The sequence below is a fragment of the Copadichromis virginalis genome, linkage group LG22, assembly GCF_057382275.1.
Source record: "Copadichromis virginalis isolate Kocher_CV1m ecotype Utaka linkage group LG22, C_Virginalis_male_GT1.1, whole genome shotgun sequence".
Classification (NCBI taxonomy): Eukaryota; Metazoa; Chordata; class Actinopteri; order Cichliformes; family Cichlidae; genus Copadichromis; species Copadichromis virginalis.
The window spans coordinates 35,190,663-35,327,226 of record NC_140638.1 but is presented as its reverse complement, the minus strand read 5'-3'; the positions used below and the strand labels follow the sequence as shown (position 1 = coordinate 35,327,226).

General features: G+C 43.6%; 8 protein-coding genes, 1 long non-coding RNA gene and 2 other non-coding genes across 21 annotated transcripts; 7 read left to right on the top strand and 4 right to left on the bottom strand.

Annotated features, from left to right (window-relative positions):
• Positions 1-4,029: 4,029 nt before the first annotated feature.
• Positions 4,030-13,725, top strand: LOC146683780 (uncharacterized). Of its 4 annotated transcripts, none has more exons than XM_085445174.1 (9): positions 4,030-4,512; positions 5,545-5,644; positions 5,822-5,935; positions 6,037-6,093; positions 7,507-7,644; positions 11,099-11,146; positions 11,336-11,449; positions 12,051-12,158; positions 12,575-13,725. In XM_085445174.1, the coding sequence occupies exons 2-9, from the start codon at positions 5,549-5,551 to the stop codon at positions 12,677-12,679; spliced, it is 780 nt and encodes a 259-aa protein (XP_085301300.1). In that variant the 5' UTR covers positions 4,030-4,512; positions 5,545-5,548; the 3' UTR covers positions 12,680-13,725. The 4 variants fall into 4 exon arrangements, with proteins under 4 accessions (XP_085301300.1, XP_085301299.1, XP_085301302.1 ...); XM_085445173.1 differs by having other exon boundaries at positions 5,542-5,644; XM_085445175.1 differs by having other exon boundaries at positions 4,032-4,512; positions 5,542-5,644; positions 12,578-13,725.
• A 2,003-nt stretch (positions 13,726-15,728) lies between these two features.
• ilf2 (interleukin enhancer binding factor 2) lies at positions 15,729-23,183 on the top strand. The gene is made up of 15 exons (XM_085445172.1): positions 15,729-15,874; positions 16,286-16,345; positions 16,659-16,701; positions 16,840-16,944; positions 17,035-17,112; positions 18,965-19,067; positions 19,778-19,843; positions 20,089-20,205; positions 20,325-20,403; positions 20,497-20,584; positions 20,710-20,771; positions 20,850-20,964; positions 21,124-21,214; positions 22,761-22,919; positions 23,068-23,183. Exons 1-14 carry the CDS (start codon positions 15,870-15,872, stop codon positions 22,910-22,912), a joined length of 1,164 nt encoding a protein of 387 aa, XP_085301298.1. The 5' UTR covers positions 15,729-15,869; the 3' UTR covers positions 22,913-22,919; positions 23,068-23,183.
• Positions 23,184-25,595: 2,412 nt separating this feature from the next.
• Positions 25,596-28,446, bottom strand: pex11b (peroxisomal biogenesis factor 11 beta). Its single transcript, XM_085447143.1, has 4 exons — positions 28,205-28,446; positions 27,801-27,913; positions 27,519-27,720; positions 25,596-26,544 (listed from the first exon to the last, which is right to left on the bottom strand). Exons 1-4 carry the CDS (start codon positions 28,258-28,260, stop codon positions 26,151-26,153), a joined length of 765 nt encoding a protein of 254 aa, XP_085303269.1. The 5' UTR covers positions 28,261-28,446; the 3' UTR covers positions 25,596-26,150.
• A 4,324-nt stretch (positions 28,447-32,770) lies between these two features.
• On the bottom strand, positions 32,771-52,179 carry smad10a (SMAD family member 10a). Of its 6 annotated transcripts, none has more exons than XM_085447137.1 (13): positions 51,747-52,171; positions 47,794-47,869; positions 47,437-47,680; positions 43,350-43,524; positions 43,180-43,203; positions 41,796-41,981; positions 41,343-41,594; positions 40,454-40,555; positions 39,872-39,925; positions 38,899-39,082; positions 37,193-37,361; positions 35,639-35,792; positions 32,771-35,431 (listed from the first exon to the last, which is right to left on the bottom strand). In XM_085447137.1, exons 1-13 carry the CDS (start codon positions 51,748-51,750, stop codon positions 35,220-35,222), a joined length of 1,836 nt encoding a protein of 611 aa, XP_085303263.1. In that variant the 5' UTR covers positions 51,751-52,171; the 3' UTR covers positions 32,771-35,219. The 6 variants fall into 6 exon arrangements, 5 of the variants coding, with proteins under 5 accessions (XP_085303263.1, XP_085303264.1, XP_085303268.1 ...); XM_085447138.1 differs by having other exon boundaries at positions 35,639-35,777; positions 51,747-52,167; XM_085447140.1 differs by having other exon boundaries at positions 35,367-35,431; positions 35,639-35,802; positions 51,747-52,177.
• Positions 52,180-55,256: 3,077 nt separating this feature from the next.
• Positions 55,257-56,486, bottom strand: snapin (SNAP associated protein). The gene is made up of 4 exons (XM_085445731.1): positions 56,290-56,486; positions 56,118-56,164; positions 55,927-56,045; positions 55,257-55,654 (listed from the first exon to the last, which is right to left on the bottom strand). The coding sequence occupies exons 1-4, from the start codon at positions 56,484-56,486 to the stop codon at positions 55,547-55,549; spliced, it is 471 nt and encodes a 156-aa protein (XP_085301857.1). The 3' UTR covers positions 55,257-55,546.
• Positions 56,487-56,675: 189 nt separating this feature from the next.
• Positions 56,676-62,618, top strand: chtopa (chromatin target of PRMT1a). The gene is made up of 6 exons (XM_085445730.1): positions 56,676-56,740; positions 57,234-57,323; positions 58,359-58,509; positions 60,625-60,799; positions 61,174-61,317; positions 61,951-62,618. The coding sequence occupies exons 2-6, from the start codon at positions 57,259-57,261 to the stop codon at positions 62,139-62,141; spliced, it is 726 nt and encodes a 241-aa protein (XP_085301856.1). The 5' UTR covers positions 56,676-56,740; positions 57,234-57,258; the 3' UTR covers positions 62,142-62,618.
• Positions 62,619-63,799: 1,181 nt separating this feature from the next.
• LOC146683774 (uncharacterized) lies at positions 63,800-66,049 on the top strand. Its single transcript, XR_014917395.1, has 4 exons — positions 63,800-63,879; positions 65,261-65,314; positions 65,851-65,880; positions 65,957-66,049. It is a non-coding gene; the product is annotated as an uncharacterized LOC146683774 (long non-coding RNA).
• A 220-nt stretch (positions 66,050-66,269) lies between these two features.
• Positions 66,270-66,407, top strand: LOC146683773 (small nucleolar RNA SNORA8). The gene has a single exon (XR_014917790.1). It is a non-coding gene; the product is annotated as a small nucleolar RNA SNORA8 (small nucleolar RNA).
• Positions 66,408-66,993: 586 nt separating this feature from the next.
• LOC146683772 (small nucleolar RNA SNORA18) lies at positions 66,994-67,124 on the top strand. Its single transcript, XR_014917788.1, has one exon. It is a non-coding gene; the product is annotated as a small nucleolar RNA SNORA18 (small nucleolar RNA).
• Positions 67,125-70,628: 3,504 nt separating this feature from the next.
• txnipa (thioredoxin interacting protein a) lies at positions 70,629-73,379 on the top strand. Its single transcript, XM_085445483.1, has 6 exons — positions 70,629-71,013; positions 71,158-71,233; positions 71,337-71,484; positions 71,574-71,933; positions 72,013-72,315; positions 72,403-73,379. Exons 1-6 carry the CDS (start codon positions 70,758-70,760, stop codon positions 72,448-72,450), a joined length of 1,191 nt encoding a protein of 396 aa, XP_085301609.1. The 5' UTR covers positions 70,629-70,757; the 3' UTR covers positions 72,451-73,379.
• Positions 73,380-82,911: 9,532 nt separating this feature from the next.
• Positions 82,912-126,913, bottom strand: gatad2b (GATA zinc finger domain containing 2B). 3 transcript variants are annotated; one of them, XR_014917381.1, is made up of 12 exons: positions 126,447-126,911; positions 99,862-100,242; positions 98,707-98,836; positions 97,363-97,494; positions 96,331-96,459; positions 95,285-95,455; positions 93,336-93,687; positions 92,523-92,725; positions 91,825-91,929; positions 91,504-91,702; positions 89,705-90,748; positions 82,912-89,596 (listed from the first exon to the last, which is right to left on the bottom strand). XR_014917381.1 is itself a non-coding variant. In XM_085445314.1 (11 exons), the coding sequence occupies exons 2-11, from the start codon at positions 100,239-100,241 to the stop codon at positions 90,612-90,614; spliced, it is 1,935 nt and encodes a 644-aa protein (XP_085301440.1). In that variant the 5' UTR covers position 100,242; positions 126,447-126,913; the 3' UTR covers positions 82,912-90,611. The 3 variants fall into 3 exon arrangements, 2 of the variants coding, with proteins under 2 accessions (XP_085301440.1, XP_085301439.1); XM_085445314.1 differs by having other exon boundaries at positions 82,912-90,748; positions 99,865-100,242; positions 126,447-126,913; XM_085445313.1 differs by having other exon boundaries at positions 82,912-90,748.
• Positions 126,914-136,564: the final 9,651 nt, after the last annotated feature.

Here is a 136,564-nt window from a genome sequence, read left to right as displayed (position 1 = left end):
ACATATTTATATTCACTTCAATAAACAGTTTCTGAAATGTTATAAAATATATAAAAAACCATCACATTTTGTTTTATGTCTTCTCAATTTTTTAACGACTTGGAAATCCGTCTGCTCTGCCATCGTCCTCTCAGGACGCTTTTGTACAGCACTCAATGAACTTCTGTTAAAACCTAAGTAAACTACACAATTCACTAATAAAACCACCTTTCGCAGCATTAACTTGAACTTGAAGTCTTTCACGTTGCTGTGGAGGAATTTTGTCCCACTGCTTTACAGGGTTCCTTCGGTTCATTCATCCATAGTGTCTTTAAGGTCCTGCCACAGCATGTCATTCAGATTGGTTTGCTTGTATATTTACTGTTGTGCTTGGGATCATTGTCCTGCTGCGTGATCCAATTTAGGTAAAGCTTTAGCTTCTCAGAAAGATGGACTCACATTTGGTTTAGAATGCTTTAGTATATAGAGAAGGTGCCCAGGTCCTTTGGCAGCCCTCCACCATCATGTGTGACACTTGGTGAGAGATGTTTGTGCTGAAATGCTGTTTGGTTCTCACCACACGTGATGCTGTACATTAATGATAAACATCTCCACTTAGTTCTTTGGACAAACAGGAAGTAAACTGGTTTGTTTAGATCCAACTTTTCAAACCTAAGCTGTGCTGGCATATTCTTGGTTTGGTCACGTTTTCTTCAACAAACTTTGAGTTTCTCTCCCGACTGTTTCCATCCTGCTGTGTCTGAGCCAACTGACTGACATGTTTCATTTCCACGTTCATAAAGCTGCTATTGAACCTCACAGCAGAAGGAATTGGTTTATTTTTATTAACACTTTATTACCAATTTAAGATTATTGTAGCACCGTTTTTCTCTCGATGCCCAATGGTTTGTCAGAATTGCTCTGAAGCAGATGGGAAGTCTTTTTCGACGGCCTCTCCAAACTCACATGCTGGAATTCTTGTTTCAACCACCACCTGGGCTGCATTTCGCTTGGCCTGCTGATACGTGTCAGCTGCTTCTGAGAGGCTACCCCTCTGCCAGGGGGTTCCCAGCACACCCCATGTTTAGGTGTGCTAAGCCTGTCCTGCATCCTCCCCTGCCGTGTCCCCCCTTCCTTACCAAAGAGGTGATGTTGTATGTCTCAATAGCAGGGATTGGTCCATCAGTGCTCTTCCTTTAACCGCAATCAGACACACGATGCACCCAACCCTAACACCACCTCCTGCTGGTGGTGGGCCTACAGTGACCATGCAGCTTCTGCAGGCTGCACCTGGCCAGGCCCCATGGGCTAAAGCCAGAGGGCCAGGCACTCTCCATTGCACTCCCTCCCCAGGCCTGGCTCCAGGTAGGACCCCGGTAACCCTTTCCCAAGCAGGGACACAGGTAAGTAAGTAAAGTGTATTTACATACACCGACCTGAAGACAGAAAAGCTCATGAAGTTTTGTTACTCGGGGGAGTCCATTGAATCACTCATTGTCTGCCCCATCACCCAGGACCTATTTGTCTTGGGAGACCCTCGTCAACATAGCCTCTGAGATCATGGGGCACATAAACCCTTCTACCTAAATAAGTTAGCAATTCCCGAAGGAAAAAGTGGCGTTTTACTCACATGGGGTATAGTGGGGGTGGGGTACTGCTGACATCAACTGGGGACATTGTTGGGCAGTGGAAGAAGTGTTTTGAGGACCTCTTCACCACTAACACGTCTTCTGTAGAGGAGAAACAGTCTGAGGATGAGGAGAACAACTTGCTCATCTGTAGGGACGAGGTCACTAAGGCTGTTAATCTTCCTCTTGTGTTCCCCTTGTTGCATAGATCATGGTAATAGTCCTGGCACTAAACAGTGTATACTATATTTCTCTGAGTGTGCTGGGGACCCCGTGCTTGGGGTGGACCAGTTTGGTTGTTTGAAAGCCACAGATGCGTCTCAGCTGTTCTGATTCTCCTGACATATATAAGGCATCACTACGGGTTTTCTCTTAGGCAGCGGTTGTCCTTCTCTCCTGGATCGGCTGGAGCTTTCAGTCCAGCTGGGATAACCACATTTACTCAGGGCCTTCTTGATGTTCTTCTGCCTCCCTGGCTGCTGTGTCTGTGGGGATGATGTTCGCTCTGTGTTGTAGCGTCCTGATGACACCCAGTTTGTGCTCCAATGGATGGCAACCTGATCCGTATGCACTGGTTTACGGTACACGTCGACTTTAAATGTCCCCCATTACTGACGGGAATTTCACAGGCTATCCTCCATGGTGAACTTGATGTGTTTGTCCACTGAGATAATGTGATCAGGGGATTTCGGTACATCCTGAGATTTGATTAAAATGTCTTAAGGAGTGGAAAAGTTATTTTGAATTTAATGGCAGGAATATGGCAGACAGAGCCATGTTTACCAATGTAAGCACTTTGGTGTACCTTCGGTTTTAAATGTGCTATATAAGTAAAGTTGTATTGTAACGTGTGTCATCTTCTCTTCTTCAGCAGCTTATAAACATCTGGAAACTGAAGAGCCCAGTTGCTGGACTTTGTTGTAGAATGTGAGAACTTGTAGAATAAAACTTGAGAATGTGTCGTTTTTAATTTACAGTTACAGAAAAAAGTATGAAAGTACTGAGGAAGACTCTTTGAAGGAAACTTACCATGGCTCCCTGTGGTTGTCAGTCCAGCATGACCTCTTGGTCTTCTGCCTTCTGATTGGCTGACCTCCACTTCTCCAGTTCCTTGAACGTCCCCATTGTTCTGAGTACTGGACAGTCAGAGTGCTGTCACACGAGTAATTCTTATGTTGGCAAAGAGAAAGTACCACTTATAAGCAATTCCGATCATTAACGAGAAGTTAATGGCCTTGTAAAGTTAAAAGGCACTGTAGACCCTTCAGCACGACCCTTTAAAAAAAGTGAGTGTATATATACATGTTTGAGTTTGTATGCATAATTTGGACCCTGTTCGAATTAAAGAAAGTCTAAAATCAATTCAAACTTGTGCACACATTTCCTGTTTTTTAATGTCATTAATAATGTATGCTGTACAATCTTTCCACCCTGGAAAAAAAAAAAACACAAGAAACAAAGAAATCACTAAGTAGATTTTTTTTGTTTGAAGTTTTAAATCAGCAAACAAATTTTACTATCAGACAAAACAAATTTCCCAAGTGTGGGACTAATAAAGGTTATCTTATCTTATCTTATCTTATCTTATAACCCAGGTAAGTACAAAAGGCAGTTTTAAAATTTCATTTATTTCATTTATTAACGGGAAAAGCTGCACGTGCCTTGGTATAAAAAAGTGATTGACCCCTGAACTTAATAACTGGTTGAGCCACTGTTGGCAGTCACAGCAGCACAGGAACAGAGCAGGAGGGAGGAGACAGCCAGGAGCACCAGCAAGAGACAGCATCGACACTTTAGAAAGGTACAGTAAAGAAAATAAGTGACACCAAGAAAAGAAGTAAAATCTTTAACCATTTCAATTATATTAACAATACAAAGGCAGAGTGTAGAGTCTGCAAGAAAAGGATATCATACAGAGCCAGCTCCACATACAGCCTGCACAGCAGCCTGAGAACTGTCCACCCATCAGTGCAATGGGAAGATAAAACACAGTTGAGTGGGTTATTAATGAAGGTGCCAGTGTGTCTACTGCAACTGCTGCTGCTTCACCTACAGCATCATGCAGTACACCACCACAAGCGCCTAAACAACCCAGAGCTCTATGAGACGGTTTTTGCAGAAGTCTGTGACCCAGCAAGACAGAACTCAAGTCATGAAGAGTTGGCAAAAATGACTGCACTTAATTTCCAACCATTTTCAGTTGTGGATGATAAAGTTTTCAGGAAGTTTATTCATGCACTAAATCTTATTTTATATTGTTGTTGATAATAAATTAATTAAAGCAACAAAACAACCTGAAGTGCCGCTTGGGAGCCGAAAGAGCCGGCTCTTTTTAGTGAGTCGAGCCGAAAGAGTATGTTCTCTAAAAAGAGCCGGAAATCCCATCACTGCATCACAAAATATTTTTCTCAGAATTGTTTGGGATGTTTTTTGGTAAATCTCAGATGAGCTGTGTGTTCTTTCCGGTTCTTGCTTCAGTAATAACATCCGAAACAAAATAATAACCGGTTATATCTACTGTTACTTTTGTTGCTAACTTTAATATCTTACATCTGCCACTGACGTTACTCTGGCAAAATCTCGTAGATGGCGACATTAAGTCTTTAACACTTCAGCACAACTTCAAATTTGTTTTTACGACCGAGCGCAGACGTCAAGAACGGAAAGACGGTTCTTGAAGGTTCGCTGGTGTTCATATTAAAGGTGCAGTAACGGGACAGCCTGCTAACGGTTCCTCTGCCTGCATTCGTGCATGTGAAACGCATGACACAGCATCAGTCTCCTGCAGGGGCAGGATACACCCGAACACACCCCGCTGCAGTCTGCAGAGCATCCGCACTCACGGCAGGCTTGGTGCTTTCCTAAAGCTGCTCAGTATCTTCTGGAAAAACGCGACACAGCTCAGGTAAGATCGTTCACTGCAGTCATCGGTGTTTGGTTATGGACACTGCGGGTTTTTTATTTTTCTCATTTTGTTTGTTTGTTCTTCCCTTTTCTTTTTTCTTCGTCTTCATAAATATATAGATATATGTACATCAGTGTGAGTTAAACACTGTGATGTGTGGGAATGTCCAAAAACTAGGCAGTGTGATGTTATTCTCATGTTGTGGTGCAGCGGTGCCAGATCTGACTGCGGTCCTGCGCAGCTCTGCTTTATTTTTAACTGCAGAAACATCATCATCAGCGTCTCTGTAGGCTACACATGCATTCATACATTCTAGCTCATTCATACAATAATTTAAAGGCTCGATCTGGAAAATGAGTCAGCACATGAATCATTATGATAATCGCAGATTTGCAGTCTGCCAGTAGCTGCATCGCTCCTTTGCTGATCCAGCAGTGTTATTACTGCTAAAAGTCGAGCCTGTGACCTTGACAGAGACAGTCTGGAGACATTTTAGTTTTATACAGGGGACAGGTTCACTGATCTTATAGTGGAAACAGTAAAGACTTGATGATTTCTTGATGTACCCTAAATTTACTAATACAGTAATCAGAGAGTTTCAGTTTTGCAGTACTTTGCAGGACCTGCATGTGTCCGTGAGCAGCCTGTAGGTGGATGCACAACACCTCCAACTAGCAGACATGAGGTCAGGATACAAGGCAAACAAAAAGAACATGGAGTCCACAGTGACAGAGGCGAGAACATCTCAGTGCAGCAGCCCGTCCAAGTGCACTGATCCCAACACGGGACAGCATGCACCTGCAGCTGGATCCTAACACGGGACAGCATGCACCTGCAGCTGGATCCTAACACGGGACAGCATGCACCTGCAGCTGTAGCAGCAGTTTAAAAAGTAGCACCACGTGCTGAATGGACACAGTCCTGCTGTTTAAATATGATCAATTTTTCTTTTGCGTCTCTTTACTTTGACTCAGTCTGTTCTACCTGCTGTTCTGGGCTGTATATTGAAAGCTGTTGTTTCCCCGTCAGCAGCAGGATGGCTCATGAAGAAAAGAATCCGCTGCCTCCAGCAGGGACGCTCTCTGAGGGACAGCGACAGTCCCTCTTTAAGATGGAGCCCAAGACTCTAGGGGTAAAGAAAACCATTCAAAGTCTGTGACGTGTACATAGGAACAGATGTCTGTTTATACATAACACTTGGGTATTTTCAAAGCAATATTTGGGACATATTCAGTGCATTTTTCCTCATTAAGAAGTTTCAAATGTATTGCATGATGTGCTGATGACTTTTTCTGGCGACTCTTCTCAGGCCATCCAGATTGTTATCGGGATTTTGATCCTTTGTCTGAGCGCGTCTGTGCTCCAGGTTCACGAAGTCCACTTTACCGGAGATGTGGCTCTTTTCCTCATCGTTGTCGTACAGGTCAGTGTGGCGAAAGCTCCAGCAGCTACTTTTAGATTTGGTCAGGTCACGTCATCATGTTATACTCATCAGCTGCGTCTGACTTCACTGTAATGCACCAGGTGACTGTGTCTGGGTCAGTGCTGGTCCACAGTGGGAGGAGACCTACTCTTTTCTGGGTGAGTCTGTGCCATGCATGAAAATGCATTTCTGCATTCAAAGTCAGCAAAAGCAGCTGTTCAGGGTTCCTTGTATGTAACTATATTTGCATTGCATAAATTCTTTTCTGATCTGCTTTTTAAATTTCTAATTGATTTATTATCCTTAAATCTATTTCTAATCGGTGTATTTTTGCCATTTATTTATGTGCTGATTTAGGATCTCTTAGTTAGTTTTGGGGGAACTTATGATATCAAGCTGAAGAATCTGTAGATATGTAGTACTTTACAAACAAACCACTTCTCTTGGGTTTGTTTGTGAACCAGCAGAACAAAAGGCAGTGGTTCTGTTTGTATGGATGAGGACAAGATGCATCCATAATGAGAAAAATCATTTCAACCAGTTACCAGCAGTGTAGACTTTCAGCTTTAATCCAGGTTTTATGTCGGGTGTTTAAGAATTACAATAGCACAGGTCTACAACCAAAGAGCTGCGTAGGACTTTCTGACTGTTTCATGTAGATTGAAACCAGGAAAAATAATTTCAAAATTCCATCTCATCAGGTTTTCTTGCAAAACTCGTGTTTTTAGTTTAATAAACAATTTCCCTTTTTAAACTGATTAAAAAAACACATCCAAAAATGATTTCTTCTAATAATTTCATATTTCTAAGAGCGAGACTCACGAGAAATGCAAATGGAAAATGTGAGGAGGGAACCAGAGGATGGAAAGCAAAAGTGTGAAGTTTCTCAGACAAAAAGAGTAAATATGTAGCGATAAATATATCATGAAGGAAAAGTTTTTTTCTTTGTTCAATTGTAAGAAAAATTATTCATAGTTGGAATAAAATATTGATTTTTTTCATCACTGTTGTGCTTTTTTCATGTAAACTCCTCACGCTTTGCCAAAAAAGCTGTACATGGTGGAGGGAAGTGAAGGTCATTTTTGGATGCAGCTCCCTGAAAAACATCACCAAAAATATCCCAGCAGAAAAAACAGGTTTTTGCAGACCTGTGTCCCTGATCTTTACACTGTCAGAAACAATTGAACTGTTGACTGAAAGTTGACTCTTCTCTGCTTTAACTTTGTGGATGAGAAGAGAACAAAGTGTTCACCTGCTATGTAGGCACGTTTTAACTGCATCTTCAAGATACGAAGGATTGTAAGATAAGTGTTTTCATCTAAAAGACGAACGAAGGAGAATAAGCGACCGGCATCTGGATAAAACTCCTCACGTCAAACTGAAGTCAGGGCTCATGAAAACGTGCATGAACATGTTATCAGTGTTGTTAAGGAGGACACTTTAAAGGTGGAGTGTACGTCCCATTTGGACAGTCACATTCAGAAGTGATTCAACTTGACGTAGCATAGTAACACATTAGCCTTACAGGTTGTGCGTGGTTTGTGTCTGAATAATACGATTGTTGCTTGCAGGTGAAATGTGTCCTGGTGCTTCATCTCATCAGTGCTGCGTTTGCCACCGCTGCCCTGGGTCTAATGTCCAAGCACCTCCCCTACCGCCAGGACTCTTACCACTGTGAACACTGCCGTAAACTGGAGCTACATGCTGTGGTATTGTCTTTAAATAACAACAGAGAGAAGCTAGTAACACATAAACATTGATTTATTGAGTGTTCATATTTTAAGGCCGAATATTAACTGTCTTTGATGACAATGTGTGACACTCTCTGGCTCTGCAGCACACAGTGTTACACTTTGGTTAGGAGCAGCATCTGCAGGACATCTAACATAATATCATTCAGATGTACTTGCAGTTTGTCAAATAGAAACTGCCTAAAAACATCACCAGCAAAGGTTTGGGGCTAAGATGCTGGGATTTGACGTTTTTGGGATAAATTTGTCTTGCCTGGTGCAAGACTGAAACAATGTTTGCAGGACATGCTGTAAAGATATTTATCAAAGAAAGTCCAGCTAGAAAAAAGATACAGTAAGTACGTTTACAGTCATGTCAGCAGCCGTTATCCTGGCAGTTCCTCTTTTTGTCATTTTAAGTGTTTTTCATGTGACGTCTTGAGCATTGATTGAGAACAGCCTGCTAGAGCAACTGCTTTTGTTGGGATATCCGGTGGTTGCCAGAGGGTCACTGACCAGTCTGTGGGCCTGGATGACTGGGGCTTCATAGTGCTGTGGGGGGGCTCCCAAAATTTCAAGATACTCCTGCTGGTGGTAGAACAAAACACAACACTGAGCCTTCTTTTTCCAAGCTGTTAAGACAACCCTGACCTGAAAAGCTGCACAGACATGCACTGTAATGCCAAACGTAATGAACTGAATCCAGATGTTCCACAGCTGTAGACAGTTAAACAGCTATGCATGCAGACTGCTTCTACAGACATTGTGATAGGATGCCACCTGTGTAAGACGTCCACTCATGAAATTTCCTCATTGTCAACTATTTATTGTATTATAACAAAGTGGAAGCGATTGGGAAGCGACTTTTTGGAGAGTCAGCTGCTGCAGACCTCCAAACTTCATGTAGTTTCAGATTAGCTCGCGAAGAGTGCGTAGAGAGCTTCATGGAACAGGTTTCCACGGCCAAGCAGCCGCATCCCCCCTTACAACCCAAAGAGCAACGCAAAGCATGCGATGCAGTGGTGCAAGAGCGGAGACTGCAAGCCAGGCCAGACCTCACAAACCTGCTTCAGTAGAAATGGTCAAAAATTCAAACTTCACTTGAACTAGATTCGGCTGTCAAGTAGGCTACAGTAGATTTAAGCTAGTGACAGAGCTTGATTGGCTGATGGTAACTTGATTAACTTTAATCCCTTTTCTTAAGTATTCTTATTCATCTCTAGGCATGAAAAGATGAATAAGAATACTTCAGAAAAATCTTGACCGAGGTTGTCATAATTCATGCATGACAGGGTTAAATAACAACAATTACAATGAAACGCGTCGCACATCTATAGTCACATTAAACGAGCAGCGGGTGGCAGGGTGTGGAGTGACACATCAGCGTCCAATGTAGTGGTTAATGTGCAAGTACACCATCAACACTGACACAAACACAGGGAAACAGCCTTTGAACAGCTGTAACTGTAGTGACCACGGTGAAAGGGTTCAAACAATTTTGAATGCACAGTCGCCAAATTCAATGTGCATTCCTGTAAAAATAATGAAGCAGGAGGTGGGTGCAGGTGGATGTTAATGTTCAAAAAAGGGATTCATGACAGTGACTGATTTTCTTATGTTGTTAAGTTTAATATGTCCTATATTAAACTACAGCAGCAGCTCATCACACATTCCTGTGCATGAATCTTCTGCCCGTTGTATTTTGTGTTTAAAGTGCTACATGTACCCTTTCAGTACATGTGTTAGAGACCTTCGACCTTAGAAATCTTTCATCATACTATTAGCAACCATTTTCCCAGCGACTGCCATCGATCTCTAGCATCCAGAGGACTTAGTATTTGGTGGCAGCTCAGTAATAATAACATAAAGACATTCGCTCGCTTCCACCATCAACACATCCTCTTGTTCTTCACCTCCCTGTCACATGTTCACAGTAAATGAACTGCGCTTTATTCAAAGCGTACAATGCAACAATCACTGTTTCTATGCTTTGTGTCTTTGCTATCTACTATTCATACTCTGATGATGCATCGGAGAGCAACGTGGGGCTGATATCTTGCCCAAGATTGGCATTCAGACTAGGAGGAGCCAGGGACTGAACCACGACCTTGCGATCAGTAGATGACCGGCGCTTCCTCCTGAGCTACAGCCACCACTTTATATCTGCTCCCAGCCACAGCGCAGATATAAAGTCGTGATCTGCACTTTCTAGTGTTAGATTTATCCAGCAGCAGGCGTAAACAATGCTGTTTGTTGTTTAAGTGGGAGGTCATCATCAACACACAGTGTAGTTAGGTTGTTGCAGTATGTCTGCTAACCAAATGTACAGCTGTTTATTTCCTGGGCATAGAAAGAAAACGTTGTTAATGTTGACAGAAGGTGAAAGACGTCAGGAGAGATTAACAGGAAACTTAAGGACCGATCAGAAAGTGACATTTGACACTTACTGTCCTAATTCATTTGAAAGTTCTTGCATCAGATCATGATGTGCTGCTGGGGTTATGATTGTGCAAAACAAAATGAAATGTGCTAATTTTGTGCTATGCAAACTTTGCATGGAAACATGGTCGCACCACTGCAAGTTTGCTGCAGGATAAACTGCTCAGTTTGCAGGATTGTGGTGACGTTCACACCAATGTACACGACAGTAGCCGACATCAATTTATATTTAAGGTTGATGCTGATTAGATTCACTCACTGAATTCGACCTTTTCTACTAACTTTATAGTGTCCGGAAAATCAGCCACACAGCTCATGAAACATCTGCTTATATCTTGTTGAATTCAGTTGCACAAAAAGTAGTGACTATCAGGTGATCGCAGCCTCTACATCTGATCTTCCCTTTAAGCCCTGCCTGTTTCTGTGCTGTGCATCTTAAAGCTGATACTGCACCTCTTTGTTAAATATCAACAGTGGCTCTTTGATGCCAGAGAGGATGTTGGGGTGGTGCTGGTGGTATCAGAAACACAATACAACAGGGAAATGCAGCGTATGTTAAGTTGTTGATTAACAAGAACTGGACTCACGTCTTGTAAACAACATTTCTCTCTTTCTGAGAAACAGACAGTACAGAAACATCACACATTTACATGTTGCAGAGTCACGTCACAAAATCAGCTGCACCACAACGTTGCTGAGTTGTGAACGGCAAAGAGGGTCGCCAAGTTAAAAGATACAGTCTGTGAATGTGGTTCCAATGTTTTGAATGTGTTGTAGAAAACAGGGAGTGCAACTTTTTTACACGGTCGATTTTTGACCACATAAAACTGTCACATGGCCACGTACACGGATGATGTATGTAATGCAGCATGCACAGAGCTGTCAGCAGGGTATAAATGTAGTTTTCCTTTAATAGAATCACATAACTTCATAGTTGACCCTGCACATTTTTAAAAAGGAGACTATGTTTCTTTGTCTTTACTGTCCACTGCAGCAACATTGTTTCAGGAAATGCACCGGGCTGATCGAGCAAAAGTGTAAAGTAAGTGACAGACTGTTGTTATAACTAATGTTTTGGAAGTCGTGTCTTTGAAGTGTGCATGTAGAAGATAGACATATATTTGGGTCAGACAAAAGATTTGTTGTTTTTGTGAGAACAATCACTGTCACTGAAACAAACATGGTTTTCTGATCATATATGTTCACACACGTCTCTCTCATGTTTCTCTAGCTATTGATTGATGGGATTCTGGGAACACTGGTTATATTCCTGGTGCTTGAGCTGCTAATCTGCATCACTGCCATGCTGTTTGGACTCAGCGTCCTAGCTGCTGGTGGCAGCCAGGTAAGCCTTGATACCTTAAAGCAGGAGTGGGGACCTCCAGGCTTCAAGGCTTTAGATGTGTCCTCGATCCATCACAGCTGGTTTAAACGACTAAATCACCTCCTCAACATGTCCTGAAGTTCTCCAGAGGCCTGCTAATGAACTAATCCTTTGATTCAGGTGTTTTGACCCAGGGTGAGATCTAAACCTGCAGGACACCGGCCCCCGAGGCCCGGAGGTCCCCACCCCTGCATTAAAACCTAACTGAACAAGAATGCACCCACTAAAAAGTTACAGAGCTGATAAATATGCATTCATGTTAGAGCATTTGCCTTTAGTTCGATAACTCACCTGGTTTTCTCCTTAAATCTGTGAATAAATTTAGCATCATGTCATTGTTGTGGTTTGACTCTGATGAAATGAAGACTCGTGCATGCCACAGCATCACAACAGAGATGTATGCGTGTGCTGCAGCAGGTGAAACCGCAGAGAAATCTTTGTGGTAACATCTGGTTGACTTTAGAAACAGGATGAAACATCAGATTCCACGGAGCTGTTTAAAGTTGGCCTGTTCAAAGAGCAACATGTCAAATCTACGTAAATGTGTGAATGTGTCGCACAGACTCCCAGTGAGGGACCCGTCTATCCGCAAACTCGCCCCCCACCTGTCCCAGCTGTGGAGACTGTTCAGGCCGTTCAGTCTGCTCGAGCTGCTGCTGAGCCAACTCAGGTAACACAACACCTGCGTGTAATACAAGGTGGCACCTGTGACTGAATGATCCTGCTTCTGGTGAGAGCATTAAGAATGACTTCCAGATTTCGATGCATAATCGGTGTGTGAGTGTATGCATGAATGTAATCTGTGCATAGGTTAAAGGTGCTGTATGAACTTGCATGTGCATATATATATATATATACTTATATATGCACATGCATGAAACACACTTTGAGTGCTCAGAGTAGAAAAGTGTGATTTGTTTACAGCCTGCTGTCGGTGCCTTTACTGATCTGGAATAAGAATCTGATTTATGATCGTCACATCAGATTTGAACCCCGAGGGTTTTCACCTCGTGCCCTTTAACCCTCTACTATTACCTACAGTATGCTGATACATACACTGACACCGGACTGCTCTCTTCGTGTCAGCAGGTGGCTGTAGTTGTGACAGAACCTGACTCAGAGCAGGTAGAGGACATCTCCACCCCACCCACTGAGCCCCAGGTGGAGCCAATAGAAACCGCAGAACCCTGAGCTCAGCGCACAGAGCTCACAGTGGTGTCATGTCAGTCACAAGAGACGGCTGAGTGTCAGCAGGGAAGCATATTCTGTATGTTATGTTGGAAAATAAATGTGAATGTTTAACAAGTTTCTGGCATGTTGTGATCACAGCATCAGTGTTAGTGCTGCTGTCCCTACAGTAAACTATGATGGAACAGTTTTATTACGAACGTTGACATGGTAGCACTTTATAATAATGTCACACTATTAAGCCTTATTAAGGTATTAACAAGTGGTTCATTCATCATTTACACAGCATTACTGCGCCGTAGTATGCCATTTATACTTCTGTCAATATCAAAACTTTACATGACTTAGTAAATGAATGAAGTTGTGAAATATAAAGAACAGAATTGGTCAACATTATAAAAGCAGCGGCTTTAGCCCCCTCTGTCACACTGTTCGCCTGCCCCAGCACTCCTGCTTGTAACTCAGGGTTTCTCTCATCAGCTGCTGGCGTGTAAGCCTCTGACTTACTTGTGCACTGAAATGTTCTCCAATGAGAACTCAAAGAGAGAAATATCTCCAAAAATATAACAGTCTCATAATTGTTCATTGTTTTTGGCAAATTAGGGAATAAGATGAGGTTTTCATAAAACCCGAGCAGTTGAACTCGTTAAATGCACAGAACAGATACGTGTATCTCCACAGTTAGCTTAGCAGATCAAATCTACCTGACACTGCTTTCATGTGTGGCTTCTTAGTCCTCTGTTCAAAACACTATAATATAGAATTAACTGTAAATGAATGTATGAAAGTTTTAATCTCACTGAAAATAAAATTACTGCTGCACAGATAAATCGCTCTCACCAGTCACTAAAGATTAGCTTGAAATGTTGAATTGTTACTAATATTTTTGTTTCGCGGGGTTGTTCTGTCGAGTCTGCAGGTTGTATATTAATGCAATATTAACCACAGCTTTGTCTTTTTTTCTATGTAATTTTGAGATCATTGTAAATCTTCCTCAGCATGCACACATAAGGCCACGATTCTGCTAAATAAAGTCAAGCTTTGTTTTATCTTTGTGTGATTATGTGTAATTAAATTCATGTTTGTGTGGAGAGCTGAATGTTGCTTATGGTGAAAAACAAGCTAGACAGTGAAAAAAGTTCAAATTAGCTCATGTAGTTTATGAGACTAGTGTCCATCATACTCTTGTGACATAATGTAACAACAATATGGCCAACATTAAATTTATTGCATTAATATGTGGAATATAATTAAAAAATTAACTAAAAAGTGACATTTAACTCAGCACTTCAGTAAAGATTCAAGTAATAATTCAGTAATAATTTAGCAGTATTACACAGAATAATCTGTGAACGGGGCCACATTAGTACAGCATAAGCTTCTTTGTTACTTTATCCGCACAAATATGGAAAAAAAAAGTTTGCTATACCAAATATTATTTTATCTTCTCCACCACTACCTGCCTTCAAACATTGTACAGGTCTGTGGTTTCGGTGCTGAGATAGCCGTGTATTTTATTTGAAACATGTCTGCCAACCTGAAATGATTACAGCTCCGTCCTGGCCCCTCACTGACACCTTCCTGGCTCCGCCACTCTTCAAACATTAGCATGAATTCTGTCTTACCTTTGCTGTCTCGCTTCCAAAACTTAATTAAACGCAATTAAATCGCACTAACTGAATAACTCCATTTCCCACAATGCCTCAGAGCAGAGACGTTTCACTTGAGCAGCATCAGTCTTTGCACAGGTTCAAAGGTGTGAGATGCTATAAAATACAAAACACATTTAGGCATTTTTCTGTGTTGAGTTATTTTGGCACGATAGCATCAACTGTAATATTTGCACCTCTGATGAAGTCTCACAGGTGTTAGCTTCATTTTGATTAGATTACTGCTTACACAGAGTTTGTAATTCATACTCCATCTCACCTTTTCATGTAATAACTTTACATATGAAAGTAATATTTGATATGTCACTTTAGAAAGCTGCAAGCATGAGCAATTTCTGCATAAATTACAGAAAGACATAAATTATTAATAAAAAAATCATATGACTAAGTCACAACAGATTTTCAAAGGCTAAAAGGAACAAATATTTGAACATCTTCAGTTCCATGACAACTGCACAGCTCACTAAGGAACATGAGATGGTAAATGGACTGGTTATTATTTAGCACTTTCAACTCTGAGCTATCAAAGTGCTTTTAATTTGCCTCATTCACACCAACTCATACGTGTACATTTTTCTATATGGATACATAAGTGCTGTTTATATAACATTCACACACATTCATACTCCAGTGGATGTGTCAGAGAACGTGGGGTTAGTGTTTTGCCCAAAGATATTTGACATGTAGACTGGAGTCACAACTGGCTGGAAGATACTGGCTTCAACTGATATACATGGAATGTATTCTCATGGAGGTCGGCAATTTGGGGCACACAGCCACAGAGTTAATGATTTCTTCAATGAAAAGCGGTCCCGAGTAATGTGGGTCCAGTTTCTTTGACATGCATTTGAGAGGACTGTCCTTGGAGGACCCAGACTTCCTTGCCTTCCACATACTGTTGGGCTAGGGACCTCATCCAGTCAATGAACTGGTGGTTTTATTCTGCTGTGCGCTGGAGGAAAGCATAAGATTCCCCAGCAGTGGTGTAGGTGATGGTGCACTTGTTGGGTTGCAAATTTTGAAGCCAACATGAAAACCTTATCCAGCCAATGATGTGCAGATCCTGCGTTTTAGATCCCATTAAAATCAAAAAAGATCCTCTAGAAAAGATTATTCTGGAAACAGTTTATTAAACAGAGTCATATGAACAGCAAAACAGTACATGACATTACACAGAACAGCAAGACAACAGATCACAAAGCAAGCAAAGCAAACCTCAGGGTGTAGAGGCTGTAAGCATATTGGACGCTCCTTCATAAGGAGTCAAACCTCTAAACATCTAAAGCCTGCAGGACACCGGCCCTCGAGGCCTGGAGTTCGACACCTGTGGTCTACATTGTTAGAATCCCAGCCGCAGTGTGATTCTAAAGATGTCCTGTGGAGGGCAGTGTTGAGCTTAGTGTGCCGCCCATTTAACAGAAGAAGCCGACGACTAACAGGCAGCAGCGAGGAGCCGGTCCACAGAGGGACGTTCAACAATTCTCTGAGATTTTCCACGTACAATAATCAAAACGTCGTACGCAATGAGGTATCCGAGTGTAGCGCGTTGGCCAATGTGTTTTAAGTCGAGTACTATCAAGTCTTTGAGTTCTTACCTCGTACCTGTGCTACAAGCTAGCTCTGAGTGCCTGACACAGCCAGTTAGTGGCTTCGTCATTTAAAGCCAGTGGCGTGTATTGTCTGAAAGCTCGCTGTTTCCTTTTTTCTTTCAATGAATTCAAAAGTCCGAGGAGTGTTGCAGGAGCTCTCTCGGTGTAGGGAAGGCTACAGTAGTGCACATATGTTAGCATCTGTGGCTAATAGCTACCCTGCTGGGACGCTCAGTGAAGCAGCGCTGATGTGGTGCATTAGTCTCTCTACATTAAGTCATTACATCACAGCATCGTTACATGTTGGCTCGTGCACGCGCTAACGTCAGCTGTGTTGTGTTTGTGTCCAGAGGAGACCGCGGCAGAGGCCGAGGCGGCCGCTTCGGGGCCCGCGGGGGACTGGTCCAGGGGTGAGTTCTCTGCAGTCCCGCATGCTGCTGCTCCAACAGCACCATCATCACACACGCTGTACGGTGCTCCTGTCCCTCTGCTTATTGCACTACACAGACCAATGTGTCAGAATGTAAATGCTGAAATCTCTACGCTTCATTTTTCTGTTCCTGTTCTCAGACAACAGAACTATGAAATCTTGAATGTTGTGCTTTAACTGCCAACCCCGGGAACTGGAATGAAAACCGCTAACACTGCTGTGTAGCCAGAGATAAGACCCTGCAGCTGCAATGCTGTTGAACCAAACGTTAACTAAACGTTATTTTTGTTTAGGTACCGGCCATTTGTCCCACACATCCCATTCGACTTTTATGTGGTAAGTATGTGTGGTGGTGGGAATTAGACACTTCAGCAAATTACAAAGCAGCAAGACGTCAGCCAGCAGTCAGTGTATAATAATAGTATAGAGTGGTTCTAAAGGCAAGTACTCAAGCAGACTGTTGTTTGTCACAAGTGTGAGATGGCCTTCCCCAGAGTGAAGCCTGCACCTGATGAGACGGCTTTCAGTGAGTGTCTGCTGAAAAGGAACCAGGACCTGAGCCCCACCCCTGCGGAGCAGGTCAGTCCGTGAGCCTGCACTCACCCAGTAGCTGTGCACCTGACCTGCTGTTTAAGTTCACTTACACAAACCTTGTTCGTTGTCCGTCAGTCTTCCATCCTGTCCCTGGTCACAAAGATCAACAATGTGATCGACAACCTGATTGTTGCACCTGGCAACTTTGAAGTGGTGAGTCGAACATGAGCGATTGAGTCGTAATGGCTTCAGTGAAGTCCACGCGCTGCTTGTGTCGCTGGTGTGTGTCAGCTGTTCTCTCAGAGCTGAAACATCAAGACTGTTTAGAAACAACACTGAATCACTTGAATGCAGTAACAGTGCTCTGTGCACTATACAGCTTCATTTCCATTGGACAGATTTAGAGCTGGGCGATAGAACGATAACGATATGTATCGCGATATAACTTTTTCTCGATAGAAAAATTTAACTATTGCGATAGACCTCGCCGCTCTTGTCCTCTTAATAAAAAAAAAAAAAGAACAGCCAATCCAAATTAAGTAGCGCAGAGCCGAACCAATCACAGCCGCAGCGTCACGTCACGTGACTTGTTACGTACAGCACAAGTGCCAATCCGCACATGTGTATTTGTTTGGGAAGCAGCCAGCGGGTAATGGAGGAAATGAGTGTGCCGACTAGAAAAATCAACCGAGCGTGACCGAAGAGAAAACAGATGATGGTTCCAATGCCGGAGAGATTGTCGAACGGAAGAGCCATAGAAGCTCCGTAGTGTGAAGGTATTTCGGCTATTTCAAGTCTGACAAAAACAGAGTAGCTGCACTGTAAATTGTGCCGAAAGCAAGTCTGGAAATACAATAAACTGGTGCATGCGCTACGTCCACACGTACCCGGGTATTTTTGAAAACACAGATTTTTCTATGTGTTTGCACCTTTCGTCCACACGTAAACGGCGTTTTTGGTCACTGAAAATGGAGATTTTTAAAAACTCTGACCAGGGTGGATATTTTTGAAAACGCAGTTTTTGCATTTATGTGTGGACGAGAAAAACGGAGAAAACGCAGCGTCAAAGGTGTGCGCATTTTTTGACGTCACACTGTGCGCCACGTTATTGTTTCGGTGAAATGAATTTCTACAATACTGTTAATTCTACTCTCTGCAGTGTTTAAATGCTCACATATACACACAGTTACTGTCCCTCGGTTCTGCTTCTATGCCCCAGCTTTGTTTACTTTTTCCCACCGAGGCTTCTAGACTTCTGATTGGCCAACATTTCTGCACGGTTAGGAATCTAGCGCCACCTGCTGCTTTGGCATGTTCATAGCAGCGTTTTCCTTCATTTCTGCCTTTATGTGTGGACGGGATTATTTTTTAAAACGAAAACGGAAAATCTCAGTTTTCAAAAATACCCGTGTACGTGTGGACGTAGCCTCAGTCTCTGACTGGAAGCGCTAATTCGTCATTCGGCTTTTGTCAGACTAAAGTAACTGTTAAAACTGTTTGAAAAGCTCAGCTATACAACAAGGAGAGATTGAGAATTTCCTTTTAGTTCTCAGTTTATTTGATATTGACAAAAGTTAGTCAGTTTTGTCTGTTCTTCTGTAAAACAAACTAAGATTTATTTTTAGAATTAATATTTTGTTTCTAAGTGGAATTGACAATTTAGTCTGTTTCGTTTGTTCTATTTTGAAACTTAAACGCTTTAGCGGCTGCCTTTTGTGTAGTTTGTAATATTTGCCTTTATTTATCTGAAAAAGTCTCATGTTCCTTAAGTACATCTACCCTGTTGAACTTATTATGGGAAATAAATATTTAAATAAAAACAAGCTGCTGATTATTTCACATTTTACTTGTGAGCAACGGCACATTTAAATCTTACAAATATAGTTATTTGGCTTATATCGTGATAGATATCGTTATCGCCTGAAATGAAAAAAACATATCGTGATATGAAAAAATCTTATCGCCCAGCTCTAGACAGATTTCATATTTATATTATAAGCTAATTAATAATAATAATAATAATAATGGCTTTCGTGTCAGTAATCTTGTACGTGTCGACTTGCAGCAAATTGAAGAGGTGCGTCAGGTGGGTTCCTACAAGAAGGGCACCATGACGACCGGACATAATGTTGCTGACCTGGTTGTAATCCTCAAGATTCTCCCTACATGTGAGTAATTTATGGCACAGTTACTGTCCAAAGAGAAGTTGCTGCTCAGGCACACACCAGCCTGGGAGCTCGGAAAGAAAAGCATCTGGACTTCTTTAGGTTTCTTGAAGACGTTTCATCTGAGAAGCTTCTTCAGTTCTAAGAGAAATTGGTGGAAAGTCCCAGATCCCCCAGTAGGGTTTCAAACCTGGGACTCTCCACCAATTTCTCTTAGAACTGAAGAAGCTTCAGAACCTGAAGAAGTCCAGACGCTTTTCTTTCCAAGCTCCTTAAACTGCGATGAGCTGGATGACTGAGAACCTTCACAGACATCACTTCTAAGCCTTTTTAATGCTCTACGTTGTGCTGCTTCTTGTCACTTGGATAATTTGGCAACTTGTTTGCCGTTATTAAAGAATCTATGGTGATAAAGTCTCATCTGTTTATTTTAAATCCATAAAAACAAATGCACCAGGTTTCAGTCTTGGTTTTGAGCCACATGTAGTTTGGGCTGTAACCAGATGTATGTGACCGTCCTCCGTTTGAGCAGGTGTTACTTTCTGAGCCATCCATCAGTGTGATGTTGCTCATAGAGACAACCTGAAAGGCGGGGCTTCTAAAACCTTTGTATCGGTCGCTATTTCATATAAACCCTGTTGGCACTGTTTGCTGTTGTGTGGGTTGTTCTTGCCCCCTTTGTGTCGCGCTCTGAGGGTCATTGTTCTTTACAGTGGAGGCTGTGGCTGCCCTCGGTAACAAAGTAGTGGAGACGCTTCGCACACAAGACCCTACTGAAGGTAAACAGACGTGTGGTGTTTGAATAGCTGCGTTTGTGGGCGAGTCCTGCTCTGACCGTGTCATGTCCTAAATGTTCAGTTTTCATTCAAATTCGATTTAGTAAATGTTTCTTTTTCAGGATAAAAACATTTGGTTTAGTCATTTGACTTGTTGGCTGTGACACTGACCAGAGCTTATAACCAAGTGCTTCTCAGCCTTGCAGCTGTAAAACGTGCCTGACACAGTGTTTGACTCCTCCTCTCAGTGCTGTCCATGTTGACCAATGAGACTGGCTTCGAGATCAGTTCAGCTGATGCTACAGTGAAGATCCTCATCACCACGGTCCCTCCTAACCTGCGCAAACTGGACCCCGAGCTGCACTGTGAGACTTTTGATCTGGTCTGGAGACACAAATGTGCACAGTGGGCCAGTCTTGGTACAAACGTGTAGCGCTGTGGTTGTTTAAAAAAAAGGAATGTCTTTTGTTTCTTGTCTCCTCAGTGGACATCAAGGTGCTGCAGAGTGCCCTCGCTGCCATCCGTCACGCTCGCTGGTTTGAGGAGAACGCCTCTCAGTCAACGTGAGGAAAAGTCGTATTTTACCTGGTCTGCTTTCACAGTAACAATACAAATAAGCTCACTGGAGCTTGGTTTGTTTCACGTCTGATCTTTAGAGTCAAAGTATTGATCCGCCTGCTGAAAGACTTGAGGCTGCGTTTCCCTGGATTCGAACCCCTGACGCCCTGGATCCTCGATCTGCTGGTAAGTTCCATAAATGATGTCCTGAGTGAATAAATAATCCACGTCCACAACGCTGACGTCCTTATTTATTGGAAGGACGTTAAACGTTGGTTTGTTCCATAAAGCAGTGAGTATTCCCTCTCTAGGGCCACTCTGCAGTGATGAACAACCCCTCCAGGCAGCCTCTGTCTCTGAACGTGGCCTACAGGTCAGTCGTCACTCTGCTCAGATTGCACTCTGTTTTGTAGTCGCTGTGGAAGAAATGTTTCTGTTGTTGTTCTTGAAGGCGCTGCCTGCAGATGCTGGCTGCTGGTCTCTTTCTGCCTGGCTCTGTGGGCATCACTGACCCCTGTGAAAGTGGAAACTTCAGAGTGCACACAGTCATGACTCTAGAACAGCAGGTAGATCTGCTCAGTGCTTTTTATTCCTGCAGGTCACGTTTCTTATTTGTGCCAAGCTTAATCCTCTCTGTGGAACTGGAAACATGTTTATGTCGCACTCAACACAATACAGAATATTCAGCTCTGAGCGAGGATGTGACTGCAGGTGTGTTTGTGCAGGACATGGTGTGCTTCACCGCTCAGACTCTGGTGAGGGTGCTGTCTCACGGAGGCTACAGGAAGATCCTCGGTCTGGAGGGCGATGCCAGCTGTAAGATAACATCATTGTTCTCTGTACCTTAACATGTAGTCTATAGTTTATGGGCTAAATGAACAAACACCTGATTTCTCAGTTTAAATTGCACACGTTACAGCTGAGCTGTCTCTAGGACACACTGCAAATGCACACATCGTGTGTCAGGACATGGAGTCACCTTCATCTAACATCTGTGAACACCTGTGTAAATAGACCGTATTCATATTTGATAAACATTCTAAATAACGTCAGTGTCCATATTTATAACTGCGTGTTTATGTAATATTATGGACAGAATGCACTCATAATGGACGTCACTGTAACTTTTAAAGACTCTTTTTCTAGGCTGGACCGGTGCTGCACAGCATCCATCTTTAGTTACACAACAATTTATTTGGGATTTTCTGTTTGGATTATTTTGGAAAGCCCATAAAGGGTCAGAATTATACACACAGGCTCACAGATGTACACATGCCTCCACTAATGTTTGCTTAAACGTCCCTCAGCAAGCTGCAACATGGCAGCCGTCACCAAGCTGCGAGCATCATTCTGTCTGCAGTTGGTATAACTGGCAGGGCTGATTTAAATGTGTTGGTTCTGGTGATGTAGACGATACATCATGAAGGTTTATCACAGTTAATTCATCTTATCAGAAAAAGACTGCATGTAATTGTCAGCTTGCCCCTTTTTAACCAGTCTGATAGCTGACTCTGTGGTAACAGGTTTTAGTGACTGTGTACTTCATACAAACTAGAATATCTTATTGGATTAAACAGATATTGACAAAGTTGAACTTTAAGCCAAATATTTTCAGTTGAAAAAGATGCTAAACTGTAATGTTCTCAAAATCTGAGCCTCGGTGGTTTCTGGATTATTTCCTGTCAGGCACAGTTTGACAAAGCGGTGACGCTGAGGCTGAATAAGCTCATCTTATACAGTTGTTTGAATTGATCTTGGACTTTGCAGTTGCTCATAAATGTATGTAATCTAACTGCATGTTTCCTACAAAGCCACTGTGATGAAACGCGTGTTTGCTACAGAGCCCAGAACCAGAAACACACAATGAAACAGTGACCGGTGTGCCTGGTAGTTTATTGAATCTAATTTAAAACGAACGCAGGTTTATTTTAATAAGTGTGCATTTCAGCATGAAAGGTGAAGGAGCCAGGCAAAGAGAAGTGTTCTGGGACAATCCCAGTTTAGAATGAGCATTTTTACCCTCGTGACTGGGTGCAGTCACTGTGTACACACTGACACGGGACTCAAAGAGTGTAACGTTTGTTTTTCTTACACATCTACACTGTGAAAGGCTGCTCAGGGAAGACTGGGCGCTGTGGACAACAATATGATGACTCGAGGACAAGGCAAAATTTCCACCGTAGGAACAGCCGCTGAAACTCTTGCTATGTTTGAATTTCAGTGACCTCAACCGTAAGGTCAGGGTCAGAGGTCAAGTTTTCAGAAAATCACTCAGGATCTACTCGGGCTGAACAGCAGCATCTCATGCTGAGCTGTGATTGATCAATTGTACCCGCTGTAAAATAATATTGTGTTTCTGCAGACCTAGCAACAGAGATGTCGACATGGGACGGCGTGATCGTGACTCCCTCAGAGAAAGCCTACGAGAAACCTCCGGAGAGGAAGGAGGAGGAAGATGAAGCTTTGGAGGAAGGAGGGGACGGAGAGGACGAGAGCATGGAGACACAGGAGTGACGAAGAGGTTCGAGCATCACCAACATCCACCGCATTGCAGGATGAATGCTCAGTTGCATGTATCTTAAAGAGCTGAGTCTTCTCATCATATGGCTAAAATGTTCATCGCTGTGTTCGTTCTGACAAACACGACCTCGCTCTGTTTTCTTCCACAGTGAACGTGGGTAATTTATCGTCCCTTCAGCCTGACCACTCTGAAAGACCAGCAGTCACTGGTCCCCTCGTGTCCCTGATTTCTTTTTCTTTTTTATATATAAATGGTAATGTTGGTTTTGTTTGTACTTCCTTTTTGTAACAGTTGACATAAACTTATTTCTAGTTTTGCCGAGTCTTCTGTGTCCTTTGCAAAGATGAAGGTGAACTGGGAAGAATTAACACGCAGGTCTGGTCACACGTCTCACTCATTACAATTAAACTTGTAGGAAGTGAAATCTATGCAACACACACTCACTCACACTCTGTGGGTAAAATAAGTACTGAACACATCACCAATGTGACATAAAATTCCCACCAGATGTCAGGAACAACCCATCCAATCAAACCATAAATGACACAGGGAAAACATTGAACATGGTCACTGAAATGTATTTAATACATATACAAAAGCCTTTGTTGGTGATGACTTGGTTCTTTCGGGTCAGCTGATTGGCTGGGCCATGCTTTATTTTCCTTCTGTGAAACCAGCTGCGTGGTTTGAGACGTCAGTTTCATCTTCATCATCCTGATAGATGGCAGCAATTTTTGCTGTCTCTGTAAATGTTTCCATCCTTCCTTCAGTTCTGTCAGGCGTTTCAGTGCAGGGAGCTGAACAGCCCCACATCCTGATGCTCCCACCTCCAGGCTTCACTGCTGCTACGGTGTTTTTGGGGTGATATGCAGCGCCTTTCAAACATGTGTGCATTACGGCATCCAAAGAGTTCAGTTTTGGTCTCATCAGACTATATCCTCCCAGTATTTCACAGGTGTGTCTAAATGTTGTTCAGCAAACTTTAAACAGTGAGCTTTACTTGTTTTCTGCTGATTCCAGGTCTTCCTGTTGCTCTCCTCAGCTCCTCGACTACCTTTCTGATAATTCATCTCACTCTGGAAGCTTGCGGCACACTTTATTGTGGAATTTCCACTTCCAGATTATGGCCCAACAGTGCTCACAAGAACTGTCAGTAGTTTGGAAATTCTTCTGTAACCAATGCCGTCGAAATGTTTTGCAACAATAAGGTTGCGACGGTCGTTGCGAGCTCAGTCGTTTCACCCATCATCAGATGTTTCTTGTGTGACACGTTGGTAATGAGACATTTATAGGCCAACCAGCCTGACTCTCTCATTTCTGCAGGTGTCATGACTAGGGATGGGTATTGTTTAGGTTTTATCCGATACCGGTGCCAAATCGGTACTTTTGAAACGGTGCCGGTGCTCAAACCGGTGCTTAAAGAATGGAGAACACAAAATTGGTCCAAAAACCTCTCATGTTCAGCTGTTTTTTGTAAAAAGATAACAATGTTAGCCTTTTCTGCAGCTATGGGGCATATATGGTATCACTGTTGGCTGGAAGCAGTGCTTAAACAATGGAAAAAACACCAACTTTGTCCAAAAACCTCTCATGTTTAACTGTTTTCCACTTTTTCTTTGGTCATTTTAGCCTTTTTGGCCAGGGTGAAGGGAGCATCTGCCATCAAACAAGAAGACAGCCGCATGTAGCTATGATGGTGTTTGCTAGTTCACCTTACATGCATTAATGTAATAACGTGGTTAGTGTACTCAACGTAAATTACACACGAACAACATTAAGCTACTCACGCAGAGAAGAACGGCTGCTGCTACATCATCATCCTCATCATTTCTGCTACACTGGCAGGGCTAGGGGCCAGGACTCTCCTCTTCGGGTTTTTGGGGGATGTTGCATAACAGGCAACCCACCCGCAGTAGATGTGCTCGGTGTGAGGTCTCGCAGCAAGCTATCAAATACGGCGCATTTCTGGGCTTTTTAAAAAAACGCTATGCGTCGCCAGGTGTTTCATCGGATTCTTGGTGTTACCTCCTTTGACAGTATCACAGTATCAGCTTAAAGCACTTGTTGCTGCTGAGTTTGCATCTTTTGCTGTGAAGTACAGCCAGACTTTGACCGCTTCGCCTTGGACATTTTTAATCTGTAGCTCTGCTCTAAAAGAACGTACGTACCTGGCCCCGCCTACTATCCTCGGAAACGTAAAATGATTGGCTAGAAGTGTATCACAGCTCAGGAAAATAAGCACCGAAATGTGCGCTGCTTTTCGGTCTGGTTACTACCGTTTATGTCAGAACACCGGTACCCATCCCTAGTCATGACTGTCCTGCCTTTTTGCACCTCCCTTTCTTCATGTGTTCAATACTTTTTACCCCGTTTCATTTCTGGACATCTGTAGTTAATTTCTTTGCATGTGTGGATTGGATGTGTTGTTACTGGTGACGTCGTGTCAACAGCACCTATAAATATATTTACTTATAAAACTGATGTGTTCAACACACATCTGACACAACTTTCATCAGCATGAGAAGACTAATTCTTGATGTTGGCCTGACTTTGCACAAACACTGTTAATAGTTCATGTGGAATCTTAACCCTGGTTACAGATGCAATAGATCCAGATCCATGTTGTACGAAACTGGATGTAGTGTTGTTACACTTTACTGTAGTGATTCAGACAAATCAAATTCCTTTGGATTTATTTCTCCAGTAGTTAAGTCACTTAGTAGTTCAAAAACAGAATATCTCAAACACAAACTTGCTGGGAGCAGGCGGTAAAATCACATGATGTAAAAACTTTAAACACAGAGGGCAGAAATCACACGTTCTGGAGTGATATCAACAGACAGTACTGCCTTGATTACACTCTGTTACAGACACGGTCATAGACAGCTGGAGATGTGATGGTTATGTGCAGAACGGCAGCAACTAGCATGGTTTACTTCACATGAGGGAAGCGAGGGCTTTAAAGCAGCAATGTGATCTAAGGCCAAACAACCGTGTTCATGCAGGTCTGAAGTAATATGTGAAACTGGTTTAGCATTTTAGAAACTCCTCAGCTTTTCTGTAGCAAGAGATTTGAAGGAACTCGATTACACAGCATGGTGGCAGTACTACAGCTCCTGCAGTCAGGACTGCTTTGTGTAGAATCAGGGGGAAATAAATTTTGTTAACCCGAGTAGATTTTTCTCAATCCTTACTAGTCCTCAAATGAATATCTCCTCCAAGTCTTACAATTTATGGCTTGAGCTTGAGCCAGGGGTGAACCATGGTGAGGATGGACAGGACGGACGAGGCCAGGCCACAAGCCCCGACAAAGCCTGGACCTGTAGGGTAAATCCCCAACCGGTCCAGTGGGATGAAGACATCACAACTGTTCTTCACCAGGTCCAACAGCAGTGGCGGGTTGCTGTACAGCACAGTCCCCACCAGATGAAGCTGTCTGTAGAGCCAGCCAAAACCCATGGCTTGTGTGGCAGGTGAGGAGGAAGAGGGAAGGTGGTCAGGTGGCAGAGGAATGCTGGGGGAGGATGGCTGTTTGCTGGTTGTGGAACGTGCTTCGCGCTCCATGAGGAGATGGAGCTCGTAGGCATCTCGGGTCAGGTTCAGGATCAAAGCAAAGAGGTAGTACCTGCAGGTTTAACCACACAGTTTGTTTAACTCAATTTTAAATTTCAGTTACCTGAAATCAATCACTAGAAGATAACTGTGATTCCTTTGTGACCCTGATATGAAGATGACTGCAAGCACACTTCAAATCAGGCTTTGAGTGCATGTGATGCAAACTCAAAGCCCTGTGGGTAACAGGTGGACACAGGTGAGTTAAATACCATGACTTAATTTCCCACACAAAGGCATCACACCAGCTCTGGTTTAAAGCTCCGCATGTCCTCTGAAACAGGTTCGTTACCACTATCAGTAAACAGACTTGAACCTTTTTATTATGAGCGCTTAAAGTACTTTCAAATTAAAAGCCTCAGTGACACTTTCACAGAGGAATGTCTGGTGTATTCTTACACACTCGAGTGCCATGTTAGACATGTGGACTGAAGGAGCTACAAACCGAAACCTGAGTCTAACAACAAGTTACTTAGCCTTCATAATTGGAAGCACTCGATTAACTGGATTAAGCCCACTGCTTCTCATTAACAGGTTCATCCTGCGCTACTTTGTATCTGTTGTCTGCTTACATGACAGGTTGTCAGGTCACTATGTTGCGGCTGTAGGGTTGTGCAGTCGCTCTGTCCAATGGCTTGACTTACTCTGTAACCTCGGTGAGGCTGCCATAACTGCACACGTCACCACACAGTTCTGATTAGTTCTGAAAAAGGTTTTCCAGAAAGCTGAACAGGGACAGCTGTAAGGGACCAGAGGCTCACTGGGGAGGCAGCTCAGTTCAGCTGTATTTATACAGCGCCAAATCACACCAACAGTGTGCTTTATAGTGTAAAGACCCTATAATAATACAACATAATGTTGCTAATGAACGACATGGAGGATTTTTAGGCCCTCAATGCGATCAGTAGATGTACATATAGTTTGATCTGTGGAGCAACATGACACTGTTTACACAACCAGTCCTGCATGTATTTCTTCCTCACACACCTGAAAGATCTCTGACTCCACTTGTGCTGGTCGAGTTTGGAGATGAGACCGGTTTTTCCCGCCCACAGCACATTGTCGCAGGCAAAGTACATGGCTCTGTTAAGGTGACTGATGGTCAGGCACAGCCGCAGCACGCTGTCAGAAAGGTGTATGGCCCTTTTGGCGGCCTCCAGGGCCTCCACGGAGTTGCCCAGGCGTAGCACTGTGGAAGAACCAACACCAGTCCCACTTAAGCTTTGGTACGTGGAAACGACTCAGACTCGCTCTGGCTGTTTTACTCACACTTTCTTGTCAGACTCATGTGTGCCTCCAGCTGACTGACAGTTCTGCGGATCTGAGCTGCTTCGTCATTTTGCAGAGTGGATCCGAGCAGCGCGCAAGCATACTGCGCAGCCCTGTGAACGCACAACGCACAGTCATTATCAACAGACACACACGTCTCCAGGACGGAAAGCAGTGCGCTTAACAAACTCAACTACTCTGCAGCTGCAGCTGGCATCTTAAGGCCGCTTGATTTGAAACCAGCGCAGGAAGAGCTGCTCCTACTGAGCAGATAAAAGTTCCGCTTCAAACACGGAACTCAGTCTGCAACATCCAGCCGACGGTTTTATCACATTAGCAGAAATGAACAAGCTCGACGAATCCCGCGTCTCAACCAGCAACGTGCCAAACGTCAGTAACGTCACCTGAAAACTCTCTCCTTGGCTTGGCTCTGGGCATTAAAGCGAACCCAAGAGTCCATGTTGGCTCGCGGCTCGTATCCGCTGCTCGGCTAGCTGTCAAACTGCTAACTTATCTTTAAATGCTTTAGTGCGGTTGTTTGTTTTAATGCCAGAAGAGCTCCTCCGTTTTTAGCTCTGCTTTCTACGCTTAACTGTCCGAGTAGAAAACAAGAGGGTCAATCCAGCGCTTCTAATTCTTCTTCTTAGTGATGTGTCGGTGGCGAACGAAACGGCTCTTAGAGCCGATTCTTTGACATGAACGACGCGAGCCGACTAATTATCGCGAGCCGTGTTTTTTCTTTTCTTTCTCTCACCCTCTCTCTCTCTCGCACTTTTTCTGCTTTGCGCTGAGCAGAGGGGGAGGGCCGGTAGTTACACTCACAGTAGCACAGGAACAGAGCGGGAGGAAGAAAGAGAGCCAGGGACAACAACGTCACATTAGAAAGGTATAGTAATCATCCACAACTATTTTCAGTTGCGGATGATAAAGGATTCAGAAAGTTTATTCATGCAGGCCCATATGACAGAGAATGTGCATGTTCTTTTTGTTTTCACGTTTCAATTTATATTTAATTGTGTTGTGGTTTGCAGTGTTTTGTGTTGTCCATCCATCCATCCATTTGCTTCCGCTTATCCTTTTCAGGGTCGCGGGGGGCGCTGGAGCCTATCCCAGCTGTCATAGGGCGAAAGGCGGGGTACAACCTGGACAGGTCACCAGTCTGTCGCAGGGCTAACACACAGGGACAGACAACCATTCACACTCACAGTCACACCTAGTGGCAATTTGGATTATCCAATTAACCTATCCCCACAAGTTGCATGTCTTTGGACGGTGGGAGGAAGCCGGAGTACCCGGAGGGAACCCACGCAAACACGGGGAGAACATGCAAACTCCACACAGAAAGACCCCGGCCTGATGGTGGAATTGAACTCAGGATCTTCTTCCTGTGCGGCAGTTTTGTGTTGTTTCACTTTAAATTTGTTTAAAAGGAAAAAGCTGAACATTTAAATATTTAAAAGTTGAAATGTGAATAGTTGGTTTTTGTATTATATGATTTATTTATTACATTTTATGTGGAGTGAATAAATAAAAGTATATTTACGGTACCCTAGAGACAAAGCACGTACAAATCCCGAAGCACGTACAAACTCCAAAACACTAAAAACTCTAAAACATGTACAAAACACAACGGCAGTGCTCCAGAATGCTAGGCGCTAGGCGTGTTGAGCTTTTGTTACCTCGTGGCTACACAAGCCAGCAAGTACCAACGACCGGATTTGGTGTGATCTGGGTAGCTCTGTTTTGGAAGTTCACTTAATGCTAGAAATGTGTTATGACGTTTGTACGTGCTTTGGAATTTGTACATACTTTTTGGAGTGCTTTGTGTCAAGGGGCCACCGCATATATTTATATATAAACATATATAAATAAAACAACTTTTTAAAAAAAAATAGTAATTCTTTTTGTGCATAATTTTATATTATTATTAATAATAAATTAATTAAAGCAACAAAACAACCTGAAGACCCGGCTCTTTTTAGTGAGTCGAGCCGAAAAATCCGGTTCTCTAAAAAGATCCGGAAATCCCATCACTACTTCTTCTTCGGTTGAGCTGCTGCTCGGCAAAGCAGCTGACCCGCTGGCGCCCCCTGTGGACCGGAGTTTGAAACCGGCGCTGTAGAGCCTGTTTTCTTCGAAAAATAAGTGACCTTTCGGTAAACTTCATTTGTTTTATCTTCATGGATGTTTCCCACATTCCAGAAACACGTGCTGATTTTATTATTATTATTATTATTATTATTATTATTATTATCTTCTTCTTTTTTACATGTTCTTATCTGTGCTTATCTTAGGGGCTTCCAACAGTGGCGGAGCAGTGGGTTATTATTTGTGTAGATAAAATAACAACGAAGCATATACTATACAAATGTAGCACAATTTAAAGACTATTGTACTGTGTTGCTACATATATGCAATAGATAAAAGACAAAGCTTACATAGAACAAATGTGTTTATATGTGAAAAAACAGAAATGTGTTCTACATTATTATTAGATAAATCTAAAGTAGTTAATCTCATAAAAAACAGATTACAATAAATAAAGTGCACCAAAGTTTAATGTGCTCTTAAATTTAGATTATCTTAAAGAAAGAAAGGATTATTTTGTGAGAAGAACACATTTTAATTAATTAATGATTTATTGTTTTTATTTTTAATAATTATTAATATATTAAAGACTGAGTTTTTTTCCTTTACCAAATATTTATATAGTGCATTTTTATAGCTGTGGTTCCTCTACAACAACTGGAGGAAGAACCTGAGACACAACCTGCGGCAAACAGAGGCCCAAAACGCTGCACAGAACAACAAGAATGACTTTACAGGTGAAGTAACCAACAATCATCAGCAACTTTGACCAACATTTCCAAATGGAGTTTCCTGAACAAACAACACCCAGAAAAAGACAAAGAGATAAAATAGTTTGTTTTTTTTGCTCAAATGAAACATTTTTACAAAAATACACTTTTATTACTTGCAGCTCATTAAAGTCTGTATCTGCAACATATTTTTTTCGTAGCAGACCCACAAACCCTTTGTTAATCCTCATGTTGTGTTCATTTCCTGGTTAAACAAGTTTGTGTTCCGGGTCAAAATGACTCATCGTGTTTTGGAGAGAATGAAGCGACTCACTGAACCAGAGCAAGAAGAGCAGAGTCGCATAAATGATCATAACTACAGCTCACCCCCTGAACTGGACATGTGTGCATCATCTCCAGAAGACCTGTCCAAAGAGGTCGAGGATTTAAGGAAGCATAAACAGGGATTATGTTATCTGGCTCCGACCTCTGTCCACATCAGTTCAATTATATAGCTTCTGATAAATATGTACCCAGTGTATTTTTCATGTTCATGCTTTGGTATTTAAGAAATATCTTAACGTTACAGATGAAATATAGAAACAAATATTTTAATCAGATTATCTGAATGTAGCCAAGCATCTGAGACACTTTTCCTCTGATCGTGCTGATCGCACATCTGTATCAGTGTTTGTTCTTTGCACAAGGTAGTCTTCCTGTGCCCACACAAAGTCACGCCACTGCATGAGCACTGTCCAGGAACATGAATTGCTCTTCTTTAGGAGTAAGGGAACCAGATTCTATCTATGCACATATTTGCAGTCATTAACATTTTGTACATTGTGGCATTTGAATCTGACAAAACCAAACTGGGGATATTCGTTGGGATCAAAACCAACAGCACCAAGAAATGCAGGAAGTCAGGGGCAGTGGGGTGAGTGACTAGAACACCAGGTCAGTAGTTTACAATAATTAGCCTGCTACACTCAGCTGCTGTTGGAGGCTCCATCTCAGCACCTCTCCTCAGGACCTCCAAAAAGTGACCTAAAGATTGCTTAAACATAAAAGATAAGTTGTTAAGGGTTAGGAATTAGCTGCTATGCTGGACAATCCAGTGGGCGGTCGACTCCCTTCACTATTACCTTCTGGGATGTCCATTCACCCTCTGCTCAGGTCACGCCCTACTGCAGTCTGGCTCTCCAGCCTTTTAACACTAAGCTGGTCCATAGGCCGGGAGCACAGATGGGAGGGGTAAGCTAGGCTGGATGGCTCCCTGGTTAGATTTCTGGGGGTGTGTGTGGTTTGAGGCTTGGCTACAGGGGAAGGGTGGGGCAGTGGATTCAGAGGGCTGGTGCTCGTTGTCTAATCATGCCTCCCTTATTTGAGTAGCACGCAGGGATCTGGAAGAAGAGTGGCGTTGGAGAGATGGCATCGCAGCTGGCTGGACTAGGAAGTCTGAAAGACAGCGTGCGGATTTGGGTCATCGTGCAAATAAAGTGAAATATGCAGCACAAGCACAAGCAGTCAGTCCTCATTGTGGCTTCTTCTTAAGGGAGTGGCAGGTCTTCAGTGACTGCAGGATCGTTGTCTTGCAACACGTACTCTCGCTTAGTCAACAGCTCTAGTTTGTCCTCCTTAAATCCTTCTTACAATCCCACAGAAATCAGAACTATCAGAGATATAGTATCCAACCCCCCAAAATAGCTCAAATAACGTTACATATTGAATCCAGTTTACAGTTGAAGCCTTTCGTCGTAATGAGCGAGGCCTGTTGCTACGGTTACTCTACAAACACACGGACAGAAAGGAAGTTCTCAGACACCCGTCCCTGTATATTTTACCCATCGCGTAACCCTATCCCAATACCTATCACCACTAGATGGTGGTAGGTGAGTTATACTCCACGACGGGCCTTCTTTAACACAAGGTTCGTCAAAGCTTTAGAACTTTGGAAGAAAACATCGTGGATTATTTGAGGGGCAACGCATACGTTTGCAGTTTCCTACTAATTATTGTTTCCTGCAAAGAACTGTGTAGTTCAGCACTCAGTGTGCAAACGGACGCAACACTGAGCTGGTTCATTAAGTGACTTTTGTCTACATGTGAGCAAAGTCATGTTTCTAATAAACCACAATGATGACTGGTCGCCATGGGTGAAATAAAATCCAGAAAGCCTAGAAATATCTTTTTATTTTTAATCGATACCAACTGTAAATCCTGCAGCTCACATGGAAAAGTACAAGTACATGTTTAATAGTGATGAATAAAGAGACAATAGCAATCTACAGGTGCTTTGGTAGACACATCATGAAAGTGACTGGTTGTAGAAAGATCTGGATAACATGATAAAAATGCGATGGTTTGCACAACCCTGTGTGAACAGAGGAAAACCAGCGTGTATCACATGCTTATATCGTTCTTGCTAAAATGAAGTAGTGCTAAGCATACTCTGAAATATTTAACTCACCAAAGACTAAGGCAATAAATAACACTACTCAGGTACAAAGAGTCATCTGTCAGTAGGACCTCTGTTCTCTCGCACACCGTCTCCACATCGCTGAAACCTGAGGGAGCCACAGAATATCGCAGAAGGATTCGAACAGCTGAAAAACCAACTCACAATGTGCAACATCGATCTTTATAGTGTTTTCTTATATCCAGTGTCGGTGCATCTACTGTTACAACAAAAGGCACACATCACAAATATTCATATGTTAATGGCTGATCACTGTAAAGCAGCTGAACCAGGCAGATTCCACAGTGTCCAAGCATCTCTACACAGACTGGTTGGTACATGTATTCACATTTAGATCAACACACAACATTCCCGTATAATATAGTTCCGTTTTCTCCAGAATTCTTTTTGTCAAGTCACAAGAAAGCAGATTTATCTCTACATGGTACAAACGCGCCTTTGTATGTGAGGCCGTGTTGTGTGCAGTGTATTTGAACTCTGTGGCAGATCCAGCTACACTCGTACAGACAGTACACGTGGGGAGCTGACTTTGCCTTTAAACGACACATCTGTGTGGTTTCAAGACTCTTTATGTAACAGGTGTTTTGGAGGACAGAAAACAAAGGCACAGGGTGTATTTGGGTGTGTGCTGTACTGTTGGGGTGCTCGAGTCAGACACTCCTCACCGAGGTGACGTTTCCCATACATTTAAGGGAAATCAGGGAAAAATCCATCACACCTGCATGAAATGCAGTCATGTTGAAGATTACAAGAGAAATGATGCATCAGGGTTTTACACGAGACAGCCAATGTCCAGATGTGCCCATTATATTATTATTATTATATCTCTTTGATAGTTAACTACAAGCACTGAGCTCAATTATTTCATTTAAATATTCAATCTTCTGATTGATGAGATCTTTACACTTTATGGCTCAGGAGGTCGAGCAGATTGTCTACGGGTCGGGTCAGTGCTTCAGGTTTATCTACGAGCCAAAGTGTCCTCGGCGAGACATTTAACCCCAAACTGCTCCGACGGATCCACTGCTGTGATAAAGTGCGATAATAATATATGTGTAAATGGGCGAATGCAGCCTGTAGTCATGGCTTCGACTACGACCCAGACTGGGCAGGATGATTGAAATCAGCTTCCCAACCAGAACTCGTGCACACAACCAGTCAGAGTTCAAGTAAACTGCTGCGGTCACTCAGAGGACAGAAAGGCACTGGTGTCAAAGGTACAGACTGGTGCTAGATGCTGAGTCTGACCATGCAAACACTGTCTGGGTTTCTGTCTCTGCGTGTGAGAAGTTAGTTGCTGTCTTATGAGTTCACTCTGCTGTGAAACTAAATGTTGGCGTCAGGATCTGATCGGCCGACCTGTTAGTTTTGGTACCGAGTCACAGACTGACTTCAGCCTGACGCTGTGACTCTGCACTGTACTTATGAGGTAATCTGGCTTTCATGAGTTATATCAACCATTTGGTTACATACAGAGTAGCACTGTTTCATTACAAAGTACAACAACACGGCGTTAAAGCTAAATGTTTTGGGCTTTTTTGTCTTTTGGTACAAAAATAATATAGTAATAATATAAACCAACGTAGAGTGAAGAGCAGAGTACAAGTACGCAGATGGAATAATCCATACCTCTACATCAGCTCTGACGTCAATGACACATAAAGAGAAGTGTAATGTGCTCAGCGTAGATTCACTGACAGCATTTTCCAGAGGTATGCAGTTTCCTGTCTGAGGTGCTTTTGACTCCAGACTGGACTTTTAAACATCTGTTTATATTCCATGAGTGAATGTGCAGAACACTCCTGCAAGAAGAAATCCAACTTGCATATCGGAGAATTGAATATCTGAAACAAATCCCTGGATTTCTCTACTGGTGGGTTCAAATGTCGCCTGCCTTGACTTTAGATTCTTAGGACTAAAGCATTAGGAAAATCCCAAAGACATCAGCATATATGTGTCTGGACAGACCTTTTGGTTACAGTGTGTATGTGCGTTTCAAAAAGCATGAGTGATTGCTACAAGCATGATTGGTTGTTGATGGTTTCTGACTGACTTGCTGGAGAAATCCTTTTGAAGAAGAAACAAAGAAGCAACCATGTGTGTCTGGTGTGTGCACATTCAAAGACTCCAGACTGCTGAGGGTTCTCAGTTCGCAGGCCCTGGGTCAGTCAGTGGCATAGTGTGCAACACCTCATCCAGAAGCTGCAGGGCACGGTGCAGGTGGACCTCCACCCAGCAGGGAGTGTGTTTGATGCTCTGACGGGGGTAGTCCGGCCCCCAGCCTTTCACGAAGCTGAGCCGCAAGATACAGAGTCGCCTCAGGTCATCGACGCCAATGCCTGCTGCTGCAGAGAGACCTGCCAGTGAACAGGGAGGGGGAGGGGTTAATATCAGAGACCATATAAGGACATTTCCACCTGCTGTTGGTCGGTGTTTGGCTGTACTCAGTCACTGTGAATGGAATTAGTAGATTCTTAGTATATTTAAAAGTTGCTGTTTTTCCCCATCATGACAGTTTCTACCTTTAACTCCACTGTGAGTGTTGTGCGTGTCTCAGCACTTACTAACTGCAGGTGCAATCCCTCCGACGCTGCCTGGACCAGGAATGTTTCCTGAGACAGCGGCTGCCTGTGCAGCAGCTGCAGCTTGAGCCGTGGCTGCCTGCTGCTGCATCTGTCTGTGGCACTGCCGTAGGTCGAATACCTGACCGAGACACAACTGGTGTACACTGTAACAGCAAACCACCTGAGGCATGAAACTCATGAATACTGCTTTACTTTCCGCCCATTGCCCCCAACCAGTCACAGCAGATGCCCGCCCCTCCCTGAGTCTGGCTGGTTACTTCCTGTGAAAAGGGAGTTTTTCTTTCCCACTGTCACCAAGTGCATGCTCAGTGGGTGTCATTGATTGTTGCCATTTTCCTTGTTTTATTGTAGGGTCTTAAAAAAGCACCTTGGTAATAAATATATGTAATATATGCAGTTTATTACTGAGCATTTTAAGTGTTTGGTACAGTGTTCTTGTGCCCAGTGCCACCTATAAACCCAGTGCTGCTCACAGGTGTTCACAGTTTTAAAAACATATGAATAGGGGTGGGTATCGTTTAGGTTTTATCCGATACCGGTGCCAAATCGGTACTTTTGAAACGGTGCCGGTGCTTAAAGAATGGAGAACACAAACTTTGTCCAAAAACCTCTCATGTTCAGCTGTTTTTTGTAAAAAGATAACAATGTTAGCCTTTTCTGCAGCTATGGGGCATATATGGTATCACTCTTGGCTGGAAGCAGTGCTTAAACAATGGAAAAAAACACAAACTTTGTCCTAAACCTCTCATGTTTAACTGTTTTCCACTTTTTCTTTGGTCATTTTAGCCTTTTTGGCCAGGGTGAAGGGAGTATCTGCCATCAAACAAGAAGACAGCCGCATGTAGCTATGATGATGTTTGCTAGTTCACCTTACATGCATTAATGTAATAACGTGGTTAGCCTACTCAACGTAAATTACACACGAACAACATGAAGCTACTCACGCAGAGAAGAACGGCTGCTGCTGCATCATCATCCTCATCATTTCTGCTACACTGGCAGGGCTAGGGGCCAGGACTCTCCTCTTTGGGTTTTTGGGGGATGTTGCTAACTCGATAACAGGCACCACACCCGCAGTAGATGTGCTCGGTGTGAGGTCTCGCAGCAAGCTATCAAATACGGCGCATTTCTGGGCTTTTAAAAAAAACGCTATGCGTCGCCAGGTGTTTCATCAGATTTGAGGTGTTACCTCCTTTGACAGTATCACAGTATCAGCTTAAAGCACTTGTTGCTGCTGAGTTTGCATCTTTTGCTGTGAAGTACAGCCAGACTTTGACCGCTTCACCTTGGACATTTTTAATCTGTAGCTCTGCTCTAAAAGAACGTACGTACCTGGCCCCGCCTACTATCCTCGGAAACGTAAAATTATTGGCTAGAATCTAAAGTGTATCACAGCTCAGGAAAAAAAGCACCGAAATGTGCGCTGCTTTTCGGTCTGGTTACTACCGTTTATGTCAGAACCGGTGCCATCATGGCACCGGACACCGGTACCCATCCCTACATATGAATGATGCGAGTGAGCTGGATTTATACCTTGATGTAGGCTCCAGGGTAGATCTTGTGCACAGCATCACCTGGTGCCCGGCCCGCTTCCCGATCGAGGTAGTAGCTCTGTACAAACACAGCATGGTCGCTCATACAGCGCATCCACACATCCCCCTCACCACGACACTCCAGCTGCACACCTTTGCCTATGTGTAGCCTGGAACACAGGGAAACAGGTCAGGAAGCCAGCATGTAGCTCTGCTTTGGGACGGTGTGCAGGGAAATGATGCAATGAAAATAAAACCTTTTGTGCTTATTTTGAAAAATGTCTTAGTGTCATTGTTATCACCAAATACTACCATGAGAAAACATTTTTATCTGCTTATTCAGCCAGTGTTGGCTGAAGCCGACGCCACATCACTACGGGCGGTTAACTACCCATCAGAGGCCAATTTTCAAAAGTGTGGATCTGTGGAAGCAGCCCCCCAAAACAGGAAGTCAGGGTCAGCTTCTGTTTAAAAGTCCGAATCTCTGATCCTACGGGTACTGTGCAGAGTTCAGGTGGAGCCAATGGCCGAGGGGACTCGCCCGCTCCTACATCCCTCTGCTTCCCTCATTTAAGAAAACCCGGCATCTTACAGACATCCCTGTAGCTCCCCTCTAAATCGGTGCACTTGGTAACAAACTGGGTTAAATTTAGTAGTCTGGAAAACTCCGTCCCAAGGACTGGTAAATGGACTGGTTCTTATAGCACTTTTCTAATCTACCTGTCGTTCTGCCATCACGTGGTCGCAGCAGATGGCCCCGCCCCTCCCTGAGCCTGATTCTGGAGGTTTCTTCCTGTTAAAAGGGAGTTTTTCCTTCCCGCTGTTGCTAAAGCACGTGTTCATGTAGGGTCATGCGATTGTTGGCGTTTTCTCTGGTTTTTCTGTTTTACTGTAAGGTCTTACAATAGAAAGTGCCACGAGGCAACTGATGCTGTGATTTTCTTCATTTCTGCGATAAATAAATTCATGATAAAAAAATATTTCACATTTTTAAAATTTTGCACAGCGGTTAGCACTGTCGCCTCACAGCAACAAGGTCCTGAGTTCAATTCCAGCACCCGGCCGGGGTCCTTCTGTGTGGAGTCTGCTCCCAGTGTTTGTGTGGGTTCTCTCCGGGTACTCCGGCTTCGTCCCACAGTCCAAAGACATGCAGTTAGCTGGGTTAGGTTGGAAATGGTTGTCTGTCTCTCTGTGTAAGCCCTGTGACACACGGACGACCTGTCCAGGATGTAACCTGCCTCTCGGCCTATGATAGCTGGGATAGGCTCCACCCCCCCCGACCCTGACACGGGTAAGCGGATTATTTTGCAGTGAAATCCAACCACATGTAATCCAGAAATGGTCACTTTTGGAATTTGAACTTCTTTTTTAATGTGTACTCAAATGTGGGACTGCTTGAATTTTAATATACAGACATTTTTAATGTATCTGTCCCAAATATCCAAGAATTATCCATATCCTGATTAATTGTGGATATTGAATGTAAAGTTCACCTGTGATGTTTACGAGCTATCATAAAGCCTCACTAATCAGTGCTGTATCGTACAGTCTCACTTTGGGAGAGGAATTATTGAAGGGTCGACCGCACAATACAAAGCGCCTTGAGGCGACTGTTGCTGTGATTTGTATAAATAAAACTGAAGGGTGATGTTCTTTGCTGAGTATTCGAAAAGTCATTGCACAGTTTGTGTGTCTGCGTCAACACACCTGGCCCTCTCACTTGCATCTGTGCGATGGACATTACTCAGCTGGCCGAGGCAGAAGCGATCACCTCCTGACGGGTCAACATAACCATCCACAGTCACTACCGGGCAGCTGGAAGGCACCTTGAACATCTCCCCCACCTGAACATCCATTTCAAAGTAGGAGACAGAGCACCAAAACTCTGGTCCTGCAGTAAGAGAGAAACATGTTTACAACAAAGTCAAGAAAACAGACGATCTGTTTGTGAAGTGCACGACTCAAAAATGATTTGGACAAATAAGAAGTAGAGATGTGTTAATAGACATTTAATATGCGTGAAAATCAGCCATATGTAAGTAAAACACATCATCAGCTTCTGTTACTCTGTGAGAAAATCTAAAGACAGATATTCAACGTACAAGCCCACAGCCCTGAGAGCTCTGAAACTATATTGTGACAATATGAGGTAGAGCGGACTGGTCCACACTGACAGATGGCTGGATCAGAATCTAGAATTTCTATGACGTCCATGTAGTTCAGTAATTAGGAAAAAGCCTTATTTTTGTGTTAAAATTTCATTTGGACAAAGTAAGTGACTGTGGGGGTGCGACTGGCTCAGCTGCAGGGGAGGGGCGGCTCAGTGACGCAGGGGGGGGCACAGGCGGTGCATTTGGACTAATCACAGTCGAGAGACCAGCTCTGAGCAGAGACTGTGGAGCTGTGCATATGAAAGTTGAACTGGGAGCACAAACAGTGTGTGTGTGTGTGTGTGTGTGTGTGTGTGTGTGTGTGTGTGTGTGTGTGTGTGTGTGTGTGTGTGTGTTGGGTCCATCTTACAGTGACCATTACAACCACAGAAACTGAAAAACTGCAGTGGACAAAAAACCAACAACTAAGATGTCAAACTGACAAAAGACGAGCATCAAAGTCTCCGTATGTAACCGCTGGGAATATTATTGGTGAACAGCCGTGTTCATATTGACAAATGGTGTCTAACCTGAATGACTGGACCCTGAAGGAGGGAAAGAGGTTGAGCTGTGATGCTGGGACCCTAAAAAGCAAAAAGATGCGTACATTAGTCTGGAGTGGCAAAAAAGCAGAACATTTGTAAGGCTGTGGCAGGCTGTGACGTTTCCACACTCGACCTTACGCTGAGACGTGTGGCTGTCCGGGGTGTGTGCATGACAACAAACATACAAAAACATGATGACAGAAGTGCTGAACGTGAACTGAACATACAATCAGGACACCTTCTTGCAATTTGAATATTTTACATATAAGGACAGAGTAAAAAAAAACTCCTAAAGTCATGCAGAAAATAGTTAAATCAAAAAATAATGTGATGTAACATGAAGTAAGTTATTGATTGTGAGCAAACCCCTCCCCTCCCCAAACATTCAAGCACAGCACATTTGAAATGTGAGTTTTTGACCTGTGCATGTGACTGTGCACAGTGTCAGGCATCACAGCGTGCACACGCTCTGTGTGAGGCTTCATAAGGGAGGAAGTTCTGCAGCAGTGCATTCAAATATCAGAGTATCAGTGATCAGAACAGGACACATTGTGAAGCATTTCTTACAGTGATGGTTTGGAAGATGCAGAGGAGGCTGTTGGTGACCGCGCCCTTCCTGCTGGGGTCCAATGGGAGTGTAGGAGGCCGTGCTACTGCCTGTCCAAACAGCTGCGTCACAGGAAAGCAAAATCTGATCAGTGTTTTTGAAATAACGCGCTCAAATCTGAAATGAATGTATGCAAAAGTCAAATTAACCAGTGAATAACTTACTAAACATCCGTTAGCTAAATGTGCAGAAGAAATCAGAAGCACCTTTGTTTGTTCTTTGCACTGCATATTTATTTATAACCTGCATATAATCAGCACTAAGAATTCATTTGTAAATAAAACAAATATTATTTCCAATTAAAAATGATTAGAACTCAGATATTTATCCAACATTTACTGTTTAAGTGCATGTTTGAAACTAAACAATCCTCCAGTCTGTAGTGGCTGTAAACTTCAGACTAAGCTGACAAAAGTCAAGACTATGGCCCCGCCCCTCCCTGAGCCTGGTTCTGCCGGAGGTTTCTTCCTGTTAAAAGGGAGTTTTTCTTTCCCACTGTCGCCAAAGTGCTGCTCATAGGGGGTCATATGATTGTTGGGTTTTCTCTGTATCTATGAGGCGCCTTGAGGCGACTTTTGTTGTGATTTGGCGCTATATAAATAAAACTGAATTGAATTGAATTAAGCAGCATCATGTTTACACTGTTTAGTGTCGAGCTCAGGAGCACATGCATGAAAAGATTGGTGTTAATGAATGAATCAAACCAGCTAACGTGTCCAGCACTAACCCACGGAAACAAATATGAATGCTAACAAGTGCTTTTGATTCTTTTATTACTGGGTGAACTGGCAACAGGACCAAGAGGCTTTGATTTGTAAGAAGTGCGTTAGTACAAGGACGTGAGCTCACTGTGGAATGAAGGCTGAGTCTGAGACTGCGTATTGCTGCTGTATCCATTCTGTCTATTCAAATGAGAGGGAGGTAGAGGGGGCTGCTGTGAGTGGGTGTGCTGCGAGGGATGCTGGGCAGCCTGCTGCTGAGAGGAAACCTGGGGTGGGCTTTGAGGTTGTTGTTGAATGACTTGAGCCTGTGGAGATGGAGTTTGGAGACAGCCATCACCATGACTGCCCTGCAGTGGCAGCATGGAGCCAGAGGCAGGCACTGGAAGACAAACAGAGGAGCACGTCGGACCTGGTTTACATGCTGTGACTGTTATCAACTATCTGTGGAGGAAAGATAGAAAGAAGCTTTGTCGTCCCTTAATATAAAGTTTGAGCAGTCCCAGTGTAAAACAAAAGTACACATGACAAGATATGAACATTGACAGGTTCATCAAACTGCGCTGAATAATGATCTGCTGACCTTTGGGTGACACAGCCAGGTTAGAGTATCTGGTAACAGGTGGGGGGCCGTGGGGTTCAGAAGGGGGCAGAAGGGGACTATAGTGGTCTGGAGCTGCTTGGTGGTCGGACAGAGGCATACCAGGCGGAAGGTCCATCTGTATACAATCAGGGATGTATTCTTCTTTGATTAGTCCGCTCGATGCAGCTGTGAGAGGCAGGAGGAGGTGAGGTCACACAAAGAGGCACAGCACTGATTTGTATTTAATGCTGATGGATGTATGAGTGCGAAGGAGAGTTCATATCAGACTACACCATGTAAGGGGTCACCTGCCAAAGGCCTTCAATGATGTGAATGTACTTAATATTCTAACAGAAGTCACAGTGTGACGTGGGCCTGTTCACTACAGCCGACCACTGGTGTTTTCATTTAGCTGTTTAGTGTTCGTGTAAATCACACACATACATTCCTCTGCTCGTTTCCTCATTATTTAAAAATAAAGTTGTGATATTAGGAATAAAATGAGAGAAACAACAATGCTGTCGAGGCTCTTTTTTCACGAAGGGACATAATTATCAGAGCTCATGTGGGACAAATGCACACGAACAAATCTTTAACGCTGTTTTTTGCTTTCATTTACTAACACTTGCATTTATGTCATGAAACATGTTTGTTTAGTAATAAGAACTGATTCATGATTTCACATTCATGTGTAACACTTCTGATCACTGTCATGAGAATCGACCATAAACCTTAAAGTAAAAACATAAATGACTGGAACGGAGCAGCAGCTCCCAGCAGTTCATTTCCTTGGACTTGTTGGTCCGCTTGCCTGTCGATCCCGCGTATCTGTTCCACTAATGCTCGCGACACCGTTCAGGCAACAAAGTAACGTAACGACTGCTGGAACAAATTACTGTCTCCTGGGAGGAATTAAGCAGTGATGGCAGAGGGAGCCAATCAGAATCGATGAGGAATTGAATCATCAAGTGGAATTTGAATTGCTACGTTCTTACTGATTCCATCCCTACGTGTGACTTTCCCACAGATCCCGGGGTCATTTTAGTCCAGCCTCTCGGCAGCTTCGGTCGTCGCTGTGTAAATGTTTTTTGACTTCTCTGTCCCGGTTACAAAGAGATGTTTGAGAGTTCGAAGTGTGTGGTTGGCTGCACAGCACAGAGTGACTCGGATGATGAGAACACGCTTTCTGTCAGTATCATTAGTTAGGTGGTGTCAACCACACGTCTGAGGAATACAGAGACTTCTTATAGACTGCTCATTGCATATGAATACAAACAAATCTCGAGGTCCCCAGTTACAACATAAACATTTACTAAATGTATTTTGTCACAACTACATGTGGATTGGAAATGTTCATGCTGTGTTTCTGTGAAACAGAACTCACCTGTGTTTTGAAGGCTGAGACCAACTTTTAGAGAACAGGGACAGAATAAGAGAAACATTTTGACTGAAGACATCACAACAATATCTGTCATTCATGATGTCATAATGTCATTGCAGTTAAGGAGACCGTGGAGTCCACGTAAGAGCTGCTGAGGTAAAGCGTTGACCTACCGATGCCTGGTGACACCACCCTCTCATAATGGTAGGGGTTGACACACACGCTGTCATACTTGAGGTCAAAAGCATACTGGCAGAATTTGACATGCTTTAGTTCATTCTTGTGGAGGTCAGGCCAGCGCCACAGCCGTGCGTAAATCACATGAGGGAAGCCTTTCCTGCCTGCCACCTGAAGAGACAGCAAAGCAACATTACAGCAGTTCCAGTACAGTCTAAACCAGGAAGCCTGTTTTAGAGCTACGACAGGGAAGCTGTGAAGCGTAACAGGAAAACCTTTGTTGACTTCCTGCGTACAGCAGAGAATTGTTTGTGGATCTGTATACTGCTGTCTGAGTGACAGCGTTCAACAACAGTACAGATTAGCAGAGCGCAGCTTCAACACGCATCTTAGTCCTATTGTCTCAGATTTTGGCCTCAACACTACAACACCCAAAATAAAAATACACCGACAATGGCCACCAGACTTCAAGGTGAAGTTAGATTTCACCACACAAGCCCTGCTTGCCTTGGTTACCATGATGGGAAGCCAGTGCTGCATACGCACTCATCCGCCACTTTGCATTGATATGTGTACACTGTGGTTGTGGAGGGCCGGACATGGTCGGCAAAAATGCTTCTTCAAACGTTTACACAAGGCTCAATTGTTACTAAGGGGTGAGATATCCCCACAAGACCACACCTGCACCACCACCAGCCTACACCACCGATGTAAGGCAGGATGGACCTGTGCTTTCATGTTGTTTCTGCCAAATCCTTAGTTTGTACAGGAAAAGTCCAGAAGCTCGGAAGTTTTTAAAATACTACAACTATCGGACACCATCGGCCATGTTACGTTACGTCCCTTTAATCACCGCTCAGCCTCGTTCTGATGCTTGGTTGGAACTTGCAGGTCATCTTAGCCACATACCTAAATGCAGTTGCTGTCATGTGATTGGCTGATTATACAGTGGGATGCAAACGTTTGGGCAGCCTTGTTAGTAGTCATTATTTGCCTGTAAAAATCGTTGGTTGTGACATTAAAAATGTCAGTTAAATACATCATATAGGAGATGCACACAGTGATATTTGAGAAGTGAGATGAAGTTTATTGGATTTACAGAAAGTGTGCAAGGATTGTTTAAACAAAAATCAGGCAGGTGCATAAATTTGGGCACCACAAAGAAATGAAATCAATATTTAGCAGATCCGCCGTCTGCAGAAACTCCAGCCTCTAAACGCTTCCTGTAGGTCCCGATGAGAGTCTGGATTGTGGCTGAAGGTATTTTGGACCATTTCCTCTACAAAACATCTCTCGTTCATTCAGGTTTGATGGCTTCCGAGCATGGTCAGCTCTCTCTAACTCACAGCACAGATGTTCAATAATATTCAGGTCTGGGCTGAGATGAACGTTCCAGAACGTTGTTCTTGTTCCTCTGCATGAAAGCTTTAGTGGATTTTGAGCAGTGTCTCGGTCGTTGTCTTGTTGAAAGATCCAGCCCCGGCGCAGCTTCAGCTTTGTCTCTGATTCTCCAGAATCTGCTGATACTGAGTGGACTCCATGTGTCCCTGCACTGGCCACACAGCCCCACAGCATGATGGATCCACCACCATATTTTCCTGGAGGCAGCAGGTGTTGTTCTTGGACTGCTGTGTTCTTTTTCCTCCATGCATAACACCCCTTGTTATGCCCAAATAACTCAATGTTAGTTTCATCAGTCCACAGCACCTTATTCCAGAATGAAGCTGGTTTGTCCAAATGTGCTTCAGCAAACCTCAAGCGTCTCTGTTTGTGCTGTGGGCGGAGCAAAGGCTTCCTCTGCATCACTCTCACATGCAGCATCTCCTTGTGTAAAGTGCGCCGAATGGTTGAACGATGCACAGCGACTCCATCTGCTGCAAGATGATGTTGCAGGTCTTTGGTGCTGGTCTGTGGGTCGACTCTGACTGTTCTCACCGTCGCTTCTGTCTCTCCGAGATTTTTCTCGGTCTGTCACTTCGAGCCTTAACTTGAACTGAGCCTGTGGTCTTTTTCTCAATATGTTCCTAACTGTGGAAACAGACGGCTTAACTCTCTGAGACAGCTTTCTGTGTCCTTCCCCTAAACCATGATGCTGAACAATCTTTGTCTTCAGGTCATTTGACAGTTGTTTTGAGACCCTGTGTTGCTGCTCTCCAGGGAAAATTAAACAATTCTTGCACACTTTCTGTAAATCCAATAAACTTCATCTCACTTCTCAAATATCACTGTGTGTGTCTCCTATATGATGTATTTAACTGACATTTTTTATTGTAACAACCAACGATTTATACAGGCAAATAATGACTACTAACAAGGCTGCCCAAACGTTTGCATCCCACTGTATATTTACAGCTGAATAGGTGTACCTAATAAAGTGGCTGATGACACTGTATGAAAAAAACCTACAGAATTTTCTGACAGTTCAGGTTTTCACATAAAGGTCAGCTTTTAAATTGCAGCAAAGATCGGTAGGTAATTAGTCATGTAGACGGAGACAAACTCGCGGCCCGCGGCCCGTTTGCAGCCCACGTCACCCCTACTTGCGGCCCGCAATTTAATATGGAATTTAATATGAAGGCAACAGGCAGAGTGTTACAGGCGGAGCCCTTTAAGAACGTAGCCTCATTCACAGTGTGGTCCGTGCTGCAGGGACAACCTGCGGGACCGCCTCTCCCATTGTGTGTGAGCGCGAGGAAGGGAGGAGAAGCAGAATCAAAAAGATGGAAGCATGTAAATATAATAAAACCACTGCAGCCAAACAGAGAGCCTGACGAGCCCAGCTGTAAGTAAGCTGTTAAGACTCGACTGTACAGCGTGTTCGAGTTTTCCTCTGAAACAATAAGCTCCGTTGGAGCAGCCTTTCAACGTCTCTCTCTGTCTCTGCTAGCAAAGTTGACCCAGACAGTAAAGCTAGTCAAGAGACCCCTTAACTCGACGTATTAGCCGGCGGTCCCTTTACTACGGTTCAGACCAGGCTGAGCTAACAAGAGAGTACAAACTGTGTTAGGTTAGTGAGAGTTATTCATAAAGAAAACAAAGATGGTCTATGTCTGCATTTTCACTTTGTTAAATACGAACAAAGTTATAGCGGGAGGTGCTGCCACGTGTCTGTGCAGAAAGACAGGACCAATTTGTTTATTTGGCAGTTCAACGAAAGGCTTCGGTTAGTTAAGAGTGAGTTGAAAAAAGCTTTGTCTTATTATACAATATTTAACCTCCTAGGACCTGAGCTCTTCCACAGCAGCATTTTCATTTCTCTTTGATATTTGGGCTGACTGGGACCCGATGAATGTAAAAACAAAGAATTACCAGATTTTTGTTTCCAAGAAGAATGAGAGCCACATATGAGGATATTAGTTTAAAATTTCAGTAGAACAGCGGCAGCATAACGTCCTCGTAAGTGCACATCAGGCCCTTGTAGAGCAAAATTGAGTATTTTGGTCTAAATAACCCACATATGTGGACCCAGGTCCTAGGGGGTTAAAATAAAGAAAAACACTGTTTTTGGACATAATTGTGGCTGTTTTCTTGTTCTAATTGAACACTTTAGTGTCCAACGAGACGACAGTGCCAGCAGCGGCCCCCAGCTCCTCTGAGTTGGAGACTCCTGCTCTGGATGCTTCATTCAAACCAGAGACTGACAACTTTCAAGGTCAATACAAACCAAACCAAGCAGGAAATGTGATGTGGGACGATTCCCCAAAGCAGAGCAAGACAAAGCCAATAGGATACAAAGAGTGTTGTTGCACAAAGACATCAGGATTTTGGCAGAAAGTTTGTGACGTTGTAACACTAACATTTTGTCGTTTTTTATGCCTACATGCTGTATGTGATAAACAGTGAACCTGAATCGCACTGTCAGCCCTAAACAAAACGACTGCTGCACCAATAAACCTCAAAGCACTAATAATTGTGTATAGAATCGCACTTCAGTTGAATACTGACCACAGCAACTCTAACCCGCCGAGGAAATTCGTAAACATGAAATGAAAAAAGTGAAATCATTGATAAACATACGAATCATGCACAGAAAGATCAAAGCAGTGATCAAAGTGACGCCCTTCATGTTGCAGGTGGACTGACCTGCAGCCGTCCATCTAGAGTCCTCTGGATGGTGACACACTTGCTGGGATGAACACCATTGGTGGTGACGGCAGTGATGAGAGAGTCCAGCTCGTCCTTCTTCTCCTTTAGCTTCTTCACCAGACTCTCGATGGCGCGCTTAGCAAAGCCCTCGTTCTCCCCGCCCTGCCGGTGGCACATGAGGCTGTGGACGATGCTGAGGCAGGCATCGTTGCTGCTTGGTGGGTTTACTGACATGATGGTGCTGTCACAGGGCCAAAAATGGACATTTGTTCTACTTACTAGGCATGTGACAAAAAGCAGAGACATCTAAAGTTGATGGCAGCTAAAACATGGCGTCATTCCTGTGTTGCTTACCTGGTGTTAAGTTGGTCCACCAATGAGTGACCAGAAAGTTCACTGGCATCATGATGGCCCAGCTCTGAATCGTTCCCTGTTAGTGGAGCAAGAACACCAACACTTAGTGGATCCTAGTGAGGCCACGTACACAAGAGTCACTAAAGATGAAGAAGGTGTTTCTCAGGCTGGCTTTTTGTCTCCTCCCAGTCCTGAATAGTGATTGTTTACAGATATGAATGTGAATAAGAACTGTTAACCACTTCAGCACTAAGCCGCCGCTACTCTGCCTCGTCCTCAAATGATCCCATTCACAAGATTTTCAGAAAACTTGACCTCTGACCTTCATCTTGAGGTCGAGGTCACTGAAATTCAAACTGATCTGAGATTTTCAGTGGACGCAACTATGGTAGAAATGTTGAAATCCTATGTCACCTCATGCTTGAGTCACAGACTTGACTGACAATAACACCCAATCAGCTTTTTCTGCCCGAGGGTTGAAAAGGCTCCACGAGGCAGCCGGGCCACAAAGAGCTGGTTACTCTTCCTAAAGGCAAAGCTAGCTGTGAGGGCACACTGAGGTATGAAGGTACATATGATGCAAAATGTGAACATTTGTCAAATAAAATGTGAGGACTGTATTTTGACATTGTTCACACGCGTGTTTTTAATTTGCAGTTGCAGAAAAATATTCACAAATGTGCAGACTGATATCTTCACAAAGCCAGAGGCTTTAATTGAATAATTCAAATTTTCTTCATCTTAATAAACGTTAGCACATTAGCACTGAGTAAATCCACACAGACATCAGAAATCCGTGATCAGGGAGAACATACAGAGAACATACAGAGAACAGCAGAGACGGTGGAGGCACAGACGTGTCCACGCTCCTGTCTCCGTTCTTTTAGGATTCTGTGATGGTGGAAGATGGTTTGCCTCCCACTGACAGCACTGGGAGGCAAACCATCTTCCACCATCATTGGACCTGCTCAGGTGATTAACAACTAATTATTAATTCACATATTTACATCATTTTAGACACTTTGTGTTAAAAAGCAGGATGACAGCCACAGACATTTTGAAACCAACTTTGTGGTCTGACTGGTTCTGTCTGATCTTTACTGTACCAACCACGGGTCTGTTGTGTGTCACCCAGCTTCCTCATCAGCCATCTACTACAGATGATGATCAAGTATGTGATCATTACTACAATAGAACCTCAGAAATATGCAAAACCATATGTGATTGTTCATGTTTATGTGGTTTGGCATTCATTCTTTTTTCCTTTTAAACAACAATGACAAAGTTTTAACAAGCCGTTTAACAACATTCATTTACTTAAATCATTGCAAAGTTCCCTGATGTGATTCATGGATTTCATCTGCATGAAATTTCATTAGAAATCAAATCAATCTGCTGCATGACACCAACTTGGCACAGTCGCCTTTTAGCATAATAAACATGGAGGTACTGAGGGAGACTCTGGTTTCAGAGGTGAAGTAACGGTCCTCTTTTACTGCCAAGCTGGGTCAAACTGAGGCATATCCAAGCTGTCACAGCAGCATACTGATCAGTGCATTTATGCTATATAGCTAGCTAGCTAACATTGTTTCTTCATTCGTGCTTTTTTTGCTGCTGCATCTAATTAGAAGTGAAGGAACTGTGATGTTTGCACTGATGTCCTCATTAATCAGAGTGCTAATGTACTAAAAGAAAGCTCTGAACAAACTTACCATGGCTCTGTGTGCATTGTGATTGTGAATCAGGCATGGGGAAAGAGGACAGCACTCCTTTGCCTCTTTTCCACTGGTGCCTACTTGGTTTGACTCGATTTATTGATGTGGTACTCAACTGTAATGTCACTTTTTTCCAAAATACTATTTCGAGTTTAATCTTGATTTTTTTTTTTTTTTTTTGGGGGGGGGGGGGGATCTGCTCCTAATGCTCTGTTGCAGATTAGAGTGGACTTCAGCAAAACATCTTCCTCTCTCTGCTTCTTGGGGGGAGGAGGGATCAGAGAACGTGGCCCCAGAGTGCTCAGGGCCTGGATCTCTGTGAGTGCTGCCCACTGAGCCGCAGCACCACAGTTCCTAAGTCCCTGTGGAGGGTGGGATGCACCAAAACTTCCATCGGTGGTTGTCTAATGAGCTGCCAATGTTTTCCTTTCATACAGACACCTGGGCATCATTTTTGTCTCCAAGGATATCCATGTCAACATCATCCCCCTTGTCTTCTCCCTCTTTCCAGTCAAGAAGCCGGTTGAAGAGAGGAGGAAATTCAGCCTCCGGGACCAGGATTCTGGGAGTGATGCCAGTGTGTGCCTGACACGATACAGATGCAGAGGGGATGGGTAGTTTCCCCAAGACAGTCAACCCACAACAGCTGGGTGAGGGCAGGATGCGACATCCTTAACCTTCCCACCACCAGCGTTCCCCTGAGAGGATCCAATGTGAGCCATACCCACTAATGCTCAGCTTTGACAGCTAACAATAGCTACACAGTCACAAGCTCACTTGAGGTGCTAGCTTTAAAACCGCTTACTAAAAACAATATACTGTGACGAAAAAATATAATTCCAGTGTAGGAACATTTGTGAAAGCGGAAAAACCCACGTTCATGGACCTGCATCAACAAGCACTGGATAAACTTGGTCGGGGACCACTGAGGAGGTCTAGTGATCTTCATGGGGAAGAAGGAATGCCTGGTGTGGCCACTAAAAAAGGGGGTTGGGGACCCCCTGTCCTTGAAGCGACTGGTTTGTCTTAGCCTGGCGTGGTAGACCGTGACTGGTCACACCAGAGGGCGCTTCCCACAGTGAGATACCAAGCAAGATACCAAAGGTAAAAAAGAACTACAACTTTACAGACAACAACATGTATGTAACAACATAGGGAAGTAAATGTCATGCAGCATTTTGTAACAAAGCAAAGTATGGTAAATGGCCTGTATTTATATAGCGCTTTACTAGTCCCTAAGGACCCCAAAGCGCTTTACATATCCAGTCATCCACCCATCCACACACTGGTGATGGCAGCTACATTGTAGCCACAGCCACCCTGGGGCGCACTGACAGAGGCGAGGCTGCCGGACACTGGCGCCACCGGGCCCTCTGACCACCACCAGTAGGCAACGGGTGAAGTGTCTTGCCCAAGGACACAACGACCAACACTGTCCAAGCTGGGGCTCGAACCGGCAACCTTCCGATTACAAGGCGAACTCCCAACTCTTGAGCCACGATCGCATATAGAATTACCTCAAGGTTCATACTTTAAAACTGTACAGCACAGTCTTGTGAATGTTTCTTTGCACCTTTTTTGCAAACACATATGCGAACTTTGAAATATCTGCTATTTGCTTTAAAATGAAATGCACAGTGTGTTCTGCGCACAGTTTCTAAGCGTGTGGAGAAGGTAGGATATTGTAATGCAATACGGCCTTTTACTATAGCCTAACTCATGGAAAGAATACAGGCAGTCGCTGCTTTTAGTGACTGCTATACTTTCCTAACCGCACACACACTTCCCTAAACATGCTGCTCATGAAACAGGAGCACCAATATAATACTCGCAATGCAAAATCACAGTTGAATGGACACGGCCACGCCAACCTGACCGTGTCCTATGTGCTTAACAAAACCTGAACAGTTTCCAGGCCATTCATTCCAGTCAGTGACATTCCGCACATCCCGAAACCTGCTGCCTCGACATGCCCAGCTGATATGATACAGATATAAATATGAAGGTTATTTACATTTTCCACTTAAACTTTACCAATAAGATTGGACATATTTGAACGCTGGAACCGGAAAACGGACGATACAACACCGGTCAGTATGTACCAAACGGGACAGTAGAAAGAGCAGTTGTTGCATTTTAAAAGCAACAATTTAGCAAGCTAACTTGACTCTTCCTCACGCTTTCGTAACAGCAATGACGAAAAATAGAATCAAAGATAGAGAAACTATTTCTACTTACACATCAGCCAAAGTAGAGAAGAACTTGGACAGAACGATCGCTGAGCTATTCGACAATTGCCTCAAGTGTTGCACTCCGACAGCTCTGCGTGCTGTGTCTGCTGCCCAGAGCTGCCGTTTGTGTTTATAGCGATTTTTGTTAGATCTGAGTGTCTCGCTGTGTTCACGGGGGGATTTCTCTGTGAATTCCTGTAGTGGAGAAAGCCAGCGTTTCTCAGTGGCTCTACTGCGCTAGCTTGATGTTTCTCAGTTGTTTCATCCCTTTATCAGACCCACTGTCTCCTCGTGCATCTTGCCCCTTCCTCTCGTGCACGCCACAATAACAATAGCTGGGAGACGACGTGCGCGTCAGTGTCTCGACACGCCGCAGCCAATCGGCGGTCAGGTGTCACAGGGCACGCACCTCTCGGCCAATCGCGCCGCGGTTCTCACAGCAGGACCGCTAGCCACGAACTGTCTGGTTCGCCTAGATTGGCCCGCGAGACTGTTTTTCTAAAGTGGCGCCGCTGAGGATTAGCCCCGAGTCACCACCACTAACTGGAACGGCACGGCTCGGTATTTGAGCACGACTCCAGCTCACACTGAATACATCAACAACGCATGTTAGTTCACTGACACGTCATTTACATGTGCAACAGCACAACTTTGGCCTTCTAGCAGCAAAAACAGGGAAAATGGCACTCGGAGAATCCTTACACGAAGACTGCGGTAACGTCCGTGGGGGGAGGGGGCTATGCCATGATCGTTTTAAATCAGCTGTGACCCTTCTAATGAAAAATTTAGATCCTGTCTCCCAATAACAAGCCAGAAGTGCTGAGATTGTTGCAGAAGAATGGACTCAGTGAAACATTCACAGTCCAAACAGAACATTTTGTTTCCAAAATGTCAGATCTGTGAACACCACGCATTTCTCCCAGTACGGTGACGATTTGGTAAAAATACAGACAACTAAAGACACTACGCTCTACAGGTACATTTGCATTTAAGTGTCTTTAAGTATTTAATGTGTCTATAGCTGAACATACAATTCAACGTGTACAGAGAGTTTACCTTCCACAAGTACGTTTCTACTCTGGTTTAAACAAAACAGTCCCTCCAAGTACTTAACAATACGCGTCTGCTTTGAAACTACTCCAGGACAAACAGCCACAACATTAAGGGAACAAACACTGTGCTTGTGTAACTGCAGGACAAACAAACTCAGATCACATCAGCACAGAGAGCCAGTAGTTTACATTTGGGGCTTTTCTGATACAAAGTCTTAATAATTTACATCATGTTCAGGTTTATTTTAGGAAAATGTTTGGATTAAAATACAGCCTTTAAAGGACATTAGTCATGTTGCATAGGAGAAGGTCCTGAAGCCAATGACCTCCATGTGCCTCCAGCAGCAACCCAAGAAACTGTCCATCACATCTTCTCTCTTGCATGTTGTTACAGGAGCAACATTTCTAACATTGCCGTCATGGATAGAAGTATTTACTGTACATTACATGGAGAAACGTTCTGAGCCACCTACATATTACACTTGCTGATTTTGGTTCTGTAATTCACCACAATGCATTTTAATTAACTTGGATGCAGCTGAAGTGCAGACTTTCAGCTGTAATTCAGTGGGTTGAACAAAATGATTGCAGAAAAATGAAACGACCTGGATCTTTTTTAAAACACAATCCCTTCATTTCAGGGGCTCAAAAGGACAAATTAAATAACTGAAAGTAAAATGTTCACTTGTAATACTTGGTTGAAAGCTCTTTGCTGACACTGACAGCCTGAAGTCTGGACTCGTGGACATCACCAGATGATGGTTTCCTTCTGTTTAATGCTGCCAGGCCGTCACTGCAGCAGCTTTCAGTTGCTGTTTGTTTGTGGGCCTTTCTGTCTCAGGTTCAGTCTTCAGTAAGTGAAATGTTCAGCTGGGCTAGGATCAGGTGACTGACTTGGCCATTTAAGAATATCCCACTGTTTTTCTTTGATAAACTGGGTTGTTTTGGGTCATTGTCCATCTGAACTATGGAACATTCAGTTTGACTGCATTTAGCTGGATGTGAGCAGACAGGCTGTCTCTGAACACCTCAGAGTTCACGCTGCTGCCTCTGTCCTGTGTCACATCGTTAATAGACACCAGTGTCCCAGTGCCACTGGCAGCTATGCACACCCGAGCCATCACTGTGTTTTACAGATGATGTGATATGTTTCTGATCACGAGCCGTTCCACACCTTCGTCATACTGTTTTCTTGCCATCGTTCTGGTTGATCTTGGTTTCATCTGTCCAAAGGATGTTTTTCCACAACTGTGCTGGCTTTTTCAGTTCTTTTTGTTTAATCAAAGTCCAGTCTAACCTTTCTATTCTTGAGGCTTATGGTCGGCCTGCACCTTGCAGTGAACCCTCTGCATTTAGACTTGGACATCGATACAGCTACCTCTCCTGGAGAGTGTTGTTCACCTGGTTGTGATGGGGTTTCTCTTCACCGTGGAAATGATTCTGTGATCATCCACCACTGCTGTCTTCTGTGGACGTCCAGGTCTTTTGTGTTGCTGAGTTCACCAGTGCTTTCTTTCTTTCTCAGGATGTACAATCTGAAGATTTTGCCACTCCTAATATTGCAGCAATTTCTCAGATGAGTTTTTTCTGTTTCCAGTTTAAGTACGGCCTGTTTCACCTGCATGGAGAGCTCCTTTGACCACATGTTGTCTTCCAAATGCAAACACCACACCTCAAATCAACTCCAGGCCTTTTATCTGCTTAATTGATAATGACATAACGAAGGAATCACCCACATTTGTCCAATTACTTTTGGTTCGTTTAAAAAGCAGGTGGCACATGTTAAGGAGCTGAAACTCCTAAACCAGGGGTGTCGAACTCCAGGCCTCGAGGGCCGGTGTCCTGCAAGTTTTAGATCTCACCCTGGGTCAACACACCTGAATCAAATGATTATTTCATTACCAGTCTCTGGAGAACTTCAAGACATGTTGAGGAGGTCATTTAGCCATTTCAATCAGCTGTGTTGGTTCAAGGACACATCTAAAACCTGCAGGACACCGGCCCTCGAGGCCTGGAGTTCGACACCTGTGTCCTAAACCCTTCATCCAATTTGGATGAAGATCGTCTCAAATGAAAGCTGCACATTATGTCAGTGTCCATTATATAAGTATAATTGGAATATGTTTCAGTAAACGGGTAAAAGAAAAAAAGAAAGAAAACAACAGCAACTTGTGTCAGTGTCCAAATATATAAGGCCCTAACTCTGTGGTCTGCCACTGGGCTGCTGAGTTACTGGGGTTTCCAACACTTCCACTTTTGACACCAGTGAATACCACTTCCAGTTGATTGTGTATCATCGTGGAGTAAAGATTCACCGACAGTGGCATCTTGTACACTTCCACACTGCCTTACAGTGAATGACCCATTCTTTCACAAATGTTTGTGAGGCAGGTTGCAAAGCCAGTGATTGATTTCACACACCTGTGGCAATAAAAACATCAAAAGATTAAGAGCTGTGGCTCCTATAGTTTTGTCCACATAGTGTATCTATTTATTGAGTGCATTAGAATTATTACATAAATATCTCCACTGTGCAAGCCCGTACTCTGAAGTTGCCAAATGGTAAGCAGACAGCAGCTTTTTCACTGTGACAAAAGCAGAACATCAGCGAGGTATTAAACAAAAAGACAAGCAAATGTCAAAGGAAGACCGGCCCCTCCTGGTTTTTAGCTTCCTATAATCACAATCAACCGTTCCTGCTGATCAAAATAGCTCACAGTATTTACTGTGTGGAGCAGGAGGTTCAAGGTGAGGTTCATGGTTTACTAGGTGAGCGGGAAGCGAAGACGCCCGATGTCTCCAGTATCGTCTTCCTCCGCGCCGTCTCTTTGGCCACGTTGTGGTTGAGCCGCCTCAGACGTTCCTGGACAAAGAAAGCTCAGGTTGTGTAATGTTTCTATATCGTTTTCACACCATTTTCAGGTAACTTGAATAGTTAGTATATCTGTGGTCGCCATGGAAATCGGAATTACAAGTCTCGTCATACAGTATTTGTAGTATACCTCCCTTACAGGGGCCCAATATTACATTATACTAATTTCCTGCCTAATGTCTGATGTGACGAAGGCTGATCGTAGGCATGCTGACGGGCAGAGCGTGATACAGAAGAAGCTCAGCTACAGACTGGTCACTGACCTGAGCGTTCTGCAGGATGTTGTTTACTAGCACAACTCTACGCCTCGCATTCAGCAACTTCTTTACATATGGGTCCAGGTCCAGAGCCACCTTCTGATGTTCGTTTATCCTGCATAACTCTGAAAAACCGCACACAGCACGTTATTTATGAATCTTTTATAGCTGATGCTATATTTGAAGCAGGACCTTACCTGTGGCCAGACCGTCTATATGTTCTCTTAATTCCACTTGGCTTTTTCTGTAAAGAAACGTGAGTCACGTGAGTCCAGAGACAACTGAACAACAAAACAATCAGTCTGACGGGGAAAGTCAGCTGACTGTCAACAAGCTGGCGCGGTCTAATCTAACGAGGACGCGAGTTACCTGACCGAGTTCACATGCAGGTCGAGCTGCTGTATCGCTGGTCTCAGGAGGTCGAGCAAACCCTCGGCAACAGCATCGTTACCAGAAGAACCTTCGACTAAAGCTGTAGCTGCCATTTTACTGAACCAGCGCGAGCGGACAGGAAGTCGTGCCCTCGTGACGTCAGCGTCACAAGAACCTCTCCATTTTCTTCCCATCAGTAGCCAGGAGCACCATTTTAGGCTTTCGGATCGCGAAGGAGTCTCGATTTCCGCGTTATTACAATATTCCTGGGAGAGTTTGATATAGGGTCGCTTACCTAAGCGCTGTTTCAAACCGCGCGTGCGTGGGGAGCTAGTATATGGTCAGTTGTATTTAAACAGGATACACGGACACCTATACGAAGCCGCCGTGCTGCTAAAGCTAACCTTAGCTAGCTTTGAGGCATTTCTCTACCAACGCAGAATCCGCTGTAAGTATGAGACGAAGTTGTTGTTCGTCGATAAACGACATGCTAGCGAAGACGAGGCGGAATCGTTACTCCGTGTTCTTGTCTCTGCAGTTTGTTATAACCGGATGGACGCTCGCTAAACATTTAATTTTTCCACCGGACGTGATCGACAATTGGGTTAAAATTAAAACGTTCTCTTAAAGAATCGATCCCTTTTGTTGCTGGTGACACAGAAAAGAGTTTAAAGAAGTTGAAAACTTTGCTAAGTCAACCAAACTGGCGGTGGTCTGAAGTGTAGCTTGGGTGGGAGGGGGTCGTGGGTTACTCCTACAGGGAGGATTTGTGTGACACTGTGTGTAGTCCTCTCTGTTAAACACGTGTGTAACAGCTGATGTTAATTACAGCAAATTCCTTGCAACAGTGACTTAAAAGTGATAATTTAACTTCTAGTAGTAGTGCGTACATTATGTGTAAAAGAGAGGGAGGTGAAACACATTCTCTTTTCTGTTTCCAGGACTCTACAATCAAAGTCTTTCAAAATGAGTGCGGCTGCCTCCCAAAAAGTTGTCCTGAAAAGCACCACCAAAGTGTCCCTAAATGAGCGGTGAGAGGCTACGCACCCTGTCAGAAATTAGTCACCTGCTGCCAGCCTTGGCTTGTGCAGGTTCTGATACTCTCTGCGGAACCTACTGTTGGGACCAAACCTGATATGGATGCAGCTCTGGCTGTTCCCGTGTGTGCGCTGCTCATTCAACTCTCTTGGCCCTGTCCTTGTTTGTGTTACATGTAAATGAAGTGTGGGGCAGGAGGGGCTTGCCCAGGCCAAATGTTTTGTGTGAGCAGCACGCACATGTAGACGAGGGGTGACTGTAGCGGTCGTGGTTGGTAAAGCATACGCAGAACCAGACCACCATCCTGTAAATGCCTCGGCACGCTGGCTCCCTGTTTAAACAGCACTGTATACGTCATGTATACACCATTAAATGGGACAGGAGGGCTAAAGCTAAGTCAGTGAGATGGGGCATCTCGTCTTTTCTGCCTCTCATCTTTTTCTCTCTCAGACCAGTAAAAGTGAAGCTTTTTATCTCCTCGTGTTCTATCATCTTTCTTCTTCTTCTTTCTCCTTTCCCTGCTCAGAGTACTCAGTCCTAGCTTGGACGTGACAAGGGACTACCCCTTCCCCCCAGTTCCCTAGTTCCTGACCACTTGGTGGTTTAAATAAAGTCACGGTCCATCCTGTAAGTGGCTGGGTGCCAAAGCACACCTCATGCCCTGGCCTCTGCTGCTGCGACATGATGACATCCCTGCAGTGTCAGCTGGAGGCTCGTAAGTGGCAATTGTGGCTCTTCTTCTGAAACTTTCTCTCTCCTTCTGTCCTGAAGTCTGCTTTCAACTGTTTTTTCTCCTTGTGTTAATTTTACAACACAGGCTAAAGTCAAGTGTAAGTAACTCTGGAATATCATATGATTGAGAGAGAAAATAAGTGCCAACAAGTGGAACAAAGTCTAACATGACTAAAGAGCTGCCACGATCGTCCATATGAGAAATGACATGATGTGGAACCCTGCTTCCTCCTCCTCTGTATATCCCCTGTCCCCTTCTTTTACTTCCTCCTTCTTTTTCCCTCCCACCTCTAAAGCTTCACTAACATGCTGAAGAACAAGCAACCCACTGCGGTAAGCATTCGAGCCACCATGCAACAGCAGCATTTGGCTAGCGCCCGCAATCGTCGGCTGGCCCAGCAGATGGAGAACCGGCCTTCGGTGCAAGCCGCTCTGAATCACAAGCAGGTGAGCGCGACGCTCGGGTGAAATTGGTGTCCGTGGCACTGTTGGTTCCATCTGAATATGTTTAACCCGAATTAAGGCTACGTCCACACGTACACGAGTGTTTTTGAGAACGCAGCTTCTTCTGTGCGTTGGGCCTTTCATCCACACGTGCACGGCGTTTTGCATCACTGAAAACAGATTTTTAAAAACTTTATGTGTGGACTCAACGCCAAGGGTGTGCACCTTTTTTTTTGCATCACACGTTATTGTTTCCATGCGATGAATTTCTACAATATTGACAAAATATTGTTGCTGTTAATCTGCAGCTTTTACATGCTTTCATATACAAATACAGTTTAGAAAGACATCTTTGTTTACGCTTTCCCTCCCAGGCTGCTCGACTTCTGATTGGCTAACATTTCTACACAGTTAGGATTATAGACAGGGCTGCACATAAGTGGTCTGCAGGTGCGCATGCGCTGTCAAAATAAAAGATGCGCACCAGATAAGAAGTTGCAACGCGCGTTTGCGTACATAAGATTTTCAGGAGGAGGACAGACATTTGTTTAGAACTCTTAAAGATGTCGAAGAAGCTCCTTTAAGCAGTTACTGTGATGTTCCTCCACCTCCAAAGAATGGCAGAAGGAGTCCGAAGAAACACGTATTCTCGTGGTTGCAGGAGGTGAGCTGGCTTCAAACAAATGATGAACGCACAGAGATGTGGTGCAGAATGTGCCGTGAAATTCCCACTCTAGTGGACAAAAACACTGCCTTTTATATGGACGCAAACGCGCGTTGTAATTTCTTATCTGGTGCGCGTCTTTCATTTTGACAGCGCATGCGTACCTGCGGACCACTTATGTGCAGCCCTGATTATATCGCCACCTGTTGCTTTGGGTCGTTTTTGAAAGCTATTCAATTTGTTTTTTGCATATAAATGTTGACGGGATTTTTTTATTTAAACGGAAAATCTCAGTTTACAAAAACACCTGTGTCCATGTGGACGTGGCCTGAGTGTGTGAGTAGAGAAGGAAATCAGTCACCCGTGGTTCTCTGATGCTGCTGTTCACCACAGCAGTGGGTAAATAAAGAGCACAACCGAAGCTGAACTGCATCTATGGTCCAGTCAGAATCTGTGATCTTGAATATTTTGGATCCATCCAGTCCTCCAGCTGGTCTCTGACCTGGTCAGTCTGTGGACAAAGTGTGATGTGAAATTTAAAAAAAAAAAGATTACCTGGAGCCTGCAGACATCAAACCACAGTGTCAGCAGTGATGCTGAGGGATGGTATCAGGTTTGATAGGAAAACACCTGGATTTTTCCATTTTTATATTAACAATGACGTAAAAGCGATCGTGCCAAAACGGTTTATTATTCCAGCCATTCCCCAAACCTTGGACTGCCACAGCCCAGTTTGAAATGTGAAAAGCTTCTGCTGCTCACAGCTCTGATCAGTGTTTGACAATTAGGCATTTCTTTTACGTTTCGGGTGACTTAATTCTCCACACGCTGCTCTGATTTCCAAATGTTCTTTCCAAATAACGGGGATTGAAAAATGGGTCGGAAGACGATCATCCCCTGGGCTTGTTTCAGTTTTCATGGCAACCTTAAACTGACTGCAGAGTCCAAGTTAAAATGTCCTTTTTGACAGAAATGTTCAAAGCCCTTTGATTTTGGAACAACTCCTGTACAAGTATAAGACCTTTTAAAATGATGTAGTCTATAATAACAAGTTCCTGGCTCTTTCAAAATTAAAATCAAAGGAAGAATCCAGCTAAGGTACCGACAGCATTTTAGATTTGATTTCTTATTTGTTAACGTTTGTGATTGGAGTCGACTGCAGCGTTTGTGCAGAGTGTGAGAGTCCTGGGTGAAACGTGTGCATGCACACAGAGCAGCATGATTGCAGCCTTCATCGCAGCTCTGTGGCAGCACGTGAAATCCAGCCTGCCCAGCACCTGTAGGTCACGCTGGCCTCGTTCAGTAAAGACTTGCTGTGAGTCTGAGCCGCAGGTCATTACGAGGCTCCTGTTACTGCCATGTGCAAGATGATATTTCCTGAGGATTCAGCTTACTGATTTTAATTTTGTCGTAATTGCTTTTGTAATGTAGCATTTGTAATTAACATGTGTCAGAGCCTAAAGCAGCGACTGGGGAAGAGCAACATCCAAGCCCGGCTGGGTCGGCCTGTTGGGGCTCTGATGCGTGGAGGACCTCCTGGAGGCAGAGGAGGAATGCGTGGGATGAACAGAGGAGGTCTTCGGGGACGAGGCAGAGGAGGCATAATGAGGGGAGCTCTGTCCCTGAGAGGTATGTATCAACAAACTTCAGTGTCTGCCTGGATTCTAATGGCATCCTTTAAGCTGTGTACATACTGGAAGTGATTTGCAGGAGACTGTAGATGGTGAAACACATTTGGCAGGTGGGACCCAGGATCTTATCTCTCATCTCAACGTCCATGCAAGCGACTACCAATGAGTGCGCAGGGTGCCATTGATTGACATGTAGCCTAGCATTGAATGCATTAGAGAATTACCTAGGCAACTGGTACCTGGGATGTCTGCAGGAGACGGGCCGCCAACCTTAATGCCATGTGGGACTAGTGAAATGCTTTCAGAAACGTTGGTTTGACTGTCGCTTCGTTTTTAAGTGCTCCTACTGAGTGTTGGCTTTGCATTACACAGGGAAGCGAGGTTCTACAGGTGGGCCCATGCGAGGCCGTGGTTCTGCCGGTCGTATGGCAATGCGTAGAGGAGGCCGCCAGCGTGGTGCAGGTGTTGGAAGAGGAGGAGCTCTGTCCCGAGGAGCAGCTCGAGGAATGCCCAGAGGTCAGGGGCTTATTGTTATTTAATTCAGCTTATTTGTGTAGCACCAGTGAACTGTCATTTTTTAATATCTATTCAAAACTGTTTTATTCATACAGTGCAAGTCACAGCAGCGCTCGCCTCAAAGTGCTTCATGTTACGGTAGAGACGCTGACACAGGACAACAAAAAGTGATAACTAATGACTAAATGTAGAGTGGGGTAAATGCTGTAGCTGGATAAAGGTGCATAAAGTGCATCATGGGAAGCTCCTGGCAGCCTAGGCCTATTGTAGAGTAACTAAGGAAGGATTCAGGGTCACCTGATCCAGCCTTAACTATATGCTTTATTAAAAAGGAAAGGTTTGAGCCTAATCTTAAAAAGGACAGAGGGTGTCTGTCTCCTGGATCTAGACTGGGAGCTCTTCCACAGAAGCTGAAGGCTCTGCCTCCCATTTAAACTTCAATTATCTGATGAGCTACAAGTGAAGCAGCAGATTGGGAGCGAGGTGCTCTGTTGGGGTGATGCGGTTCTTTGAGGGCTCTAAGATAAGATTATTGAAGACTTTGTGAGGGGGACTTTAAATTCAGAGCCAACAAAACATTTGCTCTTCAGTTGAACAAACTCCTGAAGATTTCTGCTCTGTGTTGCTTGACAGGTCGCGGGGGGCTGCGTGGACGTGGCGGTTTTGCTGGGCGACGTGGACGTGGCCGAGGTGTCGGTAGACCGGCTGTTACTCGCGAGCAGCTGGACAACCAGCTGGATGCCTACATGTCAAAGACTAAGGGACATTTGGACGCAGAACTGGATGCCTACATGGCCCAGGCAGACCCCGACTCTATGGAGTAAAGGACTGTGGACTGAGCACACAGAGGCGCTGAAGTTGGACGAACAGTGTAGTGTTGATGTGCTGAGAAATGATTGTTAATTTAGCTGAAAGTGATGACACTTTAGGTGGCACCCAGTAGCGGTCTAAACAATATTGTGTGGGTCACTGCTCGGTTGTGCATCGACCCGCTCGTTCAGAGCCCTTTTAATCCTGGAGGGACTTCTTATGCATTAACAAACCCTGCTGTTTCTAGACTTCTGTGTCCAAGACGGGTTTTTTCCGTTGTCATTTTTTTTATTTATTTTTTTTTCTCCAAAGGGACAAACTGTCAAAATTTTACATTTGTTGAAAGCAGTTTTTAAATGTGCTTTTCTTTTAAACATTTGCCTGCTCGAATCGTGGGAATTCAGAAGTTTTAAGCATCACTTTGTTTGCCGTTTGCTTACAGTGAAATGTTCTAGGTGAAATTTGAATTAAAGTGGAAACTATTTCCTTAATTGTGTCAAATGTCTGAGTTTTAAATGTGCATTCACATCCAAGAGCTGGCTGTCTTTGAATGGTGTTTTTGTAGGAGGGGGGGTTGATGCTTTCACTTCTGCTGTTTTCACAAAGTAACTTTGAGGATGCCATGTTCATTTTGGGCCGAAGATGGCTTTGTTGCACCAACAGAATAGTTCTCATGAGTCTGTGGGGTATCTAATGAAGTCAGAGGACTTAGTGCCACAAAAAATAAACAACTTTTGGAAAAACCTTGTTTGTTTTTTTTGTTTTTTTAATGAAACTGAATTATTCCCAAGTCTTTCACTTTGCCCTCTTTGACTTTTTTTTTGTAAAAAGAAAACTACAGTGAGTTTCTGGAGTTTGGAGGCTCAGCATTTCTCTCAGCTTGTACTTGGGTGCAGTCTTTGATCTGAATAGTTTGTTGTGACTTGATTGGATTTTAGAATCTTATTTCTTCATTGTTCAGCTGTGTTTGGTTAATTTTCTGCGATGAATTTTAATGTAGTTCCTGTTTTGTTTAGAAATCGTTCGTGTGTCAACACAAAAGGTTAAACAGACCCGTTAAAGTATGCTTGTAGGTAACATTCACAAAGGTAGCATGGTTTGGCACTTAATTTTACCCGTCAGAGTATTTTTCTAGCTAATATTCATAAAGGTAGGACAATTTGCCACTGAATTTCGTGTTGTGCGCATGCGCAGAAACAACGGGTAGGATGGATTACCAGAACACCGGATCAATCCAAAGATTGATAATGCTGATACCACATTGGTATCAGATGGTTGCATAATGCGATCAGTATTTAAATTTGCATTTAGTACTGTTGCTGTTTCATCCGAAAGTGGACGTCTCTGTGCTAAAAGCACTTGTCACGTGTCTTGCATATTTTGTTGCCAAGCCCTCAAATGAATGAGGCTGAGCAGACGCGTGACGTATGTAGAACGCAGTGAGTGATGGCAGACACAAAGGAGCATCCTGTGGAGACACAAACACTAGAAACTTTGCAGGAAGGCTATTTGCTATTGTGACACCAATTTATACAAACAAGAACACTCGCGATAAACACAGCTGCTTTGTACATTAATAGTATGGGCTCTTGCTATCAGCGACGCTGGAACTGTATTTGCTTAGCATCGGATCTGCAGCGTCGCGTGAGTAGGTGTCGAAAACCGGTTTCGAGTGACGTAACACTTCCTATAAAGGGCTTTGCGCCGGGTCTCGAGTTCCTTTCTCTGCGGTCCGTCATGCGAGGACGAGAGGTAAGCCGAACTGAGCGTGTTGGTTAGTTATGTCCTCTGTGTGTATATAGATATGTGGTTGCATACGTTTTATTATTTAAAACTTAAATGCGATGCTCTTAAACCTCTGTGAACATAGCTAACATCTAGCTTGGCGCTAAAACTGTACGCGTTTTTTAGTATACAAGCTTCCAACAATGCGCCAATTTATTTTTAAAAACGACAAAAAAATAAACCGTCGACTGGTTTTCCTCTGGTTAGAATCGCGTTTCACCGCACAGAATCACAAAGTCAGGACAGTCCTTACTCTGTGATTTGCTCGAACCTGGTGTTAACACAGGGTGTTAACTTCGGGACTCCCGGAGGGCCTGGTTAGCTTTCTGCGGGGAGTACGACCCGACCTACGCACGTGGAAGGCGCCGTGGCGTATGTTAGTGTGGGGTGCCCGAGGAATATCTGGCCGAGCAGAGAGGGCACTTCTGCTGCCCGCTCCACTCCGAGGCCTGTCCGTCAGCCTGCAGTGCGCGCTGTTGTCGGAGGGAGGCAGTGTGCCGGATGTGTTACAGCGTGTCTGTGAGCCAGCCGCGACAGAGCGAAGCTGTAATAGAAAAGCTGAGGTGAAACAAAGAGTTAAAATGATGAAAAGCGTCGCTGCAGCCGCTGTCTGTGCTTTTCCTGCTTTATATTTTGCGCTCTGGGTTTTTTCGTGGTTCTTTCGTACTCTGAGCTCTGCTATCGCTCCGTGCTCTGTTCTGGCTCACTTGTCAACCAATCAAAATTCGGCAGGCTCAAACGTCATCAGCTTCCAACGACGCGCAGTCAGGGTCTTGGAAATAATTGAATGTCTGTATTAAGTCCTCTAAAAGGCCTGTGAAGACCAACGTGGGCTGCATGTGGCCCACGACGTAAAATGAGTGTGAAAGCCGTCCTTTAGAAGTTTCCAGAAGTGCAACGTATAAATGTAGAGACAAGACTGTTTCTGGTAACCTGTAGTCAAAAACTATTGTACATCGATGCATTATTATCATAGCAAGTGTTAACAAGGCAAGCCTGCCTTATTGATATATCTAAGCTTGTATTACCATGGAGACGGTGCTGTTAATTAAGAAACCAGAGTATTAAGAGCAGTGCACCTCTTGCCGTGTGAAAGAATGCAGCTTGGGTGTTATGAACTGAATCGTATGCATATTTTTATATGGTATCTGCCCACAATGCCACAGTGCAATCACCTGCTGGGGTTTTCCTGCACTGTGGACTAATCCCTGGGCTACAGTGGCTATAGAACATCAGGTTTTGCTTTCACCTCTGCATCATTGGTTGCTTAGTGGTGACAATGACCCTGACACACTCGACATACAAGTTTGCATCCCCTCCCATTTAACACAAACTTCTCGTTTTGCAGGATGTGATGGGGAGCAGTGGCTCTACAGTTCTTGCTGCTGCGATGGTGCATGTGGTCAGTTGTATTTAATGTTTGTTTCAACAAAACTGTACTGTAATGGCTGATTTTTGTCTGGTTGCAACGCTCATGGGTCAGCCTCAGCTAAAGCACTATTAAAGATTTGTTAATCCAAGCAACAAAGCAGAAGATAAACAGTGGCTGTTTTCACTTCAACAACAGAAATGGGCTTTAGAGTCCAACCATAATCTGCTTGGCTGTGGTGCCTCAGCTAAATATCCATTTCTTCCTGTGTTTTAAAAAAACAAAAACCTGCTTTAGCAGTGGTGAAGCACCAAAATGAATATGACACACTACTTTCACGCATGACTGTTGATTAGCACAGTATGAGCTCTGGTTCTGTCAAGTGGGCCATAAAGCTTATGCAGTGCAAAGAGCAATATATTCTCTTGCAACCCACTGCTGCAGACTTTCCGCAGCAGTGTTACTAATGAGAACTAACATCTGTTGGTGACCTCGCGTGTTCTGTAAACTGACCTGAAATTTCAGTTTGAAAACTTGTTAAAACGAGAAACTGTACCGTTTCCCTGCAGGTGTCGCAGACGACGCTTCAGTCCAACTCGGTAAGTCGTGCTTGAGGACTAATGTGCTGTAGACCAAGTAATGATGATTGGCTTAATATGTTCAACTGCTCTGAAGTGTGAGTGACAGCTGCCTCTCTGAACACCTGCTGCACTGTAACCACAAACTGAGTGTTGTTGAAGTCCCGCTGACCTCCATCCTACCTCCTTCTGGCAGGTTTTCCTCTTGACCTGACTTTCTGCACTGAGGCAGCAGTAAACGGTACGTCGCGTTTCTGCATCCATATCACTCCCACGATGTAAATGTCCACCACAGTGAAAACCAGACTGACACATGATTAAATCAGTGAATCAAGATGTGCAAAAGGAAAAACAAGATCTGTTAGAATGAATGTTAATCTCAAGGAGAAGTGAATTGGAGCCACAATGGCAGCACTGTGTGGTATCTGCAGCCAGCTGCTTCGTTAGCTGGTTTGTTCAAAAGTCAGTGCAAGATGAACTCAACAAATGGCATCGTTGGTCTCCCGACTGCTTGTGTTTGGAGTCCTGGTAAACATGTTGGTACACACTGCATTACTCGTGGATCCGTACTCATCAAATAAAGCTGTTTTTGTTTTTTTCCTGCAACTTAATTTTTGTTGCTGATCTGAAAATGAATTGCTTTTGTAATCAGCCATGGTGTTTGTCCCAGTAACCCTGCATCAACTGCTGAGCTCACTGTTTACCTTTTTCCAGGTTTCTGCTGCCACAACTGATCATGTCCTGATCCAAGGTTTCAACTGCAGTAATGAAGGTGAGGATTGGCCCAAAGGACAAAAGGGGCTGGAGCCTTGGTCCTTCCTTACTAATGTCTGTGGAAATGTGTTTTTGCACAGAGTAAGAACAAGTGCATATGCAGATTCTCTTGTTTCTAACGCTGTTTATCTTGTGCAACTAAAATAATTTTGTATCAGCAGGTTGTGCCAAAATGTTGCTGCCACACCTCATTCCCCTGTAAGTGTCAACATGTTTCCCACGAGGTGCAAGTGACAAACCCTCTATTGTTAGGAGGAAGCAGCAGACTGTCCAACTGAAGACGCTGAAATAAATCAAGTTCAAGTAAGAAATTGACTGGTGCTTGATGTAGTCGTGCATATCATTTATGCTCCGTAGTATGCTGAGGTCTATCCCGACAGACCTTTCTCTGTAGGGCCGTGTCGTTGGAAATGCCTCACAAAGTAAATCTGTTTCGCTTTACCCACATGTTCACTGCCATGAACGTTGTGAGATACTGATGCAGAACAAGTGTCTGTCAAATATTACCAACTGCTCCATAGATTTTCTATTCTGTCATTGTTTACAAGTCTTATCAGTGGACTGTTTTCATATCACTGGTTAGGGTGGACCACACAGATAAACATGGATAGGAGTAATCGGTATAGTGTGAGTACCGTGAGGTTCTGTGCATACCACGAGCCTGCTTTAACAGTTTCTTTTTTTAAATTTAATATTTTTTTAAATGAATGATCTCTGAAAATCCCTGAACTCTATAAAACTCACAACATGAGGTTTTCAGCAACATTTGGAAATTTTAAAAAGAGGGAGAGATCTGGAGCAAAGAGGCAGAGCAGTTACCGCGACGATGAGCTCAGGTGGCATGGAGGAATTCTTTCCGAGCATCAAAAACAGCAGCACTTGTTACCGTAATCAACATTAAAACTTCTCCAGTATGAGGAAAAGCCAGCTGCTCGCATGCAAAGTGACAGCAGTGAAAATGAAATGTGCAGGTGAACAATTAACTTTAGACTTGACAGTTAACTGAAGCCTGCAGCAAGCAGGCCTGGGTCTAAAGACGGTCTTCATTAGAACATGACAGGACACGCTCCAATAATTTAATAAACTCTCCATATTACTGTGAAGCACTTTGGTGTGCCTTCGGGTTTTTAAATGTGCTATATAAATAAAATTGTATTGTAAACCCATGTGTTTCAGAATCTGAAGGCTGTCCTGCCTGCATGGAAAGGACTGCAGCTGATCGCTGTAAGTAGTGTTTGTGCGTCTGTGTGTCAAAGTGGTCATGAACCAAGGCTGTCAGGATTCTGTGTTCCTGTTTAGCTGTGGACATGACCAAAAAGCAAGCCATCCCAGTGGGCTTCTCAAGCAACCAGCTTAGAAGAACCTGTTGGGAACATTTCCTGAGGGGTATATGAAAAAGCAAAATTCCAGGATTAGTGACATGTTGAGGCTTCACTTTCAGGAAGGTGTCGCTCAGTCACTTTGATTCAATAAAAATGTATTTCTATAAGGCCAGTTCACAGTAAAGGTGCTTTTAATGTAAAAGAAGCTCCAGCAGAACCAGGCTCAGGGGGTGGCAGTCGTCTCCTGTGACTGGTTTGGGGTGAGGGTAAACGATCATGATGTCGTTGCTATAACGACGCCTAGCCCATTGGGGCAGTAGTTGAGTGTAGTGACAAACTGTAGAGTCGAGCTAAGCAGCTGACATATTCAACACAATTGATGTCACTGACTTCACTTAGTGACGGTGCTGCAGTCATTCTGTGTCTGAAATCTGTTCTTTTCCTTTCAGGAATGGATCAGTGATTCCTGAGAGGAGACGGTTCTCCAGGCTGACGCTGGCTTTGGAGGAAACGTGTTGTAACCTTTGCAAATGAGGATTTAATAAAGGATGTCGTGTTACAGCAAACCTTGACTTGGCACTTGTGTTTGGACCTTGTTTAAGTCTTTGGCTTGCAGAAACAAGGTCAATGAATACTTGGTGGTAATACATTTTAAAGCTCCGTACTTCATGATGATTTTGGGACATGGATGTCTGAGGGTTGATGTTTACACGTGTTCAGGTCTGATGGTTCCAGAACCTACTGAGGGACGTGGGGATTTTTATTTTATCACTGACTATTTTTAAAGAAAAGATCAAGGTTTTATTTTTAAAATCTTGCCTTGTCATAGATTTAATTCCTGCACTGTCCTATTAAACTTGAGACTAGCACTCACTGATACTGGGTGTTTGATCTTGATGCAGAGGGCGCTGGTATACTGTAGTAGCTTACTTTCTCCACTAGGAGGCAGCAGTACTCCATTAGCTTGAACCTAACAAGTACAACCTACAAAAAGTAGGTTCACAGAGCTCAGAACGGCTTCGTGCAGGAACCAGACACCATATCGACGTTCCTAAGAAAGCTGCTGGGAGTTCTCCAATACTAGGTTTAACCTAGAAATGGCTAGATTTCTCCATGGGCTGTCATGAAGCTGTTGGGACAGGCTATTTTAACATCTTCTAGACTAGTGCTGTCAAACATGAGGCCTGGGGGCCAGGAAAACCCCAACCCAGCCTGCTTGGCTAGGTTGGGGTTTTCCTGAGGCCATACATTTTCTTTAGTCTATACTTGTCTTCACAGGTTTTAGTTTTACTTTCTTTCTCATGAAAACCTCCCATGTGTCCACTAACAGTACACCAAGGTAACTACATTTTCAATGTATTATTTTTGCACATGACTAATTGCAGGTTAAGCTCAGAGTCATTCGCTTTCTTTCTTTTGCTACAGGAAAAACTGAGAAATGTTGAACCTGCTGCTCTTTGTCTTATGTTAAAAGATCTTATTGATTGCACGTATAGTTGCACTCTTGCCACTGACTGAAATTAGTTTGACTCATCCATGTAAGGTAAGAGTATAAAATGAGCTTGACATCCCTGTTTTAGACCAAGACTCAGTATTAGACTTCCCTTTTTAAATGCTTATATTGTACAAAACACTCCCTTATTTCCCTGAAGCTCATATAAAGGATATCCATCCAGTTTTAGCCCTCTGTTTAGTGTTGACCTCGAAACCTTGAGCGTTCGATTCATTCTTTAAAACAGCTACTGGACAAAAAAGGCTACAGTGAAACTGAAGATGTTCAAAAATTAAATATTTCAATAGGTTTATAATTTCATGTGCCTTATGTATTTTTGTTTTTGCGAGTGATTATAATCTGTTTCGTTTATTCTACTTTATCAAAGTATTTGGTGATACTGTGAGCTTTCTTTTTTTACCTGTCCCGTTTGGCTCTTTCGCCATCAGAATTCTTGTCTAAAGGCGAAGAAAGATGCCCAACAGATTTACTTTACCAAATGGACCATCCCAGCCTTGCCATAATGATTGATAATTGATTCACCTTTTATTGTTTATTTTATTTTTACTTGTTAAATACGGGACAGACTTGACTGGGGAAAAGAAAGAGGGGAAAGAAAAACAGCGGGGAAGAGGGACGGAGATAAAGGGCAAAAAACAAAAACCAACAAAATAAGCAGACAAAAAAATACAAATATCAATCACCTGTTGAGAAAGAAAAAGAGAAAACAGGCAGAAGAAAGAAAAGAGCAACATAATAAACAACATCGCGATGATCTATGTGAATATAACAGTAAATACTAAATATTAAACAGCACGTAAGATCGACAGCGCACAGTGTGCTTTGCGGTAGGAGCTAAAAGGGTGTCGTTTGTGATACTGTGAGCTTTCAAGTTTCCCCTACATGTGATACTGGGTTGACTCATTGTCAGGCCAAGATTTCACACGTTTTAACGTGTTTACTATAAATGCAATGTTCTCTCTGTGTACTTCCAGTTTCCTGTGCGCGCATCTGCTGAGCACGCTGTACATTCTCCCAGCCACGCGGTGTACACGCGTTGTTTCGTTGCGCTGATTGGGCAGGGCTGACACAAACAAAGTTTTCTCCACCAATCAGAGCGGTGTGCACGCACTGAGCCATGCTGTTCATTCTGCCTCCTCGTGCCCCGCTCATAAAAACTGCCTCCTCCCTTTGTTTACAGCAAAGTGAATCGGTCGCTCGACGTGTTTGGATTATCGGTAGTTTCCAAGGGATTTATTTGTGAAGTTTCACGATTCAGCTCATTTTGTCCATTTTCGAGGTCGTCAATCATGGTGGCGATGACGAAGAAAGTTAAAATCTTTCAGATAATCTTTTCCGATCCCAGTAAGAGTTTTTACTGCGGCGGAGACACGGTGTCCGGCCGTGTCGAAGTGGAAGTCAGCGAAATGATGCGGGTGTCCGCGCTGAAGCTTCTGGGTCTGGGCTGCGCCAAGGTGGAGTACGCTAAAGGCAAGCAGCGGTGCCGACAGGAGGCCGAGTACCTCAGACATGAAACGGTCCTGCGGCTGCAAGACCAGCCCACAGGTACCTTTATGCTGGATATCCTGGAATGTGTGTTCGACATTTACCGGCTTAAAACATGTTTGTGGGTGTTGTAAGAATTGTCAGGGCAGCCGTGAAACCTGCTGTGCATGAATATTGCTGTAAACGGTTTACTTTCTTTTCCAGACTCTGACGGCTCCGTGGTGTTGAGACCTGGCAACAAGTACGAGTACACGTTTGGATTCGAGCTCCCTCAGCAAGGGTGAGGATGCGCTATGTGACGCATGATTTTCCGTTATCTAAAGAGATACAGTGTGCACCTCTCCACCGACTTACAAGTGATGGAGCAATAACGGTTCTTACAGGCAACTGGTGTCGTCATACAAGGGGAAGTTCGGCTACGTCCAGTACTGTGTCAAAGCCCTGATGGAGAGGCCGCAGCAGCCCGTGCTAGAGTGCAAGAAATGTTTCGAGGTGGAGGAGCCACTGGATGTCAACACCCCAGACCTGCTGGTGAGTTCACTAATGCCAGAACATAGTCAGTGTTTTTGTCATTGAAGCTTGGGACTGCATAACCGAACAGCCTTTCTGCTGCTCTTCAGTCTCCAGCAGGTGGCATGAAGGAGAAGAAAGTCACCTGCATGTTCATCCCTGACGGTCAGGTGTCATTGAATGCAAAAATTGACCGGCGTGGATTCTGTGAAGGCGAAGAGATCTGCATCAATGCGAAGTTTGAGAACACCTGCTCCCGCATTGTTGTGCCCAAGGCTGCCATCATAGCCAAACACACCTACCAGGCAAACGGCCGCACCAAGATCCTACGCCAGAAGCTGTCCTCGGTGCGTGGTAACCACATCATCTCTGGGATGTGCGACGCCTGGCAGGGAAAAACTATCAGGGTACCGAAGATCAAACCATCCATGCTGGGCTGCAACATCATCCGCGTGGAGTACGCTCTGATGGTGAGCCTTCAGTTTCTGAAAGTTTTGGTGTTTATCTCGTAAACATTGGTGTTAATAACTGTGTTTTTCTGCATCATAGATTTACGTACACATTCCTGGTAGTGACAAGCTGATCCTGGAGTTGCCTTTGGTCATTGGGACTGCCGGTATGGGCAGCCGCAGCAACAGTGTGAGCAGCCAGGACAGTTCAGCCAGCACTGCCTCCCAGAGCTGGGTGTCTCTCAGGATGCCTTCTGAACCTCCGAGCTACTGCGACGTGACCCGGGACTGCCGCCTAGACCAGCCTCTCACACCTCTCCTTGATGACTTTGACGGCGATGACAGTCCCATCTTTATGAACGCACCAGCCTTCCAGTACCCAGCGCCGCCAGCCTACAGTGAGGTAAGCATCTCTGGTAACTTAAAAGTGTCCTGTTAGTAAGAAGTTGCGTTCCTTGAGATAACTAAAAGGAATTACGTGTTTTTTCAGGCGGAGGAGGAGTTCAACGGCAATGCTCACATGCTGCCGGTCTGCTGAAGTCCACCAGTGGGAACCGTGGAACTGTGGTCTACCTGTTAAGGACCAAACTTGAAAACAGGCAGAAGGTCTGAACTCCAGAGGAGGTTGGATGGAGAAGTAAAGGCACGAGTGTGGAGGTGGACTGAAATGTTGGTCGTTTGTTATGTCAGCTGCCTTCAACCTGCTTCATCGCTTATGAGTCTTCCTGCTCGTGCTCCTCAGACCAGAGATGTTGAGGCCCGATGGCACAGTGATATGCTGCATTTCTGAATAAGCTGCCCTTTCCAGAGACTCTCCATTTACAGCCACTATGACTTTGTTACTGGGCCGAGCACTGGCCTGCTGTGGCACCGTGGCTTTTTCTCATTGCACTCCAAGCCTGTATTTTTACAGGACTACTCAAAAGGAAACATCCTTTTACCAGTCCACTCAGTTTGCATCGCTGTTACGAAATTGTTGGGAACACTGTTGCTTTTCAGAATCACAGCATGTAAATTTCTTCCTTAAATGTCAGTAGTGTTACCAGTGTTTGAAAAAAGTCCTTTATTCCTATATTGTTGCACTTTTTGATCGCTTTTGACTCTCCTACTGCCCAGAAGACTCTGTTCAACTGAACAATGTTTTTGATGTGGAGATATGCAACTTCCTCCAGTCACCACAGCTTGGTGACTGGTGCTAATTACTGCGAGTGCCGTCCATACCACACGCTCTCGATGGAACGCACTTTATCTGAGGATCCTTGTATCTGATCTGCAGTTGTCCCAGACAACATTTCATTTAAGAGTTCCACTTCTGTGAATTCACAACTTCTGTTCTTTCAGGGCGCAGGGAAATCACTGTTAATGACTCATTTGTGAGAAAATATGTTTGTAATACGCTCTTGATACGTGCAGATGTTTTTGTATGAAACCCTATGGGTTCTTTTTTTATTAAAAACTATCCACTCACTTGTCTACCTCTTCCTTTTTTCTTTTTTTTTTCTGGTTGTCAGCTAAAAAAATTTAATCGCTGCAGGTTTTTGTTCCGCTTGCACAAACTCTTTGCGCAGCGAGCCGATGGAGAGGTCTTTAATCGCGTGTGCCGTTATATCTGCCCGTTTCTGTGAGTCGGGGCGTTTTCCCTGAGTAGATGACAACAGAAACAAAGATTAATACAATAAAGGCGTTTCGGTCAAAGAATGGTACTAATTTATATTTCTTTGTATTAAAATGTAATATGGACCTTTGTCATAGAAATGCTGGAATAGATTCCACACACTGTGGAATCTGACAGGGGAAATTAGTCAGTGGTTTATGTGACTTGCAGCAGTGTGGCTGAATCTATTTGGTTTCTCTTCCACAGCATGTCTTCGTCCTGTCTTCCTTCTCTCACCCCAACCAGTCACAGCAGATGGCCCCGCCCCTCCCTGAGCCTGGTTCTGCCGAGGTTTCTTCCTGTTAAAAGGGAGTTTTTCCTTCCCACTGTTGCCAAAGTGCTGCTCATAGGGGGTCATATGATTGTTGGGTTTTCTGTATGTATTATTGTAGGGTCTAGCGTACAATATAAAGCGTCTGGGGCGACGGTTGCTGTGATTTGGTGCTGTATAAATAAAACTGAATTGCATTGAAAATATTTTTCTTACACTTTTAAATGATGTTCTCCACTCTATACTACGTGCGTCAGTAGCCATTGCGAGCAACAGATAAGCAAAGTTTGTTTATCCAACAGTGCCTCTGACAGGCTCAGCTCATCTGCTGCTTCACAGCCAACCAATGGCAAACGACGAAAAGTCATGTTTAAGCTTCTCAGAGGCAGTGACATTTCCTCTGCTCTTTTCCTCTCCCTGGGAAATGACTACTGGAGCCTAATTGTTATTAAAAGTTCACAGCTTGACTTTCAGCCAAGTGACCTTCACACATTTGGCAAACACTAATAAACACAGTTTGATATTAGAAATATGAAACTATGGATGTAAACTTCATAACAGGGAAACAAACCAGCCTCGTGTACAAGGGTGACCAGCAAAATGCTTTTAAGCCTCAAGAAGAACGACTTTATTAGTATTTTAATATCATTATTAAAAACAATAAAACAGAAAGAAAACCATCAGGAAACACTTTTCACTGAAACGTATCAAACACACATTTCTTTTTCTTTTAAATTGGAAAACCTTTTTCGGACTAGACGTGTATCCAGCTTTTGGAGCCTTTGCTGAAACTTTCCACCTTTTCTCAAAACACAACCCAGAGCAGTTTCACGAAACAAAGGACTGTTTTGGAACATCGAATCCAAACATGCAGTCTAACCAGTGATCCGTGTCTCCACAGCCAGGTGGCTCATTCCCAATATCCCGTTTCATCTAAACGTAGTAAGAAGGGTTTAAAAAAAGTTATTATGCTACAACAGTTTTTCCCACGTTACACCGGCCACACATGCTTCCTGTTACATTCTCGTTCATATGTATATTTAAGTCTGTCTTTGCCAATGTATTTTAATTCAGGTGTTAATAGACATGTTTTATTAGAGAAACACATGATATATTTAACTTCATATGGTTTAGACTGAACAAGAATTATAATGAAATTTAGTCCAATTTTTAAATGCATTTTATTTTGTCAATTTGTTACCTTTAAGCAAAATATACATATAATATGTTTTATTTTAATTAGTTAATTGGGCAGCCCGAGCACAAATGTAGGCGACTCGCCTCATATAGCTGCCAGCTGGTGGGGACTTACACCACCAGCGTTTAGTCGCCTACAGGCTTGAGATCTCCACCCCTGCCTCAGGTGACCTCACTGGGGCTAAAGTCTGGTAAATGGGCTGATTCTTACACAGCACCTTTCTACTTTCCCAGAGAACTCAAACATACAACATGCCTCAACATTCACATTCATTCGTACGAGCACTTGTTTTTTTCTATGCTTAAGTGCTTCCACACGGGACACCTTTAAATCCCTGAAAATGAGTAATTATCTGGGTGCAGGCTGTGGGTCAGTCTTTAAAGGCAGACATTATGTTGTTACAAAAAAGGCCCCACTTATCAAGGCCATGAACACAGGAAACTAACTGGATTTCCCATGAGTATCATCTCAGGCCGACTGATTTTTCATACTTGGAACTCTTTTGATTCTGCAGTTTGGGAAACCCTGAAAGGTTTTAGGACCCAGGGGGTCAAAGTGAGGGCAGCAGGTGCTTTCTTCTGTCCTGGTTGGTTTTAGATGAAGGCACTATTTTAAGCTTGATTCTGAGATATGAGCTCTGAATCACACTTATCTGGAGTTGGAGGTTTCCTGCTGGGGACACTGAGGTGTTATCAGGTGATTGCTACATTGCTGGCAGGCTGTGCCATTAAAAGAACTGTGTGGGTCTTTGGTGTTGTGCAGACAGGCCCGGCCCTAACCAATCTGGCGCCCTAGGCAAGATTTTAGGTGGCGCCCCCCCTACATCGGCAGTGTAGTGTATGTACTCACAAGAAACCGAATAGCTTTGTCTTTGACCTTTTTTTTTACTTAAAGAAAGCAAATTCACAATCAGAATAATTAACAAGATAAAAAAATATATGAATAAATAAATGAATACAAAAAATAAAAAAATGAATATATGAAATACAATAACACTGCTTGATGCTGCTGCAAAACTGGTGGGTTGTGCTGCTGAGGTGGAGGCAACAGGAAGACCGCTTGATGCGGGTGGGGTGGCTGTAGCTCAGGTGGCAGAGCAGGTCAGTCACTAACCAGAAGGTCGGTGGTTCGATCCCAGGCTGCCTCCTGGCTGCATGCCAAATATCCTTGGGCAAGATACTAACCCCGTGTTTGCCTGCTGGTGGTGGTCAGAGGGCCCGGTGGCGCCAGTGTCCGGCAGCCTCGCCTCTGTCAGTGCGCCCCAGGGCAGCTGTGGCTACAATGTAGCTGCCATCACCAGTGTGTGAATGTGTGTGTGAATGGGTGAATGACTGAATGTAGTGTAAAGCGCTTTGGGGTCCTTAGGGACTAGTAAAGCGCTATACAAATGCAGGCCATTTACCATGCTGCTGCATCATGGCTGGGTTGTGCTGCTGAAGTGGAGGCAGCAGCGGTAGATGTGGTAGATGGCCCAGGGGTGGGATTTAGAAACTTCAACAGTGCATCTGAAGAGAGGAGTATGTGACACCACTGAGTATTAAAGTCTAATAATAAAAACATATGATTCCAGGAATAAAATGAAATGATATAATATAAATGAAAAACCAAAGAGATATATGTATGATGTTAACTGATATGCAAATTAGATTCGATTCAATTTATTGTCATCATTACAGTGAAATGCTGAATAGCAGAATGCAAAGTAACAGTATAATATCATATGAGAATGTTATGTTATGATTATCTTTGACCGAATCACAGCAGTGCTCATATTAAAAAACAGCATTCCCTCTCATGTGATATTGCTTAATTAACATTAATGATGTGCGCTTTAACAACTAGGCTTACAACTATAATATATACAGGGGTGGAAAAGTGACTATTACCTGCAGGGTAAACGTTAGCTAACCAGAAGGCAATAACAATGTAAACAAAAAACACCTGCTTAAAAGATGAATACAAATGAGGAATGGTGGGAAAGGTGGGAGTACTGTAATTACCTAACGTTACATTATTATTTTCCATAACAATTTAGCCCCCTCCACAATATTAACTGACGTTAAAACAGTTAACTAGCTATTTATTGATTAGCAATTAGCGAATCATGTAACATTAGCTTAATGCTAAAAATTTAGGTTACTATCACATTCAGACAAATAATTTCATGTAGGCTAACGTTACCTACCTCTGTCTTTTTCTCGTTTCTCCTCCTCTTCTTTTCTCTTTTTTCTTCCCTGGGCACCTGACAGTTTTGGCCTTTTTGACATCTTGTGTTGACTTTTTGATGTGGCGACGTCCAAAAGGAACCATGATACGGGAAGGGAGGGGGCGCACCGTGCGGGGAGGGGGGGGGGGGGGGGGGGGCGTAATGTTGTAACAAATAATATTTCTATTAAATAAGCTTTACTTTGCATTTTAATTAACGTGGGATTATTTTTTGTATTTAGAAATAATAGTACCAACTTTTCTTTTTTTTTTCAACATTTGTGGCACTGGCGTGGCGCCCCCTGATGGACGGCGCCCTTAGCATTTGCCTATACGGCCTATGCCACGGACCGGCCCTGTGTGCAGATAAGGCCTTTTGCTCTAATAACGCCTTGTTTTGCAAACTCTTAATAATAAAATGATATAAAGATTTGACCTCTTTATTCCGGACTCGTCCCTGGATGAGTTTTTAACTGGAAGTTTGTTTAGTAGGATAAACACCTCAGTGTTACAGATTATTTCAAATGAGCCAACATTCTTCCAATCTGTGGCAGATTGGAAGAAGTTGATTTATTGACCCCTGACCAGCCCTACAGGAATTCTCTCCTGGAGTTAGATTCAGATTAAACAGTTCAGCTAAAAAACAAATTTCATCTGAACCAACTGGAGCCTGCAGTGCCTCAGACGCAGAGACGGTGAGGACAGCAGGAAACTCATCGGGGCTTCACTCCCTCCTATTAAGGTCTGCCTGACTTTGGATCCACACTTTTCACCGTCTGAGGTCCATCAACGCGTTCCCGAGCAGTAGGGCAGCGAGCTGGGGGGGGGTTTCTAATGACTTCTTCAAAAACAGGCTCCTCCCATCTCGCCTCACTGAGGCTAACATTTGTCTTTAAGGCAAGAAGAGGAAGACGCCGACCCTGCAGGCCTGTTCCACCTCCATTGTCGTTCCAGTGCAGAAGCTCAGAGAGACACAGACGGAGACTTTGCAACAACTTAATAACAACAACAAAGATTCGGGCTGGCAGCGCCGAACCCTCAGGAGATCCTTCATAGTCATAAAAATGAATAAAACTAATGATGATAAATCTCCAGACATTTGCATTGTGGCTCATTCTTAAGTTTCACTCTGAGAGATGAAGTAAGGCTGATGAGAAATGTTCTCATGTTCCAGGCATGTGTGTTTGCGGGCAGCTACACCATCATGTCATAACTCGGCGCACGCCTCGAGCCATCCCCAGACGCCAGCTGTGATTGGCTGAGAGGCCAGAGCACTTGCCCCCTGTCTGACTGAATAAAGGCTAGCATTCACGAGCTGCGTGTTCACACCCACCCACCAAGACACTCACAAAATACCAGCAGCACAAGTACACAGACACACCCGCCGGTTTTCAGCAGATCGCTGTCTATTTCCTCATCCGCCCATTTGTTCTCTCAGCGGAGGCGGTGATTCACCACAGGAAGTTCAGTTTGCTTACTGAGCGAGTCTAGTCATGAGTGGGACATCATGATACAGTTGCCTCAAATAAACACTGATTGCTGAGGCTCTTCCAAAAAAGCATTGAACTGTAAAACCGGCCTCTTTAAAGCCTCCATTTATGATGCCTTCAATCCAGTTAAGGAGGCATAAAAACATTATTTCTCAAAATGTGACCAGGTGCACGATGGCGACAGTACAAAGGTTAACAGGACAAGTCATTAGGCCTTCTTATTGTTTTAGACAGGAATGATGTTCAAGCAGCTTCATCTTTTCCCAGTTTTCGATTTGGAAGTGTGACAACAGAAGAAGCTCTTAACTGAACAGAACTCGGCCTTTGTGAAGCCTGTTTCAGGAAAGGGAAATGTGCTTGTGCAAAGGCAGAGAAACAAAGAGAGAACTGACCACTAAAGGAGAAAAGTGGCTGAAAGACATTTCTTCACATAACAATTATTGCAGCGTCTGCCTTCCAGTATAAAGCCGCCTGGAGGCGACCGTGGTTGTGCTTTGCTGCTTTGCTGCTTTGCTGCTGCTGAACTGACACAAAAGTTGCTCCTCAGGAACTGGACGAGTTTCCTTCATTCTTTCTTTTCACAGTGTCAACCACAGGAGAAAAAAGTCCTCTCTGTTTCCCCCAAAACTTGAGGACTGATTGGCTGAAGCCTGTTGCTAAGTGTTCTGTGATTGGTTGGAGTCCTTGTTCATGCGTGGGGCATGCACACAGGGCATGTGGGCGTCTTCGGGAGGAATTTTGTTTTTCTCATGGCTCCTGGGCAGGACGGGGGGGACTTTCTGCTTCCTGCTGCTTGATCTGCTTTCAGTTTTGATATTTTAGTGGGTTTTTGCCAAACTTACTTTTGAATGGAAGCGAATAAGTGTTGAAAATGTTACAGGTTGTTCCCTTTCAGGGAACTCTGACTGTCAAAAAGTCACATGGGTTTAGTCAGCGGAGTCTTTAATATGGTGCAAGCACAGGTATGTAACTGTAAGTCACATGGTTAACCATGTATTCCTACAGTACTGTATTCTGCTTCATATCCGTGACCAGTTTGGAGTCACCAGTTAAACTGGCATTCATGCTTTTGGGTGGTGGGAGGAAGTCAGGGTCCCCAAAGGAAGACAACACAGAGGGCCCACCCACTGTCTGTCCTGGGAGGAGATACTCAGAAAACAAAGTCAGCAGTGATAACAGTGAACAAGGTCATCGCCATTACAACAGTTACTTTATTCATGCATATTCTAAAGAAACAATGAGAAAGAATAAAAGCCTGGAAGCTGAACCAATGACAGTTTTCCTTGTTGAGCGTTTTGATCAGTAGCTATAGCGTTTGCAGCATTTCACTCACTGTGTGGGGAACAGCAATGTGCACAGACAGACTCGTCACCTTGACATCCACCTTAATCAGCCGTCTGCCACCTGCGTGCATGCTCGCACTGAAAAACAACAAGCAGGACAGAACATGAATCGGCAGATATTTTGAAAATACAGATAAAACCGCACAGACGTGAACACTTGTGTTTTTGGGGAGAGTGAGGAAGACATAAACTCTGAGGCCGGTGGAAACAAACCGACCGCGGGATCTTAACCTTCCCGGCTTGTGTTCCCGGCAGACGCTCCGCTCTTTACCAGCACCGATCAGCACGTTTTATGTGTGCAAGAACAGATTTGATCATTTCTGTGCTGAGCAATGTTTTCCAGAATAAACAGACTTTGGTCTGGGAACCTTTGTTTGGACTTCAAGCACATTCAAACAACTGTGAGCAGTTTGAAAAGATTTACTGACGGGCAGGAGAGAGGACGTTAGCAGTGACCAAAGTAAGGTGAATGTGTTTCGCTCCAGAGTGACTGAGAGCGTGCACACAGCTGTAGAGCAGGTAAGCCCTTTCATTGGCTGGAACAGGAGAAACAGACAGCAACAGATGGATGCCCCCCGAGTTATTATCAATGTTAATGTTTGTCTACGGTCTCTGTGGTTCATTATCAGCCCTGCTGCTTGTTCAGTCTCGTCCACTCTGTGTATCTTACATGGAGATGTTTGCCTTGTGAGGAGTCCGTGACAGTTTACGTTAAAAAAGTGAGGCAAATATTAGGATTAATTCATGAATCCTAATGAATTATTGTAGTGAGCAGCTGCATACGATAGATGTGGCTTAACTCTTTATTCTAGAGTATATTACAGTGATGGAGGAAGGCCTAACTGCGTATTGACTTGTGCACATGCAGACATTAAATCAACGTCCAGGTGTGTGTGCCACTCAGGCTCGACGAGGCTGACAATAAGGAAATGACTCGCTGGGAGATTTTCTGACGTTTGAAGGTTGTTAAAGTGTGACAACAGAGTTCAGTCCATTCAGCACATAGATGATAACAGACAAACACAGAGCAAATGTAGATGAGCGATGTTACTGTTTCACTTAAGGGAGGCTGTGTGGTTTGAAGCACTTTGGAAGGTCGCACTGCACTATAGTTACACACTCGAGGTCGTCCACCTACCGTGTTCCCGTCCTTCAGGCAGATCTATATGTAAACACTCAGAGAACGTCATGTTCCACACGTTCCACACAGAGCCGGCCCCGCCCACCGTCACATCAATGCAGCTGTTCTCCTTTTTTACAGGTCACATGATTGTGGTTGTGTTGTGTAATGACTGGCGCTCTAGACAAAAGGGGAGTGAGATGCAGCTCGTTGTTTTCCTGCATGTGCACAAAGACTTCATCAACATGTTTAACTGGTAACAGTACGAGTTCAGTATGATGGCAGAAACAGATATGTGACACTTGTTTATTACCAACCGTCCAACGGTTCCGTGTAAGCACGGGCATTTCTGCAAACATCCTTAAGTAAATACATGTCTGACAGCCTTATTTTTAGAAAAGTCTATTCAAACTATGCATCGCCGTTACAGGAACCTTCTGATACGCTCAAAGGAGGCAGGAGCAGGAGTCAGATAAGACTGTTAGCGAGCGCTCAGTAAATCTGCTCTGGGCTGGGAGCTGATTCTGTTAGCAGTGGTCTTATGACTTAAAGAGCCATAAAACCCACAGAGCGCTTTTTAGGATCAATGCTACAATAATATTTAATATTCAGGCAAAAACCATTTCTATTCTATTCTGCTTTGTAACTTTGCATGTTCCAGTAGATGGCATCTCAAATGCAGTATGGCAGACAGTCAACATGTCACGTTATGACACAGCGCAGAAACAATACTGTAACAGCTGCTCCAAATAATGTGTGTGTGTGTGTGTGTGTGTGTGTGTGTGTGTGTGTGTGTGTGTGTGTGTGTGTGTGTGTGTGTGTCCACCAGCCCTGATCCCTGCATGTACCAGTTCATTCAAAGCAGCTCACAGAGGATGGCTGTTTAGTCAACACTGAAAAATCAAGAAGTGACATCATGAAACAAGTTACAGTAAAAACACATTCGTCGGTGCTGAAATGGAGAGAGCTGGGTTCAGATTGAGTCCTGATCAGTCTGCTTCATTCTACTTTTCCTGGAGGCTCTTTCAAGCTCTCCAGATGGAAACTGTTTCGACACAGGTCAAATTTCAGCTGACCCGGGAAATGGTTTGTTGCTCCAGGCTGCCACCTAGTGGAGAGTACTGCGTTGTGTACATGATATAAACGCCTAATCCAGGGGTGGGGATCTCCAGGCCTCGAGGGCCGGTGTGCTTGATCCAACACAGCTGATTTAAACGGCTAAAGAATCAGAATCAGAGAGACTTTATTTATTTATCCCCAAGGGCCAATTAAGGTACAACGGAGCAGACGTTAAAGATAAGGGCATGGCATAAACAGGCCAAGAATGAGAACCTGGATGGTTCTGGAGGTGGTGACCACAGTATTCACAGAGGCCATGGTTTTGAGGCCCTGCCAGGCTGAGTGGAGGTCCCCTGTGGTGAATTTTTTTCCAACAGTGTTTTTATACTCCAGTTTAGCAGTTTTTAAGGGGCTCTTGACCTCCCTGTTGACCTCCTTTTTATCCAGAGCAGAGCCGGAAAAGAAAATCCTCTTTTTTTTAAATTAAGGATTTCCTTGAGCTCCTTGGTGATCCGGGGTATGTTGTTGGGGTAGATGGAGACTGTTTTTGAGGAGAAATTAATGAAAAGACCAGAGGAAAAGTGGTCGGGACAGATCGGCTGAAAACGCTGCCCAGAGCGTCGCTGAAGAAGAAGAAGAAAGCTGAATGACGTTGACACTTTGAAGCAAATTGTTTCAACCTTTATTAAACATAGCTTGCAAGAGATAAATATTACAAAGTTATTTCCTCCAAAATTAGCTTATTTTTTTTCAATCAATGCATAATTGTCAATCAACTGGCAGTATTCAAACAGCATTATTTTCTTGACGTTTTTTTTGAAGACCGTTAAATATCAAGTATGTGCAAAAGGTCAGGATTGATGCAAGTAAAACAAAAATTAGTCTGATTAGTCTCTGGTCCGTTTTATCATTCGTTCCTACTTCCCAGATATTTAAAATTGTCAACACTATGCAAAAAGAAACAATGATTTTGCAGTTAAATCATTCCCTGCATTAGCAACAACAATTAATAGAAGATAAAGCCAAACAGTACAGTATCATACGTGTTGTATGCTGGTGTCGGCAGAAAAAGTGGTCACTGATTCAGGGCGAGCGCTTCTTTACGAAAAAGCTAAACAAACAAAAAGTTTCAACAGTTGTAAGAATCTGCGTCTTAGTGGTTCGTGTCGATCCGCTGTCTGCCTGCGTGTAACAAACCGGGGAGCAGTAATCGTTTCCATCAAAACACAGAAACGTAATTACGAGAGGTGGTTTCGCCAACGTGACGGCGTTCTGACAGTGAGGGCTAGGCCCACCGAGTCCGACCAATCAGAGTGTTTCCATCAACAAGTAATTTGAAGGTATCTAAAGTTTAATGCGTCGAAGTATTCAGACGGGAGTTTCAGACCATTCTGATCTGAACCAGTGAGCACTTCCCTGCAAACGCTAACTAGTTCAAAATAACAGCAAATGCAACCAGCAAGGCTGCTTCAAGAAGCAGAACGGGCGAAAGAAAAGGAATCCCAAACATTTTGCACATTTGTTACACAATAATACACAGTGATCACAAAACGAAATGACAAGCTTCACAATATTCATGGCTTTTTGTTTGCTTTTCTACACAATGTACAACCATTTAATTTCTTTTTTCAGTAACGGAGGAAAAAATGCATATGTACAATAAGTCATTATCACTTAAAACCTAGCAAATATTGTGTCATTTATTTCATAGTCAATATTTTTTTTAACTGCGACAGAAAGAAAACAAACAAATCCTTAGAATAAAGAATGACTTGAAAATCTAAAAAGTGATGTTGAAAAGAACAAAGTTCAAATACAAAGATGTATAAATGCATCTGCAAAAAGAGAGACGGGAGCTTATTTTGTCATTTAAACTTTAGCTTTGCAGCTAAAGCAGATCGGACCAGGAGTTGGAGCAAAAATAGATTTCAGGTATCGTTTCGCTACATCCAATTTCAAACGTTGTCTCCCATTCAGCTCAGTCTTTATACACATAGTGCCAGCTCACAGCAGGGATCTTGGATCGCTCTCTGTGGACTGTTTGTCACTGGATCATTCTGTAGTAGTGACAGGCAGGTCTGGATTACTTGGACACAACCAGAACGCACAACAAAACAAACAAACAAAAAAAACGCACAAACACTATACGCGTGTAGACGATGCAGGGCTTATTGGAGCTGAGCTTTGAACCACAGATGGATTCACACGGAGCTTCATCAGAGTCGACTCAGTACCGATACTTGCTTAGGATTCGTTCAGTAACACTGTAATAAAAGTTGACATTACTGTATCGTACAGCCTTTATGAGGCAGCGCGTTCACTGCAGGGCGACAGGCCTTAGACTGTTACAGCACCCACCTTCATATTTAAGCAAATTTGAGAAACTTACGAGAGTATCAGCCACAATCTGTGGATTTGAACACTGAAACTTCTATCCCTGTGTCAATAACAATATAACACACTTTGATTGTTAGTAGGCTATAAGATGCACATGTGAGAAAACAGCTGAATTAGGGAGAGGGGAAACTAACAGCTCTCAAACTGGGCATAAGAGGAAACACTGACCTTTCCATGGGTCATCATGTGAACTCCAACACTGTCCTGAGCTGTGAAGAAGCTCAGGACAGTGTTGCCTTCTCTACTGTCGTCTGACCATTCAAAGTGCTTTCAGATGCAAAACTCATGTTTTTGGATAGTTTTGCTTTCCACTGTGTTCAACACTCCTCTGTCATGATTTGGTGCTGCTCTCTTTATGGACCAAAAATCGTCCCGCGTGCAGCTTACAGGTGATTTTCTTGGCTGGTGGGCTCATTAAACAGGAGAAGACTACTGTGACCGACCTGCAAAGATTAGCTGATGAAGTGCTGACGTACTTTAGAGAGAAGCTCTTTTATCCATTTTCTTAAAACTGTATTTTTGGTCTTAACTGCTACCATCACTTCTCTGGCTCGTACATTCACATGTGCCTTTTACTTGAACACAGCAGTGCTTTAAGCTAAATGCCAATGTCAAGTTGCAATATGTGAATCATTTTTAAAAAGGAGCAGTTCATGTGGATTAGCAAACACTTTTCAATGAACTGAGTGTAGTTGTGCAGCTGCTCAGTCATAAACCAAAGGATCAGAGAAACAACTGTAATCTGTGACATTCAAACACCGTACACAAACCGAGGTAAACGTTTCTGTGAGAAACATCAGCTGGTACCCGAGACCTGAAGAAATCCAACATGGCGGCCAGAGGTCGTGTCAGGTCATGCGGAGTCCTTTGCAACAGGTCAGCCATGTTTCACTACACGTTAGTCCAAGGTCTCTATCAATAATCTGAATCTGCCGGGATGCTGTCGCAGATCATCATCAGTAATCTGCATGCGTCAGACTCCTGGAGGGCCAGTGTGCTGTGAATAATACTGCACGTTAACTGAACACTGCTCGAAATAGCCGAGTGTTGTCACCAACAACACCAAAGACTTGACCTGAACACGTTCTCCTTGCGTAGATTATGAGAGGGTTCGACTGCAGTCTGAATGATGTGTTGGTCATATAACCTGCTGTCTGCACAGCCTCATTACAGTTATGAAGATTGCTCATGTTCCCTCCCAAACCTTCAACACCACCATCATACAGTTATTTCCAGAGGTTTTTGGACCATGAAATTTTGCCTTTCACACAACGACAGTGGACTTGAAACCAAATCAACATGTGACAAAACCAGACTTTCTGGTTTAATTGACAGAAGTGTTGCATTGACTGTTGACTGACTGATTCTTCAAGGGTCAAAAGTAACTGGACAACTGACAGACAAGCAGATTCGTGGTCAGACTCCCTCATTGTTCCCTGACAAAGGAGAAAACAGATGTGGAATTAATGGTGACTGTTGAACTTGTACTTAGCTGATCATGGGAACTCTCAGCATGAAGGTGGTTACGCTCCATCAACCAGGACAGATGAGACATTTACAAAGAATATCTAAAAGAGCAGGTGGAGGCAGTGTTGTGGCATACGTATGCATGCCTGAAAACAACTTATTGGTGACGTGACAGAAGCATCAGGATGAATTCTGCAGTGTACAGGATCTCTGCTCAGATTTAGCCAAATGCTCCAAAACTGACTGGATGACACCTCAGTGCACATGGACAATGTCCCAAACATACTGCATGAGCAACCCTAGAGCTTTTCTGAGACAAAGAAATGGGACATTGATTGAGTATTGAGGCAAATCTGAAGGCAAACACACACAAAAAGCAGCTGAAGGCAGCTGGAGTAAATGGAATAACGGCCTGGCAGAGTATCACGATGGAGGAAACAGCTGGTGATGTCCGTGGGTTCGAGACTTCGGGCAGTCTTTGACAGCACAGGATTTCAGTGAAGTATTAAAAATAATCCGTACATTTAAAATTACAGCAGTCTGTCCAAATACTTTTGAGCCTCTGAAAGATGTAAAAAAGATTCAACAGGTGATGCAATATTTTTGTTTAAACCCTTTGAATTAAAACAAAGTCTGCATTTCAATAACACCTTGATTTCAAATCCACTGTGATGGTCCACTAAGGCAAGATAAGCAAAAAAGAAAGAAGAAGAAAAAGTTACGTTTATGGGAAAACGAGCTTTCTGCCTGCTGTCTGTAGGCAGCCAACCACAATCTAACACTGCTGGTTGTGACAGCTGTTGTTAGGTCTCAAACTAACTGTGATGAAGCAACTGTCCAACCTGTGTAAGACAGATTGGGTTTGGGCAGGTTTAGAGGTTTAGTCCGGAGCAAAACCATCGACGTCGTCATGAAAATACTTCAAATGGTTTGTGAAAACACACACTTGCATGATAAATAGATAAAAGTGGATTAACACCATCAGATGCTTAGTTCTGTTCATTTGACAGCACCGCAGTTTTCAACCCGTCTCAACTCCACAACTATGTTGGAAGAATAACATTTCCTGACACTTTGGAAACTGCACATTACTCTGCTGCAGCGTTGAGAGCTGCTCATGTAAAAGCCCAGTGACAGTTATGTCACCAACTTTCACCGTTTCTTATCCAGAGCACAGCGAAGATGGGCCTGGAACAGGCGAAGAGTCTGTTCGTAATAACATTGAACGATTGGTTCTTCTCACTAGTTTCACTCTCATGCCAAAAGTTCTCCATCTGAACGACGAGTGCTGTCACTTTAACCAATGGTAAACATTACCGATCCTGGGACTGAGATGGAATTTAGTTTGCAATAAGAACTCTGTAACTGATGTGCGACCAAAGAACAACAACAATGGATCATTTTACACAAACACAAAGGGGCAGCTGTAGCTCGGGAGCTCGAGCAGGAGGTCAACTACTAACCAGAGAGTCGGTGGTTCAATCCCTGTCAAACATCCTGGGGCAGGATACTGAGCCCGAGTTGTGCCCGATGCATCCATCACAGTACGAATGTTAGAGAGAAAACGCTTGAGCAAAAAGAGAAAAAGTGTTTGGGTGGATGAGGTTACGTTGTATAAAGCGCAGAGTGCTCAGGTACAGTAGCAAAGGGCTGCGTAAGAACCGGTCCATTACCAACGGCACACTTGCTGCAGTGATCTGTCACATGAGTGAGAGCGGGGTGCAGGCCTGACACTGGGCTCTGTAAGGGTTATGTGTCAGAATATGAGTGGAGTAACTCCATCTTCTAGATACATGTACAAACTGGGCACCAGTGAAATGAAAGCTGGGACTGAGGTCCAACATTTGCAGAGAGTAAATTAGGATTTAGTCATTTATCAACAAGTTGAGTGTCTCTTTCAGCTTTTCTCCAAACTTTATTCAGTGTGTTCGATAACTTCTTTGTGCATGTTTCAAAGGAGTAACAACTGGAGCATGACTGGAGGTGACACACCAGCAGCAGAGCAGGTGGCCTACTGATCGGAAGGTTGGTGGTTCGATCCCCGTCTGCTCCAGTCTGCACGCCAAATATCCTTGGGCAAGATGCTAACCCCAGGTTGCTCTCCGATGCGTCCATCGGAGTGTGAATGTGTGTGAATGTTAGTCAGACAGCGCTTGTGTGATTGGGTGAATCACCGAGTTGTGTAAAGCGCTTTGAGCGCTCAGAGCAGAAAAGCGCTACCAGTCCATTTAGCACTGGTCATGCTAACATGCTAACTGAGCTGTTTCAACAAAGAGACGTTCCACACAAACCTGTTTTCATCGACTTCCTCCTGTTCATGTTGTCAACAACAGAACAAGTAGTGACAAATAACGCCATCAAGACCAACGTCAGCTCTGCTGTGACTTCAGTGAGCGCCCTCAGGGATAGAAGCAACATGTAGTCATCCTGTGGTGGCTTCAGGTAAGGCCTTTGTTAAGAAGCCCACAAAGTGTTCAGCTATGTCACCAACTTTGCCTTGCTTGTGTCATCACAGCTGACCAATAAGAGTGGAGTTGGAATTTTGGAAGGAGGGCTTTAAAGCGACAGAAACTCAAACGGAGCATTTGTAGAAGTGCAGGATCATAAAGTGTTTTTGAACATTAAAAGCATGTAAACATCTTTTGGGGATTATGAACATGAGCCTGTAAATAAAGCAAAACGAGAAACACAAAACACACCTCGGTGAAATCGGAGCGTCTCACCGGACTCTGGTTAGCCGTCAGCCAGCATCCAGACCGCAGCCACTCTTAACTCTTCTCCATACAAAAACATCTAATTTGCTCCTCTGGAGAGGAAACGTGTGTGCAGAGCAGACACACGATGATTGAGCCATGCCTCTCCTTAAAAGATAAAATCCACGTCCTTTTTCTCTGAAGCTAGGTATCTATACATAATCCATACAGACATTTTAATAGTTTCTGTTTTATGTTGATTATTATCGTCTCCGGCAGCTGTACCTCTCAGGTACGCAACCATTTTATTAGGAGACGCCGCATAAAGTTTAAACAAACAAACAAAAAGGGATGAGGTAGGGATGGGAATAGTAGTTAGGGTTTGGGAATGGGTGTTGCACAACATTTAGAAAATAATCTAAAAACCAAAATATAAAAAGAAGAAGAACCCAGATTTGTAGTTACAGAGTCTGTGGTTTGGACGCACAAAATATGCTTCCACCTTTAGCTTTGAGGTCTTTTCGCTCTCTCAAAGAACACGCGATGCCACGAGGAACAGCGGGGTGAAAGGGTTCAGTCTGTGCATACTGAACAGCCGAAGGTTTGGGGTGGGGAGTATGGGTGAGGTGGTTTAGTAGGTCACTGGGAAATAGTGAAATGGGATGGGACCAACAGGTTTCTGTCTGAATGAAGAGCATCAGCAGCCCCAATACTTGGCAGGTACACAGACGACACACTCGGCCTGTCAGCTTCCGTCTCGCTGGAGCTTCGACTGACTGCTGGTCTCCTGAAGAGGCAGATGGTAAACTGCTGTGACTGTCCATCGTGATTAGTACAACTTAAGTATCATCCAGCATAAAAAAGTGTGTTACTGTTTCAATCTGAAATGAAGAACCTGATAAGAAGCTTTTCGTGAACGACGGTGGAAGCAAAGGAAAGATTATCCGAACGCCGATCACATAGGATTTTCTTTTGCTTTCGTCTGTCGCTCGCTTCCAGTTCATTAACTCTGTTGGTGGCAGAATCTCCGGCGCTGTCCTGAAACTTAACTTTAGCATATCAGAATTTTGGCTGTGTGTCGCTGTGAAGCAGGCCCTTTTAGGGAGATTGTACAGGTGTGGGTGCTCTGCTGCTCCCTCCTTCCCTCCCTCCAGCTTTTCCATTTTTAAAATGGGTTCTTCATCCTCTTTTCAAGAGCATGCAGAGCCTCAAACTGTCTGTTTTTGTACCCATCGGGATTTTCCACTGTTTCATCCAAGTCGAGACTATTTTACAAAGCTTGTAAGTTGCATAGCAACCAGAACGCATCATCTTGATCTTCTGTTACTAGCAACAATCGCAGCTAAGCTGTAGGACAAATTATAAAGAAAAAAAAAATCCTATATGACCTTGGCCTAAAGAAACCGACAACGACAGGCCGTCACTACCCAGAGTCAAAGATAAACAGCAGAAAAACAAACCATCAAAAGGAAAAAGCATAATGAGTAATAGTAACAGAAGCAAATATGGTAGTTGTGGGAATAATAATGCTACCACCAGTTATAATAAGGGGAATTATAATTCTTAAATAGACTGAAGAAGAAGGATTTTACTATATTAAGAGCATGTCAAATGCACTGGTCGTTTAGAGTCCTTGTCCAACTTGGTGGGGTTTTTATGGGTCAGTTTAAGGTAGGCACATGGACAGGCACTGCATGCGATGAGAGGTGAAGAGGAGAGGGTATCGACTGATTTAGGAGTGCTTCGGTATGGTTTAGGTATGAAGATGAAGGTGGCTTCAAGGGGCAAGAGCTGGACAGGGCTCATTTCTGTCCAGTGATCGACTGCGATATGGATCGAGGCGGGATCATGTCCAACAGGTACTCTCTCTGCCGGTCTGCTAAGCTGGAGCTCTTATGGGCTCCGACAGCCGCTGGGTTCAGATAGGCAATGTTTAACCCTGTGGAAGCAGAAGGACAACATTCAGAGAAGATGCACTTTGTAGAGTTTAAGGCTCAAACATTTGTAAGTGACCTTTTGTTTTGTTGCTATTGACATGAACTAGCCTTATTTTCTTATTTTATACGTTTACTAGAATTTTTTGAATGTAAAGAAACAGCAATAAAACGACATCGATACAGAGGTGGACACAGCGAAACATCTGCGTCCTCACCTTCTCCCGTTTGTTTGAATGATTGACCCCAGATAACCTTCTCTGGCATATTTGCCTCACTCTCATTCACATCCATGTAAACAAGACTGCACTCAGAGTTGTTCCCAGGCTTATATAATCCAACTGTCACATATTCTGCACCACCCTCACATACTCCTCTGTCTTCGTGCAGTATCAGTCGACCCCACCCCTCCACCCCCCAACACCCAATCATATGCTTTCTATAAAGCCACAGTGTAACTCGTCCTGACCTTCTGACTTGCTGATAGCCACGTCTCTGCTTAAGCTAATGTTAAAGACCTTGGTGGATGCTGATTTGAATGGCTGGTTGTCGCCTTCGCTCTACACCCCTGCAAAGTTTTATCAGAATTCATTCCATAGTTTCTGAGCTGTCGTGTTTACAGACAGAAAGACAAAACACAACGTCCTGGGTGGAGCTAATAAACCTACGAATGGCTGATGTTGACTAAGATGCACAGCAGGAAACAAAACACACACACGGACCCTCACCCATCAAGCAGAAAGGGCAAAGGTGTAGGTACCTGGGATGTTGTAGATCTGCCGACGGTTGTCATGCTGCAGTCTGTTACTGCTGCTGTTGCTGCCACCACAATGCTTGGCACTGGTCATGCCCATGAGGCTGCTGGCCACAGAGAGCTGGGAGGCCTGGGCAAAGTTGGACAGGACCCCTCGTGCAGAGTTCGACAGCCCTTGCTGCAGGGAGGCCTGAGGCTGGGGAGCCTAAGAACCAGAGATTTGCTAGTTATTGCTTGAAGCACATTTGGTTTGGAATACATACACACGAGCACCATACATCTCCTTATTCCTTCCAAGTTAATAGTGGACTCTCTGCTGGAACATACCTGGCGGAGGGCATGATGTCGGATCATGGTGTCAGACTTGGAGGCGTTGGTAGGGACTGAGCTGGGAGAGAGAGCAGCCTGCTGCTGCAGCCTCTGTTCAATCTCCTAACAAGAGAACCACATTCAGGAGTCTTGTGCATTGGTGCCACCATGTACTTACATTCAACGACTCCACAATCACTACCAAATACCCCAGCTATGTTTGGGAGTTTAGGTGTGGTAACAAAGAGACTGCAAAGCAGGATTACATCTTATCTGAGTAACTTCAGCACTAATTCAGGGTTTTCAGTACTGAAAAGCTCTGGAGCACTTTTAACTTCCTTTTTAAAATCAGCTGCTCTGCTCACAGCAGACTTATTTATCCAGATGCTGCCAATGCCATCCCTGTGATGTGACCATGCAGTGAAAACCCTGGGTTAACCTAGCTAGCTGACACCAGCTTTTTAGGGTGAAGCCAGGTGAGGCTCTGCTGAGTCAGAACGACAACGTGCTCATTAGTGACTCGGATGTTTAAAAACATGAAACGCAGTCCCAACTGTGTCCCTATTATTTATTTATCACTTTGCTACCAACACCAGACGACAACACTTTGTGTGGCTAGACAGTAAAATTGTGATAGCCACACAATCTCGTGACATAAACAAACTTAAGTGAGAGTAAGAATCAGCCAGCATGATGCAGGTACATAAGCTGCTAACCTGCTCCTGTTGTAAGGCCTTCACAAAGGCATTCTTCAGCCTGTTGGTATGCTCTGCCTTCAAAGCCTTTTTCTGATTGGATGTCATGCACTGCTCGCAGAGGATTCTCCCACTCTTCTCCTGCTTCCAGTGGGGGGTGAAGTCAGTTCTGCACTGGGCGCAGAAGAAAGGCTCCAGACGGGCCAGCGTCCCTCTGAGTTTACCTACAGACAGGACTCCGTTAACAACGACAGAGCTACAGCGACAGGCGGTGCTCGAGCAGACGCACACCCAGAATTTACTTTAAACCTTAAAGTCATCACAGCACTCCTGACACAAACTGAAGGCACTTTGTTCTGCTCTTAGTGATTCAAGCACAGCTGAGCAGACAGGTGCCAGGTGTAGCCTCCTGTATTCAGACCTTTAAAGGCTGACAGGGTAAAAAGGCAGTGCTACAAGGATGGAGCTGGATTCAGGGACAATGATTTCTCAACCATGACCGCACATACGAGAAGAACTTCCTGCTTCTGGCTCTGCTAAGCCTTGATTGGTTATTGCGATGCACAAACTATGGACAGAAGAAACAATAGCACCACCTGCTGGGGAGATTTAGTCAGCACACAAAGTCTTGGCAAATTTTTATAATTATTATCAAAATGGTCTCTGGGTCATGCTCACACAACCAAAGGAGTTTGGTGCAAACACACAAACGCTTACGTATTTATTTAAATATACCGTATTCATGGTTTGTCTGTCAGTTCAATTTGACGGGTTAGGTATAAATCAAAGATTTGCTGCAGATGTTTCCTCCCCCAATATCTGATATTTACTTACCCTGACTGTCGAGCACACTCTGCACCACCTCCTCGAGGCCCACCATGTAGATGAACTCACTGTTGGCAGCAGAGGGCAGGAAGTGCAGGAGAGGGGCTGGGGGTTTGGGTGGAGGGATCTCCAATAAGGTTTTCTCCAGCTGCTTCCTTAGGGCCAGCTTGGCTGCTGCCTGACTGCTCGCCTGGTCTGCCATGGAGCTCACCGCTCCGCTGGCTGAACCAGACATGGTGGACGGGCTGACGGCCGAAGCTCCGCCCAGACCGCCGGCCCCAGCTGCTGCTGCTTGCATGTGGGCCAGGTTCATGTACATGGCACTGGAGCCTGAGCGCTGGGAAGCTGCCACCTGACTGGCCTGCAGAGAGATATACACCCTCTATTAGAGCAGGGCGATATGGCCAAAAATATTTATCACGATATATATTTGAAAATTTGCGATAACGATATAACTGACGATATAATTGATGCGAGACAAAATACAACTCCACAACATTACTAGTGCAAAAAGACAACCTTCCATTTATTTTCACTTAAACAAGAAGCTGGTTTTTATGTACATTAAAGCTTTATAAAAATGTAACAGTGCAAATGCAAATTCCTTGCTGAAAGTTTAACCAAAAGGCATTTCCAGTAGAAATGGGCTGACATATCCTGAGTATAACCATGTATAATATCCACTGAAGTTAAAAAGAGGTGCTTTGTAACATTAAACTGCAGTGTGCAGGACGCATTTTTCGGACCATAAGGTGCACGGGATTATAAGGCACATTAAGCGAAACAAAGCAGTCAGATAAATCAAACTTTATTCAACTCATTCTTCTTGCTTCCTCCACTTCTGTACCATTGATTCATTAATGTTGAATTCTCTGGCAGCTGCTCTATTCCCATGTTGTTGCAGTATATTAATGACTAACCTCGTATTGTGGATGGATTATCTCAGTTGTTCTCCTGACTGAAGTTTGGTCCGTTTACAGCATCCTGCCATGCGATTGCATTTGTCTCTAACTATCAGAAACCTTAACGTTAACTTTTATAAGTGGAAAAGTGTTAGTGTTCGTCCTCCAGCTTCACTGTTTATGTTATGCTAACATAGCTGTGTCGCTAGCGATCACGTAGCACATCATTATATAGCAGCTAGCCCAACTTCAGTAACCCTACAAACGTCACTGCTGTTTAGTTTCCTGTCTTCATTTATGTTGGAAGTGATAGCAGAGCTGTACGTTTGAATTTTTTCAGAAATCTCTCAGTCAGAACATGCTATATCATGCTTAGGTAACTAGCGAAACTAGCGAGCTAACTTCCGCTAGCTTCCTGCTAACGTCTAACTCCGTTAAATGTAATAACTTTAGTTTTCATGGATGCCTGGAAGTTAAACTTCATAGTTACACCTGGTAAAGCAGCAATGCTGATCGTTTTATTAAAGATGAAACAATTTAGACAGTTTTTAACTCTTAGTGATGCTGCAGTGTTTGTTTGACCTGAAGTATACGGAGTTTAGGACCCAGATTACTTCCAGATTTAAGAGCATCTTAGTCCGACAAATACGACAATAACGACGGCTGCTTGCATGTTCTGCAAAAAAATGTGCTTTGTTGTGTATCTGACGGACAAACACCAAACCAGTTCCACATCACTGAAGTTGCTCCATTTTTACAAACCAATTCTGGTTCATCTGTTTCACTCAACAAGCGGCCATGTGCGTATGAAAACAAAGGCACTGCGCATGCGCGTTTTACTCCCATTCTATCGCGATATTTCATTTTCCTATCGTTGCCTAACAGTATTACCGTGAACGGTATAATATGGCCCAGCCCTACCCTCTATTACTGAGAAAAGCCACATATGTAAAGGATTTGATCAGTGATCTCTCTCTAGGCAGTCCTACCATTCACCATACAAGTTCACACCTTTCTCAAAAGAATGCTTTACCCCAGGTCGGTTTGACTCTATACCTGCTGGTAGCTGACAGCATTAGCCATGCTGTTGGAACTGGAACGAGACATCCCAGGTTTGGACGCGACCCTCTGGCCCTGCAGCTGGGCAGGGTTGGGTGCTATCACTCGCTGAGACATCAATATGGGGGGCAAGTTTGCATTAGCTGCTGACCGGATGACTGTGTGACCCTGCAGAAAGGAGAAGGGCAACAAAGGGTTTCATTGTTCAGCAGAGATCAGAGAAAATCCCTGATGTCTGCAAATGACACCTGCTCACCTGGTTTACTGTAAATGGATAATACACACCATGGCTCATTCACACAAGCACGTTCTTCTATGTTTAAGTGCTTTTTTATCCACCGTAGCTCAAAATTTTATCTGGAGCTAAAAATCCAGAAGATTTAGTTTTTTTCCCTTTTGAGTCTCAAAACTGAAAGCTTGCACAGTTTTTAAAAACTGGCATGTATCATTGGCTAAAAGATGAAAACAAGACCGTACTTGGTAAGAACATTCCTCTACAGTGAGTGGTGCAACCACCAACAAGGCGATGAATCATCTCAGTAAATCAGATAGGCTAACCTGGAGTCACTGATAGCATATCCACGCTGTCCCACAGCAGAGACGTGGATTCAGTCTCAAAGAAAACTGACATTTTGCTAAAGACATCAACAAAAGGCGGGAGTTCAGCGTGCGGAGCCGTCTCTGTAAGTACTCTACATTTGGTGAAGTTTAAAATGTGACTACAGATAAAAAGGAGACATTTCAGATTCCATTACTGTCCTACATGGTCACATGACCCTTTCTTACAGCCAAAACGTCTAAGGTTCATTTACATCATAGACACTGGTGCAGCTTTGCTGTTGGTTACACTGAGTGACTTCTGTAGTTCTTGTTCTTTCTTTGTGAGTCAAAGACGTCATTTAAAGTCAGCACGGCTGGTTTAAGGTGCAAGGTCGAGACAACACTACAGAACCCCAACAATCACACAGTTCCTGGAAAACAGGAACTTCACTGGTGTGATCTCTAATGAAAATGTACCCTTCGCCTCACACTCACTCACACACCTGTGCAGTGCGGAGGTTCTGGGGCTCAGGGTTGTGTAGACCTGGCCTCACAGGTAGCTTCCCCAGGACAGGAGAGCTGTGGATGGGAGGAGGCTGCACAGATGACGCAGCATTCTGGACCACTGGGACCTGCAAGAGAGCAACGATAAACCAAGACTGGAATATCTCAGATTGATTTTCTGGTGCTTTCTTCATATATAAATGTTTACTGCATATGATTTAGAGCAGGGCTCTCAAACTAAACGAGACACTGCTGGCACTGTTGTCTCATGCGAGGGCAAACAAAAACAAACAAGAAAACACCCACAAATCTCCCCTAAAATGTAGTTTTGTTTAAAAAAAATTCAAATTTTCTACAACAAGACAAATCTTTTTTTCCTATTTTTGTTCGTATTTAACAGAAGTGCAGACATAGGTGTGCACATTAGTTTGTGAGTCTGTCAGTGAACTAACACACCCGTCATGTTTGTGTCTCTGCTCACGTCGCCTTCATATTCAATCATTTGACGAACTTATTTTAACATTTCACTCAACAACAAACAAAATCGTCACTTCAACAGTCAAACTGCATTTTATTTCTACAGGTCCATATATGGCAGCAAGCGGGGGCTGCGAGTGGTCCCCGAGCCACGGTTTTGGGAGCCCTGATTTAGAACAATATTACAGTACCGTCTGCAGCTAAGGGGTACACACATGTTTCAATACTGATTTCCAATATCCTGCACTATCCATTGTCTATATAGGTCATGCTCTCCAGATATAAACTATTAGACTATTATTATTATTATGTTAGGATCAGTCTATGCAATATATTTGTCTAGTTAAATTATTGAAATATTAACATGACAAACTGCTGCCGTGATGACATAAGACACTGAAGCCTCCTTGAGCAAACACTGATTTGGCACCAAATAAAAGTGACTTGAACTGAACCCACATAACCACGGCGAGGCACCACGGACAGATGCAAAGAGCTGCAGAGCTCCAACAGTGGCCGTGACTGTGAGAATGTGTGGCATCAGCAGCACTGACCTTCTGGACCACATTCTCCTTCTGCATTTGACTCTGCCTGAGCTTCTTCAGCAGCACGAGACGAGCCTCCTCCAGACGAAGCTCTTCTCTTAGAGCTTTGATCATCTGCTGCCTCTCCTCTCCTGTTTTCCCCTGGTACAAACGAGCACACAAAATTAGAAAGGCACACTATATCCGGACATAAGACCAGAGGCAACTTCGAGCTCGTTGAACTCAACAGCCAGTCTGTATAAACCAGACTAAACCTACACAGAAGCTGCAGTTTGAACAGCGCGTCGTGTTTCTGCATCGACACAGGATGTGACTGCAGAAAGTAAACAGGACACGTTTGGCTGAAATATTCTTTTGTGCAAAGTCAAAAGCAGCAATTTAAAACCTGTTTACGTCAAGAAAAAGTGATTTTGACCAATTCATTCACAGGATTCTTCATGCATCTGTAGTAATGTCATTGCTGGTATTTAGACACATCTGTATTCCTGTTTCCATGACAGCCTGTGGAAACATGCAGGTTTCACACATGTGACACTGACTATTACTTATATTTGTTGTTGTTTATTGTCCATCTGCGTTTACTCAGAGCTTCTCCCTGATTACTCTGCTCGGCTAAAACAGCTGCTGACAATGACGTCCTCTGCTCTGCATCTATAATCAGACTCTGGAAACATTACAGTCCATCCACCACTTTGATCACACTCTGGATCTTCTGACATACAGGATGAAATTAGACTCATTTCATTACAGTAGATGTCTTTTGGAAAGTGCTGTGACTCAAAAGGTCACAACTCCTCCACTGTTCCTTTCTTGAAAACCTTGTGACAACACCGTACAGAGAAGCTACCCAAGCTCTACTCCCACACAAGTCACCTCCTTAAGAGAACAGAATTGCCTTTTATTGTCATTGTACATGTACAAATGATTGGTGCTCCACGCCAACTGTGCAGGAGTAAGAAAACAAAAACACAACAGTGTTAATAGCTCCTGTGAAAAGGAAAAGCTTCAATCAGGACTTCCTGGTATCACTCTTGGTTGGTGGTGCATCGGCAGCTTCAGTTCAGGACTACGCTTCCTCCTGACCGTCACCCACCCGGCCTGTTTTCCCTGCTGCTCAGGACAATCTGCTGGGTGAGCTAACAGTGGCTTTGCTACCATCGCTCGCCCCGACCGCAGGGCTTAAGCTAGCTGCAGGGTTTTTAGGGTGTGAAGCCAGGTCTCATTAAGTGTAGCATCCTGAAATATCTGAGCGACCGACCTCTACACTTGATTTATGCACCAGTGTTAAAGGACTTGTACAGCATATTCAGTCTATTTCTGCCCCCTTGCAGGAGTGCTGCGAATGCCTTTTACCTTGAACATGTCCAGGTTAGCCTTGTGCACACGCTCCTCGGGCCGAGGTGTCGTTCTGGGACTGGAAGCCTCGTTGTCTGACAGGATGATGACATCCGGTGACGGAGTTCGTCTGTCATGATCAGCATCACTAGTAAGAAAAAAAGATCAAACACAAAGTGCAGTCAGTTTCTGCAGCATTTAAAGTCGTACTTTATCATCACAGGATCTGACAGCTTTACTAAACTGCGTGGGGTCGCTTGACATCTGTTCTGCTGGTTTTCCCGGTAGGTTCAATGGAAGTCAGCTTACAGGTTGGGAATCTTTAGTCATGCTCGTTGGTTAAAAGCAGAATAACAAAGAAACTGCGCCCCATTTCTAACGTCCATGTGCTGATTCTTAAACTTAAAAGCAAATCTTTCACCAGCTCCAGACACAAAGGTTTGGGGGACAGAAACAGTAATGTACATTGTCACACATTTCATTTATCAAAGAAGATTGAACATACTGTATAGCAACACTAGATTACATGTAGGCTAGTGGTGCCCTTGTGTCATTGTTCCATGTTATACATTTCATCAGCCCCACAGTTTGAGGGCCGATTTACTGAAGAACTGACTGATTTTTACAGCTGCCCCTGCTGCATGTGCATTTTCATTACTGTAAAACAGCCATAAAACTAACCACACCTTTGGTACACCTGTGTTACTTTGTGCCGTTTAGTAATTTGGGCCCTTGAGGGTTTTCGTTACTTTTCGTGTGGTTTAAACCTTTGCTATGCACCTTGCACACAATGTACATACAAGCCCTGCTCTGTAGGGGCGAGCTGGCACCAAATACTGTATGTGGACTATTCCACAGATTTCTTACTGAACCTGTGGAATAAGTTGGTCCCTCTGTAGTCATGTAAAAGCCACAGAGACAGTGTGCCGTGGACACTTCTTGCAGTTCGGTGGCCAAAAATGTGCCAACGAGGACAAAAGTGAAGATTTTCATTGACAGCCAAGGTTTCACCCACTAGTTACTTTTGCAGAGTAAAACTAGCTGCTAAGGTGAACTGGTATTGTCCTTCAAATAATCAGATAAACGATGGCTGGATTCAGGTAAACGGACATGCTATAAAGCACATGCCTGCTCTTTACACAGAATCCTTCTGTTTAAAATGTTTATTCTCACCACCTCCTCCCAGCGCTCATGTCGACTGGCTCATCCAGGATGTTCTCCTTTCCATTCTTACTTGGTCCAACGGGGCTACTGTGGCTTCCCAGCCTCAGACTCCCATTTAACTTCTCCTCATAAGCAGCACCCATTAGGCTCTGATGATGGAGGCTGCTGGCTCCAGGGCCTTTTCCATCTCCCAAGCTCCCTGCAACATCTAGGGCTGCTAGGTCAGCTAAGTCCTTGCGTTTAAGAAGTGCCAGCATCTTCAGGCGCTCCATGGCCTCGTGACCTTCCATTTTGAGGCGCTTGGCCAACGCCTCTTCTCGCTCACTGGTTGACTCAAGGCCTCGCTTAAGTAGGTTCAGCCTCAGCGCCTCCTCAGACATCTGCTCCATCCTAAAAACAAGAGAGGTCAGACAGGTCAGCAGAGCCACCTTAAACCCAAATAGGTTCAGGTCAGATAACAAACACACTCCTCTATGTAACTTAAAGCATGAGTACAGTTATCCACCACATTGGGTGCAATAGCTGAACGACTCTGGAACCTCCAATCCTTCCCAACCCTTATTCCAGATGTTCTCTCCTCCCTTTGTCAGCAAAGTTAATCCCACGTTCCTCTGAAACCACGGGGAACAACTCCAAGTTATCCCAGCGATCCGAGCTCGAATCAGTTTTTAATCTGGTATTAACATGATTACGTTTGTATATTTCTACACTTTTCCTAATCCAGATAATGTAATGCAGATGTAAATACAGAGAACACAGCTTTGCATGGCGCTCGATGATGAATACTATTTTTGTGTAGACTGGAAAAAATAAAGAAATTAATAAATCGATCGATAAGAAAAAGCAAAGAGCAACAAAGATACAACCCCACCAGATCATAGACCAGTTGGAAAGGCAAACCCTGTCCCTGCTAAGTTCCACTGTTAGCGTGACAAAACACACAAAGCAGTGTGTAATGAGGAAGAGCAGGGGGCGAACCTGACAGCAAACTCACTCAGATGGACGAGTCAGATTAAACAATATATTTCATTGATCGTCTCCTCTGGGTTACTATAAAATAGTTTAGCATGAATGACTTCTGCATGTCGGCAAAGCTGAGAGGAAAGTGGAGGCCAGACAGCGCTGAGGCACAACTTTGACTTTGAAGGTAATCGGGCTCCGTGTCTGGTTTGTGCTGCACTTTTTACAGTAGCTCTATAGTGACTGTAGAGAAACGTACGTAGAAAATCAGACGGAGACCTTAGACTAGACAACCTCCAAGAACCACATTTTCCCCAGCAGCCAGTGGGTGTGCAACGTCCAGTGTGGTGGAGAACTCTGGAGCAAGTGTCATGTATGAAGTGAGTCATCTGGTCTACATGAATACAAAACGAATGAAAACTACAATCCTTCCAGCTCTGGACCTGGGAGCTGGCCTTTGCTCTCCTGGACGCCATTCGCCCAGTCTGGAGGTTACTGCTCCGATTACCACACACGCACGCACACGTGCGCACACACACACTCGAGCACTGCTTGACAAACACATTTTACTCCTCACGTTGTCACTTCCTATTGGTAGATTCGACCTGCTGGCGTCACTCTGGCGTGCCCCTCATGGTGTCGGGCTTTTCACCGCTCTAATCTGTTCATCCTGTCCTCCACTCGTGTCAGTTATTAACCTCACATCTACAGCTGCCTCTTTAGCACAGGGAGGAGTCTTAATGGTCCCACAGCATGGCTCTCCCTGCCACTTCTTCCTCTAATTAATTTGTGACGCAGCAGTGGAGTCGTCGCCTCCATTTGCTGGGAGTACAAACACGAGCAGCTCGTGTAACCCCTCCGCCGATCCAGCCACCTCACCACGTTTAATGAGCCAGAGATCTGCGCTGAGAAGCCAATCACAGCTAGCCTTGCTCTGCACGTCAGTAACTGGCACCCAACGCTCTCTCACTTAGACTTCCCCTCCCCCTGGTTACTGTCGCTGCTGCCAGGCTTTACATAATATAATGACTGTTACAGTCAGCAGTGCCCCCCAGATAAATAAATAAATAAACAAACGCACACTTTCTCCCTTCGCTTTTCATCCACCACACCCTTCCAACACACTGCCAGGCCGATAATGGAGAAGAAAAGAATAGATGAGAAACACAGACTCAGCCCTACGATCACACCTCTCCTAACCCCAGCAGGATAAAACATTAAACATCTGTCACACTGAAAAACTGTGGCGCTCCAAGGAATGCTTCCAGTTTGCACCAGCAGATAGACGGCGTCCACACAGACAACACACATGCAGCTCAGCATTCCGATAGAGGGCAGAGTTTTGTAATCCTCCCTCCTACTCCAGCAGTACAGTACCACAAAGAAACACTCCTCCCTTCTCCTCTACCCTCCCCCAACTCCTCAAACGCTCATCTTTTCCTCCCTCTTCTTTCACTGCAAAAATAAACACAAGCTTAATTTCAGGGGCCCCTTCGATGCCGCCAAAGCCGAGTGCTTCATTTGTTCACGTTATACCAGCCAACAGTGTGTGTGCACGTGAGTGTTTCTGAGGCTGCAGGGACAGGAACGGAGTAGCAGCACCGAGACACAGAGAGGGTTTTTCTTTATTGCTGTGTGTGTGTGTGTGTGTGCGTGTGTGTGCGTGTGTGTGTGAGCGTGTGTGTGTGTGTGTGTGTGTGTGTGTGTGTGAGCGTGTGTGTGTGTGAGCGTGTGTGTGTGTGTGTGTGTGTGTGAGCGTGTGTGTGTGTGTGTGTGTGTGTGTGTGAGCGTGTATGTGTGTGAGCGTGTGTGTGTGAGCGTGTGTGTGTGTGTGAGCGTGTGTGTGTGTGTGCGTGTGTGTGCGTGTGTGCGTGTGTGTGTGTGTGTGTGTGTGTGTGTGAGCGTGTATGTGTGTGAGCGTGTGTGTGTGAGCGTGTGTGTGTGTGAGCGTGTGTGTGTGTGTGCAGGGCTAGAAAAGAGGCAGAGACAGCAGCTCTCTCCTGAAATAACGCCAACTTGTAATTCCACCTCCCATCCCCCAAAACACACACACACGTTTATTCAAAGAGCTGTCAATCAGGAGGGTGCTACTAAAACATTCTCCTCACAATTAAATCCGTAGTCTTCCTCTCACTGACGGCGCTGTTGGAAATCCATGGCAGAGATAACCTTGATGTCTTGTCCTGTCGATGTGGCACCAGATTAACAGTGTTTGCCAAACTGGGTGTAATGGTAATAAAGCGAGTGCACAGTCGTGAAACCCATTTGCCTGACCGCCTCCTGTCTTTTGTCCACTCTGTCCTTTTTCTGTGGGAAAGTGTTTAATGTTCAAACTGATGGTTCTACTCGGCGGTGGATGCGAGTCTGATACGTCAGGCCCGACATCCAATCGCTTCACTTACTGATTTGATTTTTGCCCATTTTGTACTTTTCATCCAACTGTAAATATGGACGTTGTTATACTAAACTATTAGCACCTCAAGTCCAAATCCAACCTCTGATGTGGCTGCAGACGAGCAGCCATGCCTGTTAAAGTCTGCCTGTATTCATACGTAGTAGGTGCACTGCAGTTTATGCCGTCTGCAGGCAGGTTCACGTGGTCACACTCAGGCATGTAAACGTCTGCTCGGAGCCTCGCACTCCCAAAATCTATGCTGCTTAGAGCCAAGCGGACCACAGCGTATCTGCAGACACTGAAGCTTACAGGACACCATTAAGTATGCACAGCACATGTGCTGATGACACAAACATAATAATGTCAGTACAACAAAATCACAGAATGTACTCGGAGTTTTCTGGACTTTACAAGTCAGGTAAACATTTGTGATGATGTACTTTGGCTGTGTGTATTGTGCTTCTGCTGCTATGGCTTATTCCACTTTCTGTTACTCAATGCTAACGATGGAGCTACCATCCTGTTCTTAGTTTGACCTTTGTTATTCTGATCTGTTTCTCAGATGGGATGATATATGCACTGAATTCAGCTGCAGAAAAAGTGGAACCACTCCCCTCACGATATTCTGCTGCTGGTTTGTTAGTCATGCATTTTATCAACAAATCAGCAGAAGAATAAACAGGTGTTTCAGACAGCTGCCATCCAAACGCACACAATGAAAGCCAGACTGCTTACAGCTCCACCTATTGACTAAAAGACAAGACTATCAATAACCTGACTACTGTGACTACGTGTGATTTCACAGTCTGCTACTTTGTGGCTGAATTGTTTCCAATTGCCTCCATGTTGTTATCATAGCACTAATAGTTGACCATGTAATATTAATAAGCAGCAAATAACCTGTCATGGTTGGACTAGAGAAGCATCGAAGGTGAAGGCAACACCCATCTCCTCTCTTAGCTTCTCGTGTTCCTCCCTCGTGGTGCTGTAACTCGGTATAGCAAACACAGCTTGGTATCACTGCAGCCTTCTTCCTATACTTTCCCACCACTAGTCTGTCAGCTTGGTTAGCCATCACCAGTTGGTCTGTTTATTTTTGGTCCCACAGGAGCTTAGCTTAATCATTCTCAACCAGAATAAGGACAATTTTGACAAAACACACTGTCAAGAATATTAAAACTTGTTGAAGTTTCTCTCCTAAAACATTAAAAAATGAGATATTATTCCTTCTTGTCACTGCGTCTCATTGACAAACTGGTGCATAAATAGAACGCTGACTGACAACATGACAATGCTAACTACCTGGAGCACAAGCACCTCTCTTCCACTGATGTTGTTGGACCTTAATAAAACAAAATGTCCCGAGTGGCTTGTGTCCTATCCACAGTAACGTCATTCCTGCTGTATGGTGGAAACGCCTTGTTGCTAATCATATCAACCATCCTTCAGGAAAGTACCAGAGTCAGCTACCATCTGGCTTCTTTAGCTCGTGTGCTAGAAAAGACAGAGATGTGCAGAAAACAATAAAACCTTCCTTGTGATTTCAGGAAGAAGGAGCCTAGCTCATTGGTCCAGCAGACACACTAAAGCAGCAATGCGCGCACACACACACACACACACACACACACACACACACACACGCACACACACTAACACACACGCACACGCACACACAGTGGTTGGTTGGCTGTAGAAGATGCTGATGACAGGGTTGCTGGGAATATGACCAAAATTTGCATGTGGCTAGTTTTTGATACTAATGAGGCCGATCAGAACACCGCCCATAGCAACAGAGTTGCAATTGGTAGTGGGGAGCAGCTTAGGACTTGATGGTTGTGGGATAAAGATTCAGACCCAACAGGACTTGCGAGGAGAATGCTGATGCTTTGTTCCTGAATAATCGATCACAAGTAAAATACAACAACAATCACACACACCTTCACCTGCTGTCTGTGGATGCACAGCACATAAGGCGACTCACACACCTTATGCACAGACTGCTCTTTATTAAATGAGACAACAGCTCATTGTGGGGGTTGCTATGACAACCAGTCATCTATTTTTAAGACATACCACTAATCAATTCCTGTTCTACTGTTGCCTGAGGGGTGGGGGTATGCAACAACATGCAAACCCCAACCCCCATGTCCTGTTTGTGTGCGGGTGGTATTACGGGGGTGTTTCTTTTTTTTTTTGGTGGGGGGGGGGGGGGGGGGGGGGGGGGGAACAACAGCGACCAAGACACTAAGCAGGGGGGAGTGTGCAGTAGGAAACAAAGAGCAGAGCAGAATGAATGAGTACTGAGGATCCATCTGATACCAGCGCGTGACGCCGTCCAGGGGAAGTCAAACTACTGCAATCACTCATCCAGTAACCAGGTACCCACACAAGATCTCCTGCCCACGCCCCGATCACGTCAACAAGTATGAAATGTCAAATACTTACAAGTTAAAGCATCTTAAATATAGGTAATACATTTCATACATTTTCCTAACAGGGACACACGTTCAAAAATTACAACTGCATCTATGACCTTTTTTTGTGTTATTTGCACAAATATACACGTTACTCACAAAACAGTAAATGACTACACTGTAATTAACTCAGTAATTACCTGCAGTGATCCTTTCATAACTGAAATAAAAGGTCCTAAGACCCGAACCCTTCATTCATTCATTTTTCATATTTGTGCATATTGGGACCCGATGAATGTAAAAACAAAGAATTACCAGATTTATTTTTTTTTTACCGGGTCTTTGTTTCTGAGAGCCACATATGAGGATGTTCGTCTAAAATTTCAGTAGAACAGTGGCAGCATAACGTCCTCGTAAGTGCATATCAGGCCCTTGTAGAGCAAAATTTAGTATTTTGGTCTAAATAACCCAAAATGTGATGCCCACATTTGTGGACCCAGGTCCTAGGAGGTTAAATAGGACATTTAGACCATGGAGCCCTGTACAAAAAACCTTAACAGATTTAACACTGGCCATGAGGCTACATTTAAAAAAGGTTCTTAGAGCATGTAGCACCACTCATACGCTCTTAGTACAGAATATCATGTCACTTGAGGACAAACCCTCTGCCAGCTCCGGACAAACCTGACAGAGGGGACAGGGCAGACTTCAGCTTCTGGCACTTGACTCAAACACCATCTCCTCCACATGCTACAGCTTACGGGTGGATTCCCCTGTTTCAGTGCAGCTCGCTAACAATGAAGAAGCATCTACTGTGTAAGTGCCCCCGTACACCCCCGGTGCTTTTTCACCAGTTTTCGGAGAAATGTTTTGTTTGTCCAACCACTGAACACTAACCTATGAATCATTCAGGGATAAACTTTGCAAAGATTCAGTCTTAAATGACATCTTCAGACACTGTTACTCACAGCCTGTCGCAAAAACAGAATTTGTTCCCGTTTCATTTCACTATAATGAAACGTTAAAGCTGGGGCTGTGTGATATGACCAAAATCTCATATCCTGATATAAGACATTTATCGTCCTGACAACCATATACAATCACAAAAATGTTACTTTTCTGTAAATTCTGTGAATCTCGGGCAGCTCGACTTGTATGAAGTGTTTTCAGCTGGGCGCTGTGTACCTGGAGGAGAGTGTTTTGACCGATACGTGAAACTATATATTTTTAGACAGAGGTTGTAATGGCCGCCATTTTCTTTGTGAGTATTTATTACGCGGCGTGCTGCGGGGAAAAGCCTGTTCTAACGTCTGAGTCTAAGGTTTATTTGGAGCTTCTTTTCTTCTCATGCGTAAACTCTCTTCACACTCTTTGGCGTGATTCTTGCGTCGGTGGTTGTAGAGGTTTGTTGTGTTTGAGTCTGAGGCGCGGACCGTTTGCACCATAATTTGCATAGTACAGTTTTATCTGGTCCGTGTCAGACTTTTCATAACCAAACCATGTCCATGCTACAGAGGCAGCCCCGCGTTTAGGAACATGGTCCTCGATTTGTTTGGACGGGTCCTTCTGTTTGTCATCATTTTAGCTTATTTTGAAAAATTTCAACAGGAACTTCAGCTTTATTGTGAAAGGTTTATGTGGAAAACAAACAAGCAGACGGCGGAGCCACACGCTGGGTTTACCGTCGTTGTTACTAACATCAACTCGTAAAAACAGGCCCTTGTCCGTCCGTGGTGTGGTTATTTTAAATATAAGAGAGAGAACTTTAAGAAATGAACATAGCTGCTACAGTGACCATCAGAATATAGCTGCTACAGTGACCATCAGAACCACAAAAAACAGCCGTAAACTGTTTATTTTGCGACACCATGAAACAAACGATAGCGTAAAATGAAACGACAGACGTTCTTATATCGTTATATCAAACAGCCATAGTTACAGCAGTTTTTTGGTGGTATTGTGAACAAAGTGACCACTACATACAAGTCCATTTATCATGTCAACACATCATCCCAGCCGCACAATCAATATTATAGAACCCTATGAAGGAAGATCCATGTACTGGGAGATTTACCAGAGCAACACTGAATTTAATGACAAATTTGTTAGATATCATATTCTAAACATATTGTGAAAATATTTAAAATGACAGACAAACATATTATTAAAGATTAATTATACAAGATTTAATAACCAGAGGGTTGCTGTCTTGCTAACCCAAATGTTGTCATCTAATCTGCTGTGCTATTGTGTACTTTTTCTCATTTTTATATTGGATTATATTGATTTTTACTTTAACTAATGTGCCATTAATTAATCCATCCATCCATTTGCTTCCGCTTCTCCTTTTCAGGGTCGCGGGGGGCGCTGGAGCCTATCCCAGCTGTCATAGGGCGAGAGGCAGGGTCCACCCTGGACAGGTCGCCAGTCTGTCGCAGGGCCAACACACAGACAGACAACCATTCGCACACACATTCACTCGCACATTCACTCCTAGTGGCAATTTGGATTATCCAGTTAACCTATCCCCACAAGCTGCATGTCTTTGGACGGTGGGAGGAAGCCGGAGTACCTGAGGGAACCCACGCAAACACGGGGAGAACATGCAAACTCCACACTTGCTGTGCGGCAACAGTGCTAACCACCGTGCCCATTACTTAATTAAAACTGAAATGATTGATTTAATACATCTTGAAAAGCAGGTCATCACTGCACTGTTTCTGTCATTCTTTGATGGGTTCATGTATCGCTAACCTCTGAGGCCGAGTCTGTAATTACTTGTTAGTTCTGACTTAGTAAACTCAGCAGCCTAGACCTCTGAGCACATGAGCACAGCTCAGTGAGACAGCACCATACTTGATGGCATCAGCTCGACTTTACTGTGTACTTAACCCTCATGATTCATGTTTACAATGGAAGTAGCCTACAACACAATACCCCTCATTATCTGTGCTTTTTGAAAATATGCATACAATTTTACACACTAGCATCTAAAAAAAAAAAAAAAAAAAGAAAGAAAAAAGGCCCATTAATCCAAATTTATTTTGAAAAGTCAAAATCTCTGAAAGAGAAATGAGTTCGACCACAGCTGAGCTGGGCTGTAAGCTCAGGGTTCAAAATGATCTTTTATTATGTAGCAGTTAGTGGCAACGATATCACAGCAAGGTGGCAAAAAACCCCAAACAACAAACAACCCAAAGTTCTCTCTCTGGGCCGTTTTTACTTTTAAGGGAACAGCTTTGCATTTTGTCTGTGAACAGTAAGGAGCAGGTCTGGATAATAAGTGCTGTTCTGTAAATACCTGGACATGAACAACTTGATCTTAAAAACAAAGACCAGCTTAGATGTCGCTGTACTTGGGCCTCGTACAGTGAGCAGACCAGCTGGACATTCATCCTTACATGTGTTCACTCGTGATTCATTTCACAGAAAAATGAGCAAATACAACAAAAATAGCTAATAGAAAAGTATAAATAGACAAAAAACACTGCTCTACTAAAAAGGATGATGCACTTGTTGGTAGGTAGCAGCAGCCACAGAGTGTGAGTCATACTGAACATTGTACCATGTTATTGTAGTGTTCTGTACCATCATGTAACATTACATTTGGCAGCGTTGTGACTGCAGCTGGGGAGCTCAGTAGGTCGATTCACTGGGCTTAGCGGTCAGCCATTTCTCTGCCTGTCCTACTTATTAAACACCTGTACTTCCTGTCAGGGGGCATGAGGCTGAACAGGTGCTGTCCAAGGTGAGACAAGTGGGCAGCAGTTTTCTGAGACACTGTTTGCCAGTTTAGTCCTTCAGAGATGGTCGGGCACAGCCGATGATCTGCAGCATTTTCCCGTCTGCCACCAAGCCATGATGCAGTAGCTGAGGACACCCTCGATGGTGCTGTGGTAAAAAGCCACCAACAGTTTCTTCCTAAGGATGTCTTTGTTGGACTTGTGTTCAGGTTGTGTTCACACCACCATGCTGCCAGTTTTTTAACCTCCTTGCTGTACAGTCTCGTCTCCTCCGCTGATGAGGCAACATACTCCTGTACAGACTTAACACCAGCCTGGATGACGTCCCCAGCGACAATACAAATTCCCTCAGGACAGACCTGCACTGTTTGTTTATTGCGGTGTACAGCTGGGAGACCGCCATGCTAACATTAGCATCAGGTGGTACGTACACTGCAGCGATGATCACTACTGTCAGCTCTCTGCACAGCACAGTCAGTGCTTCCAGTGTGCGAGTGTGATCCTACCGTTCATGCACCAGTCTAATCACACAGAGACACTAAAGTTTAGCTAAGTTTACCCTCAATCATTCACACAGAAACATGCTCTGTGAAACTGTGAGCTCCTAGCTGCTGGGTGCCTACGTGCCGCCATCTTGCATGGGATATCACAACTTTTGCAGTCAAAGAAAGACAGATATGATGATTATATATATGTAATAGTGAGCTCAGAGGTCAAAGGTGACATGATATTTGGATCCAGACAATCATTTGAATTCCCCTTCAACCATTATTATTTCTTAAATGTTGCCAAAACAAACAAAGGCAGTCTAATTTTAATCATAGTTTTAAAGATAAAAACATTTTTCTGAAAGTTTGACCTTATTTGACCTTGGAGGAGAGGTCAGAAGTGCGAACTTCTTATTTAAAATCCCTACATACTATTCTGTATAGACTGATGTGTTGTCAGGACAAGTAATGGCAATTTAAAAACAAACAAACAAACAGTTTTAAATAGCTCTATATAACATTATCCCTTTGACCTTAATCTACTGACAGTGAAGGTAGTTAAATATAGCTTATTTAAAACCTTTATAAGGTACTCTGTATGTTGATAGTACACACCACACTTGTAAGGATCAGGGTTCCTAAATATACGGCTTTTTGTACATTTCAACCAATAACTCTTTACGTTGGCTTTGAAGACCTCGATGACCTCGATATAGCAAATGCTCTTGCATGGTTACCATGACCCGCTCTGCACCCATACGACATTTTATCTGAATTCAAGCACAAGTTTTTGACTTATTGTATTTACAGACAGAATGACACGCGAGCATGCATCCAAAAAGAAAAAGAAAAACAACGCGGTGGGAGGCGAGCAGGAGGAGCAGGCGGGTGGGTGTGGGCGTTGTTGGAGTGTTAGGGCAGCCACTGCATTTTGAGAGCTGAATGAAGAAAAGCTCCTCTTTGAGAGGCCCTTTGATAAGAAAAGACTGACTGCTTTAGACCAAAGGGTGGGGCATACACTCTTCCACAGAGGACAAAAAACAAAGAAACAGAAAGAAAACTGTAGGAACAGGAGACGTTTAGTCAAAGTACAGACATCTTAAAATGAGGCTGAATGTGGCAGCCAGCAGAGCATCAACACAAACACACCCACACTGAACAGTCAGCAGATCTGCACAACATGCTAACCTCCACACATTTCACTTTCATGTAACACTTGTGTGCTTCAGACATAACCATTGCTAGATGCTGGTGACTGATTACATCTGCAGCAGATGTATCATTCCAGATTTAAATGAAAAGCATAAACACCACCAGCAACATGTGCGTGCACATCTCCAAACTCATATACGCTTTAGAAACTTTCTGCACATCTACAGATTTCCATTATAGTCTCAGTAGAAACACTAGAATCAGAATCAGCAGGTCAGACTTGCATTTGCATTTGGTGCATCTTTAATTCTGAAGACCGATTATATCCAAGAAGACTGTAAAGGTGACAGTTAGTAACCACTGATGTCAACGTTTTCAAATTCATCCACGTCACAAAGATGTTATATGAAATTACTTCTCAGCCCAGGAAACTTATGTTTGACACGCTAAAACACATTTGAATGCAACAAGGATTTTTGAATTGCAATTACTGCAGTCTTGCTTTCCATGACGCAATCTGCATCCTTTCACTGCTTTCCCCTCTAAAAGGTTTCTGCATCTCAAATGTAACGATATCTTATCAGCCTATAGTTGCCTTTAGTTGTTTTCACAAAGAAAAAGAAAGACGAAAATTCCTGTTTGCTCAAAATCTGCTCATTGTCAGCATATTTACATGAAGTCATGGACTTTAACTATGTGCACTATATTGCCGAGTGTATTCAGCTCACCCATGAAAATCATTGAATTCAGGTGTTCCAATCCCATCCGTGGACACAGGTGTATAAAATCCAGCACGTGGGCACAAAGTCTGCTTCTCCAAACACATTTCTGAAAGAGCGGGTCACTCTCTGCAGCTCAGGGTGCAGCACACACTTGTGCAACACGTCTAGTTGCTACTAAATACCCCACTGTCAACTGTTAGCTGTATCACAAAGTGGAAGTGATTGGGAACGACAGCAACTTGCACACACAGTGGTAGGCTACAAAAAAGAAATCACAGAGTGGGATCAGCAGATGTTGAGGTGCATAGTGTGCACAATGACCTGAGCTCAACCCAACAGCACAGCTTTGCGATGAATTAGAGCAGGCCTTCTAATCCAACATCACCGTTTGACCTCAGTTCTGGAAGAATGACTAGCACACTCCTAAACCTCGTGGAAAACGTTCACAGAAGAGTCGAAGCTGTTATAGCTGCAAAGGGTGGGCCGACACAATATCAGACCCTATGGATTAAGAATAGGACGTCACTCAAGTTGATGTGCATGTGAAGGTAGATGAGTGAATACTTTTGGCAATACAGTATATGTGGTGCCTGGCAAAACATTTGAGCCAACCCAAAGACAGCGGAATTTTAAGAGGCATAAAATAACATGTCATATTAGTGGATAATTTCAGTGACCCACTATTAGCAAGCACTTTGGTGACAGCGGGAAGGAAAAACTCCCTCTAAACAGGAAGAAACCTCCAGCAGAACCTCCAGGGAGGGGCGGCCATCTGTCATGGAGGTCAGAAGAAGTGATAGGCCTATCTACAGATGAACAGTATCTGAAAGTCACGTCCTCAAGAAACAGGGAAGAAAAGACTTGACACAGGTCCAAAGACACGTATCTGACCCTTCAGTTTATCCATCTGTTCGCCAAACTTAATCCAAAATAGTTTCATTTCAGTGAAGGGTGGCTTTCAAGAAGTCATTCTTAAGCAAAGCAAATAGGACAGAGGTATGCCAGATTACACAGAAACTCAGCCAGAAATCAGTGGTAGCAGGTTTTCTAAAGCAACAAATCCACATTTTTAATTTTTGGTTCAAATATTACAGAAGAGGTCAACAGAAAAGGCGTCTAAAGCCATTTGTAAAAATCAGTGGAGGCGGTCATGGTTTGAGTCATTTCAGCCAGTTGTGGTGGGATCTTGTCAAAATTAATGATATATTAATGCAGAAAAGTAATATCAGATTTTGATCAACCGTGCAAACCATGTGGAAAGAACCTGACTGGTAGCCGTGTCATTTTTCAGCAAAACTATGACACCAAATATATTGTCAATGCAGTAAAAGAAGACATAGTGTTACATTGTCTCCCTATCAGTCATGGAGTGACCTTCAAAAGGCAGCTAGGAGGAACAAAAGAGCAAACTTCCAAAGAAGAGCTTTGGGATGTCCTCCAAGACTAGAAAATTCAGGCTTTGCTGAAAAAGTGTTTAAAGCCAACACAACGGTTACGGGAAGATCAGGTCCATGGCTGCACTGGCACACAGACACGTCTGCCCCGTTTAATGTTGAAAAATGAATTTGTGGCATTCAGTATCTGAGTTTAGAATAGTCTACCTTCAAATTATGTTGAGCACTTTCATCAAACTATTTCGGCAGAGGAAGCGTGCGCCTGGGACCAGCAAAAACAACAGGAGTCTCTGAGTAAGAGATATCAAGAGATAGCAGGTAACCTTATCACCTTATTTTGGTTTAGAAATTCTGTTTGCAGCTGCTGTGGAAATTTTTATGTTTACCCACATTATCTCACTGAGTGGATTAGTTCATACTAAAAGTGAGGAAAAGCAAAGTCCAAATGAAAGTGAAGGAGAGCGTAACACAAAGGGTTTGTTGCCTTGCGGACATGCTGATGGATGTTAGTAAGTTAAGTCTATTAGTAGCAGCCAGCCAGCCAACCTGGTGATGTCTGCACTCGCACAAGAAGGCTCTGCACATGCTCTGAAAACTTTAAACTCTTTTAAAAAGTCCTACAATGAGGCTGCAAAAGGTTCACCTGCAACTAGACAGAAACAGTATTTAAGCAACTGTACCTCATCAACAATGACACCAAGTCACAAGACAGCCCACCTCAGACAACCGAACAGTGTGTCGTCGTTTTTTGGCACCACCTGAGAGATTCTTATGTACTGGGTTTTTTTGCATCCCATGGTACTGAAAGTTTTGAGCATTTTCTAAGCATATCAGGTATCAGACATCAGGTTTGAAAACCTAGTACTCTAACCACCCCACAGGACTGTGCAGGTTAGCTAAACTCTGCAAAATAATTTCCAAATTAATTATTTGGAAACACGACTGCTCCTAAAACACACAAAAATACTTTTTTGGCCAAAGTTCAAACTTCATTCATTTGAATCTGCCCTAGTAACCTCGTGCTTTACTTTGACAGAATTTTCATTTTCTCAAATTTTTATATTTCGATAATTTCGATATTTCCTATAAAATATTTTGCTATTTTATCCACAAAACAAATGTTATATAGAAGGCAAAAGAAGAGGCTTCTGTACTACATGCTATGGTAAGTATTAATAAAGCATCACAATCTAAGTTTCTGAAGAAGTCACTTGGATGATGACGAAACATTTCTCTGAAAACGCCACGTCCAGACGAACAGAATCAACTTTTTGGGATTTCATTATGTCGCACAGAAACACCAACTCACATCTGCACTTGTATCCCATTATCCACTGTTCGGTATGTTCCTTTATTTTTCATGAAATAAGATAAATGACAGATAATAAAAAGAAAAAAAGAAAGAAATTGTGCTGTCGGCGTTAATCTCGTTAAAATGACGTTAACGCCATAACCGCATTAACGTGGCACATCTCAGCCAATCTTAGCGAGTTACTGCGGATCACCCCGTGCGCGGGGCTGCCCGGCGTCAACATGTTAGCGCGGTTAGCTCGTTAACGCATTGACACGTGCAGCCCTGCGATCTGCGCTAACTCACTTTTTTTTTGTAAAAAACTTCCTACATATAAAAAAAAAAAAAAAGACATCTTGTAACAGGTTCTAATTAAAGTTGTTACAAAGTAGTGATGTGCGACACCACTGATTTCCATTCCGACCTGACACAAAGAAAAATTCAGGCTACTATTGACGACATTGATCTGATACTTTGTATAAAAAGTTAATGCGCTTGGAAAATCTAAAGCAGCGTGCACTACCTGTTAAAAGTTTGGACCCATCTTCTCATTTTTCTTTATTTCCATGACTATTTATATCGTACATTTTCACTAAAGGCATCAAATCTATGAACGAACACATACGGAGTTACGTGGTAAACAAAAAATTGTGTGAAAAACTCAAAACATGTTTGATATTTTTATTTCTTCAAAACATCCTCCCTTTGCTTTGCTGACAGTGAAACCTTGACCTTCTCTCAACGAGCTTCGTGATGTATGCGTAGATATTACACAGTGTACTGCAAGGACGCTGTGTCATTAAAGCCTAATCATTCAAATAATCCACTTTAACTGATCTACTCAACAGCCTTACCAACTGAACCGACACACATATTACTCCAAGTTAAACTCATTTTCAGTTTTAAGCATGCAGGGAATTCCAGTTGTTTAAACATTGACACAAAAATGTAAACCTAGTCGCTTTCCGAAGCAGCAGTGCTACACGTCGCAAACAGCTCCACATCTTCTCTCAGTTTCTGGACAGTGCCTGCAGCACCAAAGGACTGTGTCGCCGTAGCAGCAACTGTTCCTCTCCTCCTCATCATCATATTGAGTGTTATGATTTACTTTTGTTTGTGTTTGACAAGGTTTGTGTTCTTGCCACATGCATCGCAAACCGCGTCCTGGCTCCGTCTATGATCAGCTGTTATTGTCAACAAAACGAGCGAGGACACGAGCCGTGATGCATTTCTGCAGCCGTATTTCACATATCACTGTGACAGGCGGAAGAACAAGTAGATCCTACCAATCATTTACACGCTCCCAGTAACACAGTGTTCTTGTTAATGATAACCTACAGAAATTACTAATATATTAATATGACAATCGATTCCAGAACATAAATAAGTGAAACAGGAAGAATCAATATTTTATAATTAGAAAGATTTCTAGAATGATTTGGCATTTTGTAGTAACCTTCACTTTCCCATAATTATTTTTGAAAAATTCTGATTGTTGATATGAGAGTATATTCTAATAGTAGTGAAATTGTCGATTTCACAATAGATTTCAAGCATCTTTAGAATTCTCTTCAATTTGCTTCACTCTCTTCTGAATATACGATTCTTTATGCCTCAAACAGATTTGTTAATTTCACCAAACCAGTTAATCGCTCATATAGTTGGTCTCATATCTTTCTGTTGCACAGGCTAAAATAAATGCACTACACTGCTTCAAAGCACAGTGCGTCCTAACAGCAGGACACTGTTCCACTTGTCATGCTACAGCCTTATTCCAAAATGGATCAAATTCATTTTTCACTTTAAAATGCCTCACAGTGGCAAAGTGAAAATAGTGTTTGAAATCCACATATTACAAAATAATAAACTAAAATATAACATACGGCTTTGCCATGACACTCAAAATTGAAGTACAGGTGCATGACTTTCTGTCACATGTTTCAACAACTTGATTGAAGTCATCCTGTGACAGATTCAGTTGATTGGACATGATTTGGAAAGGCACACACATACCTGTTTATGTAAGGCCCCATAGCCGCCACCATATCATCACATTATTCTCCTGAAGGACAATAAAGCCGCATACACGCTGATACAGAGACAACTCAAAACTGGAAGCAAAGACTTGGCTGAGTGGTTTTTGTTTTTTCTTCCACAAAGTCTCACGTTTTCATGTGTCTGTATATCTCTGATCGCCTGCACTAGAATATCATCAAAATGGTGGTAAAAACCAACACAATCATACATTTGTGTCCTCAACCTAGCTGTGGGACAACGCACCTGGTTTTAAAACTTAAGATGTGCACAACCAACCAAAGCACAACAAATACGGCGGCATTAGGAAGGTGACGGAGAACCCAAGGTTCACTCTGACAGAGCTCCAGCATTGCTCTGTAGAGGAAAGACAACCATTTCTGCACCACTTCACCAATCAGGCCTGTGTGGTAGAGAGGCCAGGCGGAAGCTACTCCTCAGTAAACACCTGCCGGGAGTTTGCCAAAAGGCACCTAAAAGGCTCTCAGACCATGAGAAACAAAACTGTCTAGTCGGCTAAAACAAAGGTTTAACTCTTTGGTCTGAATGTAGCGCTGACACCAGGCTCCTGGCCAGTACCATCCCTACAGCGAAGCATGGTTGTGGCAGCATCCTGCTGCAGGCATATTTCAGAGTTGAAAGAAAGACGAATGCAGCAATGTAGAGACATCCTTGATGATAACCTGCTTCAAAGCACTCTGGACCTCAGACTGGGATGAACAGGCCCACGACCATAAGGTGCTAGACACACAGAGAGAAAGCACTGATGTTACTCATCCAGCTCAAAGTTACTCACCTAGTGGCGAGGGCTACTGAGTAAGCTATGCTGATTATGAAATGATCAGGGGTGGAGCCACACAGATACACCACCTCAACCTGCTGAAAGCACAGCGAGGCAGGACCCATTTCTCTGGTGAGAAGACTGAAGAAGACATTAGCTATGGCTTGAAATTCCAAATTCATTGCCACCTCACTCTGCTGTGATATGGTAGAGTGATAAGATGTACCACAATGTAAGGAGTGCTCTGACACATTGATAAATATGTTTTTCTCCTTTCTCGCAGTCGATTAGATGAGATGATAAGGCAGTATGAAAAAATGTTCCTATTAAGTTTTGAACTGGACTGTCAGTAGCTTTTGGTATACAATCCAAACATCTGACAAGCCCAGAAATCTGATTTTGCTGCATTCCAAAATCACTTTGAGGATGTGTTCCCCTCCGCCCAGTCCCACCACACTTACACTGCACCACTTTGAAACTCGCCCATGTCTGATGGTGCGTTCACGGCTCTGTAGGTTACCTGAACACAAAAGGCAAATGGTTCAGAGGTAACTGGCTGCTCACATTGACAGCTCACTTTTTCACTGGACTTAAGGGAATCTGCCGGTAGTATGGTTGTCTCCAGAAGGAAAAGATGGTGCTTTCCACTCTGTATGGTTTTACCAATTCGTCACTGTTACGTTCCCCTGGGGGGTCTAGGCGGGGAGGGGGAAGTAACAAAAGTGACCGGGTCAGAAAAAGGAGTCAAGGAGGCGAAACAGTTAAATAAAACAGTTTTATTGAAGTAATTCAACTAAAAGAGACGGACAAGCCGCTATCACCATAAAAGTAACACAAACAAAACTCAGGCATTGGTCAGTAATGCAAAATGTCAAAAGGAAAACGCAGCTCACTAGCTGACAACCACAAAACACAGCTCACCAGCTGGAAACACCGCAAAAACACTCAGCTCACTAGCTGTACCCACACAAATGGCACTCTGGCCCAGAGCTCACCCTGCTCTGGGCTTAAATACCCTTAATTGCTGATGGGAGTCAGCTGTGCCGGAGGGAAAGGTGGCATCTCAGGTAGGAGGTAGTGGGACACGCCCACACAGGCACCCTCAGGAGAGAGAGAGGCCCTGCTAGGGCCGTAACAGTCACCCTTCCTGTCAGCTTGAAAGCTCCATCACTTTCCAATGCCTTTACATGATTTCAGCATTTGCACTGACATCTGGCTGAAATCTCTGATGGCGGCAGAGCTCGTGGCCAACACGGAGAAGTGGGTGTTTGGACGGAGGGAGGTATCTGCTATCTCGTTATCAGTATCTAGGGTACTAAGACCATTCCAAGACCAAACAAAAGGTAAGCTGGCTTTTACATGTGGTTGGTTACTAGCTCAGGTTTACTAGCTCAGAGCTGTGTTCGCAGTGTCTGACTGAAACAGGCTCTCTGTGGGGAACACCTGCATCACACTCCGAACTGTTTTTGTTCTGCAGACTGATGCCTCAAGCATGAGGCCTGTTTTGTCCCTGCAGGTAAAGGGGGTCGACCCCACCAGTGGGTTACTCGAGACAAAAGCTATCAAAGTGTGCGACCAGACTGCTCATCCTTTCCCACTTTCCATCACAAAAAAAAGAGGCCATGCCTGGATCAATCACTGGTATCGCTCCTTAAGACCATTTAAATAAAAGAATCTGTAGGCCAGGGGTGCAGACGGCTTTGGCCAATTTCCTGTCTTGTTCATGGGGGGAGGAGTAGGCTAGGCCACAGAATGGAGGTATGTGGTCGCAGGGTGTGGTTTGTGGTTTATGGCTCAATTACAGGGAACGGGGTGGGCAGTGCCAGGGGAAACTGGCTGGCACATATGCCAGCAAACATATAATTATGTCTCTCTGATTTCACACAGTAGCACGCTGGGATCAAGGTGTGTGCAGCAGGAGTCTAGTGCTGCCAGCTGTGAAGGTGTAGCCTGTGAAGGTGTAGCAGTGAGCTCGAGCTGACTGGACAACATAGTGCAAATCATTGGAAAGTGCAAATTTGGTGGTGAATAAAGAAATCTGCAGCGACCAAGAAACGCTGTGTTAATGGTACATGTGTTGGGGTTCCCACAGATGTGCTACAGCTTTTTTTAAACATTTACATTTTTACATAAGTTGTGTTCCCAAATTGCCCGACCCCCAGTACTGTTTAGGAAATCTAACAAGTCCTCTCACTTCTCCTCTAGTCACATAAATTACAGTAAGTTATACTTTTTCAGGAGTGAAATCATTGACCAGGTTCAGTAAATATCACACACTGATCAACCTCTTTCTTCATGGTTCATTAATGTGGAAAAACATAACATGTCCACTCTGCTACGTTTATTTATTTATATTTAATCTTGAATAAAATACTAAAAAAGATTTTTGTCGTCTGCATGTGTTAGCCGGTTGTGCTTCACATGAGTAGAAATGGCTGAGAAAACATCATCCCTGTTACTGTCAGGGTTTTGTGGACACTTGTCCCAAAAATGCCATGCAGGGACTCTTTCCATGACGAAGGTGGCAAAGAAAAGCTTTTTTTTTTTTTTTTTAAATCACATTTAAATGATATTATTTTGAAATAGAATAAACTGCCATGGTTTTATTTAAAAAAAGAAAAGAAAAAAAAATCATGGTATGCTTTATATACCAAGAGTTCTCAAGCTGTTGACTTTATTAAAATGAGCAAGCACTTTGTACAGAAATTGATGTTGACATGAGACTTTTATTAAGTAAAACAAAAAGAAAAAAGGATACATTAAATTAAATCAGTGAAATGGTAAAACCAATGTGAAACCAGGAAAACGTTAACTTCTCATAAAAATGTCTATTTTATTTAAAAGTTCGCTCTTGGCACAAAACCCAAAAGTTAATACGGGTGTAGCCGTGAAATAATATTAAATCTGCATCCTGATGGGTTTCATATATTTACAGGGTGGGGCGAGCTTTCAGCCGTGGTACATCCTGTCCTATTGCTCCTCTGTCCACCCTGGTACGTGTTTTTGTGACTATAGAGAAAATGGACAAATTCTTAATGCATATTATAATTTTATACGTATTTTAAGAGTTATAAGAGACTGTTAGTTATTATCCTTGTTAATCAAATCGAGTTTTAAATATTGCTTAAAGGTGCAGCACTTCGCACCATGTATTACACTGAAACATAATAAGGCTGATTCATCGAGTAATCTGATTATAAATAATCCTCGACACAAACTTTGCTTCGACATTTCTTTTAATCCACGGCTCTGTGGCGCACGGTTGTCACGCGAGTGCTTCACCTGCATTTATAACTAAAAACAGACCTGGAATAGAAACGTATTGAGGAGCAGCATGTGTGTGTAACTTGACAAAGTTACGCCTACGCCGCCAGCATTTTAAAACATAAACTATGATAACAAAGCGAATACGATGCTGTCGTAGTTGGAACATGGAGCCAGGAAAAGGCTAGTGGGAGTCCTTCATCAAACCACCTGACCAACAAACTGTAGGTGCTCGTCCACCACCGTTTGCTTTACACAACAAAACATCTGCAGCAAGCATCCAGAGGTTGTTTTAAACTTAGCCTGATACGATGTTTAAATGACAGCTCAAGGCTGACAGCACTTAAACTGAAACAGGATGTTTCAGTTATTTCTTTTTTCTTTATTACGTTGAGCTGCTGTGTTGTACATAGTGCTGATGCGGGACAGTTTCCAATGTTGCTGTATTATTGTACTAGGTATGACTGTGCAATGACAATAAAGAGTTATCTTATCTTACAGCTGATCTAAACATTAGGAGCACATGCCTTTGAAATGGTAAAATAAATGGCCTGTATTTGTGTAGCGCTTTTCTAGTCCCTAAGGACCCCAAAGCGCTTTACACAACCTGTCATCCACCCATTCACACTGGTGATGGCAGCTACATTGTAGCCACATTGAAAGGCCAAATCTGTGCAAAAATGTGGATTCATTCTCATTTTCTGTCAGGTAGTCACACTGTCATGACGTTCTGATGGCAAAAGCAAACAAACTTTCCTTTTTGAATGTGGTCGGGTTGTTGAACTGCATAAGCAGCACGCCATCGCTGCTGAGGCGGGACGGCTGAGGTTCAGAGGCGTCCAGATGTTGCAGAGAGCATCCCTCATGACTGAAGGCCCATGACTCACTGGTAACGACTGGGATTTTCAACAGGACCATGTTACAGTACACAATGCCTGCAGGACGAGGGATCTCTTCCATCACTCATATTAACATTATTATTAATGTTAATTACCATCTCCACCATCATGTCTTGGTTTAGGGTTAAGCATTAACCAACCAAACATGAACACACACCGAATCTACCTCAGGAAATAAAACAGAACTCTTTTTATCCCCATTAACATCAGAAAGCCTCCAAGAAGACAAAGCAAAGATACTTTTTTATGCCTTAGTTTAGATCACATACATAGCTTTATTTATTAGATTTTTCATTTGAATTTTTTTATCTTTAATTTTTAATTTAATTAAAATTACTCGATTAATCAGTGGAATATTCAACAGAATACTCGATTGTTAGAATAACCGATGCAGCCCTAAAACACACGATACCCGAGGTAGTGCTGGTTTCTTCCATGCTGACATACACAGTGGAAATGGTTGCACCTTTCATGCTTGGTTATATACAAGTACCCCTCTGGCACCAAGTAGATGCACCTATAGCATAAATCTGAAAATCCCAGGTGATTTTCAGAAAATTGACCTCTGACCTTGACGCCAAAGTCATCGGGATTCAAACTTGTCTGAGATTTTTAGTAGTGTAACGTATGGTATGATTTTTTAAAAAAAAATCTTATGTTGCCATGTTTTTGTTTTTTTAGATTTTTAGAAAAACTTGACCTCTAAGCTTGATTGTGACCATTGATCTAAGATTTTTAGTACATGCGCTTTGGTCTGACTTTGAATATCCAATGTGATTTCCTTCATAAGAGTCACACACAAGATTCTCAGAACACTTGACTTGTGACACTGAAACTCATCTGAAATTTCTAGTAGACGCACATCTCGTACCAAATTAAAAATCATACGATGACAGATTCCCGAGTGACTGCATCCACAAACTTTGTACAGTGATGTACATGACGAATGAAAAACATCACTGAACCAAACGTTTATGCTGTTGTCTTCCTTGTGCACAGCCATACGTTCCCAATGTGTCTTTACAACCGCTCAGGTTTTGTTTCATCTGGTCACATCCCGCTCTCACTTTTTGCAGTGTAGCCCGGGGCAGTCGCTGCAGATGAGCTGGAGGCACAGATCTGCGAGCAGGTCTTTCTCTATGGGCGTGTCAATGATAGATTAGTGTGGGAGCATAGGGATTCCCAGACTGCACAGAGGGCCACCACTGCAACAGTTCTGTTGTAACTTTATTGCAGTTTATTGTTTGCTAACAGCATTTTGGTTATTTTGTAAGTGATTTAAGTGTTAGTCACATGTTTAGTGAGAGCTGTTAATTATAGATTTAATTTTCTGCTAAAGGGGAGCATTTAACAGGTATTTTCATTAGAAAACTGCGTTTCCCAGAATCCTTTGTGGTAGACGAAAGTTACTCTGGGTTTTTTTTTTAGCTAGCAAGAAGAAAGTTTTCGGGAAGCCATTATATGTTGCTCTGATGTCGAGCAGTTTATTTGTTGTACAGTCCCCCTTTTGAAGCCTTATATAAAGACTATCGTTTCTACAACTGATTTCGATCCATTTTTTTGGCTAAGTGGATTTGCCACAACAAGTTCTTTGGAAACCTTCTTGTTTTTAAGTTTGAGCCTGACTGATTCCCCCCCATCAGCCATTCCCTCTGAAGAACACATGAGCATATTCCACATCTATCGAGTATACTGACTATATGGACAGCCGTGTGCATAGTCAGGCCATAAAAAGGTAAATCCTTTCTCTGTGTGGGAACAGGTGTTTATACAACATCCATAATTGATTAGAGAGAGAGATGGAAAAATATGAAAAAAAAAATCTTTTAAATATCAGACTGTTGTCACAGACGGGTGGAAATTATAGATTTTCTTCACTTTTTGTATCGGCCACTCAAACTTTTCACCAGCCATTATTTTTCTATTTTGTGTGTAACATTTGAATGATGCATTTCACCTCCTTATGGCCTTTAGACAATCCGAGGTCCTTCGTGGCCTCTAATTCCGAGTATTTTGTGCTAACAATAAAGCTATCAGTCTTGCTGCTGGAAGGCGTGTGCTGCCGACAGTTGGAACAAAACATTGACTGGCTGCTCTCATCAAAAGTGAGCCAGTCGCGTAACTCGCCGTTGTCACTTCTTTTCCATTTTTCGTTAAAAAACTGCCGTTTAACGTCCCATCGTAACACCTCTTGAGGAGTGTTTTTGTTTCTGCCACCTGCTTAGCTCCACAAATGTAACACCACATTGCTAAACTGCTCGAATTTTCCCCTCCTCTTTCAAAAGCCCCTTTTCCATTAGTACCTCCTCGGATCGACTCGCCACGGATCACCAAGACTCGGATCGACTGGTGTTCCATTGTAAACCAGTACTACCAAACCCGCGTGGTTGTCACCATTGCAATGTGTTTGGGCATCCTGCGACGTCGAGGCGACGATATACTTGCTGCTCCGTCTGTGGCTTCTCATCACTCGTGAACCACAGCGTTGTTTGCCTGGTTTCAAAGATGGCAGTTTTAACTTTCGTGAACAAGACGTGCTCGTGACTCGTCAAGTGACGCTACTGACCAGCCAATCTGTCGACGACACATTTTAGTACCTGCTCAGATCGCATAACGGCATTTAGAGCAGACTGGCAGCAACACATCCGCCCACGACAGGTCAGGACTGCAAATTAAACATAGTTTTTTCTGTTCAAACTTAAATCCGCCATGGTGGCTTCTGCATTGTTCAAATTTACCACGACTTCATAAACTTACCCGCATTTGGCCAGTGGCGGGTGCTAATTTCCACCCCTGGTCACAGATCATAATAAGAAATTTCCAAGAATATACTTGGACATTCTTTAATATTACAGTCTTAGGTTTTCAAGAACAGATCAAAAAATTTATTAACCTCATCACACCACAGACGCCACTGGGAAGCATGGAAAACCGCATGTATATGAAAGTTCAGAAACATACCTGTATCTAATACACAAAAGCGTCCAAAGTCAGGATATTATTCTGAACAGCCATGTCTCTCTACGGACTGTTACTGAGACATGTACCACAGCCTTTTATTAAACTAGTACCACTTCCAGACTCATCAGTACCAAAGTATTGTTAAGTGTCTGGACAAACTGTTATTTAAGCAATGTTAATGTATTCTTACAGAGCTCATGTTTCCTTCTTTTCAGCTGAAACAAAGGAGCTTTAAACCTGCTGGTCTTCAGCGCAGCCTTCTGACTCCAACGCTGATGGTATTTGTAAAATAGTTACTTACCTGGGAAAAAACAAGTCTATCTTATTGGATTGTTTCAAGTTTTTTTTTTATCATAACTTCTTAAAGAGGTATGAAATGGAAATTGAATGATTTCTGTCTCATATAGAATCCTTTATAGGCTGGATAAATGCTCACTTTATAACTAACCATTACTGACACAATAACCATGTTTTTTTTAAGCACCACTCACTTTTCCATCTACTATTTTTTAAACCACCGTCCTCGACTTTTACTGCAAGGTTGGCATCAAATTTTAAATGTGCAACATTTCTTAGTTTCGACATTTCAAATGCTTTCTTTGTTCCATTTTTAGTCGAGACAATACATTACTTACAAACCATGACATTGTTTTTGTTTACTTTTTCCACACTGTCACACCTTTCTAAAAATCAAGGAGGTACACTACTACAAAAATGTAAAAAGCTTTCACTGTGGCAGCGAGGATGTGTATCCTGCTATGGCTGCCAGGAGATTCAAGAAAAAGGACGAGTAAAAAACTCCACAGCTGAGATTACACTACTACTCAACAGCAGGGACCTTTCATTCATACAACCCCACAATCACCAAGTGTGTGGAAGGCAGAATGTTTTAGGTCTGGAAACGTTTACCCTAACATTCAAAGGCTCGGGCGTTGCTTTAATGCCACACTGTCACAAATTTGCCATAAAGAAGAGAAAAGTGACAAAACAATGAGAGCTTTTATTCCCACAGTCTTCCTGTGGCAAAGATCTGAGTTGTACAGTCAATCCTGTATGAAGATGAAGTTAAAATGGCTAGCTCCTGTTGACAAACCTCTTATAGGACAGGAAGGCACAGATATCCGTCTCCATTTCACCTCAAAGATAACTGTACTGTATTATCCTATGTAGCGCGACTGAAAGAAGTCAATGTAAATATCAGCATGTGACTGCCTGAAATCCCGAGCAAGCAGCAGCAGCAGCAGCAGAGAGGCTGAAGAGGCACCAATTTGTCTGAAATGAGCTTGTGTGCACCAAAGAATAATAGCAGCACACATTAAATATTGATTCCAGTTTGGTGTCTAACGTCATCTCGACATCCACCTCCGTTAATCCGCCGATCAGGAAACAATCAGCCGTCTGGCCCGAGTAAAGCCTTGCCCTTACAGTAAAATGTTGGTTATGCTGACAGGCGCCAGGCAGCCATTTAGGTGCATATGGAGTCAGTTGAGTCTCTACGTAAATGGCTGATGCATTTCGAATTTTTCTTCCTAATTGCTGAGAGCCATCAGCACCCCCGGCCTCCTCCTAGCGCCTTTTAATCCGCCACTTTATATAGCCTTGCTTCAATAAAACCGTCTCACGACCTCGTCTCATTCCACTGTTCTCTCAAGAAGCTTGTACTAGTACCTGAAAGACCGTGTTTCTTTATCGAGTCTGAGTTAACCCCTAGAGACTCTGGATGAAACAATGAAACGGATTGGAGGCACTCCGACCAACGTTTCCATCAGAATGTAATTACAACACGTCCGTTAGCAGCTCGGCGCTTATCAAAACAAAAAAGCCACACACGATAAAAAAAGATCCATAGTGTTTGTGTTGCGACTGGAGGCCTTTAAATGTAAAGTAACAGTTGCAGGCGGCATTGCTGGTCGCCAACATGTCAGCATGCATCAATAAATAGCGAAGCAAAGGCGCTCCATTGTCTGACAGCGTATCAGCGTATCCGCTAACAGGAAAACGACACAATAACCGTCCGGCTGCGACGTCAAATCCACAGTTGCCGTTTCAAAACATCCCTGACCAGAACCAGGCCCCGTACACATCCTCGGACTCACCTGTATCTCCTTTCGCCTCAGTGTGTAGCGTCTCCGGGTTCACGGTCCGGTCCTGACGCGTTGCAGCAGCCCCTCACCACCAGTCCCCGGCACCGGCAGGCAGCACTGAGAAGCTGATTGGGCCTCGATAGACACTCACCCTTTCGGTGCATCCAGACAGCCAGCTAATTGGTCAGACGCTCTCTCCGTGAAGTCCAGACAGCGCAATGAATGGCTGTTCGTTTCCACAGAGGACCCAGACAGACAGCTGATTGGTCGTTTATTTCCGCGGCGGAGACAGAGTGCGGCTTGATTGGATGGTAGTAGTGTTGTTGTCTGTGTCTATATGGAGAGCCATGTTACCTCAAACGAGACGAAAAAAACAGTGTTTGGTTGTATTCACTGAACTAAACCGGATCATTTATGCTGCTCCAAATAATTTTTACCCAACGACGTCTGAGCGACCAAAAACAACAGCTACATTTTCCGAGGAGAATTTTAGTGACTTCTTGTTACACCCGTTTCCTAACGGGTATTCTGTCATTACATGCATGACAAAGACCCAAGGGAGGACAAATGTAGCTCGGACAGCATTGGATGGTTCAATGATAGGAAACGTCATTACTTCTATCCCAACTACTGCGCTGCAGAGCGGGTCTTTGTAGGCAGTAGTAGCAGGTTTATAGTGGTAGGCTGGTCAGGGGACGCTGCCCGCATGCCTTTAGGACTTGCAGAACATGGAATAATATACATGCTAAATAAAATGATTTTGTATAGCACTTATCTAGTATTATCAACTACTCAAAGCACTTTACACATACCTATATTCTGAAAATTCTGAAGCATCCAGCACTAGCCTATGTCACACTGACAAGATCAGGAAAATCATTTCACCATCCTTTACTGATGATTTTGTCAATATCAATGGCTTAAAAATGTCATTTTTTGAGTGGAAATAACTTTGGTCACATCTTCATGTACAGTACATTTGTGCATAACTACCTACAACGGTAAATACACACATCAGCCACAACATTAAACAGTTAAAGTGAAAAACACTGATAATCTCATTCCTCATTTTTCCTGGGAAACCTTCAGGTCTCAGCATCATGTAGATATCGCCTTAACATGAACACTCAACTAAACACTGTTGTAATCCTCCATGGCAACGGAAGAGGATTAGGGCCACCGAAAGAAAAAAAAGTGGGCAAAAGTCAGAATTCTGACTTTAATCTCAGAATTCTGAGAGAAATTAATCCTGAGGAAAAAGTCAGAATTCTGACTTTTTCCTCAGGATTCTGTAAAAGAAGAAAAAAACGACCTGCCCACTTTTTTACCTGTGGCCCTAATCCTCTTCTATACAACCTTCCTCAAGTAGGACAACGCACCCATTTATTCAGTAATAACTAGGAGCGTCTCGAGGAACACATTGTCAGGGTCCATGCAGGTCGTGAAAAAGTATTACAACTATAGTTAAGTAAATATCTACTGTATTAACACAAATGATTTATTATTAGTTGAAAACTATTCCTTGCATATAATATGCACACAATAAGGAATAAAACACATCTCAACCCACATGAAGCTGATACTAATACTAGTATTAATTACTAATGTGAAAGGGCTGCTGAGCCTGTCTGTTTTATTAGACGTCAGAGCTGCCGTCCACTCCCGTCATGGTTACAGCTTTCATTGCTAAATTAATAAAAAGAGTTGCCTCCCACTACTCTCTCATCAGTTTATTGTCAAAGGCTAGTTTATACGCAAAGCCTCTTCACAGATCACCAGGAGAAAGCAGTAGGCATCTCAGGTTGCCCAGCTCCAGCCAAACAAGAGACGGACATGTCCTCAAAACGCAGAGAGCTGCAGTTTTCTATGAGATTAAAAGAAGTGCAGCTTTCAGCAACAATATCTGACTGCGGCCACAAGATGGCAGTAATGTAAAGGATTGACGCACATGTTGACTGACAGGCCAGAAGCTCTTTGACAGTGTTGTCTGAGGTGAAAGGAGAGTGATCACTTTACTTTGGTAGTTTTAATTTCCTTGCTTTTCCCAGTGGAATGGCACTGGAGCGTTGGTCTGACCTGCAAACTACCCAGATCAGAATAACTAACAATACTGTCAGTGCAGTAAGGCGGGTTGTTTCAGTGTTGTTTTTAATCTTAGCTACTTTTTTAAACTATTACTTGGAATGGCAAGATTGTTTTTGACATTACCTGTTCATCTATAGTGCATTCCTTCTCTTGCTATATCAATCACCTTTGTAATGTTGCTTTCAAAATAAAGGTTTTACTTCTTTGACTTTTGACAGTGTTGTGATTCAGCAAAAGCAGAAAAGACAGAAGACATGAATCAGTGGCTTTGGTGTAGTTTAGCCTGTAGCTACTTTTGGCTGCACTCTTGTCACCACAGCAGGTAACTCTGCATGTTTGATTGGCAGTTTTATTCCAATGCTCTTCCAGACATAACCCCAAAGGTGATGTGTATCTCCAGCTAGAACTGACTAAGTGACCTTTGCTGGACTTTGTGGACTTTCCACTAATTAATGTGCTACCCACATTAACCACATTAGTGTAGTGGGTAGCACTACAATAATTAATGATTCTGATTAAATTATAATTTGCATAAGAGGTAACCCAGATAATTGTTTTATGATCAATGATGGCAATAGAAGGGTTTTGATATTAAATGAATGCACTGGTCATAATTTTCAAATCTGTTTGTGGATTTATTATAAGATTGCATTATTCTTCTTTTTTAAAATCATGTGTGAAAGCAACAGTTACACTCTTTCGTCCATCCGGTATAGTGAAAATAACAAATAACAAAGTTTGAAGTTTTTACAGTTTACATTAAAATTTGAATCATATATATTTAATCTCTGTAATATTCTGAATATTTATAATTGAGTTATTTGCATATATTAGAGCTATTGCTTATATTTTGTAGCTTCGTAATCAGTGTTGGGGAGTAACGGAATACATGTACCGCCGTTACGTATTTAAAATACAAAATATGAGTAACTGTATTACCGTTTAAAAAGGTGGTATTCAGAATACAGTTACTTTGTTGAAATAAATGGATTACACTGCGGTACTTTCCTGTTTCATATTGTCGCGGGTCAGGACTGTTTGGGTTTTGTTTGACAGCTACGTTCTGTTGTTCCAGGCGGCAGCGTTACGGTTGCCATGGTTACAGGGCGACGCTCTCTCTCTCTCTCTGCGACTGTGTGTTTCCTGGGTGAGAGAGCGCCTTTTCGTTGTTGTTGTTGTTGTTGTTGTTGTTGTGCTAAGCTAACAGGCAGAATGCTACAAGCATAGCTCTAAAGAATGTAGCATCATGGGCAGTGTAGTCCGTGCTGCAGGGAGAATGGACTGCCATACACGTTATGTGTCTGTGAGCGAGGAGGGAGAAAAAGGGGAGTGGAAAGGTACGAGCAGTCATCGAGCAAAAACGGGAGCTGGAAGCATGTAAATATAATAATAACCACTGCAGCCAAGAAGAGAGCCTGACGAGCCCAGTTGTAAGTAAGCTATTAAGACTCGACTGTACGCCGTGTTCCTGTTTTCCTCCGAAAACAACAAGTTCCGTTGGAGCAGCCTTTCAACGCCTCTCTCTGTCTCTCGCAAGAAAAGTTGACCCACACAACAAAGTAAAGCTATTTTTCGGCTACGAGCCAACAGGGACCCCGCCGTATTAGTCAGAGGTCCCTTTACTACAGTTCGGAGCCGCGGACCTTCAGTAACAGTAATAAATCACACAGCAATAGTACATTCACGTTGTTGTAAAAAGCATGATAATATATTAAGTAATCCAAAGTATTCAGAATACGTTACTGTCATTGAGTAACGTAACGGAATACGTTACAGAATACATTTTGGGGCATGTATTCTGTATTCTGTAATGGGATACATTTTAAAAGTAACCTTCCCAACACTGTTCGTAATATACTATATTATTTAATTGAGTTCAGTCTGTTGCTGTTCACTGTAACCACATAATTTCCTTTCAAGATTAATAATGTATTGTTTTTCTGATTCACACACAGAGATGGATAGATAGATGGATAGGTAGGTATTGTATCCTTCAAGCTCAGCTTCTCTACCAGTGGCCTGAGATCTTGAGGTATGTATTATACTTGATATCATGTTAGGATTTTTTCCCCATCTTTACAAGTGTCAGATTTCTTCAGTATAATAATGCAACTGTTCACATGAAACAGAAGGAATCTGTTGGTTTTCAATGTGAATTTTTTTTCGAATTGGCCAAACACTGCATCTTTAAAATCTGCAGGAACCTTTGGTGGTACAAATTGTACAGTCTTCAAGGCACTTTTGATGGAGTGCTGATGATGTGGGGTGGATGACTCTGTATTTACAAGGAGAGGCACATGTGTCACAGCCAGCGGGGCAAGCCGTGTGGAGTTTAATAAGGACCCAAAACGCAGGCACTGAGGGGAAGGAAAAGCGGAGGTAACATGGAAAATGAGCAGCAGGGAGAACAGCATGGAGGAACAAGTCCACAGAAAACAAAATCAAAGTCTACAGAAAACACTGGAGCTCACAAATACAGTCCAAACACAGTTCAGGGGGTCAGCCTGGGGGCTGACAGCAAAGAAGTCTATACGGTTCTGCAGGTCGACCAGGAGGTCGGTAGCACAGGAGTCAAGGGGAAAACAGTTCAGGGGGCCGACCACGCCGAAGGCAGTGGTGGCAACACAGGCGAAGTAAATCTGGAGACCGGCCGGGTGGAAGGCAGCGGCGGTGACTCAGGCGAAGTAGATCCTTGGAGAGAGTTACTGTCTTTAAAGCAGCCAGTTCTTGGCAACACAGGAGAATGAGCTGAACTTAAAAAGAAAACACTGGGAAACACCCAGGACCATGAGAACATGCCCCATATTTCACTTTACAAACAGCAACATGATAAAACCAGTGGACTGCTGCTTTTCCTTGCCACATACAATGTATCACTTCAACAATGCACCAGAAGAAACAATGTAGAAGGGCAGGGTAGATGCATAGGTTGATGAGCCAGGCGGGCGGTTGGGAGTAGGCAACCCGTTCTCACTCCCAAAGCGTAACATTTTACGCTAGGTGACAAATCGTCACCATATTACGTTTTCGGCTACCCACCACGTTCCTAAATGACGACCGCGGAAAAAAGAGGACATATGAGAACCGTCTGGACTGAATCTACACATGTTCGCTCTTTTTCTTCAAATCGCTTAGAAACACGCTATTTAACATCATTAAAGTCCTGGTTAAGGTCAGGAATAAGGTTATGGTCAGGGCTAGGGATAAGGTTAGGTTTAGGGCTGGAATACAGGGCTGGAACGTCTATAACCGCGGGAGTGTCATTCACTGGATTCCAGCCATAACCCGCCGCGTACCATAAGAACGCCGAAGGTCTCCTTTCGCGTTCCCCAGGAACGCCGCGGGACGTGACAAAACGTCGACATGTTACGCCTCGGGAGTGAGAACGCTCTGGAGTAGGAGGGCACGGAGAGGTTAGTCTTGATGGGAAGCGTGAAGGCAGGTACCCTATAGATGCCTCAAAGGAAGACAAGACTGTAGCGGAGAAGGTGAGAGAGTTTTGTGTGCGTTTGATCCAGGAGAGCTGTGTAGACCAGGAAGATGGGTTCTGGGAGGTGACACAACGGAGAGCCATCTCCAGTTCGTGATTGTAATAGATCCACAGCAGACCGGTCCACATTTGAATGCTTCTCAGCATACTTTATTGACACTCTTCTTCCGCACACGGTTGCTGTATACACACTAGCCTTTCTGTTTGACCATTGGTTTGTGAATGAAAACTCGAGCTGAGACATGCTTTGGCTCTAAGTGCAGAAAGTTTTCCATACTTGAGAGATGAATTGGGGACTCCAATCAGACACTCTTTCTGTAGCAATGGCAGCTTGAAAACATGATTGATTAAGAGTTTAGCGTTTTCCACGGCATTGGACAATTTCTCTCGGGGAATAAAGTGAGTGGACTTGGAAAACCTGTCAACTACTGAAAGAATGTTACCCATTACCAACAGCAAAACAAAGTCTGGGGATATATGTGAGCATAGTCTATGTAGTGTTGACAAGGTTTGTAGCAGACCAGATGGGCACTCTGGCTTACTTTTATTCTGGACACAGATTGAACATGTTGCCACATAGTCTCTCACACCCCTTTCTACTGACCCCCATCAGAAACAGCAGTAGAGGAACATGGTGGTCCTACTCACCCCAGGGTGATATTTGAACCTGGCTGAGTGAGCCCAGTGAATGACTTTGGAGCAGGTTGCAGTTGCAACATAGTTCCAGTTGAGGGGCTGGTACCAGGGTCAGGCTCATCATGTAGGGCTCGCTAAATGGACTCCTTTGTTGGGGACCCCCACTGTGAATTTGGAGAAAAGGATGTTCTCAGGCTCCAATGGATCGTTGTTAGCAGAGAATTGGCAAGAGAGGGCTTCTGGCTTGACATTCTTGAAGCCTGGACAATGGGAAACGGTGAAACTGAAACAACCAAAAGACAAGGACCAGCAAGCTTGGCAGGTATTGAGTATTGCAGTTCTGAGATATGTTAAGTGTTTATGACAACGTGTTGTGAGGCCTCCTCGAACCCGTACCGCCACTCCTCCCAAGTAGCTTGCAGTCCTGGACATTGTTATTTCACTCAGCAGGGGTTAGCCAATGGGAGCAAAAGACGCATGGCTACAGTTTACCTTGTGTACTAGAGACAGTACTGCCTCAATCCCAGAGTGAAATCTGTCCACCTCTGCACCTGAGAACAGGTGGGACCAGAAAAATAGTTGCTGGGCTGAGTAAAGTGGAGTAAAGTGGTGGGCCAGGACGGATGGACTTAGTCCAGAACAAAAAGAAAAGTCCACCAGGAGCACTGGAGCTCATGAAGTGGTCCAAACCAGAGTAGTAAACACTGGAACTCAGTCTGTCACAGAGCAGAGCGAGGCAAATTCGGAGGCTGACCGCACGGAAAGCAGCGGTGGCAAGACAGTTCTGAAGGCGCCCATGACAGCTAAGGTGCCCAATAGAGACAGATGGCTGGAGCCTGTTCTAGACCAAAGATGGGTCTAGCTGCTCTCCGGACCCTCCAGCAGAGACAGACTGCTGGACAGGGCCCTCGGACCCTCCAGCAGGAACAGAAGACGGCTGGTGTGGCTCCTCGGACCCCACTGGGGTGTGAACACAGCGGAGCTGGGAACAGCTGCGTCTACATTAATCCGGATAAATTTGAAAACGGCGTTTTCAAATTAGTGTGGACATGACCAAAGAAGGCTTGGCAGAAACTTTATTTCCTGAGAGTCCTCAGGAAAAATTATTAGGAGTTACTTATCTCATCCCGTGTAAATAAGTTTGACACAGTAAATAAAGAGCACTCCCTGCATTTTCTGTGCTTCTGTGTATTCTGCCATAGAGTCCGTTCACTCAGCATGACAAAAATAACATCCCTCAAAAGCTGCTGGTGTCCTTCTATCGATGTTCTATTGAGAGCATCCTGTGCTTCTGCCTCTGTATGTGGTTTTCCAGCTGCACATCAGTGCAGAGGAAACCTGCTGGTCTTTAGCCTCTCTGGACGAACTGCTTAGTCTCAATGTCTCAGGAAAGCAGGAAACATCATAAAAGGCTCCTCACACTCTGCTCATCATCTGTTCCACCTGCATCAGAACAAAGACAAATAGACTGAATATCAGTTTCTACCCCGGAGCTTTGAGGGCATTGAATTACACGTAATCACCTCCAATTCAACCTGACAGGTACAGTGCAATGGATGGCATCCTGTGCAATAGTGTTTTATGTGCAATAAGGTTTTATTTATTATACTGAATGACTGTGTTCTACTTCTTTTTTATTTTATTCTTTTGTAATTACATTTAAACTTTTTCTCTTGACACCACAGGACCTGCACTTAACTTCATTGTCCTTGTTACAATGAGAATAAAGATATTCTGATATTGCAAATGAAGAGGGAAGAATCAAAGTGAAAACTGGAAATAGCGAAGAAGGTGACTGATGGGATTTATAGTTAAAACTAATCATTAAAATGACTTGGGTTAATCACATGACGCTAAGTGGTTCTTCATTTGGTCATTTGGTGCTTGAAGAAAAAACTCCCTATAAGGTGTTATCCAGCCAGCCAGACTCGGTGGCTACCTTGCGAAAATCAACAGTGAACTCCGTGCCATAACTTTAATAATCCAGGGTGGGTGGCTGCCTGTGCACAGCAACAGAGATTTGTACTGTAACTGGTGGTGTCTGAGTGGAACTGCTGAGAGAATTTCTTACTGTCCGTCACAGGCTGATTGACATTGTTTATCTAAAATTTCAGCACCTCCTCATGCTCACCAATTACAGCACCATATATGAAAATTGCTGTACAGATTGGTTCTGCTGGGTCCAGATTGATTTTGGCCTCATCGTTCTGTCACAAGGCCAGAAGGCCGGTAACTGTGGTAGACAACAGGGTCGGCCAGAAAGGGGGCAACTGTCATGGTCCCCGTGCCTCGCTGGTCGACTCTCTGTTAGGCAACATGTCTGTTTTTGTTTTCGCTCTCTCCCTCCCCCCTCTCCCCCTCTGGCTCTCTCTCTTTCGCCGCGGCGATGCTCGTTGCAGGCTCCTGCTGCTGGCCCACACACCTGCTCTCATCACCACACCGGTCGCTGAGCTGATTGCAACACTATTTAAGATGGCAGATCTACGCTAGTCTTCGCTGGATCGTTGAGCTATCAGCGTCACTCAACCTGCAAATCTGAATCTGCATCCGTGAGTTTTGTGACTATTCCTCTACAAGAGGAGCAGCAGTGGAGAGAAGTTGGATTTTGTACAGTAAGTGTGGAGCACTCCTTTTCCGACCCCTGTTTCCCCACGGAGCCTGGAGACCTGGACCCCTCTTTTCCCCTGCACATTGTATATTCACTTGGTGTTTCGTTCACTGTAAATAAACGCACTGTCTTTTGCCTAAGGAAAACCTGGCCTGCGTCCCTTTAAGAAACCTTATCAGCAACGGCAGCAATCTTCGTTTCAAGGCTATTCATTTATTTGAAAGCCTGATGCTTAACCTTGTCCACTCGAACAGATTTATTTCTTATACATCATCCAATTGGCCCTTATTCAAAGTCCCTGTGATTTTTCAGATGTTTATCTGATTTAGTGCTCAGATCAACTAATTATTGTGGGTGATTTTAACATCCCAGTAGATAATGAAATGACAGCCTCAACATGACCTTTAATCTCTTATTAGACTCAATTAGCTTTTCTCAAAAGTGTAAAAGAACCCACCCACCACTTTAAACACATTCTACTTCTTGTTCTGACGTATGACATCCAACCTGAAATGACATCTCACTAATTTAGAAGATCTTAATTTAGCCTGGAAAATAGTTTGTTGCTCTATTTAAAAAGCCCTCTGTAAAGCTAGCACAGAATACTATTCCTGACTGATTGAAAAGAATAAGAACAACCAGGTTTCTCTGCAGCTCTGCCAGGCTGACAGTCAGAGCTCTGTTTAGCCAAGCATTCCTTGAACATTAACTAGTAATGACCTTATTAATTTCTTAATTACCATCATAACCATCTCACAGACGTAACATTATGTACAGCTAGTTTCAGTACTATTTATATTGTTAGACTTTTTTTTTTTTCCTCCAGTTGATCTTTCTGTAATTCCTACAAATCATCAGTGCATCTATTAGCAGGGGCGGATCTAGAGAAATTTTCTTAGGGTGGCAAAGAAATCAAATGGGGTGGCGAAATCAAAGCCTTTTTTTCACACACATATGCAGGTGGTTACATATGGTTAAAATGATTCAAATGCAGTAAGTATACACGTTTTTCATAGAAATATAGTCTAGAACTTAATTATTGTCTGTAGCCCACATAATTACACACTTTAGTTACATAAAACATGTGAGTTTTGATGTTATGTTCTGTATAGCCTGTATAATAAATAAATATGCAGCCCAATAAGTATAAAATCCAGAAAGCTACACAACATGGGGCGCTTCATTTACAAACACAAGTCTAACTTAAGTTTCACTGTTTTTTGTTAGAAAACAGTCACATTGTTACAGCTGAAATTACACGAAATGTCAGAAATCTGCACCGTCATGAACAAAAATTTAAACCTAGTTTTT

What these genes read in the sequence shown, in the direction of transcription:
- LOC146683780 (XM_085445174.1), top strand. Translation starts at nt 5,549, where the DNA reads ATGGCTCATGAAGAAAAGAATCCGCTGCCTCCAGCAGGGACGCTCTCT. An exon ending in TCCTCATCGTTGTCGTACAG is followed by an intron (nt 5,936 to 6,036) that starts GTCAGTGTGGCG and finishes GTAATGCACCAG; the next exon opens with GTGACTGTGTCTGGGTCAGT. An exon ending in AACTGGAGCTACATGCTGTG is followed by an intron (nt 7,645 to 11,098) that starts GTATTGTCTTTA and finishes TGTCCACTGCAG; the next exon opens with CAACATTGTTTCAGGAAATG.
- ilf2 (XM_085445172.1), top strand. An exon ending in CCTCAAGATTCTCCCTACAT is followed by an intron (nt 19,068 to 19,777) that starts GTGAGTAATTTA and finishes TGTTCTTTACAG; the next exon opens with TGGAGGCTGTGGCTGCCCTC. An exon ending in ACTGGACCCCGAGCTGCACT is followed by an intron (nt 20,206 to 20,324) that starts GTGAGACTTTTG and finishes TTGTCTCCTCAG; the next exon opens with TGGACATCAAGGTGCTGCAG.
- pex11b (XM_085447143.1), bottom strand. Translation starts at nt 28,260, where the DNA reads ATGGACTCTTGGGTTCGCTTTAATGCCCAGAGCCAAGCCAAGGAGAGA. An exon ending in GCCAAGGAGAGAGTTTTCAG is followed by an intron (nt 27,914 to 28,204) that starts GTGACGTTACTG and finishes GTGCGTTCACAG; the next exon opens with GGCTGCGCAGTATGCTTGCG. An exon ending in CATGAGTCTGACAAGAAAGT is followed by an intron (nt 27,721 to 27,800) that starts GTGAGTAAAACA and finishes GTTCTTCCACAG; the next exon opens with TGCTACGCCTGGGCAACTCC.
- smad10a (XM_085447137.1), bottom strand. An exon ending in GATGCAAGTGAGAGGGCCAG is followed by an intron (nt 37,362 to 38,898) that starts GTGTGTTGACGC and finishes CCTGTGTTCCAG; the next exon opens with GCTACACATAGGCAAAGGTG. An exon ending in ACCCTGGAGCCTACATCAAG is followed by an intron (nt 35,793 to 37,192) that starts GTATAAATCCAG and finishes AGTGTACACCAG; the next exon opens with TTGTGTCTCGGTCAGGTATT.
- snapin (XM_085445731.1), bottom strand. Translation starts at nt 56,486, where the DNA reads ATGGGAAGAAAATGGAGAGGTTCTTGTGACGCTGACGTCACGAGGGCA. An exon ending in CTGCATGTGAACTCGGTCAG is followed by an intron (nt 56,165 to 56,289) that starts GTAACTCGCGTC and finishes GTTTCTTTACAG; the next exon opens with AAAAAGCCAAGTGGAATTAA. An exon ending in ACATCCTGCAGAACGCTCAG is followed by an intron (nt 55,655 to 55,926) that starts GTCAGTGACCAG and finishes TTCTTTGTCCAG; the next exon opens with GAACGTCTGAGGCGGCTCAA.
- chtopa (XM_085445730.1), top strand. Translation starts at nt 57,259, where the DNA reads ATGAGTGCGGCTGCCTCCCAAAAAGTTGTCCTGAAAAGCACCACCAAA. An exon ending in AAAGTGTCCCTAAATGAGCG is followed by an intron (nt 57,324 to 58,358) that starts GTGAGAGGCTAC and finishes CCACCTCTAAAG; the next exon opens with CTTCACTAACATGCTGAAGA. An exon ending in CCGCTCTGAATCACAAGCAG is followed by an intron (nt 58,510 to 60,624) that starts GTGAGCGCGACG and finishes AACATGTGTCAG; the next exon opens with AGCCTAAAGCAGCGACTGGG.
- txnipa (XM_085445483.1), top strand. Translation starts at nt 70,758, where the DNA reads ATGGTGGCGATGACGAAGAAAGTTAAAATCTTTCAGATAATCTTTTCC. An exon ending in GCTGCAAGACCAGCCCACAG is followed by an intron (nt 71,014 to 71,157) that starts GTACCTTTATGC and finishes TTTCTTTTCCAG; the next exon opens with ACTCTGACGGCTCCGTGGTG. An exon ending in TCAACACCCCAGACCTGCTG is followed by an intron (nt 71,485 to 71,573) that starts GTGAGTTCACTA and finishes GCTGCTCTTCAG; the next exon opens with TCTCCAGCAGGTGGCATGAA.
- gatad2b (XM_085445313.1), bottom strand. Translation starts at nt 100,241, where the DNA reads ATGGAGCAGATGTCTGAGGAGGCGCTGAGGCTGAACCTACTTAAGCGA. An exon ending in ATGCTGTCAGCTACCAGCAG is followed by an intron (nt 93,688 to 95,284) that starts GTATAGAGTCAA and finishes ATCTCTCTGCAG; the next exon opens with GCCAGTCAGGTGGCAGCTTC. An exon ending in GACATCATGCCCTCCGCCAG is followed by an intron (nt 91,703 to 91,824) that starts GTATGTTCCAGC and finishes TCTGGTTCTTAG; the next exon opens with GCTCCCCAGCCTCAGGCCTC.